A 144,179-nucleotide genomic window follows, 5' to 3' on the forward strand; every position below is an offset into this window, starting at 1 on the left:
CATTCGTATTCTTGCTGAGCATTCGTTGGTCACAACGAAATGCGATAGTTTTTCCACTCACCAATACAATGCATTTTTTAACGACGCGATGGTATAATTTAGTTAGTTAGACTCAATGCATTTGCTCACCTCCTTTACCAGAGAGCCTATAACCCAGTGCATTCTGAGCATTCACCTGAATTGGTTACCTGGCTAAACTTTACAAAATACAATCATAAAATAAATCAAAACAATCACAATATATTGTTTCCATGGTAATCAAAATTTAAAATTCATTCTAAATTCAAAATTGGAACTTAACATGCTATAAAAATTAGGTGCAACTTAAACTCACAATCCCAGCTGACTAACTTATTTTAAACTGCCTTCCATAAGTTATTCCCTGTTAAGGTATGCAGTAAAGAGAATGATAGAGCATAAATCTGTGGGCTTATTTTCCAAAATCAGTCAGGATCTTTGTTTACATCAGCGCGTAGGACTGGAGGAAGATTTTTCTACGGCGTTTCTATGGCGAACCCCTGTCATCCAGTTACTTTGGATTCAGTGGCACACCCAAGCAGAACCCAAATTCAGAGAAGATATCCGTAAGGAAATCAATGTGCTGTGTTATTTAATTCTGAACCTAACGTAACTAAATTACAGCGGTGAGAAAATTCGTCGTAGCAGAACACATCTTCAGTCCTAATTACTGCTGAGACCAACGTAACTGGAAAAAAGCTGTAAGGAAATTCGCCCTAGCAGAACAAATCTTAAGTCGAGCTTACTGCTGAACCTAGCGTAACTGGATGATAGCGGTAAGGAAATTCGCCGTAGCAGAACAAATCATAAGTCTAACTTACTGATGAACCTAGCGTAAGTGGATGATGGCGGTAAGGAAATTCGCCGTAGCAGAACAAATCTTAAGTCGAGCTTACTGCTGAACCTAGCGTAACTGGATGATGGCGGTAAGGAAATTCGCCGTAGCAGAACAAACCTTCAGTCCTACTTACTGCTGAACCCAACGTAACTGGATGATAGCGGTAAGGAAATTCGTCTTAAAAACGCTGTAGAAAAATCTTCCTCCAGTCCTTGACTCTGGTGTAACCAAAGATCCTGACATCCGCCCTCAAAAAACCATGATTCTTACTTTTTTTACATATTATGATTACCTGGGTCCTTCAAAATTGTAGACAAGGAGTCGTCTTAGTCCTGTAAGTAACACATAACTGAGGGGTGGCGTAGGGTTAATGTTCATTTGACTATGTATCATTATTTCAAAAAAAATTTGAAATAAGAACTAAATATTGTACTTTGTAGTTTATTTTTACCTTCTAAAATATAGTTTTATGAGTGAGAGTAAAATCCAGATCCACACAAGAATGTTTTGGTGGGGTAAAAACAACAGTCTTGTCTTTATCAAACTGGAAGTTAATCTAATTTTTGAAATTGAAACGTAAAATTGAATATTTCATTAACTCTTGAGTTTTTAAACCACAGCCAAGTTAATTGAACTACATTATTTTTGTATTCTGTGTTGTCAAATTCTATAAAAATCAGTAACTTATCTACTATGATAACCAGTACAAGTATAGAAAACTAATTGTAGTTATATTACTTTAAATTGTTACACAAGTTGTCTAATTACTTGAAAAATATCTCGGAACGATTTCACCCGTATACTTTAAAACTTTGCAAGAATGTTCATTTCTACATAAACAAGAATTCGCTCTATAAAGGTGCATGTAACTCCATGGGATTTTGGTGAGCGTCATTGAAACCTCTTACATAGCAGGTTGCCCTAATTTCTCTTGTATCTACGAGGCAAGATTTAAAAACTTTTCTACATCCCGGTCTGTCTGTCTGTAGGGTATCTCAAGATGAAATGGACAATAGACTACAAATTGTGCAGCAACCTTGGTGAAGCCTGTTACGCGAGACGTGGTGTTGCTAATACCTCCTATGGCACGTGTGCGATAAAAAAAAACAGTTCCGTCCTTTGCAACTGTGTTTAAAAGAGTGATAAATCTGCGATTTTGTAACTAAATCTGGACAATATAGCTACATTTCAATCACCAAATCGAAATGTATTTGTATATAACTCCAATTTATTTGCTACACTGGATACGTCCAGTGATATTTTTCCTTTCTCTGACATTCTAAAACTAACTGATTAACGTGTTCGTTGGTTTGGCTATTTCATAAGGAACGGACGCAGGACTATGGCTGAATGTGAACGCAATCTAAACAAGTATAGACAGTATGGAGCTCAAAATGCATCAAAAATTTTGTTTTATTATAAAGATTTGCCATTTTCTTTCTTGAAATTAAAACATTTCAAATTATTTGCCAGAATTAATTCAATAAGTAGACTAGAGTACAGGTGGTGCACATTATTAAATAAATTTTAGCCTTCAGAGCTTATAATAATAATTTGTATACAATTGCAATACACAACATTCTTTAGAAAATCAAAGTCTAATGGTCTAATCCTATTAATCCAAACGAATTAACTTTAAGTCAAGACATTAATCAATAAAAAGAAGACTGTTTCACTAGAAATATCGAGCCTGAGAATCTACTGACCAACAAGACGTTTGTGATCAGTACTAATCATCGTCTTGCCTTGTAAAATATTTTTGTGTAGATCTTTAAACTGTTATTAAGTCGTAGAGTTTCAAAATCATCTAAGATTAGTACCCTGCTTCCATAATCTTGTAGGGTGTTTACTAAATTTATTTTTATTGTATTTAATAGAAATATTAAATGTGTAATGAAACGTTTTCTAACGTTCAACAGAAGAATTTGGCAGAACATGACGAAAGAGGAATCTTTTGTTATTTATTGTTAACTACATACATACATTCTGCATGTAATAGTATTTTAGGTAACGAAGAGCAAAAAGATGGTAAGCACACAAGGTAATCACAGTAATTACAAGACTTTTCATAATTAACGAGGGACGGCTGAGCCCAATTAGCACTGCGGGCCGGTACCAGCCTTCTCTTCTGCAACTTGTCCAAATCTCTCTTGTTGCTGTACGTATATATGATCAACAAACATTGATATGACTTATGTATGTTTTCTTGATCATATTTTAATCTCAAAATATTTAAATGATGAAAATACCAATTAAATAATATATACTTTCATTTAAGTAATTTTAAAAACTATTTACTACTTTATTAAAGACTGTAGATTGGTCCAAAGAACGAGAAGATAAATTTTTAATAGTACTTAAAACTTAAGGAATACTCTGAAATACCCACATTTGATATCTACCTTGAAAATATAGTGAGTACATAATACTGTTTATAACTCATAAATTTGTCATTTATGGCAATATAATAAATTAATTTTGACATAAATGTATGGCTATTATTTTAGTAAAAATCATAGTAAACACTCTGCTTGCTATATCAGCACATATTAAAATGTAGATATTAACTTTTTTTAAATCATTTAATTTGATTCATATTTATTCACGTTTTTGGATCCATGGCCCCTTCTTTCACAGAAGGAAGAGAATTACAGATATTTTCTTGGATAAGGCCTTGAAATTACATGAAAACTCCAGTATGCCTTAGGGTCAAGGGTTCTAAATTAATATATATTTTTTCTTAAGAACAGATTTTCTTATATAGGATCGTTGACATCCAGTGTCAATCAACAACGTCCTTACGTTATTGTCATTCTCACCGATAAGAGTAACTTTAAGGTTTTGAAGTAGTACTTTGTTGTCGATGTTGCTATGAAGACTTACTTCTTTGTTGCAGTCGTGAACTAATTTGTGTTTTCCAAATGGTTTGTCGCTGTTACCCACTTTAGGACATAAAAAAGGTATATGATGAGCATTACAAACTATTCATTTCAGAAAGGCTATACATCGCCTGCGAAAACGTCCTATTCTTGAACAAGCAAAACAACCGCGTTTTTCACTCCAAATTCTTTTTATTTTAGACAAACTCATATTTCTGGCTTTCAAAGAGTCTCTACTGGATTGAAACCCCCTTATAAAATATACAACTAGGTTTAGACGGAATAAACTTTATAGCTACCTAAACCTGCATTAGTAGGTATAGACTTACTAAAGCTTTGCACAATCTTTTCTTTTCGACTCGGACAATTTTTCAGGTCTATTTTATCTGTATTATTAACTTACTGAAAGATTAGTATTACTATCATTCTGAGAAAATGTACTATTAGCTTCTGATTCTTCTACTTCTAACTTGAGCCTCAAAAATTCTAAAGGCTCTTGTAATTAGTATGTTTGTATCTGTGAGTTATAATTTTGACAGTATACAACTAAGCTTAGGCGAGTACATTGTTGTTGATGACATTTTCTTAAGGTGAGTTCTGGAAAAGCTGATTTTGCCATGGAAAACAGGATACACGCATACATATCACTTGTGATTACTAACGTTTCTAAAAGAATTTAACTGAGATTATAAATGGTCATATAAATATCTAAGAGTGAAAGTTATACCAGCAGATTGAGAGGAAAATAAGCTTAGCAATTCTCTTACGTACAACTCAATCAACAGTTTTTTTTTCTACTAAACCTATTTGTAAATGGCTCAAAACCCTTAGGAAAGTTAGGGCTAGACCGAGGAAATCTATTACCTAGTTCACGCGCTGGTGAGTTTTCAACTGAAAGCTGTATTAAATAATGATATTTTATTTCCTTATCAAAAAACTTGTTCTCGAGCATATTTTTAATTTGAGCCTAAAAGTCGATCTAGCTCTTTAAAATACTTCAAATTTACTCACATTTAAATTAGGAAAACTGCACAGTTGTTTAGAACAAGAAGGATTTAAATTGATAACTGATCCATTGTCTGGCCTTACATCCGTGTTAAAGGTGCCATATTTACATTTTATTTCTATCCATCTCTCTATCTGTAACTCTCTTTCTCATCGTATTCAGGTTCAACACTTTGTTCAACAGTTTCCGTAGAAAACATTAGCTCACTAACTTGAGCGTCAATAAATAATAGCCTACGTGAATTATCCGATCACTTTTCATAAAATTCCGTCGCATCTTGAGGGCCTTCTGACTTATACTGCTCATATAACGGCGTGCGAATTTTTTTCTAAATTGTATTTTTTCTTTAGTAAATCTAGATTCTGTTTTTTCCATCGTTGTTCCCTACCTAATGTTCTGTAATATAAATTTCTTTCGATAATGAACATAAGAGATTTCTACATAAAATAAAAGGTAATTCAAACAACTCAATGAACTATTAACCTTGTGTTTAATGGAAATCTAAACGTAATAAAATACTACTATTAAATCAACCATTTAAAAGACCAAAACCAAAGCAACCAAATTTATTTTCATTTTTTTATCTGAATATTTAAACATGTTTTTTTTTCTTTAAACATTGGTTTTAATACAAAATAAAATTATTAAGAACAGTCCACTGTCAACATGAATCAATAAAGTCAGACATTCAAAACATAGTATTTACAACAACTATGACAATCCTAACATTAACTACTGTATCACAGTGTGAATGTAAAGTTAAGAGCCGGAGCAAGAGATGTGACAAAGCTCTAGTCTCGCAGCACTTCTGTGTTATTGACACTGACAATAGGCACTCTAAAACGCCCGGGGAGTTGTGGCGATGTGAAGACAGATACAATCCAATATATTGTGCCAATGGTGTAGTGTAGCGGGTACAACGGTTATCGCAAGATAACCGGATCAAGCAACGTCGAGCGTGGCTGCTGCTTGGATGGGTAACCGCTGAGCGATTCTTCCTTGCAAGCAGCCCGCCTGCCCGGCCATTGGTGGTGGTTCGGAAGTCACCTTTAAGCCGTTGGTCCCCAGGTTAAGTGTTAGAGAGGGATTCTTAGCCCTAACTTCGCTCTGGTAAAATAAGAATACTTTACATTACTTTACTTTTACACAAATATACATATTAACTTATCGCCTTCAAACAGTTTTTGGCTATATAACAAACGTAACTGTCTCGAATTTGCAGTTTCCAATATGCAGACGCTTTGAAAACTGTGAACTTTTAAATTTAATTAGTGAACCACCCTGAAAACTTTGGGGCATGCAAAATAGATAGTAGCCGATTCTCATACCTTCTGAATATGCATATAAAATTTTGTAAAAATCGGTAAAGCCGTTTCGGAGGGGTAAGGTAACTAACATTTCGAGAATTTTATATGTAAGATTGTATAATTTCCTTAACGGATATAAAATCATAGATTAAAATTTTCGATTGGAAGATTAGTAATTACAGATTCTAGCATTTCTCCACGCAAGTGACAAAATTTCAGTTACGTTAGAAGTGGAGAGCTAGATGTAATAAACTTGACCAATAAATGTTCTATCCATAATAATATCGAACACCATATGAGCATAATAATCCACTATGGAGTAGGACATCAACTGATTTTATTTTAAAATTATCCTTTACTGTAAAATATTGAGTGGTTTTTGTTGCATGAGTTGTTAGGGATAATTGAAAGCTTAGAAGATTTCTTATATCATTCATGCCTGCTTTTATTGAAACAATATACCACAGTCTGTCCCATAATTTTATCTTAACCCATGCAATTAAAGCATACATAACAAATTGTGAAGTGATACTAATTGTGGAATATTATATGAAAGTAATTAAAACGACACTAGCACAAGCAAACGTATAAAGGCTGCATATAACATTAATTCATAATATATAACATAGAACAGACTGTGTTTACTCAGGTGCTACCAGACCACCTTATTATAGCTTGGTAGCAGATGATATATGTAATTAACTGTTTCGTTTATGAATTTTAAAAGTGTATTTTTGCTAACTGTATAAGGCAGAGGACTTTTAATAGGCACCCTCTTTCTGTAACATTAAAGAAACATATTTACAAAATTAAAATAGAAAAATAATCATTATCACCTAAAATATTGAAGAAATTTTAAAATACATAAAATACAAGTATAAAATTCATTACCTATACTATCAAACTTACATTTTTACTGCAATATTTATAGCCGCTAGGTGATCTAAATTTCTTCGTAAGTATAAGGATTATATTAAAATGTTCATTCATGGTTGTAAAATCAATTCCAAATTGTGCTGAAAGACTACTTTTTTGAGTAAAAGAAAGTTTTCTCAACAAAAATAATGACGAGGCATTACTTGTCTCAGAACCACACAATATGGAATATCGATACTCTGTCCTGATACACACTGTCACAATATCGCCTGGATCTGTGCAGATCCGACTCACTTTCTCCACTAATAATGACGAGGCATTACTTGTCTCAGAACCACACAATACGGAATATCGATACTCTGTCCTGATACACACTGTCACAATATCGCCTGGATCTGTGCAGATCCGACTCACTTTCTCCACTAATAATGACGAGGCATTACTTGTCTCAGAACCACACAATACGGAATATCGATACTCTGTCCTGATACACACTGTCACAATATCGCCTGGATCTGTGCAGATCCGACTCACTTTCTCCACTAATAATGACGAGGCATTACTTGTCTCAGAACCACACAATACGGAATATCGATACTCTGTCCTGATACACACTGTCACAATATCGCCTGGATCTGTGCAGATCCGATTCACTTTCTCCACTAATAATGACGAGGCATTACTTGTCTCAGAACCACACAATATGGAATATCGATACTGTGTCCTGATACACACTGTCACAATATCGCCTGGATCTGAGCAGATCCGACTCACTTTCTCCATTGTGTTCTTGGGCCTTCTTTTATGTACTGAAAACCAATATCCCTTCCATCTCTAAATTTCACAATCAATATGTATATTGGATACTATCGTAAAAGTTATGCCCGTTTAAAAAAATAAATTAATGGTTTGTATGTATTTTTACCACGAATTTTTTATAGTGTGTAACCTTGTATCAGCCAGGTTACAGCCGTCTATGTAGTTAGAGAATTCTTTGTATAGTTAAAATAAGAATTTACTAAAATAACATTTTAGTAATAAAAATAAATACGATATAAGATTTTGATCTATAATAGAATATTCTTTACCTCTTGTGAGATTGTAGCTATGTCAAGTCTTGTGTTGTGAAAGTAATTAGTCTTGAGGGTAAATTGTGACTCTGAAGCAAAGGTACGGTAGTTGAAAACTACGATTAAATTTAAATTTGCAGTAACAACGCAGAAAGGTAGATTTGCTTACCTAACTGACGGAAATTAACAGTTTTTTACGTTTCCCGCTCACAGTAAGTGAGGATATTAAACGGACGGTTTAGGTCATGTCCGTCACAGTGGGAATAATTCTTTATTTATTCTACTCCTATAACTGAGACATACAGTTTAATAATATAAAATTAAATACAAATTGGTTTATATTTAAAATCACTGTTGAAGTTTGGTGGCTTTGTAAAAATATAACTTAAAAATGGTGACTAGTGTGGAGATTATGGATAATATTCAAGAATCCATGAGCCAATGATTGCATTAGCAGATAATGGGGAGTTTGAAAATAATAGGGATATTTTAAAAAAAAATTCTATTGTCAATCACGCTAGAGTTCTTGGTGAAGGTTGAAATGAGAGGTATCAAAAAGAGGGAAACCATAATTTTAAAAAAAATCATATTTTCAATGTTTTACACACTTAAAACTTACATACACGAAAATAAATGTTAAATAAACGTCAAATAACCATATAAAGACCCGGAAAGTGACTACTTTCAGAGTATGTATATCATACATATATGTATGTGTACCTATATAAATTTTCAATATTATTTTTGTAAAATGTCCTCTGTTTATTAATTGCACATTATGTAGTAACATTGGTGGTATAAACTATTGTATAATTAACCATGTATTTAACACATAATCGTACATTTAAAACTGGTGTGCTATTGCATAGGAAATTCTTTGATTTGTTTACATTTCGCACCTAATGTTCTTTGGCTGAAAGATAAAATACAGATCATTATCAATCCTTATAAATTTTAAAGTTCATAACCATTTTCCAGAATTATAAGGTGTAGCTAGATTCTCTGTAGTCACTAAAAACATAAAAATAACACAGCACTTTTAACACACTCTATTATTATTCGATTGTAATGTTAAATATATACATTTTGCACATTTTGAGCAAAGGTTATGAAGATTCAAACCAAATAATCTAATTTTAATTTTATTTGCTTTGTATTTATAACATCAGCAAACCCCTTCAACCACAAAGACGCAATTTTTTGCTAAATAATATAGGTTTTTGGGCCCATTTAAGAAGTTAAAAAAGACGATGCATTTATATATATTAATGAATTTATACCTACCATTTTTATAAAAATTTACGTATAATAAACTAAAAAAATAAACGTTTTTTATTATTCCTTGTAGCAGTAAACTACATACTTCATTTAAATATAACCTCTTAGTTCAATTTTAGGTATTCCAAAATTCATAAAGCAAAAAAAACCAACTTAAAAAATTAAGAATTCTAAATGGAGTAACAATAGTATGTAAATGTACGATCATCCTGTTAAAAATATTGTGAAACATGATTGATTTGGTTAGAAAATTTAACACTTTTCACATCACTGAACTCTCCGAGCATTGTAGAATATAAATTGTCAGTGTCAATATCACAGAATGTCTGCGATACTAGAGCTTTGTGAGGTCCCTTGCTTCGTCTCTTTACTCTACAGTCATACTCTGATACTGTATTTAATGTAAGGATCGGCGCAACTCTTCGAGCATTTTAGAATATATATTGTCAGTGTCAACATCGCAGAAGTTCTGCGATACTAGAGCTTTGTGAGGCCCCTTGCTTCGTCTCTTTACTTTACAGTCATACTCTGATACTGTATTTAATGTAAGGATCGGCGCAACTCTTCGAGCATTTTAGAATATATATTGTCAGTGTCAACATCGCAGAAGTTCTGCGATACTAGAGCTTTGTGAGGTCCCTTGCTTCGTCTCTTTACTCTACAGTCATACTCTGATACTGTATTTAATGTAAGGATCGGCGCAACTCTTCGAGCATTTTAGAATATATATTGTCAGTGTCAACATCGCAGAAGTTCTGCGATACTAGAGCTTTGTGAGGTCCCTTGCTTCGTCTCTTTACTCTACAGTCATACTCTGATACTGTATTTAATGTAAGGATCGGCGCAACTCTTCGAGCATTTTAGAATATATATTGTCAGTGTCAACATCGCAGAAGTTCTGCGATACTAGAGCTTTGTGAGGTCCCTTGCTTCGTCTCTTTACTCTACAGTCATACTCTGATACTGTATTTAATGTAAGGATCGGCGCAACTCTTCGAGCATTTTAGAATATATATTGTCAGTGTCAACATCGCAGAAGTTCTGCGATACTAGAGCTTTGTGAGATCCCTTGCTTCGTCTCTTTACTCTACAGTCATACTCTGATACTGTATTTAATGTAAGGATCGGCGCAACTCTTCGAGCATTTTAGAATATATATTGTCAGTGTCAACATCGCAGAAGTTCTGCGATACTAGAGCTTTGTGAGGTCCCTTGCTTCGTCTCTTTACTTTACAGTCATACTCTGATACTGTATTTAATGTAAGGATCGGCGCAACTCTTCGAGCATTTTAGAATATATATTGTCAGTGTCAACATCGCAGAAGTTCTGCGATACTAGAGCTTTGTGAGATCCCTTGCTTCGTCTCTTTACTTTAGAGTCATACTCAGATACTTCATTTAATGTAAGGATCGGCGCAATTCGAGCATTTTAGAATATATATTGTCAGTGTAAATATCACAGAAGTTCTGCGATACTAGAGCTTTGTAAGATCCCTTGCTTCGTCTCTTTACTTTAAAGTCATACTCTGATACTGTATTTAATTTAAGGATCGGCGCAACTCCCCAAACTTTGTACGGTGTATATCTGCTCTAAATATTTAAAAAGTTACAAAGTAGTAGCAGATAATAACGGCTTCAGAATGTTTATTTAAGGTTGTTTTATCGAAATATAACATAATTTCTGAAAATTAAAAAGCGCAATTTTAATGCTTTTTCTATACGATTTAAATATTATACGCAGATATTTGAGAGTGTTATAGAAAGTTATAGTTTACATCAAAATAAACTGCATAGTTACCTGTTAAACCGAGTAGAATATTAACATCTGATGAACAATAAAAGCTCTTCAAAGCAAAGGTCAGAAATTTTAAGATATTAATGTGTTCTCAATTGTTTGGCTTATGATAAACCGAACATTAGATGTTATTTGAGACACCGGCTGCATATTCTAAGAACTAAGGTAACCCGATTACATTGTTATATTCTACGTAACCATTACGAGGAGCTTTAAAATATTGAGAGTAGCGAGGAAGGATAGACAAGTACAGCTTAAGACGTTCTCGTCGTCTCCTATAAATCCTTGTTCCACCGGGAAATTTTTAGTACAAGATTTGTATATGTTAATGTAAAATCATACAGTAGGTATACGAACATTTTACCTATATTTATATATTGGACGAGCTTTAGCAAAGAGAGAATAGAAAATTATATATCCGCCTGTGTATCTATCTATATAAATATTTGCCTGCATGTATCTCGAAATCAAACTGATTTACACATTTGCAAACTTTGTACTATATTCTCATACTGACCATATTGAGTTCGATTATTGCGCATGTCACTCCATATATGTGGGTGTACGTTAGTGAACAATATCAAATTGATGTTATTGGCATCCACATTGGCAAAGCGAAAATTGTAGAATTAACAAACTTGTAAACAAATTTAGTAGAATTATTCTACAATTTAACTTATAGTAACGTAACACAGTTTATTTCGTTGGTTTGGTGGTAAGACTTTCGTTACGTGCCGTTATCAAAGAAAATATCGTAGGATAAATAGATTTTAAAATAAATTGAACACAACCATATGATATTGTACATAGTAATATATATGAAACAGTAATATAAAATGTAGCTAGGCTAGAAATTCTACGTGTAGCATTATCAAAGCATGTTATGCGAAACGTGTTGTAGCATAATCCTAACTTGTATGGAATAGATTAAAGTAAAAGATTTTTAATTTCCTTACATGAGTAATATACGGCAACCTGATTTAATCTATTCAAAGTCTTTGTTAATAATTTTCCAGACAGTTAAAACGGAAGGATTTTTAAAAATAATTATCAAATTCACGTAATTCGTAATAACGAAACTTTCCTTATACAATGGATATTTGTGCGGTGTAAAAAATAAAATATCTGTGTGCAAACTTGAGAAGGAATAATGTAAAGAACACACATTACTCGAGGAATGCAATGTAGGTTTCTCTGTTTTTTTTTTTTTTTTTTTTTTTTTTTTTTTTTTTTTTTTTTTTTTTTTTTTTTTTTTTTTTATGAGGAACAACTGTGTATTTACAGTTAGAGAATGTTCTCTTAAACGCGAATTCTTTTGCGAAGATGGTTAAAGACCGTAAACAAATGTTGGATCTACACAACAGAATATCACAGAACACTTGAAACGCGGAGGTGACGGAAATGAAACTCTTTGTTTTTGCTGTTTTCCACCATCAATAAGGAAGGATATTAAACCACAGTTTAATTTTACGTCTTTTACAGTGCAACTGACCACCTTGTTTACTCACACGGAAATTTGAGCGAGATAAACTTTCATGAAATGTAAATCTCAAAATATATTTCTATTAGGAAACGATTACGACAGATACTATCTATATATGTGTTCTTGCAATTAGAAAGTGAACAAGGGGAATTGTGTTTAAGTATATAGTTATGTCCTTTTTAAATTTCGTTATTGATTATTAAATTTTTGAGAGGATTGATTGGACATTAATTGGAAATTTTCATCAATATATATTACAAACGTTTTTGTACAAAATATTTTATACTTTCATATAAGGTTGAAAAATCCGAAATCCTGTTAGGCCATAATTAAGTAGTTTTCGCCGTAACTATAACAGTAAATGCTATTTCCAAAAAAATTTATGAATTCATTGTGCATTATTTACAGCTTCACAAACATACATACATATAACTTAGATGATATTATGAATTAAATAATAAATATTATAGCAATAATATTACTATTTACAAGGTCAAGAAAATAATAACAAGTTCATATCCACCCATTTTTTCAAATGGCCTTCCTTTCTAACATGCCGTCGGCAAATACGAGATTACAAGATAAGAGGGGAGAGATCAATTCTCCGGTATCAATCATTGAACTTAAAATTACAATTAATTACAAAATATAGATTTTAACGTTTTCTTGAATTTTTTCTGTGATAAAGACTAATTAAAATAGAATGCGAATTTTTAATTATATTTCATAATGAAACATACAATAATAAGTGTAGCCATAGAAATCACTTTTTCTCTGAACAATATTTTCAATGCACAAATTAATTGTCAAAATAATAAGATGTCAAGTTAATAGTTTTTAATTTATGCTTGATTCTTCTGACCAGTATTATAGTCCATTAATGATTCTATTTTTATTTCAAGGAAAGTTCTTATACTATGTTTTCTCACAATAAAAGTCTGTTCTGTGAGAGTCTGTTGCTAAATCAACCCGGTGTCTAGTTGTGTACTGTTGTTTGTCCCCAACAGTTCATTGGTTTAGCAATTAAACTATCTGTACGTTTACTGTTTTTGTCATCTAACCTTTGAGTGTCTAGAGGAAAAAACTTAAAGGGCACTGGAGCGAAGTCCAGATGTTGCTAATAACAATTTCTAAACGAATACCTACAGGTGAGATATATATATATATATATATATATATATATATATATATATATATATATATATATTGTATAAATGGCTATTGCCTTATATATATATATATATATATATATATATATATATAATCAAGGAAAACAGCAGAAATTAAATATAAAATTTCTGTTTTTTTTTCGTATATTAGCCTTTATAAAGAGGAAAAGATGTATAATAATAACAAAAATACAATAACCAAAGCAAATATATGTTTTAAAACTAATTGCGAACATCAAAAGTAAACCATTGAAATATATTAATGCACATTTTAATTACAAAAATATAGGAACAACTTGTGTCTTTCCATTTTTACAGATTTTTAAGGTATCTATACCAATACATTTTTATGAAAGCTCTTACAACTAACGACAAAGATTTTACGCCTCAGAGATCCCAATAATATGTAAAAGATATTTAATGGTTACAACTTTTAGAGTTTTTCATAAAAATCTTAAATATGAATATTGTAACTTGATTTTTATTACTAAACACGAGCTTTAAGATTTCCAAGTTAAAACAATTTGCTATTGCACATGTAGTATTTGTATTGTTTTTACGAGTTATTATTATTAAAAATTTAAATTTTCTATTACGAATTTCAATTTTAATTTACTTCATACTAAACGTTGATATGCTTGATTTTGTTTTGCTACGGTAAAAAGTTTATTTATGATGTATATCTTAATGTTTTACTGGATTTAAATACAACAGTATTTTAACATTTAACTGTTAACAAAAATAGTATATAATAGATAGAAAAAATGTTCCCCAAGTTAAATGGAGAATATTTTATACTAGCAAAATGACCTGTTTAGACAAAAATTCTGAAGAATGCGAATATCACATCGTATGCAAATTTAAATGACTCACGGCTGTTCTGCCAGAACAAAAGCAAGGAAGTTTCCTGTTTACTTTTGACAAGAGAATGTGTGGGCGCGTGCTCACGTGTATCATTGTAAGCCACAAATTTTAGCTCGAGAGACGCCACTTCTTTACCACAACAATTATTTTACCGTTATTTTGTAAATAGGTTATTCTGTATAACTATTACTAGAATAACTATGAGAAAATAGGTATTGATACATTTAATGTGGTGATCACATATTACTACTATCTTGTGTGTCCTAAAGTAAATACATGACATATTTTTCAGTGAAGCCGTTAATTAGACCTTGGTACATAAGAAAATTATCTATTAAATACAATGATTCATGAATGAGATAGGAGTTATTACAAAATAGAATGGTTTGATATCTTCCTTCCCTTATATTTGTAGTATAAATCGGATATTTTTCCATTTTTCATAACAATTTTCTTCAGCTAGTTGTAAATCTCAAAAACGTTCTCTACTATAAAAAGGTAACTTTTGATGAATGTCGTATTTAATGTAAACCTATATATATATATATATATATATATATATATATATATATTTCTTTGTTTAAAGTTTATTTTTGGCGATGAATGATTTGAAAGAACAGAAAGGGTTTTCTTACGTTTAATAGTAATGTCCGAAAACCCTTTCTGTTCTTTCAAATCATTCATCGCCAAAAATAAACTTTATATATATATATATATATATATATATATATATATAAGTAATACAGCAGTTAAACCACCTTCCTTAATGGGAGAGTTAGCTACATGTATATTAGATAGACAGTTATCATAAATTAGTACTATACCTAGAAAGTTATACAGTAGTTTAACTACATGTATTCTAGCTAGCCGATTACTGTAGAGTAGTTTAACTACGTGCATTATAAATAGACAGTTACTGTACAGGAGTTTAATACGTGGAGTGCGGCAGACACCTTAGAGCTTCTTATTAAAATACTTATCATCACTCAGTACAGAGCCCCAGTAGAGGTGTTAACTTAAACGCTATGATATGTATTGCCTTGCATGTGTAACTCAATATTTACTTATATTCCTACGTAGATTTTGAAATGGCACACGTGTTCATTCGTTTACACTTTCATTCAAAGCAGTGATTCATAAGATTTACATGTTAGGTATTCGAGTCTGCGGGCTTATTTATAGATATGGAATGGAGTACGGAGTTAAGAGTAGGAATATCTAGAAAAATATTTATACCTGAATCCCCTACATGACACCTTTGCCAAACCTGGGTCTGCAGTACCAACTCACAACCTAGAGCAACAAAACACAGTAAATTACATTAAAATACAAAACCAATATTTAATACATTTTATTGGGAGGCCTTTCGTTTTACCTATTAAAGACACAAACACAAATTGGATAAGCACTACATGGACAAATATATCTAAAGATGTACAAAAATCATTCAAAAAACATACAAATAAATCATTCACATATAAAACAACAAGTCAATTGAAGAATAAATTAAAAAATCCAAAAGATGAAGAAGAAATTATTAATAAATCAGGTATATACCAAATTAAATGTGATGACTGCAACAAAAAATACATTGGACAAACAAGAAGAAAAATTCATACACGATATAAAGAACATTTGCTCCCACATTAAATTCAACAGAAAAGAAAAAATCTGCCGTCGCACACCACTGCATCAATACCGGACATACTATATCACAGAAAAACTTAAAACTATTAAAACATGTTAACACTCCAAAATATTTAAATGCATGGGAGTCATATTACATAAATCAAACAAACACAGAAGATCTATTAAATCAAGAAGATGGACCAATTCAAAATTCAATATTACTAAAACGAAAATTACAAAAATAACATTCAAAATTTATATAGTATAATACCAGTAATAATTTAATTATATTTACACACTACGCCACCCAAGACAAATTATTATTTAAATCACATATGTTAACTATTATTAATAATCAAATTTACTTTTTGTATTTATTTTGTGATGTGTCTGATGAAGGTATCTTGGATATCGAAAGGCCTCACAATAAAATGTATTAAATATTGGTTTTGTATTTTAATGTAATTTAACAGTGACCAATATAAGCTCCATCTACAGCATTTCAACATGACCCCTCAAGTCTGCAGAGCTTAACAAAACTTCACAAATTGAAACAAAAAAGTAAGATTAATTTGATTATGATATTCGTTTTTTTGAAAAAAAATTGTTAAACGTAACAAAGTATTTCCTAAATTTATTAAAATAAACATACCTATTAAAAACACGACAACTAATAAGGTTCTTCATGATGCAAAATTGAATTGGCTTAGTTTGGAAATAAAAAATATGTATTCAAAACAAGCTTCTTTGGAATTAGAAGCTATGGAACAGCATTTAAAAATTACCAAAAAGTTGTCACCAGTATATTATGACATATTTGAAGAACGATACCAAAAACTACTTCAGAGTATTGAGTTTAAATGTAATAGAAAAATGAAAGCACTTGAAAAGAAGTTGATAATTTAATAAAGAATCAAATTAAACCTGAAAATAATAAAAAATGTATTCCCAAATCAAAGCTTAGTTAAAAATTTATCTTCTACATCATTTTCAGACGATGAAATATCTCTTTTGAATAAAGGTTTTAAAAACTTCAACTTCCGTGATTCAAAAGACATTGATTTCATTAGTAATTGATATTGAAACAAACATTCAAAATTTAAACTCAAATCAAAAAACATTAATTAGATCTGATGTTTACTCAGCTATATCTAATAGCTTAAATAGTTTCAAAAAAACTAATATTCCACAACGAAGATAAGAAAAATAAAGACGCATTACACAAGTTACAAAATAAAAATGTGTTTTATTTAAAATCAGACAAAGGAAATTTCAATAGTAATCTTGAATCAAGATGATTATTATGAAAGAGTAAACAGTATGTTAAGTAAAGGACCATACAAACTTTCAACAACAAAAAATCCACTTACAAAATTTACCCATTCAACTTCAGAGTCTATGAGACAATGTAAAATAGTAATCAATAGTGAAATATGTAGAAAGCTTACAATATCAAACCCCATTCTACCCTCGATTATACTGTTTACCGAAAGTTCACAAACCTGGAAAAGGAAATGAGACCTATAGTGTCATCAATAAATTCTCCAACATATTTACTGTCTAAATGGTTGCAAACCAGACTTAAAGAGCTACCACAATTTCCTTCATTAGCAATAAAAAACAGATATGAATTTTTAAATTTAGTAAAAAAATATTGAAATTGAAGATGAATGAGTACTTAGTATCTTTTGATGTTACTTCTCTATATCCTAACCGTACCTATGAACACTACGATTCTCTCTTAATACAAGATTGGCTTCAGTCTATACATTTATCAAGCAAAGAAGTTGAAGAGTTCATGCTTCTAATTAATCTATGTATGAATCAAAAATTGTTTTCAATTCAAAAACTTATTTTATTTCAAACTAATGGAACAGCAATGGGAAATCCTTTGTCATGCTCATTGCAAATATTTTCCATGAGTCACTTTGAAATTTTAGTGAAAGAATCTCTACCATACTTTTCCAAGAAAATATGTTGACGATATATTTGCAGTGTCAACTTTGAAAAAATGAAAACCTAATAACTTTATAAATCACCTCATTTGGGATTCATTTTACTCCAGCATATATTTGCAGTGTTACTCAAAATGAAAATTTAATCCAACAACTCACTTCATTTTTTTAGATATTTTAGTATTTTAGTAATAAAAAACACAATTTCAAAGCGATTAGAATTCGATATATATCGTAAACCAACACACACTGATCGTTTTATAACAAATGACTCAAACCATCCACCAACACAAAAACGAGCAGTCTTCCATTCATTGATATATAGATTATTAAACACTCCTTTATCACAAGAAAAATTCAAAAAAGAACTTCAGTATATAAAAGATGTTGCCGTTTTTAATGGATATAAAACAGATTTAGTCGAACATATATTTAAAAAAGCAAAAAAGAAACATGACAAAAAAGTCAAAGACAACACTTTTACCTATTAAAGACAAAAACACAAATTGGATAAGCACTACATGGACAAATATATCTAAAGATGTACAAAAATCATTCAAAAAACATACAAATAAAAAACATCACATATAAAAACAACAAGTCAATTGAAGAATAAATTAAAAAATCCAAAAGATGAAGAAGAAATTATTAATAAATCAGGTATATACCAAATTAAATGTGATGACTGCAACAAAAAATACATTGGACAAACAAGAAGAAAAATTCATACACGATATAAAGAACATTGCTCCCACATTAAATTCAACAGAAAAGAAAAATCTGCCGTCGCACAACCACTGCATCAATACCGGACATACTATATCACAGAAAAACTTAAAACTATTAAAACATGTTAACACTCCAAAATATTTAAATGCATGGGAGTCATATTACATAAATCAAACAAACACAGAAGATCTATTAAATCAAGAAGATGGACCAATTCAAAATTCAATATTACTAAAACGAAAATTACAAAAATAACATTCAAAATTTATATAGTATAATACCAGTAATAATTTAATTATATTTACACACTACGCCACCCAAGACAAATTATTATTAAATCACATATGTTAACTATTATTAATAATCAAATTTACTTTTTGTATTTATTTTGTGATGTGTCTGATGAAGGTATCTTGGATATCGAAAGGCCTCACAATAAAATGTATTAAATATTGGTTTTGTATTTTTAATGTAATTTAACAGTGACCAATATAAGCTCCATCTACAGCATAAAACACAGTAACCTCAATATCGAACATCATACTGGAGCTATCGGTAAATCATATCAGCTATCAGCCTGAGAGTTAATCATATCAGCTATCAGCCTGAGAGTTAATCATATCAGCTATCAGCCTGAGATTAAATCATATCAGCTATCAGCCTAAGATTAAATCATATCAGCTATCAGCCTGAGAGTAAATCATATCAGATATCAGCCTAACAGTAAATCATATCAGCTATCAGTCTGAGAGTAAATCATAACGAATCTGTTAAAGGTTACAGACATAATTAAACCAGTAGAGTAATAATTATTTATACCAACAAATCATGTATTGAACGTTTTACTAACAAATACCAAAGTTTTTGACTAGTCAAAGTCTAAGATGGCAATAAAATAGGCGCAACTACAAAATCTGGAAGTAATGAATTCTTCCTACTAAGGTAACTTTAAGTCCACATATAGGTGCCTAACAACGCATACTGGAAGGTACCTTGTAATAACGGACACTATCGATCTTGGAGAAACTTCGATGTATCTCACCAATGGAGGCCAGTAGTTTGCGGGGACATGAGTAAATGAAAATCTGAAATATTACCAACAAAATTCGGTTTATCATTTGGTAGTTTCCTCAATCATAATTGATACTGTATTAAATTACCAATTGACAAATATATTATAGACAAATGGAAAGTCAAATATATTATAGATTAGTCAAATATTCTACTTGTAAGAAATTTTATCCAAAAACATCTTTTTTAAAGTAATTTGGATATCAGGAACTTATAATTGAATAATTTTATCTTTCACAATCATATATGTTGCCCACTGCAACCGTGAATAAACAGATTTATATAAAACACAGTATGCTTAAGTTCTAATATTGAAGACGTTTTAATTTTTAATCTGTATTATGGATTGTATCGCAATTCAGTATAAACCCTATAACTTCCTCTAGCACTTCAGAGTATCAATGTTTTCAGTATCAATATTGCAGAAGTTCTGTAGGGCTGGTGCTTTGTAATATCTCTGCTAAATCACCACAACTTTCCAGTGCTTTATAGTTTCTGTTTACGGTGTCAATATCGTAGAAGTGCTGCGGGGATGGTACTTTGTAATATGAATGACTAAATCACCACAACTCTTCCAGTGCTTTATAGTGTCTGTTTACAGAGTCAATATCGTAGAAGTGCTGCGGGGATGGTACTTTGTAATATGAATGACTAAATCACCACAACTCTCCAGTGCTTTATAGTGTCTGTTTACGGAGTCAATATCGTAGAAGTGCTGCGGGGATGGTACTTTGTAATATGAATGACTAAATCACGACAACTCTCCAGTGCTAGTGTCTGTTTACGGAGTCAATATCGTAGAAGTGCTGCGGGGATGGTACTTTGTAATATGAATGACTAAATTACCACAACTCTCCAGTGCTTTATAGTGTCTGTTTACAGAGTCAATATCGTAGAAGTGCTGCGGGGATGGTACTTTGTAATATGAATGACTAAATCACCACAACTCTCCAGCACTTTATAGTGTCTGTTTACGGTGTCAATATCAAAGAAATGCTAAAGAACCGATGCTTTGTGAAATCTCCGAATTTACATCGCCACAGCTCTCCAGCGATTGACATTGTTATTATCTGTGTAAATATCACGAAAATGTTGTGGAGCTTTTACTTCTGTGACATCTCTGCCTTTGTATCTTAAATTTCAAATAAATGCGTTAACAAAATAGAGCTGTGTGATGGATCAGTAATCTTAGGACCAAGGGAGATTGCCGAAGAGATAAGTAAGTACCTGATAAGAGTACAGACTGATCTAGTGAAAGAGGGCCGACCTTGTACAGTCACAGCACCAAATACAATAACGTTTAACACACCCAACTCATTTTTCCTGATACCTACTACTGTTTTCGAGGTAATTGAAATTGTAAAAAAACTTAAAAATAAAAATTCCACTGGTATTGATGGCTTTAATGTAGAATTGATTAGAAATTTCATCGATTTGATTGCTCCTGCATTGATATACATAATCAATTTGAGCTTTTAAAATGGACTTTTTCCTGAAAAACTCAAACAGAGCATTGTAGTACCAATTCTTAAAAAAACAAATTCAATAAAACTAGGCAATTTAAGACCGATAAGCCTTCTTTCAGTTTTCTCTAAAATTACTGAAAAGATTGTAATAATTCGTATAGTCTCCTTTCTAAATAACAAAAGATTTTTCAGTACAGACCAGTTTGGGTTTACAAAGGGGAAATCAACAGAGGACACTCTCATTGACGTAACTAACTTGATATACGGTAGCTTAAACAATAGTAAATTGACAACTGGTATTTTTGTTGACTTTAAAAAGGCTTTTGACTTGGTAAATCACAAAATACTCCTAAATAAACTTGAGTCAGCCGGTATCAGGGGTTCCGCCTTAAGCTGATTCAATAGCTACTTAACTGGGAGAAAGCAACAAGTGAGAATAGGTAACCAACCACCTTAGTACTCCCTCAATAATTAGGACAGGAGTGCCCCAGGGTTCCGTTATCTCTGCAACTTTATTCTTAATTTTTATAAATGATTTATTAAAAACTAATTTTAAAGGAAAAGTATTTGCATTTGTTGATGATTTGGCTTTATTTTACTCTCATTCTGATGTAAATTGCTTGGGAGATATTATGGCTCATGATATCGCAAAATTACAAAATTGGTGTAAAGCTAACAGAATGATAGTTAATGTTGACAAAACAAAGTATATTAATTTTAGCCTTTCAGATTACAACATTCCGTTCAATTTAAAATGTCATGATTATAATTGCAGTTATATTGATTGCAACTGTCAACATATAGTAAAGGTCAATAACATTAAATATTTAGGTATAGTCTGACAGTAGGTTAACATGGGAAAACCATATAAGCAAGCTTCATAAGAAATTACGCATGTCAATAAGAAAGTTCTATTTTTTAAAAACTGTTGTGATAAATAAATATTAAGAACATTACATTATGCACTAATCCATTCACGGATGCAGTATGGAATAAACTGTTGGGGTGGGACGTTTAAATATCTAATTGAAAAATTAAGAGTTACGAAAACTACTTCCTTAGAATAATTTTAGTAAACAAAACACTTACAGTTCATTTCCACTTTACGTTGATTTAAAAATATTACCGATTCAACATATGTTTATATACAAGGTGTTAAGAACCTTCTTTATTAGAAGCGGGAATAATGGGAACCAAAATTTATTTTACTTTACCCGTAATGTACAACAGGGTACAATAAGAATTCCTAAAGTGAACAAAGAAATGTTTAGGCAATCAAAGGATTCTATTCTCATATTGTCTTCTCTAAATACCCCGATAACCGTTGTATAAAGTATCGGTTACTTTCAATTCCTTGCCGTTTATAAATTAAAATCACAACATGTATTTTAAAATTAGGGACAGTTTAAATCGTCACTTTAAATACGCAAAAACAGCCGTTTATTTTCACAAATGGATTTCTAATGATGAATCTACTGCAAAACATATACAGGTACTTGATTTTGGTCCAAAATTCTCTCTACACAAGTAAGAAAGGTTTACAGGGTAAGATTTCCAAAACATGCAAGAAGTACTTGAGTTGTAAAATTAAAAATATTTATTAGTCTTAACAGTAAATCTTGCATATACAAGCTTAAAAGTAAATGTTCATTTACATTTATTTGTGGTAAATATGTGGCTTGGTAAATATGTCTACTAAATTTAAATAACAGACTATTATTATTTTGTAATACAGTTTGCAACACACAAATACACACAAGCTGTAATGTTTAAAAATATTTAAAAAGTATAACCTCTCTTTAAGGTTAAAAGTACATAGTATAAACTCTGTAAGGAATCATTTAAGCCTGGCTGGAGTGAAATTACCGCTGCAGATGAGATTTTGACCGTATTAAAACTCGCCTTCCGCATCCTTCTGCAATATCCGGTGTTGCTCCTAATGTGTTTAATTACAACTACAAACCTCCATCTGTTTAGGGAAACCTGCAGTCTAAATAAACAAATAAACACATTTCAGTAGAGAAATTATAAATTTGTTCGATGATATTATTCAATATAATCAGCTTTATTAAGATATTGTGATTTATGGTACAAATTACAATAAGACAACTTCAAAAACTCATATTTTATTAGTATTCTTTTTATTATTTTAAATTTAATGATAGAATTAGAAAGATGCCTTTTCCCCCCTTTGTTGCTTTGTTCTAATTAGTACAAGAATTATGGTGCTAGTTACAAAATAAATATACGGTCAAATAAAAAAATAATTGAATCGGAAAAAAGTAAGCGCTCTGTGGTGTAATGGTAGCACATTCACCCGGCAAGTGAGAGATCAGGGTTCGACTCCTGACGGAGCAAGTACTTTTTGTGATTCAATGTTTATTGAAATTAAATAAGGCTATTTCCATTTATACAATTTAATGTAAATAAAAGTCGTTTTACAGGTATTTGGTCTTCCGATCATATGTTAGTTTGCTTATTTAAACACATATGTGACAGATACGGCCAAATACAAAATAATTGAATCGGAAAAAGTAAGCGCTCTGTGGTGTAATGGTAGCACATTCACCCAGCAAGTGAGAGATCCGGGTTCGACTCCCGGCGGAGCAAGTACTTTTTGTGATTCAATGTTTATTGAAATTAAATAAGGCTATTGCCATTTATACAATTTAACGTAAATAAAAGTCGTTTGACAGGTGTTTGGTCTTCCGATCATATGTTAGTTTGCTTATTTAAACACATATGTGACAGATACGGCCAAATACAAAATAATTGAATCGGAAAAAGTAAGCGCTCTGTGGTGTAATGGTAGCACATTCACCCGGCAAGTGAGAGATCCGGGTTCGACTCCCGGCGGAGCAAGTACTTTTTGTGATTCAATGTTTATTGAAATTAAATAAGGCTATTGCCATTTATACAATTTAACGTAAATAAAAGTCGTTTGACAGGTGTTTGGTCTTCCGATCATATGTTAGTTTGCTTATTTAAACACATATGTGACAGATACGGCCAAATACAAAATAATTGAATCGGAAAAAGTAAGCGCTCTGTGGTGTAATGGTAGCACATTCACCCGGCAAGTGAGAGATCCGGGTTCGACTCCGGGCGGAGCAAGTACTTTTTGTGATTCAATGTTTATTGAAATTAAATAAGGCTATTGCCATTTATACAATTTAACGTAAATAAAAGTCGTTTGACAGGTGTTTGGTCTTCCGATCATATGTTAGTTTGCTTATTTAAACACATATGTGACAGATACGGCCAAATACAAAATAATTGAATCAGAAAAAGTAAGCGCTCTGTGGTGTAATGGTAGCACATTCACCCGGCAAGTGAGAGATCCGGGTTCGACTCCCGGCGGAGCAAGTACTTTTTGTGATTCAATGTTTATTGAAATTAAATAAGGCTATTGCCATTCATACAAATTTAATTAATTACCTATATATATATATATATATATATAATGAATGTTTCATTCTTGTTTTACGTTAGCAAAATAATTCCAAATTGATAATAATTAATCATAACTGAACAAAATGTTAACAGACATTATTTCATAGAAAATAGATCAATCGTCTAACATAAAGACAAATAACTGCTTTAATAACAAAATCCTTTCCAACAAGACAAAATCCAAGGGTGAGGCTCTTCATGTTAATGCTTTGCTGTAGTAGGTAAGCAAATGCTTGTTTATTCTATACGTATCTAAAAGGAAGAATAATATTGATTTATTAATTTAAAACTAGGACATGTAAAGGAATCTCTATCATTTGTAACAAACTGTCACTTCTTGTCAAGATAATAATTTGTTTAATATTTTGAATACAATAAGGCAACGTTTTAACTTCGAACTATCCTCTGATATAATACTAAGTAGTATATATCTACATTATTTAAAAAAAAAAACTTGTTGATTTTTTTTATAGCAATTTTAGTTATCTAACAGAATTGTTTTATTTGTTACATAAATTAAAAGCTCTTACGCTATAGATGTAATTATTGTGGATATGTATTACATCCGACCATAAGGATGTGTCCCACGGGCTTTATAACGAGGGCATTGTTCAATTTATTACAGCTCATTACTAAAAACCATATGTGTTGTTCAAGCAATAACATTAACGAACAGTTATTTTTAATCCACTAACCAACTTAGTAACAGATGATTGGTTACAATATAATTATACTAACAATCCTAATATCAGATTATTTCTTTATGATGGTTTATACACTACTTTGTGTGTTTTTCTTATTAATACATTATTTAAATTCAAGAAAATTTTGTATCCATTCCAATAATGAAACAAATTGTTCTTAGATACTCATCTCTACCAATTGGGATTTAATTATGAAATTCACAACATATTTTGCAGTAAGTGCTGTTTTTAAGAAATGTTATTTTGTAATTGGTAAGCAATAAAATTGTGTGTGTGTGTGTGTGTGTGTGTGTGGTGTGTGTGTGTGTGTGTGTGTGTGTGTGTGTGTGTGATTTCGATTCTAATATCGCTTAAAATAAAACTGGTAATAACTAAAGGTTTATTTTAAATCAATCCATATGTATTGAATAAATAAAATAGGTATTTATGTAATAAATATTACTACCTGAAAATCTACTATTAAAAGCCTCAATACAAATAATCATTGAATCTTTCTTACATATTTTTCTTTAAGCACTTAATTTTGAACTAAACTTAGGAAAATATATTAATATACCGTTTTATACTTTGACTATTATACATATTTACAAATACATTCACGAGTATTAAATTCTATAAATGACCTTAAATCACCGTTACCTTACCAAGTTTATTTTCAACTACTCTGAGATTTTTTACTATCAGTTTATTTTAACGTTTACAAAACTATGATATTTAAGGCTTTGTGGTCAGAAATTTTCACTCTTTATTACTTGTCCTGGTACTGGAGTCTTTGAGGTGAGAACATTAAAGTATATTATTTAACAGTAAATATAATGACGCTAATCTTTGAAATATTATCTGAAGGAAGTAACAATTTTTCACTCTAATAGGCGAGAGCAAGAAAACAGTGAGGTGAGAGTAGAGAGATGTGTGTGGAGTGTGGTCGAGTGGTACACGCCTGGACCATCAGTCGCTAAGGGACCTGAAAACCTATTGTCTCCACACTAACGTAGTGACTATGTCTTGTATACGTATAATTTGATAACGTATATCTTCTTAAACTCAAGGTTTACCTGCCCTACATACTTTGATTAAATATTCGGATGAATAATAATGAATATATAATCAGTTAGGCTACCGCATGAGATATACTTCTATATGTGTGTCGGATATAAAAAAAAGTATTTATTAGGCTGTACATTTACTTTTTACTACTGTTTTGAAGTTATTAGCTTTTCCATTGTTAATCTAAACTTGCTTAATTTTCTAAATTTCAACTAGTATTTTATTCTTAACTAGCGGTTATTACTCTCGGATATAATACATTATTAAAATTCCGCAGTCTTCGTAGTGAAAATATTTATGATGAAATATTATTGAGCCTTATGGTGATTTTCAAACGGAAGAAGACATACATCAGATATCAGGTATATCAGTGTTCAGTGTCGGGAAGATCAGAAGTCAAGCATAATGCGTCTAACTAATTTCAGATTTTACACAAGAGTGAGCACTTCTTGTTGGAATAAATTATATTTAAAACTCCTGAGTTGAGGTTGCCTTGCTATTCCAATCAAGAAATTATGTATTTATGATTTGGAAGTGTTTATACAAATATAAAATTATGTATTTATGATATGGACGTGTTTATACAAATATAAAATTATGTATTTATGATATGGACAGGTTTATACAAATATAAAATTATGTATTTATGATATGGACGTGTTTATACAAATATAAAATTATGTATTTATGATATGGACGTGTTTATACAAATATAAAATTATGTATTGTATGTCTATTTATGTAAAGAGACATACATCTTTATGTAAATATTTACGTATGTGTATGTGAACTATATATGGGTCATAAAGAAGAAAATTCCGGATCTTACAATCTACTTCCGGTCCAAGACAGCACCATCGTCGTCGAGTATAACTAACAAAATAAACAAGTACATCTTTTTTGAGAACCGTTAAAGCCAAAATAATAAAGGGATTTCTTCTAAGAAGTCAACTTTATGTTTATATGTGAGCATTTATGCAATTACTAACCTGTGTGTTAGTATAAACACATATATTTTAATATTATCTTAAATATATACATATATAGAATATTAAAACTTTTAAAATTGAAAAAATAAGTGCAGTTAAACTGATAAACAATTTATGTAAAGATATTTTGTGGATTGTTTAGATCTCTGTAGACATAAGAAATCCCAATAATATCCAGCCATTAGTGTGATCAATTAGTAAAAAATAAATGTTATACTACAAATTATTTTTATAAACACATAATACTTACACCTACATAGGTTAAATCCATATTTATTTACAAAGCTAATTCTCTTGCTATGTTTATTGCCGTTGTTTCCACAGACCTCTTACGACCCAAGAAGTACTCCCATGCATAATACTTATATGTACTATTATAAGTTCAGTTTATTAATAGACTATGTTGCGTATGTGTTACATTGTTATATAATACCAAATTATATGATAATATAAACTTATGCTCTATAATATTCATACAATAAATAATTAATTTTAGAAACATTAACTCATTATTTGAAAATTCCCTTTTTTATTAAACTTCTGGGCTTTTCATGCTTTCGACCTCAGGAAGCTCTTGGATTCCAGGCTCTAGACCCTGAAATATTTGAGATTCTGGCCTCTGTCAGTACGTAACCTCTGGGAAAGCTTTACCTCTGAAAACTTTAGAAGGCTCGTCACGTGGAAGAATTCAGTTTTTGGGAATACCAGAGCTGTAAGTTTTAAGTCTTCTTATAATACATTGAAGATAACGACCTTGACAGATTTTTCCAAATCAAAGAATATCTGAAACCTAATAAATGTCATATATGTATATGAACTCTGTTCTATTGGCTTAGAGGGCAGTCTATAACTTAATTTATTCCGTAGAATCTATAATATTCAGGGTTGTTGTGAAACGCTACATTATTATTAGTCCTTTAGCTACGCATCATACTTCCAAAAGTAGACACAATACTTTCACTGTTAACTGTAACTGATTCTTTAAGTTTTAATGCAAACTTTGGTTGAAATCAAAGCGTTTATGAATTATAAAAATGCCAATGAACGCCTAATATTTATTCCAAATTAGTTCTATTTACAAAATATGTCATTCATTGTTATCTTGAGTGACTAAGTGATGGCCTAACTATACTCCAGATTATATAAGAGAAATACATCACTTAAATAGTTACGAACTGAGTGACATCACGCGGCCAGGACGTTGCGTGACCCTCGGCTTACGTGATGTGACATGTCGTTAGAGCAGCGGTGTGCGGGTTGTTTGATCTTCTCTTTTATAATTCTGTGACGAACTTTAATAAACTAATTTCTCGCTCATCATGAACTAAATTACAAGTGTTTTGTTGTATAATATTTGAGAGTTTCTTTAGGTTTTCATATAAAACGTATATCTGCAATGAGATGTGTAGAAAGAAACCAAAATGCCAAGATTGTTACTTATATCATTGTTTCAATAAAATTAATCTCTATATCCCAAAAATAAATTTAATACAACAAATATTTAAATGGTAATATATTAAATTTATATGATTTTAGAATTATTGTTATTTAAATAGCAAATCCATTAATCTTTATTAATAACAACATAAAACAACATACTTTGTTGTTATTTGTTAGAAAACATAAAACAATACTTTCTCTTTAGAAAGTATTGTTTTATGTTTTCTTAATGACAAAACTGAGTATAAATTGCTGGTTTTAATAATAGTTAACAGCTTTGTTATTTAATTAAAACACATTAGAGACGACCTGGGATATTGCAGCAGGTTGCGGAAGGTGGGGTTTAATACGGCTAAAGTCCCGTCTGCAGCGGTAATTCTACTCAGCTCTGCTTACTTATTGAAGTTAGTACCCGCATATTTAGAATGGTAGTATACGGCTTGCATTAACAGATGGATAACAGGTGGATAAGTAAACACCACTGTTTTATTTGTTTGCAATACAGGAAGGAAAACGGATTGTAAGGAAATCCCTATCTAATCATTCTCAAGTTAACGTCTTGGTCCCTGTTCCCTAATCCTTTCCCGACTGATAACTGTTACTTGGCTTTGTCGTAATCGCTCTCTGAGCTGCAGTCAGGAGACGGATTAGGGCTGTTCTGTCGAAACCCAATTGTTTGTTCTATATCTTCCCTTCCTTTGTCTTGTTGAATCCTCGGTGACTTGTTGTTCCTGTGATATAAAGTTTGTGTTTAGTCCACCTGTTATATTCTAAGCTACACAAAATGTTAACCAACTCAGTTATATACGTATTGCTATTAGCTAACTATGACTACAAGATAAAAGGGTTTCGTCCCGCTTGGATTGGTTCCCTGCATGATTGTATCGTGTTTATGAGAGCGTTCAAATTAGACTCGTACGTTTTTCTGTACACTGATCATAGAATCTTTATAAATTCAAGAAAACTTCCAAGAAATCCTTATAAATTATGCAATGTTCACAGTATCGTAAATTTAAATTAAACATAACATTTCACTTAGTAAATTATGGTAGTGTTCAAAATTATTTGTTTATATATACCATCATTGTTTCTTAAATTTAGATGTAATGTTTCTAGAAATTTCTTTGCCGTTGGACAGCATACCGGTAATTTATTTTGCATGTATTACCAAGTAAGTGTGTTTTTGTATACTTGGTTCCATGCTTGGCACCTGATTAGTCAACTGTTTTGTTTTAAATAAAACACTTATTCTTCTTATTATTATTACCCAATAAATCTGTAAACAGTAGAGTAACTTACTTATGATTATGTTGTATTTTCCAGATTAATATAGATATATGCTGTGGTTATATAATTCTGACAATTAATTATCCACATATAATTACTGGTTGTGATTATAAGTTGTCTCGAGGAATGGCTAATGCCAGCACAAAATGTTTAGGTGAATTCTTGAATCCTTGAATTGACGACTACTTTGAATTAATCTTCCTTTTTGTAACAACAGCTGCAATGTCGATCCAAGATGCTGATGACGCGCATGTCAGTCGACTGCAGTAAAAGAAAGTAATTTTAAAGTTTTATTAAATGAATAATTCTTTAGGCAAAATTCCAAGGTACACAATGAAACCACTAGGCCCTCCTACAGGTATAATTTTATGACGTTTCAAGTCATACTTGTTTGTTAACACCTAAAAGTGGTGCTTGTATGTTTTATTTGCTATATATAAACTTATAAGTTAATTTTGCAATATCGAGTATTCATTACCAACCTTAGAGATCTCCAATACCGTGTGTTTCGTTCTTTCTGCACGTTCTTATAGAAATAAATCTTCATATTAAACAACTTTATGCCACTTTATTTACTCATGCCATTATTATCCTAAAATTGTATAGAAACAATGTACAAATAGGTGAAGTGTATCAAATTTTAATACCATATTTCACGGAATCTGTCTTTATCACCCTCAAACTTTAAAATAATAATATATATGTAAATTTATAGTAAACTCAATAGTACTAAAAGATAACTCAAGTATTTCTTATTTTATTAATCATATAGATGAGACATATTGGAGAAATCGTTACATCACCATCAATACTTGTACGTGTGAAGAGGTAAATAATTATGTATAGAAATTAAGGCTTGCATTAATTAGTTCAGTTATGTTATAGCATTGTTTGTTGGATATTTATATACTTTTATTTATGCTTTTTAATTTATTAAAAATGTTTTTTAAATCAGTAATTTACCGAGGCAAACTTCTCAAAAATAGTTATTTAATTCGTGCAAGATTTCAACACCAAAGTGTATCTCCATATTCATTTATTGGTTCACTAATAATCGCCTAGGTATAAATATTTGTTTTCTGAAAAGTTTAAGAAGATAACTATAGTTGTAAAAATTGCTAACTTGTTTAAAATAAAAATATGTAAATGTTATATCCATCAATACACAGACATAGAATACTAAATATGTTTAGACACAATTATTGATACCGTAATTATAGTGACACAATCAGTAAAGTTTTTCTTATTAATCATTGATTAGTTAATTATAAATTTACAAAATATTCGTCGTAAAAATTCTTGTTGCTAAGCAATGCCTTAACACATTTTCTCATAGTCATGCACTGTAGAATGGTCCTGATTGTAATATTGGAGATGTAATATGTAATATTATTGTAATGGGATCTATAACCAAACTCATATTTACATCGGATGGCTGCAATTAGTATATCAGTATTCAGACCAAGAGTTTATTAACGCTACGGAGAAAAGAACAATGGGCATAGACAGAAAACAAAAGCTCCCGACTGATGAAAGTGTAATATTCCGATCTGAGATTGAAAGAAGTAAATACAGTGTGAAGCTCGTGATGTAGCTGCATAATACAGCGTGTACTACTGTTGTATTGTCAGAGCTGAATACAATGTCTCTAGTGACTGCTGTTTGTTCTGATAACGGATCGGGCTGAAAATTTTAAACAGAAAACCATTCGGGTTATATTTAAATATTATATGGAACAAATTATAAGCTGTTTCATCATAAATATGTATTTAAGTGTATATAATACACAAAAATTTTTAAAAATTTGATAGAAATGCAATTTTAACAGAAAATTATAAAATAATATGTTTCTGTTCTATGCTATACGAATTCATTTTCATAAATTATTATTATTCTTATTCGTCAAGTCATTCAATTAAAACATTTCAATTGAAGTTAGAAAACTAAATAAAATCCTCTAACACTGAAAATTTTAATAAAATACTTTAGACTCGTTTATTTTGTTATTTAAAATAAAATATGTTATTCATATTATTTTGATAATTATTTCCTTCAACTATGATTAAAATTTTAAAGTCACACACGTAGAGTATAGACTTTCCCCCATTATTGTCATTGAAGGGCCTGAAGAATTAGTTCTAAATGATGATTCAAATAGCTGCAGGCTTGACCCAGATGATTATTCGTATACATGCAAAAGAGTCTGCCTTAACAGTGATTTTGGCCTAGGTCCCTGGGATCATAACTCGTGACTTTTTCCAATCGGATACCAGCAAAAGAAAAGAAAGAAAGGAAGAAACGCTTCTTTATTCAGGCGAAATTAGGATCCTTTCTTACATTTAGCCTCTTAAAACAATTAATCTTAATAACGCAAATTAAGGCTCATTAACTAAAAGTTGCAATTACGGTATTCCATTCGCTCTTCCATTCACACAGCCACAATTCAAAGAGTAGCCCCGCCGCCCGCTATGATCATCCGGTCCAGGTATCTTCGTCTCAGCTCCGCCACAAACCATTCCCGGCTCTTAACTTGTTTCACAGGTTCTGGTAAGGAGTTCCATAATCTACAGGCGGTAACGGTGAAGGATCGGTTATAGGTTTTGGTTTTGTGTATTGGAATTCTGAGACTTAGTGCACCAGACCGAGTTTCCCTTGCGCCACTCCCCGCCAAAAACTGAAAGTTTTCAGATAAATATTTTGGTGAACCCGTATTATTAATAGAGTAAAACAATAACAAAATTCGAATCGATCTTGAATCAACTAATTTTAAAATTGATTATTGAATAAAAATACATGGCCTAACATGATCCCTTGGACGTAAATCAAACAGAAAGCGAATGCAGTAATTTTGTGGTCTTTGCAGTTCAGTGCTAAGGACTACAGTCAAGTCATTGATTACAGAGTTGCAGCAGTTAAAGTAGGGAAACACGAGTGATTTGATAAACAGAAGTTTAATGTGAAAAGGCAGAAGTCCTTTGCATTCGTGTTAGTGTGTGCACAGCAGCGAACACCCTGTTACAGGTGTACACCACTGCATCGGTACATCCTAGTGTGTACCACCAGAGACATCGAATGAAACACTAACATTTTCATTAATGTATAAAAGTAATGAACAATGCTTATTATGAGCTTGAACTAATATAACTAGTTTTCAATGTTATTTGAAAGGTAGGAAACCAAAATGTTTAAAAATTGTTTCTTTGCTAGTTTTTTTAGGTGTAATCATTTAGACATTTTTCAATTTAATATGGTAATATCTGAATAAAATAACTAATACTTTTATAATATACGCATTTTCAACTTAATTGGTTAAATGCAATGCATTTATAGGTTCTAAAATGGCTGTTCCTAAGGTTAATTTTTAAATTCCATGTGCAAATGTACAGTCTTTGGGAAATCGGTAGATAATTGCAAAAAATAAAAATTAGAAAGGAGGCAAATTTCGAGGGCAAATTCAATTAGAAGTTATATCATAATGTTTTCCGAATTATGATCATAAAACATCACTTTGTATATGCCACTTCAAGTGGAAGACAATATACGTGGTATAATACTTAATCGATGATCCCTATAATATTAATTTTACTTTATTAATATATTGGTAATAAAGGATTTTATAAAATTGAAAATTTCTATTTCCTTATCAGCATGATATAGTTAAGTATACGTTACTGAAACTGCTTACAAGCTATTTTGGATATTGATATCTCGCATTTTACTCAAAGAAATATAGAGTACTTCACATTTTTATGGTTTAAAATGATTATAAAAGGTGTTTTCCAATTTTTCCAAAATCTCCTATGCCGTTTGATTACTAAGAGGTTGTATGTTCCGAATCTTCTATTTTGAAAATAATTTTTTAATATATATTTCTAAATGGTAAACTTTTTAAAGCTAACTTGTCTCTCCTACCTGACTAAATTACACTCAAAAGATAGATTTTCCAACCAAAACAGTGTTTTAATTTAATAATAAAAAGTAATTTTCAAACATTGAAACTGAATAGCGAGTCCAGATAATTCCATAATCCAATCTTCTACTCACTTGCTCTAATACTGAATAATTAGGCGAATTATATTTTCTCCCCGTCTGGAGACTTTCCTTGGGCCTTTACTCTGTGAAAACGAATTTTCTAAACTATTTTAAAATGCATTAGTATTCTAAAGCCTCAATCATTCCAAAAGATAATAAAAAATTAAACAAAATCCCAGCAAGTTTTAAATATACGTGAGCCTACAACTGAACTTTGGCAGCATATTTATACTCTTTTATTAATTTCTTAATTTACGACTAATCATTCAACAAAATCCCAGCAAGTTTTAAATATACGTGAGCCTACAACTGAACTTTTGCAGCATATTTATACTCTTTTATTAATTTCTTAATTTACGACTAATCATTCTTATTTTATTGGTAATACAAGGTTTAGTACAAGAGGAATCACAAGGACTGGCTCCACTACTTTGCAATGTAACCTTGGCACGGATAATAATGGCATTGCAGCTAATACTGTTGTTTCTAGTAAGAGCAGAGATGGATGCACTTAAACTGTTTTAAACATAGTGCGTTACAAATCCTTGCCAAGCCGTTATGTTTTATATGCACTAGTACAATAATACGTTAATCTGTATAACCACATGCGGTCAGTATCGAGCCTCTACTAGAACAACCGTTAGTTCGAGTAACAGTTTATCTGCTCCATATTCTAGGTGGGTTTTAGATTGAAAGGGATAAATATTTTACATCAAAATTCATACCACTGCGAATACTATATAATTTTCAGTTTCCTTATAAATTGACAAACCCACAATAACACCTTCACACAAACAAGTATATAGTCTATTTATAAAGTAGCAGTACGCCATACCACATTTAGCGTTTAGATTCACTAAGGGGGTAGGGAACGATAAGCGGACCCGGTTTTTTATATCGAAATTGGCAATCGATATTACTTAATCATAACCATCGATATAATCATTGGATACTGATGAATTATTTTGAACAATTAACTTAAATAATCTATATGAAAAGCTGTAAACACTTTCAAATAATACAATTAACGTAATATTTTAAATTTCACATAAGTAACAATTTGTATTAAAAAATGGCTGTCAATCTTAGGAAGCTTCACGAAATTGCTTTAAAAGACGAAAAACATGTTAGTACCTAAGAATCCATTATGTAATATTTGTGGAAAGGTATCAAATGTAACTGTCAGAGGAGCTAACATGGTCGTCTTCAGATACAAAAAAGGAGGTAATGGTGGACACCACTTTAGTAAAAACGCCCTGAAGAATAGTTTTTTTGAAGGGTCAAAGTTCGGACTGCGCAATATTGTGACTTTAATGTACTTCTTTTCCAGAAATCATACAAATTACCATTTTTTAATTCTTGAGTGTAGTTCTGATTTACACAGTCCATCTAGAAGTACGATATCTGACTGGCTGTTGTTTTGCAGGGAAGTGTGTTTTGTTTGGATAGATGATCAGTTTAATAGGGAAAAAAAAGCTTGGAGGTCCTGGAGTGGTGGTGGAAATTGATGAGTGTAAAATTGGTAAACGTAAAAATAACAAAGGGTGGTTGGCAGAAGGAACCTGGATTCTAGGTTTAATAGAAACTATACCGGAAGGACAAAAACGTGGGGGTAGATATAGGATAGAGATTTTTCCTGAAAACAAACGAGATGCAAAAACTCTCATTCCTCTCGTACTAAAACACGTGAAGCCTGGAACAACCATAGTTGCAGATATGTGGAAAGCATATTTTGGTTTAAGTGACTGTGGTTTTGTCCATTTTACTGTCAACCATAGTGAAAACTTTTTAAACCCAGCAACTGGTGCCAACACTCAGACCGTTGAAAGTATATTTACATGTATTAGTACCATCACATGTGAAATGTCATATGATTCCAGTCAGTTTGTTTATAGATTGATTTATTGTGTGGTTGCATTCAAAGTTATCTATAACAATAATAACAAATATTCCCTAACGATCGGAAAAGCCCCATCCAGTGATATTCATCATACTCAAACTAGAAGTTGCTTACAATATAGATGATGATTCATAAAAACTTTCTAATCTGCAGGTCAGTTCTCAATATCATATTAACGTTTAACTGGTTTTTGGTTCACTTAGGGCAAGAAGGTGAGAAACCTTTCATACCACTTAGTCCTAAAACTACACTGTTTTGAAATTATTTAGCCGTCGTGCCGCCTTAAATAATATGTTGTATTAATCCCATAACTATGTATACTCGTACATTCCATTTACGTGTATGAAAACACAATAAAATATTGTTTGAGAGTAATAAACGTAAATGAGCTCTAAAATAAAGAATATGGAAACATTTACAAAAGTAATGTAGGGATGCGTGAAATCGAATAATCCACAAGGTTATCCACAGGTTACTTAACAGTTTCCCACCTCTTTTTTGAGAACCGTATTACTTTTATTATATTAGTTAATTTCAAATGATTTTTTATAGTAATAACGCCACAATTATGATAGCATCATTATTAATGTATAAGTATTTTTAAAAAGGGATATATTTAGGTTATTTATATATATTATATTAGTTTCAGCATAAAATAGTGTGGAAATATAACTAAATATAATAGCTTCTATACTATGCATTCTTAAATTTCACGGCTCGATACAAAAATTAAGCAATACCAGCATTGCAATTAAATATGATATTTAAGTTGATATAATTAAAGAGACGTTTCATGGCAGACCTTAATTGTAAGAATTTATATGTTCTATAGTATCAAATTCAAATTAAGTTAACTTTTTGTAGAAAAAGTTAAAATAATCTTGCTTTAAACTTAAAGTTTTATATTTACTGACAATATAGAAAATTGACCTGAGAGCAGTTGCACAAATATTTATATTATTGGTTGATAGTTAGCAAAACCTGTCACTAGATGGCTGGACAAATTTCAGTTCTATCTGACTATCTGTCTATCTATCTGCCTGTCCACGCGATATCTCAAAAACGAACAGACCTATAGACTAATTTGCGCAAAAACCTTCATTTCTATAGGAAAAACATTGGTTTCAATTATGCTGTGTACTACTCAATAGAATTTAGAGAGCATTAGCCAATATGTTTGCATTGGTCAACTGCAGAGTAAATATTTGTGTAAACAAACTTAATACACCCATAATAGATTGAAACATGTGACATACTAACACATTTGACTAAAAAATCCCAACGCATAACAACATTTATTGGTTAACAGTTGTTATGAAACCAAATGTAATGAACAAATTTTTGAATTTGTCATATAGAAAGATATCTCGAGATAGATTTCATCACGGGACATAAAATTTTGTAAAGAACGATTTTCCTTTAAAAAATTAAATAAATAAATACAAAACAGTAATATTTTCCATAATTCTCATAATGTGTCATTTCAAACCATGGAATTTGATTGAGCGTGGTTGACGCCTATCACTCACTAGGCTAACCTAATATATATGTTGTTTTTTAGCGGATGTAACATTTTTGCTGTATGATTCTCTGTCCTTCCATATGTAAATAATTAAGTTAGTTATAAACTTTAAAAGTTTAAGTTAAACTTCAGTGAACCCTGTTACACGAAACGTGGTTGGCGTACACTTACCTTGTTTTATTACCTGAGTGTAAGTAAAGCCGTGTGGCTGGAAAGGTTTCATTGTTGTCTGTCTCTATATATTTGTCTGTCCGCACGATATCTAGATAATTAAGTGGCCTATAGATTTGAAATTTTAATTTAATTTTTAATATACGGGCAATAAGGCGATGGTGATACATGTAATTCCATGGGATTATCAAAGCCAAGCCGGCGATTATTATAGGATTAACGCCAAGCTGAGCGTTGGCAAATATTTTTACATTTGACATTGGTAACTTTGATAGAAACTTTAAAATAGCCGAAAAATAAACTTGTAAACAAGCTCAGTGCAACAATATTAGATTTTAAACGTTGTAAATATAAAAATGTGTGGATTATTTATAGTAAAATAAAACAAAATTAAATAGATATTGGCTATAACATACTAGCTTGTATTTAATGAGATTTTTGGGGTTTAAAGTAGAGTGAATATTCAAAGTTTCAATAGCCGGAGTGGTGAAAGTTTCGAGTCATTAAAGCGTATGATGTGTGTGTTTAGGATAAGTACACTAATAACGCCACCGCTTGCTGAAACTATTTCGGAGTTAGAATGACGACATTCAGTGAGCGAATAGACGACTTTTTCGTGTGAATACAGCGCATGATAAGTGAGTTAGGGGAAGTGTACTAATATTGCCACAACTAATTAAACTGTCAAACAATTTTCTCACTTAGAATACTACGTTTTTGGAACGAATATGTCAGTTTCGTGTCATTGCAGGGCATAACAAGTGAGTGAGGTACACTAATATACACTAGAATTGTCTCCACTGCCTTATCCAAGAGAAATTTTTGCTTTTGAATGCTTTTAAATACGCTTTGTCCTAGCATTGCTATTAGATATTATGTTTTCGCGAATATGCTACTTAATGGCGCTACTCAAGCGAAAGCGTCTACGCTAATGACAATATAGTAACATGGCTTCGTACGGTACTAATATCTCTTAGCTTACAGTGTTCCTGTCTATAGTATAGCGTCCTTGTATTATAATATATAACTTATATTGTTTATTGTCAAAAGTACATATGTGGAGATGATTAAACGTACTAATCCTATATCAAAACTCGCATCTTTCATCTTACCACACAAAGCCATTCATACGAGGATGTGTAAGGTATAAAATAACATACTTGCAGCACTATATTTAATTAAAATATTTATTAGTAATAATTTTCTAGTGTGGTAAGTGCTTTTCTAAGAATGATTCTACAGACTATGTAACAACATCTAAATAAGAATATTTGCATTGTTGGCCAAAATTTTAAAGTATAATTACTTCATCGTTAGTAATAAGCCGATAACTTCTCTACAAATAACCAACTGATCCTGTGACAACATCTAGTCTCTAAAGGTACACCAGAGAAAACTAATATATAGAAATAATTAGTTTTCAGCTTTCATGCCATTCATCCACTGATTTTTCATATAAGTCAGCTAAGTTTTGCAGTTGGCCCCTACTCCGGAAGTCCCTAATTCTAAGAACACATGCAGCTTCTTTGATGTACTGGGGCGGAAATACTTTACCTCACTGGTGGTCTGAGGTGCTGAGATGATTTAAGAGCCAGCCTTATCGGTGTACATCTTAATATTAGCCCCAAAACAACAATAATACGGTTCACATATTTTTACGACCTTACTTCATTAGTAGAAATATGGAAGCTGTATAAGCTATGTCAATAGTTGAAATATTAAAACTTTGTTATTACAAAGGTATGATTTCTTGTAGCATAAAGTAACGCTTTTGAAAGTTTTCTTTTAGGTTTTTAATGTTTTAATTAATGTAACGTAACCAAACTGTATTCTATTATGTGGTTTATATACTCAAAATGTATGGACTTTAAGACAATGAGAAACCCTTCTTACTTCTAGACGCAAATTGAGAGCGTAAAAGTGTTTAGGTTTAAAATTGATCTCGACATAATTACTATAATTTGAAACAGTGAAACGTAGATTAGATTTTATACTGTATGTTCTAGAATAGGTGGAAAAAACTTCCTAAAGTAGTTTTCTTGAAAATTTTGATACAGTTTAATTTTCTATGTTTCCACACATCAAAAGCTACATCAAAGGAGAAACAGTTGGAATGTTTATTGGAGTGTTTCAGGGAAGTTAAATGTTATTAGATTAATTTCATTCTCATCCTTCGTTATTAATTATTATTTTACTTAATTTAGTGCTAATTAATTCTTGAGAATAATTAGAAAATGAATTAATATAATGTTTATTCACCTGTCTGCGACAGTAATCCTCATCAACATAGCACAAAAATCCACCGTTTAGTGTTTAGCTTGCTATGTAGATCACATAGACATTGTATTTTAAGCTAAAATATTCACGTTTTCTATGAAGCAAACCAAAGCAACAAAGTAAGTTCATCACGAGCGTTACTGGAAAAGTGTCATACAATTATCCTGCACAATATATTCTCTTTGCTAAATTGTATATGCTTTGTTTCGTTGTCATGTTTATTCTTAAGTCTAATGTAATCGAAACCACAAAGCGGAGGTTAAGATTCCTAAACAGAAGTTGGATCTTGGCCATCGGCAATTGTTGGGAGAGCAAAATTCTCACACAGTAAATTATAATAAGGAAAACTATGTGAATGTACTAAAAGCAGTTGAAATGTAATACTCATCAACTGATAATATCCAATAATTATAAGGAATGGAGGGTTCAGTTGAATGCCTGGTTCGACCTTCGAAGTTATTTGAAAAACAATATATAAAATGCTACCTCATTATAGGTGAAAACTACGCATTCCTTATACGACACTGAAATTTCAACACAGAAATAACACTATAGTAAATCCAACCAGTTCCTAGACATAATATTGAAAGCCTATTAACTACCACTTATGAATTAACGATGAACTGGCTTAGGTCAGACTATGAATAGTTATACGATGTCCAAAACTGTCTAATTTAGTCATCATTGTATTAAAAAAAATAAACGTAAGCGACATCATAACTCTAAAGAGTAAGGTACCGTGGATAAGTAAAGATTAAACATTTTTAAGCTTTTTTCAACCTTGATCTAATAAACTCGTTTGGGGATGGAGGTTGACAAAATGTTTTCATAAATAGTGTTCAGCCAACTACAGGATAGTTCATATTAAAGGGTTGAAATCAGTGTATAATTCCATTATATTTATTTTCGTTTCCAAGTCCAAAATAAAATCCTAACACGGTCTGATTATTTAGATGATATTTAATTAGACATTACGGATAGCAAACCGTAAAACATACAGTTAATAAGTAACTAATTATGAGTTATGAATGTTATTAGAAACTTTTCTACAATATTATTCTTTCAGCTCTTTTTCTGAAACATTTATATCGATTAGAATTTGTTGTCAACAAACTCCCTCAGATAGGAGTCTCAATAGAGGACACCTCTTGCACCGTAGTTGTGCCCTTATGTAATAGATAATAGGTTGTAAAGTGAAAATTGCAATATCTCCATTATTACAGTACATTCATTATCACGAGTGTTTCATTTTGATGATCCAAGTGTTATTTACGGACAATTCTTTGGAATAGAAAAGAAAATATTGTAACAATAAGATGCAACCTGTTTGTTCACGAAGTAACAACTTTATTTACAAGTAGTTAAAGTAAACAGCCTCTTGTCAATAACCAAAGGCCAAAGCAAGCCCATAGTTGGAAGCCCGCCAACACGCCAAGTGGAAGCATCTGGTGTGATATGATAGGTCGTCCCCAAGTTTTTGTTGGAGTAACCAATATCCTAACAAGATTTGTTAACTAAAGTCATGAATACAAATGGAAATATCATACTTTTTTAAATTTGTCAGTTATCTATATAAAATTTGATTCCAATCATTTGAATAAATTTTATAGAATAAGTGTTAAAATGCTCATATACAATGTGATCGTAACATGTATTTAGGAAATAAAATTTAAGTTCTTGTATATTGGTATTTAAAATGTTCTGTATACTTTTTATACTGTCGCATTTTATCATTCAGCAAAATACTAAAACTTTCAATACGATCATATATTCTAGCGTAAATTCACTTCTTAAGTAATACCAGTAAAATAAAATATTATAACAAATATTATTAGGGTGTGTACAGACTAATTGTATCATTGCCTTAAAATACTATAAGATACATACGTTTATATAAATACTCTATCATAATATGTTACATAGTTACGGGCAGAATGTATGAAAATAACTTTAATATTCTTATAGCAAGACATCGTAAATAAATAATGATTAAATCTTCCTAACTACACATTATCGTTATCTTATGTACTTGTCTAAATAAACTACTTAAACAATTCAGTTTTATTCGACTGCATGTCACTATTTTAAAATGAATGATTTATCTTTGTTTAAATATCTTATTATTAGTGAAGCATAGCAATAACATAGCACGGTTGGGATTCAGTTGGATTGTCTACTGAGTATGCAATGCAGCAACGGGCGGGGTAGAACACAAAGATTACGGTGGATTTTTATACATGAAAACTTACATGTCCTATCTTAAAATACTTTCAGCTGTAATCAATTTACTTAATAAATAGCAATTTAAACCTCTAATTTAATATACCTCTATTATTGTCAGTGATATTTTATGAAATGACACTATTTTTAGTGTTTTTGTGTATGCAAGCAAAGATTGTTTCTAAGGTTGTATTTGTATTTTACAAAAAGTATACAAGTAATAGGTGTCCCTAAAACAGGTGGTCCCATGTTCGAATCTCACGTCATGATTTGCATCATGACTTTGTACAGGTGGATTTGAAAATATGCTGCCTATGGACTATTGCGATTTCGACGTGCCCTTGCACAAGCGGACAACCACTGTATTACCGTCCCTCAGCCACCACGTTTGATCATTTCAAAGAGAAGATATGTCATGAAATGCTTATATCTGTTGACTAAAACGTATAGGTTGCGCGCTACCTAGCGGCAAACGAGAGAAACCGAAGTGATAACATCAACGACCAAATACGTTATAGCGATTACAGTCCAAAAAAAAATCAAAATTTAAGTTTAAGTAATGAAAAACAGCTTATTTAGAACATTTCAAACTAATTTCAACACTACCAAAAGTTACATGTCCTATCTACAAACCATCACACAAAATTTCTACCTCACAATCCCCATATGTATACGTGGTCTGTTCTCTTTTATTCATACAACTATTTATTATAATAATATACATAATGATATACACATATTTTATTCATTTATTTTTATAATATTGTACTTATAAGTTACTGAAAGAGTACTTATACGTTCATACATATATAATGTTTTTATGGGATCAATGGGGCAAACAACTGTGGCACCGATAAGTGAATTTTAGGCGTCCAGAAGTATACATTTCAAGCGAAGTAGGCATCTCAGTACCACTTATGTATGTATTTTTTTCGACAGGATAAGAAGTTAAACTCTACTAGAACACTATAAATATCCTAGTCCACAAGTATATTACAAGGCCTAGAAGTAAGCAATTTTGTATTGAAGTAGGTTTCCGAGACCTATTTATTTGTAACAGTATGATAATAAACAGTAACACATTGCTATGTTGCAAAAATTTAAAACTATATTAATTAACGTGTAAAATTTATCAGAAATGTTTGGGATTTTACACATTCGCTATAACTCTTCTTCGTCTGATAACAAACAATATAAACTTATCTTGCTTTCCCAAAAATAATTCTCAAAACAGGAAAGTAATTTAAAGTTTTATTTACAAAGGCACTTAATACTTTAATATTAGATAGTAAATTGGTTTTCTTGTAAGTAAAGGGAAACCAGAGGGCTGGAGATTCTGGGAAAATACCATTCGCTCAGACTGCATTGTCATTGGCGTCTAAGCTTACTAATAAAGCTTTATTACTCTATCTTGCCATAGCATTTATGCATAGCTATATATCTTCACAATATTACTTAGCCTATTAATTTGTCATCATTAAAACTATTCCGTAATTCTTACACATTCTTGAGCAAAATAAACGTGAAATAATCAAATTAAATGTAAAAATATTATTTACGTACATGGCTTTAAAAATAAGTATAATAATTGTTCTACTGAGTGTCAAAATACAATATAATATCAATGAATTTAACTAGTGGTTAAAAAAACTAAATGAATAAACAAAATGAAAATTGAAGATCCAACTTTTACACATTACAATATTGTTATTGTTATTGTTAAAAATAATTAAAGATTCTCTTATCCTTCTTCTTTTCCATAATATCCCGCATTCGAATTTATTCTAGGAATGAGTAACAGTTACCTATAAAGATTTGATTGAAATGTTTTAATTACATTTTTGCATTTATTATTTATACTTTACTAAAAATGCTGAGGATTACTGATTTTATATTCGTAACATTTAAATTAATTTAGTTTTGATAAACTTTTAAGTATTACTATCACCAGCGCTTTCATTAAAAAGCGATGTATGTGAAATTTATGGTGTATACGTTTCTATTTTATGTATTCACTACGATAAAATAGCGCAGGTAATTGAGTTACTACACAAAACCACCGTAATAGGTCCCAAACTATTAAACAATGTATATAAACACATACATAATAAATATATATATATATATATAACTATTTTAAGTAAGAGAAGAATGTTAATATTGATATTGGTATACATGTACAAAGAACTCTTTGTTTTACTATAAGTATTATTTGTATGGTTAAGAAATAACTACTATTTATAAACATGGTGTATCAGAATTACATTTCAAATGCTAAGGTATTTTATGTACCTTTTTTAAGCTATCCAACTTTTCATCTCAGTAAGAAAGTAATTTTATTTCTCAAAGATACTGAAAGAGCCAATCATTAATTTTCTTCACCCACAAAATTTATTATACATAATAACTCGAAGGGTTTGAATATATATGATGTAAAGTGCTTCAACCACTTATATGGCTTAACATACTAAGATATTTAGGATAATAGAATAGAAAGTCTTGATCTACAGTTTTGTACGTTTATGCTAATTAAAAGTAAAATTTTATACTATCAGCCAATCTGTCTCACGTATTTTTTAAGTAATGAGCTTAACACCTGCCTGTAGCATTATTAAATAGGAAGTGCGACTGAAGGTCCAGGAAGTCGCCTCACACGCGCATGTACGCACCATACACTTAAGAGCGCAAACATTTGGGGCCAGCCCGGCACTTTCACTTATTCGTCCCGGGTTATTCAGTAACATCTTAGACTTATGGCTAAGCAATGACCTGTGATAGTTTCATTTTATTTATTATATGTTATTTGGTAAAAGTTGTCTCGTTATTATGTGTACAAATTATATATACTAATCACTTAAGAATAAAATCAAAAAATATCAAAGTTAGTTTTGGGAAGTTCACTACGTGATTGACTATATCCCTGGATAGTTACTTTAACTTAACAGTGTGATGGAACATTCGTCTTCCTTCCAACTTTTCTTCTCTGCATTTTCTTCGTATTTGAAAGACAACTTGTCAGTCTTACGTCGCTCTAGTGGCGAACAACAAATTGTATGTTTAATTCCAAAAAATATCTAAGTTAGTTTTGGGAAGTTCACTACGTGATTTACTATATCCCTGGATACTTACTTTTACTTAACAGTGTGATGTTCATCTTCCTTCCAACTTTTCTTTTCTGCATTTTCTTCGTATTTGAAAGACAACTGGTCAGTCTTACGTCGCTCTAGTGGCGAACAACAAATTGTATGTTTAATTATTTCATAACTTTTTTTAGTCCTGATAATGAAAACAAGGTAAATGCCTTTAAAACCATCTTTTTTAAGTTTATAGTAATGAGCCATACAACTCAATCAAGTTCCAACATTACATCAACTGTCATAAACTTATCGGTGCAAACTTTGACTGTGTTTGGTAGTTATTCATGGTTAAAATTCAATTTAAGGAATATGAGGGTAACGTAGATCTTGACAAAACAAATACAATCTATATGGAAAGTACGAAATGATAGTTAATTACTTTATTTGATAACTTTCTTTACGATAAAATGTTGATTGTTAATAATAACATTAGATGAATTTAATGAATAGTGCTCTTTTGTCTAACTCAGATCTTCAACAAATTTATTATTAATCTACCTTCTACATACAACACTATTTGTCACTTAACTATTATTAAAGTTGTTGGTTTACTTTCTTCTGAATAAAATCAATGTTGTTTAGATTTTTTCTACCCAAATCCTATGCCATTGTTTGAATGAGAAAAAGGCATTTTCACAGCCTTATATTTATCTTTAATTTAAATAGTAGGTGTAAATCACACCACACGTAACAGTAGGCTATTTGCTATAGTTGCATGCAAAATTTAAGATTATATGACCTTCTCAATCTTAAGATCTCCTGCGGACATACACTGAATTATACAAAAAATTAACTTTTAAATCTTACCGGCGTGTAAGCAAAATTTACAAAACTACTGAATGATAGCCTTCAATGACAGATCGATGGAGTGGAATTAATTATCTTCGAACTAGAAATGAAGTTTCATCCAATATTTAAAGGTTACAGAAGAAGTAGTTTCTAGAATAGTACTACTATTCATATTACATATTGTAGATAGTTAGGTTACATGTGTTTCCTAAAAATTAACTTACGATTTACCTCAGTTTTGTTTTTCATATATACGTATTCTGTTATTTTCTAGTTGCGTGAAAGACCTATGTAAAAGATTTTACTCGCGCTTAACCATACATTACATGGATCATCATCGAAAACAGTGACTATATATAGAAATCAAACTTGATGCAAAGTTTGAAGTTTATAGGTATGTTCGTTTTCGATATATTGTGAGGACAACAGATATATAAACAGTCAGAAATAAAATTTGTCAGAACTCTCAGGTGATAGGCTTTGCTAACGATCAGGCAACAAATCTGTTTCAGATTATTGTACCATATTTAAAAAAAAAACACTGTTTTTATGTATTATATTTAAACATAACCAAATGTTATTGCAACAGGACATTTACAAACAAGTTACTAAATCACAGAGTAGGCTTTATTGGTTTGGTTCTTTAACTTTAAGTTATTTATTTTGTTAAAGTAATTGCAATAGCTCTGTGTTCTATTTTATATAACAAGACGGAAGTATTGGTTATTTTTGTGAATAGATTTTAACTTAAAAGGTCAAGTCTCCAAATAATCGTTGCCAGCTTTGAATAATTGAGAAGCCATATCACTATGACGTGTACTTCTAAATACTATCCCACCAAGTAATTGACGAAACGTGTTTTGTGCTTTTGCCTCTTATAAGAAAGGATGTAATCGTTTAAGCTGTATTATTCTTTTAATTTCGTAGATTTTCTTTCCTTTATATCCATTTACAAGTAAGGCTATAATTCTTGTACTTTAAAACATTTAAAACTTTCTCTTATTAAAAATATTGGTAAAAAAAGTATCTTTGAAATTAAAATAGCCCTTATTATTTTCTATTGCAATATATAATCATTTTAATCAAATATAAATAGTAACTGAAACTGTTTTAGTTATTTTGATAGAATAAATTTGTCTTACAAAGAATTTGCAGCCATTGTAATAAATTAAGAACGAAATATGAAATGTCAAATTACATTTAAATATAAATCTTTAGGAGAAAATTTTAGTAGTGATGTGGATGAGGCTTAAATCAAAGCAGTAATGAACATTACAAAGATTTTCAAAAACTCAACATTTTCAGAACCCCATATAAAATGTTGTTTAACATGTAAATTAAGCCTTTGCGTGATAATTCTTGGAAACATAAATGTGGTGTATATAGGATTTTTGCCAATATTAAACTTATAAGTAAACTTTGCAATATCGAGAATTTGTTGCTACGACCTCAAAGATCTCCAACTCTGTGTTTTTCGTCCGTTCGGTACAAAGTGAAAACCAGTCATAGAAAATTTAATATTGGGAGTTCCATAACTTTATACCAAAATAACTAAAAGAACTCCATTGAAGACATCAGAGAGTAACATATAAAAATTCCTAAAATAACATAATAACACCTTATGAGTTATTTTGGAACACGTAATAAAAAGATTTAGACTGGTTTTATGGGGGAATATACCACACCTCCAGTGTAGTAAGAAATCGTCTGAGATATGAAAGTGCGACTGCCAGTGTTTCGAACGAGGTATAAAATGGTTAGGTAATGTAAACAGAGAACAAACTCTCCAAACTATGGCGAGATAATGGTCTGTATAAAGATGAACCATAACATTGTCGTCATCTGCAACTATCACCTCTATGTGAAATCCATGTGCAACCAAGTTCAACCTTTCTCTTAAGATATCAACGGTTCCTTTCACGAGGAAGTAGTTTATGCCTTTTAGAACTCAAATAACATGCTTCAGCAACTCTTATATTAAAACATCAATATTGTTATAAGGTAGGCGAATACCAAATTACATATATAGTATTAGTCTACGATACGGAATCGTGTAAAATGCCAAGTCTATAGTTACTTTCATCCTCGAGATGTCATACATTATACAGATATTAAAGTTTTATATTTCCAGTTAGAAAAAAAAACAAATCATGTTATCCACTAAGTGCTTCATTCATGCTGTGCAAATTCCATGGTTGGACATATATCATCATAAAACTCATTCTTGCCTATGCATGTAAAAAAAATGCAAAGCCTGGAGATGATCCTTAGGTTTTATAACATAGTTGAGTTGAGATAGAGAGGGTACTGCAACGTAAGAGTGCACTGAACCAATATACATATAATAATTTTCATATGTTAATATATCACATACTAAAACACTAATAGTTATACACAGCCTGTTTACCGATTTATTTATTCTAATAGTTTTTTTTTTGGCACCATAGTTACTGATAAGACAAATTTAAAAATATGTTCTAAAGATCAGCGAAATCCACCATCATGTAACTCAATGTTCCTCAAATAAATCTTCGTGCGCAATTTTCAGTCTATAGATAATTTTATTTTTGAGGTATTGTACGGATAGGTAAACAGAGAGAAAAACAGATATTAAATTTTTCTAGCCACACGAGAGAAAGGTTTTGCTCGTCGCTCAGCCAAATAGTACGTCTAATTATATCATAATAACAAGTTCAATTGTCACAAACGAGATATAGTATGGTTTGGTAATGTAAACAGGAACCAAGCTGCTCCGGTCTGTGGTGAGATCGTACTCCGCATACAGAGCAACCATAACATGGCGGCCAGGTACAACTATCACCTGTTTGTAAGCCACGTGCAACCAATTTAACCTTTTTCGTAACCTATTAACAGTTCCTCGGATAAGTGTGTATTAACTTAGTGTAATTTTGTAACTTTATCATAAAACCTTAATATTATTGTGGTTACATATTAATTAGTTCTAACACTTACAGATGCCAGCTTCATTCTATAAATATAACTGTCTATCACCACAGGATGATGTACTTATGCTGTACGAAGGAATAATAGCCGTGTAGGGAACACATTAGGTGATTACGACTTTGTAGTAGACTTACGAATTGCCGAATTACCATATAAATTGCCGTAAACCTTGCCGCGAAAGGAAACCATTACAATAGAAGCTTGAATTGATAGCTGTAACAGAGTTCTCACCTTCTGCAAATAGTAGAAGCATGAACAATGTTACTATGTTGCTAATATTTTGAATTTTCTGGGTAAACTTATTCATTCTCCCAATATAGTGTGTGAGTCTCTTGTCTAGGAAAAATCTTAAAATCTTTCCAAAATGACTTATAGGGGTATGGAAACCGCAGATGTAATTTCAATCATTTTCAAGCAAATATTACCAACTAGAATATTTAATCCGTATCCTAAAATCGTAAACCTTAAAATACCAAGTGCCCTTTGGTATTCAGCACAGTAATGGAATGTTAAAGGAGAATGTGAATGAAATAAGAGAGAAACCCTAAGTCAGCTCAGCTCTTTTAAAAATATTTAACAATATTTGAGGTTTTATAATACTTAACTATGAACCGAACAAGTCTAAACACTAGAATAACGTACGAGTTTATTTAAAATAGAATTTACGTATACAGTTCAATGACATTCTATTGAACATTCCTCACGTTTTATAATGTTAAAGACGCTGATGTATGTTATTTTTAATGTGAATAACAGAATTTATTACAACTCGTTCCGTCATCATTGTTATACATTGAAATAATGGGATTAATGTAAATAACATTGGAATTTGTTTAATTTTAAAGGGATTTCAAATTTGTTATTAAATAAAACATTAATTAAAATATGTTTCATTATTTGCGTAATCAGCATATCTGTTACAAAATTTATTATTGAACTTTTTTTACAGATAAGACTCTTCATGAGTGACAACGACTTCTTCAGTTTTTTTTAAAAAGAATAAGTATGGTTTCATGGAAGATAGATCAACTGAAGATGCCCTAATATGATGCTTTAGATATACCTTATTCTAGCTTAAATTACACAAAAAATGTACGGGTATATTCATAGACTTTAAGAAGGCATTTGATTTGGTACATCACAGAATTACATTACTAAAACTGGAAGCGGGAACGGTTTAATTTTCCAAATGATTAAACCTTTGATTACAAGTTTATTATCTATTTAACTCAGAAAAAATCAGGTAAGGCCTGCACACATCGTGGTTATTAATTAGGCAAACAACGTTGTGTACGCGGTTGACTGTGTAAGCTCTGTAAATCGAGCAGTCAATTGCCGAACTTCACACAAAGGAGTTTGATGGAATTGAACTACATACATAGCAGTTTATTATACATTGAACTCGGCACAAAGATCGGGCGAGGCCTGCAAACATCGTGGTTACTAATTAGGTAAACAACTTTGTGTACGCGGTTAACTGTGTGTGCTCTGTAAATCGAGCAGTCAATTGCCGAACTTCACACAAAGGAATTTGATGGGATCTGAACTACATACATAGCAGTTTATTATACATTGAACTCGGCACAAAGATCGGGCGAGGACTGCAAACATCGTGGTTACTAATTAGGTAAACAACTTTGTGTACGCGGTTGACTGTGTGTGCTCTGTAAATCGAGCAGTCAATTGCCGAACTTCACACAAAGGAGTTTGATGGAATCTGAATTGCATACATAGCAGTTTATTATACATTGAACTCAACACAAATATCGGGCGAGGCCTGCACACATCGTGGTTACTAATTAGGTAAACAACTTTGTGTACGCGGTTGACTGTGTGTGCTCTGTAAATCGAGCAGTCAATTGCCGAACTTCACACAAAGGAGTTTGATGGAATCTGAATTGCATACATAGCAGTTTATTATCCATTAAACTCAGCACAAAGATCGAGTGAGGCCTGCACACATCGTGGTTACTAATTAGGTAAACAACTTTGTGTACGCCGTTGACTGTGTGTGCTCTGTAAATCGAGCAGTCAATCGCCGACTTTCACACAAAGGAGTTTGATGTAATCTGAATTATATACATAGCAGTTTATTATACATTGAACTCAACACAAATATCGGGCGAGGCCTGCACACATCGTGGTTACTAATTAGGTAAACAACTTTGTGTACGCGGTTGACTGTGTGTGCTCTGTAAATCGAGCAGTCAATCGCCGAACTTCACACAAAGGAGTTTGATGGAATCTGAATTACATACATAGCAGTTTATTATACATTGAACTCAGCACAAAGATCGGGCGAGGCCTGCACACATCGTCGTGATTATTAATTAGGCAAACAACTTTGTGTACGCGGTTGACTGTGTAAGCTCTGTAAATCGAGCAGTCAATTGCCAAACTTCACACAAAGGAGTTTGATGGAATCTGAATTGCATACATTGCAGTTTATTATCCATTAAACTCAGCACAAAGATCGAGTGAGGCCTGCACACATCGTGGTTACTAATTAGGTAAACAACTTTGTGTACGCGGTTGACTGTGTGTGCTCTGTAAATCGAGCAGTCAATCGCCGAACTTCACACAAAGGAGTTTGATGGAATCTGAATTACATACATAGCAGTTTATTATACATTGAACTCAGCACAAAGATCGGGCGAGGCCTGCACACATCGTCGTGATTATTAATTAGGCAAACAACTTTGTGTACGCGGTTGACTGTGTGTGCTCTGTAAATCGAGCAGTCAATCGCCGACCTTCACACAAAGGAGTTTGATGGAATCTGAATTACATACATAGCAGTTTATTATACATTGAACTCGGCACAAAGATCGGCGAGGCCTGCAAACATCGTGGTTACTAATTAGGTAAACAACTTTGTGTACGCGGTTAACTGTGTGTGCTCTGTAAATCGAGCAGTCAATTGCCGAACTTCACACAAAGGAATTTGATGGAATCTGAACTACATACATAGCAGTTTATTATACATTGAACTCGGCACAAAGATCGGGCGAGGACTGCAAACATCGTGGTTACTAATTAGGTAAACAACTTTGTGTACGCGGTTGACTGTGTGTGCTCTGTAAATCGAGCAGTCAATTGCCGAACTTCACACAAAGGAGTTTGATGGAATCTGAATTGCATACATAGCAGTTTTATTATACATTGAACTCAACACAAATATCGGGCGAGGCCTGCACACATCGTGGTTACTAATTAGGTAAACAACTTTGTGTACGTGGTTGACTGTGTGTGCTCTGTAAATCGAGCAGTCAATTGCCGAACTTCACACAAAGGAGTTTGATGGAATCTGAATTGCATACATAGCAGTTTATTATCCATTAAACTCAGCACAAAGATCGAGTGAAGGCCTGCACACATCGTGGTTACTAATTAGGTAAACAACTTTGTGTACGCCGTTGACTGTGTGTGCTCTGTAAATCGAGCAGTCAATCGCCGACCTTCACACAAAGGAGTTTTGATGTAATCTGAATTATATACATAGCAGTTTATTATACATTGAACTCAACACAAATATCGGGCGAGGCCTGCACACATCGTGGTTACTAATTAGGTAAACAACCTTTGTGTACGCGGTTGACTGTGTGTGCTCTGTAAATCGAGCAGGTCAATCGCCGAACTTCACACAAAGGAGTTTGATGGAATCTGAATTACATACATAGCAGTTTTATTATACATTGAACTCAGCACAAAGATCGGGCGAGGCCTGCACACATCGTCGTGATTACTAATTAGGTAAACAACTTTGTGTACGCGGTTGACCTGTGTGTAAGCTCTGTAAATCGAGCAGTCAATCGCCGAACTTCACACAAAGGAGTTTGATTGTAAATCTGAATTATATACATACAGTTTATCTTATACATTGAAAAACTCAACACAAATATCGGGCGAGGCCTGCACACCTTCGTGGAATTACTAATAGGTAAACAACTTTGTGTACGGACGGTTAGAACTGTGTGTTGCTCTGTAAATCGAGCAGTCAATCGCCGAACTTCACACAAAGGAGTTTGAAGTAATCTGAATTATATACATAGCCAGTTTATTATACATTGAACTCAACACAAATATCGGCGAGGCCTGCACAAATCGTGGTTACTAATTAGGTAAACAACTTTGTGTACGCGGTTGACTGTGTGTGCTCTGTAAATCGAGCAGTCAATCGCCGAACTTCACACAAAGGAGTTTGGATGGAATCTGAATTACATACATAGCAGTTTATTATACATTGAACTCAGCACAAAGATCGGGCGAGGCCTGCACACATCGTCGTGATTATTAATTAGGCAAACAACTTTGTGTACGCGGTTGACTGTGTAAGCTCTGTAAATCGAGCAGTCAATTGCCGAACTTCACACATAGCGCTTTAATGGAAGCTGATATTATATGAACAGTCCATGTTCGTTACAGTTAATACTAATACATGGTACGCAGATGACACGACTCTCTGTTTCAGCTCAAAATCAATCCCAAAACTGGAAATTATTTACAGAGCCTCAACAATACAATCCAGCACTTCAACGAGCTCAATCTCAAAACAAACCCATCAAAGTCAACTTTCATCAAATTTTTTTTGCGAAATACAGACTCAAATTGGAATCCAACAGTCATTTTGGATGAAACTGAAGTCGAACACGTCCTCTCGACTAAATTCCCTTGGGATGTACCTAGATAGAGGGCTGACATGGAATTCTTACGTCGACAGTGGCTGTTCAAAGCTGTCTTCAGACATTTATGTTCTGAGGCAGCTCTCCAAATACTGCCCAATTCAGGTACTGATGACTGCATATTATGGAATAATTTACCCACATCTCTCGTACGGAGTTATTTTGTGGGGAGGTTTGTGCAAACACACATTTTCAAAGAATTTTCACCCTGCAGAAAAAAGCAGTTAGAAATAATTGCAAAACTTCAACAGAGAGAGACGTGCAGACCAGTATTCAAAAATCTCAAACTGTTGACGCTTCCCTGCCTCTATATTCTGGAAACATCTCTTTTTTTCAAATCGAAAATGCGAGGTCATAAGAAGGTAGTGACGTACACTCTTATGGCACTAGAGGCAGGAATAACTACCGTACTGGAAGACACAGGACGGTGGCTTATGAACGATTGCCTTCGCAGGCAGGAGTTCAGTTCGTCAACAAATTACAAAATTCGAATCAAAAATGCCACAATGCCTAAGGCATTTAAAACTCGTCTGAAAACCGCGCTGTTCTCTAAAGCTTTTTATAGTATAGAACGAGTTTATGGCAAACGATTGGGGAACCACCTAATTGGCTAGCCATGTGATTAGAGTGGGAAAATTATGAAATGAATGAGAATTTGGGTGAATGAAAAACTGTAAAGTCTGAATGAGAGCCACTGTAGTGATGAATGCAAAATGTTAGCTTTAAAATGTTATGACGATTGCGATGCAATTTGTATTGTTTTTATGCAATAAAACATTGAATTGAATTGTTGACTGTGTGTGCTCTGTAAATCGAGCAGTCAATCGCCGACCTTCACACAAAGGAGTTTGATGGAATCTGAATTACATACATAGCAGTTTTATTATACATTGAACTCAGCACAAAGATCGGGCGAGGCCTGCACACATCGAGGTTACTAATTAGGCAAACAACTTTGTATGCGCGGTTGACTGCGTGTGTGCTCTGTAAATCGAGCAGTCCAATCGCCGAACTTCACACAAAGGAGTTTGATGGAATCTGAATTACATACATAGCAGTTTTATTATACATTGAACTCAGCACAAAGATCGGGCGAGGCCTGCACACATCGTCGTGATTATTAATTAGGCAAACAACTTTGTGTACGCGGTTGACTGTGTAAGCTCTGTAAATCGAGCAGTCAATTGCCAAACTTCACACAAAGGAGTTTGATGGAATCTGAATTGCATACATTGCAGTTTATTATCCATTAAACTCAGCACAAAGATCGAGTGAGGCCTGCACACATCGTGGTTACTAAATTAGGTAAACAACTTTGTGTACGCGGTTGACTGTGTGGTGCTCTGTAAATCGAGCAGTCAATCGCCGAACTTCACACAAAGGAGTTTGATGGAATCTGAATTACATACATAGCAGTTTATTATACATTGAACTCAGCACAAAGATCGGGCGAGGCCTGCACACATCGTCGTGATTATTAATTAGGCAAACAACTTTGTGTACGCGGTTGACTGTGTAAGCTCTGTAAATCGAGCAGTCAATTGCCGAACTTCACACAAAGGAGTTTGATGTAATCTGAATTATATACATAGCATTTATTATACATTGAACTCAACACAAATATCGGGCGAGGCCTGCACACATCGTGGTTACACTAATTTAGGTAAACAACTTTGTGTACGCGGTTGACTGTGTGTGCTCTGTAAATCGAGCAGTCAATCGCCGAACTTCACACAAAGGAGTTTGATGTAATCTGAATTATATATACATAGCAGTTTATTATACATTGAACTCAAACACAAATATCGGGCGAGGCCTGCACAAATCGTGGTTACTAATTAGGTAAACAACTTTGTGTACGCGGTTGACTGTGTGTGCTCTGTAAATCGAGCAGTCAATCGCCGAACTTCACACAAAGGAGTTTGATGGAATCTGAATTACATACATAGCAGTTTATTATACATTGAACTCAGCACAAAGATCGGGCGAGGCCTGCACACATCGTCGTGATTTATTAATTAGGCAAACAACTTTGTGTACGCGGTTGACTGTGTAAGCTCTGTAAATCGAGCAGTCAATTGCCGAACTTCACACATAGCGCTTTAATGGAAGCTGTATTATATGAAACAGTCATGTACGTTACAGTTAATACTAATACATGGTACGCAGATGACACGACTCTCTGTTTCAGCTCAAAATCAATCCCAAAACTGGAAATTATTTACAGAGCTCAACAATACAATCCAGCCACTTCAACGAGCTCAATCTCAAAACAAACCCATCAAAGTCAACTTTCATCAAATTTTTTTTGCGAAATACAGACTCAAATTGGAATCCAACAGTCATTTTGGATGAAACTGAAGTCGAACACGTCCTCTCGACTAAATTCCTTGGGATGTACCTAGATAGAGGGCTGACATGGAATTCTTACGTCGACAGTGGCTGTTCAAAGCTGTCTTCAGACATTTATGTTCTGAGGCAGCTCTCCAAATACTGCCCAATTCAGGTACTGATGACTGCATATTATGGAATAATTTACCCACATCTCTCGTACGGAGTTATTTTGTGGGGAGGTTGTGCAAACACACATTTTCAAAGAATTTTCACCCTGCAGAAAAAAGCAGTTTAGAAATAATTGCAAAACTTCAACAGAGAGAGACGTGCAGACCAGTATTCAAAAATCTCAAACTGTTGACGCTTCCCTGCCTCTATATTCTGGAAACATCTCTTTTTTTCAAATCGAAATGCGAGGTCATAAGAGGTAGTGACGTACACTCTTATGGCACTAGAGGCAGGAATAACTACCGTACTGGAAGACACAGGACGGTGGCTTATGAAACGATTGCCTTCGCAGGCAGGAGTTCAGTTCGTCAACAAAATTACAAAATTTCGATCAAAAATGCCACAATGCCTAAGGCATTTAAAACTCGTCCTGAAAACCGCGCTGTTCTCTAAAGCTTTTTATAGTATAGACGAGTTTATGGCAAACGATTGGGGAACCACCTAATTGGCTAGCCATGTGATTAGAGTGGGAAAATTATGAAATGAATGAGAATTTGGGTGAAATGAAAAAACTGTAAGTCTGAATGAGAGCCACTGTAGTGATGAATGCAAAATGTTAGCTTTAAAATGTTATGACGATTGCGATGCAATTTGTATTGTTTTTATGCAATAAAACATTGAATTGAATTGTTGACTGTGTGTGCTCCCTGTAAATCGAGCAGTCAATCGCCGACCTTCACACAAAGGAGTTTGATGGAATCTGAATTACATACATAGCAGTTTATTATACATTGAAACTCAGCACAAAGATCGGGCGAGGCCCTGCACACATCGAGGTTACTAATTAGGCAAACAACTTTGTATGCGCGGTTGACTGCGTGTGCTCTGTAAATCGAGCAGTCAATCGCCGAACTTCACACAAAGGAGTTTGATGGAATCTGAAATTACATACATAGCAGTTTTATTATACATTGAACTCAGCACAAAGATCGGGCGAGGCCTGCACACATCGTCGTGATTATTAATTAGGCAAACAACTTTGTGTACGCGGTTGACTGTGTAAGCTCTGTAAATCGAGCAGTCAATTGCCAAACTTCACACAAAGGAGTTTGATGGAATCTGAATTGCATACATTGCAGTTTATTATCCATTAAACTCAGCACAAAGATCGAGTGAGGCCTGCACACATCGTGGTTACTAATTAGGGTAAACAACTTTGTGTACGCGGTTGACTGTGTGTGCTCTGTAAATCGAGCAGTCAATCGCCGAACTTCACACAAAGGAGTTTTGAATGGAATCTGAATTACATACATAGCAGTTTATTATACATTGAACTCAGCACAAAGATCGGGCGAGGCCTGCACACATCGTCCGTGATTATTAATTAGGCAAACAACTTTGTGTACGCGGTTGACTGTGTAAGCTCTGTTAATCGAGCAGGTCAATTGCCGAACTTCACACAAAGGAGTTTGATGTAATCTGAATTATATACATAGCAGTTTATTATACATTGAACTCAACACAAATATCGGGCGAGGCCTGCACACATCGTGGTTACTAATTAGGTAAACAACTTTGTGTACGCGGTTGACTGTGTGTGCTCTGTAAATCGAGCAGTCAATCGCCGAACTTCACACAAAAGGAGTTTGATGTAATCTGAATTATATACATAGCAGTTTATTATACATTGAACTCAACACAAATATCGGGCGAGGCCTGCACAAATCGTGGTTACTAATTAGGTAAACAACTTTGTGGTACGCGGTTGACTGTGTTGTGTGCTCTGTAAATCGAGCAGTCCAATCGCCGAACTTCACACAAAGGAGTTTGATGGAATCTGAATTACATACATAGCAGTTTATTATACATTGAACTCAGCACAAAGAATCGGGCAGGCCTGCACACATCGTCGTGATTATTAATTAGGCAAACAACTTTGTGTACGCGGTTGACTGTGTAAGCTCTGTAAATCGAGCAGTCAATTGCCGAACTTCACACATAGCGCTTTAATGGAAGCTGTATTATATGAACAGTCCATGTACGTTACAGTTAATACTAATACATGGTACGCAGATGACACGACTCTCTGTTTTCAGCTCAAAATCAATCCCAAAACTGGAAATTATTTACAGAGCTTCAACAATACAATCCAGCACTTCAACGAGCTCAATCTCAAAAACAAACCCATCAAAGTCAACTTTCATCAAATTTTTTTTTGCGAAATACAGACTCAAATTGGAATCCAACAGTCATTTTGGATGAAACTGAAGTCGAACACGTCCTCTCGACTAAATTCCTTGGGATGTACCTAGATAGAGGGCTGACATGGAAATTCTTACGTCGACAGTGGCTGTTCAAAGCTGTCTTCAGACATTTATGTTCTGAGGCAGCTCTCCAAATACTGCCCAATTCAGGTACTGATGACTGCATATTATGGAATAATTTACCCACATCTCTCGTACGGAGTTATTTTTGTGGGGAGGTTGTGCAAACACACATTTTCAAAGAATTTTTCACCCTGCAGAAAAAAGCAGTTAGAAATAATTGCAAAACTTCAACAGAGAGAGACGTGCAGACCAGTATTCAAAAATCTCAAACTGTTTGACGCTTCCCTGCCTCTATAATTCTGGAAACATCTCTTTTTTTCAAATCGAAATGCGAGGTCATAAGAGGTAGTGACGTTACACTCTTATGGCACTAGAGGCAGGAATAACTACCGTACTGGAAGACACAGGACGGTGGGCTTATGAACGATTGCCTTCGCAGCAGGAGGAGTTCAGTTCGTCAACAAATTACAAAATTCGATCAAAAATGCCACAATGCCTAAGGCATTTAAAACTCGTCTGAAAACCGCGCTGTTCTCTAAAGCTTTTTATAGTATAGACGAGTTTATGGCAAACGATTGGGGAACCACCTAATTGGCTAGCCATGTGATTAGAGTGGGAAAATTATGAAATGAATGAGAATTTGGGTGAATGAAAAACTGTAAGTCTGAATGAGAGCCACTGTAGTGATGAAATGCAAAATGTTAGCTTTAAAATGTTATGACGATTGCGAATGCAATTTGTATTGTTTTTATGCAATAAAACATTGAATTGAATTGTTGACTGTGTGTGCTCTGTAAATCGAGCAGTCAACTCGCCGACCTTCACACAAAGGAGTTTGATGGAATCTGAATTACATACATAGCAGTTTATTATACATTGAACTCAGCACAAAGATCGGGCGAGGCCTGCACACATCGAGGTTACTAATTAGGCAAACAACTTTGTATGCGCGGTTGACTGCGTGTGCTCTGTAAATCGAGCAGTCAATTTCCGAACTTCACACATAGCGCTTTCATGGAAGCTGTATTATATGAACAGTCATGTACGTTACAGTTAATTATACTAATACATGGCACTCACATCTATTAATGTTTCGGTCCCTAATGTTCCCGTTTATTACATCATTATTGCAGCATCAGTAATCATTTTAAATTCAGTCAATATTTTTACGGGCTATACATTTCAGATCTGTAGACATTTTAGATTTGTTCGTGATACCTGTTTTTTTTAATATGTATTTTACATTCCAATATAGAATTCATTATTTGTGGATCACAAACATCATTTCGCATGAACTGTCAGTTTGCATAGTTTCAAAAGTGATTACTGAAACATAAAAGCTTAATATTTATTTTCTTGGTTGTACGGTTACCTCTTTTTAAAATTGACAACGCCCCCAACAACAGTTAATGTATAATTCCAAAGTAAATGAATTTAATATCTTAACGTTACTACCTACGTACTGGTATTGACATGATTATTTTGGCTTTGAAATACGGTTTTTAGTTTTTAAGTTGGTTTTGTACAGTTAATACTTCTTCAAAATCCTCTTTATGAATTTTATAATACTCAGAAAGCATCAGTCCATATTTTTAGGCATTGAACCATTGATTATTTTTTGGTGCTTTGAAATACAGGTTTTTTAGATTTTTAAAGTTGGTTTTGTACAGTTTGATTCTTTCTTCAAAATCCTCTTTATGAATTTTTATAATACTTAGAAAAGCATCAGTCATATATTTTTGGGCCAATGTTATATTTTTGGTGAATTTATTAATAACTATATCTAAAATCTCTGTGTTATAAGAGCATCAATGAGACGTTTGTTAATTAAGCTGCTTGAAAGTGTAACCTATCCAGTTTTTGAGGACTAATATCCTTTTTTGGCCCGCACACAGACCCCCGATTGCCGAGTTACATCTTACAATCTTACAAAATTAGCTGGTTCCCTTTTTCCTCAATATGGTCTCCGTGATGTGAACTCCATATTAATATTTAGAATTTTTGATGACCTAAATGAGTCAAATTAGTGATAACAAATGGAATAATCGATTTATGAAAAGAAATCCACGTTTTTTTTTCATATCAGTATTGTAAGGTGAATTTAAGATAAGTAAAAAAGGCCACAATTATCATGAAAATCAAAAGGGCAAAATAAAAATCAAACTTGGGCAGTATTATTCCTTTTGACTCCCCGAGAAATTTAGCATGATTGGTATACAAAAAACCCTGAAATATTGGAGCAATTTGATCTGAACGTGCGCGTACTAGAGGAATCTTGGACTTAAGAAATATAAGCAAAAAAGTGATCTGCATGCATTTTAAGCATTTATGAGACCATTGGTTGACTAGTTCTCACTGCTATTATATCAAAAACAAAAAAAAGCTTTAAAAGTTTCTGATAATTAAAGCAAAAGATCAATGAGAAATCTTGATTCTTGAGAATTCATTTGCCTTGTTATTATCTTCTTGGTAATACTAGTTGGGTTTTCATAATCCACAGTTGGTTTTCCTGAATCAAATATTATCATTTTATGTAGTGTTGTATTTCATGTTTCCATTGAAAGTTTTGATCTACATTTTCCATGGATTTCATCACCGATTTGCTTCGGTTGTCACTACCTCCATAAAACCAATCTAACGTGTGATTAATATTTTGAAAGATGGACCTAAATTTTATCTTGAAAAAGGTATCAAAATTTTCTTATTGTGCTTAATGATTGTTTCCATTATTCAACTTAATTTTCATAGATAAATTAAAATATTCTTTCCTTTTACATGAAGAGCTCTCTGATTAAAGAAGTTATTTTCTGAATTGTAGTACACAATCAAGGTTACTTATGTCGAATTTCTTCGACAGCGGCAAACGTGAGATGTGTAATAATAATATTGCCTTCAATAATTTATGGAAACTTAAAAACTACAATCCGTACTATGGACAAGTATTGTAAAATATATGAAAATTGCATAATTTATAATTACAAAACAATTTCATGTAGAGTTTTACGTCTTATAAATCACCAACGTATGATTTTATGATCCAATGGTTTTCAACAAAGTACCGTCAGAGAGGAAGTTATCGATTGATCGACGATGTGGAAAAATACACACGGACACACAGTCGAGTCGTCTGTTCAAAGATACAGTGGAGAGGATTTTCATGTCCACTTCCCAGTCCCATTTACACACCACTTGTTCTCTTTCCCTTCACTCTTACTGGACAAATAGCTTGAATCACTCTCTTCCAAAATCACAATCCTAATATTTTCAAACTAGACTTCGTATACCGTTTCAGAAAACGAATATACAAGGAAACATTGCATGGGTAAGAAATCTGCCAATATAAAAACAATTCACCAATTTCATATTCTACCTGTACCAGTTTGTCAACGTTCTTTGTAGGATGTAGGCCTATACGTATGCCTTTAAACTATTTGAGTTGTAAAAATATATCACTTTTGGATTTTATGTTAAAACTGTCCGTAATTATTATTTTGATTTAAATAAATCAAAAAGGTTCAAGCATTTTTTAATCTTGAACAACAACAAAGTTTTCACTGTTTCATCCATAATGGTCAGCCCCAGGATACAAAATGATTAAAACTTAATTCGAACTCGATTTTAAATAGATTTAAATCGCACGTTTTTTAACAAAAAGATTTTAAGAAAGGGTTTTGGGCCGTTAATCTAAGTCTAAAAAAATAGAATTGAAGATTATTTAACAGAAAATATTAATGTTGTAATGTAATGAAAAAATTAATTGTGTAATATTTTCATGTTTTTACAATGATGAATAGCATGATTAGAGTGGTCTACATCCAAATATTTTGTGTTGAAGTGGATTTTTGAAATAATGTTTATGACGATATGTTTACATTCTCTTTGTTTGATGTTTTACTCTTAAAAGGGTTGTTATCCCAATAAATAATGTTGCCATTTGGCGTTAAATAGATTTGTATGCGTTCTTGTTTTCTTAATGATAGGACGATCCTTTAAAATGCGGAGTTAAAATTTCATTAAGTCGGTTTTTATTTGTAATAGACTCGATCGAGGAAATGTAAAAACACACACACAAAACAAAACATATATTTTCTTAACATGTGTTGGGAAAAGACTTCCGAGCTTACGCTGAACAAAAACGTGGGATATTCTCAAACAACGCGTTGACGAAGCATAATGGTAGGTTAGCGTTCTAGCTACAACGAAATAGAGGGGTGGGTGGGGATGGACGATATATTAAGAACAGGACTAATTCAAACACTAAAATTTCCCATGTGGTTTTGTTTTTTTTAATTTACGCAGCGGAATGAAACTCTGCTCCAGCGTAATCGCACACGGATCATTGCAATGGGGTATTTTTTATTAAAAAAATAAATTTATGGCTGTCGTCAATAAAAGTTATACGTTTCAAATCTTTCTTGTAATCATATATAATTAATAACTTGTAAGACCTTATTTGATAATTGGGTTAATCAATGGGGAAGCAATGTTTTGCCTGTAAGAATACTAAAATATACATGATGCAACAAGAATTAGATAAATATAAGGCATAAATGGTCCGGGAAATGGTAAAGATGAAATGAATGATAATAGCTTTCACATTATATCTAACTGTTAGTTTCAACAGATTAAACGTCTCCAAAATTTTTGTCTAAGCCTTTGGTTAGCAAGATTTTGCTCAAATTAAACGTTTTTCCTCATCGTTTTCTAAAGGAGGTTATATTTATAACTGGTGTGGATACGGAAACTAATAATTTATTACTTCTCCATTTAACTTAGATCCAGAAAGTTGTTGAAATTTACTGTCAATTGCCTTTGACTGATTGTAATCGCCGGAGAGCCTGTTGTTATAAATTACAATGACAAATGGTCTTAATAAGACGTTAGCTATTTCTCCTAGAGAATATCAAGCTGCAACATGTAAAAGTTTATTTTTTAATATAATAGTATGCCTTATCCTATTAACACGATGTAGAAGAACTTTTAAAAACTATCACCATCTAGGGGAATGGCATTACCATGTTTGGAAAATTAGCCTTTTTTTTTCATTTTATTAGAACTACAAAGCTATTTTTTAGTTAAAATGTATTGATCTTGAATATATCAGTTAACATTCAATTCTGTAATAATTTGTAAAGATTTATTGCTTACAAATGATTTTCTTTAATACCTTGGCATATAACGTACTATTTTAGATATACATGTAATTTTTGTAACTTATATACGGTTATATAAACTTGCAGTGCCACTCAAAATCTTTTATAGAAAACTTGATCTCAACACTAGTTAAAAAGGGTGACCTTTAAAATTGTTTAATTAGTTTTATTTAAATGTATCAAGATCATTATTTGAAATTATTTAACTGACTTATATATGTATAGTTTAAACTACCCGGATATCTGCAAATTAAAACCAGCAATTAGTATACAAAATATTTAAAATGAATAGATTTAGCTTAAGATTTACATTTTAAAATTTTAATGTTTTTAAACTTTCCTAACTATTTAAACTGAGAGATATAACTTTATTTTTCATAAATTATAACCGCAAGAAATAAGGATTTAAATTTGTGAACTGAAAATAGTGCTTCCCCATATCAAGTTCAGAAAATTCTAGGTTAGATTTTTCCGGGACGATTGAAAATGGTTATTAACTTCATCTCTATGGCATTTTCACGTAATGTAAATATATCAAAAACTGTATGAAACACAAAACAAATTTCTAGAAAAAAGTTTGGGAAGGGTGTTACAAACTATTAATTATTCCAGAACATATTTTTCTTTAAGATTATTAAATAAACAGAGTTTCTGGACCTTTTTAGCCCCCCCCCCACCCCCCCCCCCCCCCACCCCCCCCCCCCCCCACCCCCCCCCCCCCCCACCCCCCCCCCCCCCCACCCCCCCCCCCCCCCACCCCCCCCCATACTTTATCAATCCACATAACGGATTCAAATTCATATATTTTTATTTACTATTAAAATTTGTAGAATAAATCATGAAATATCTTCTATATCGCTTCTGAGTCTATTGAGATAGTTATTAAAAACAATGGAAAAATAGTTGTTTCCAAGATGTTTTGCCTTGTTGGATACTTACTTTGAAATACTGATCTTAATAGACGTTTTAAAAAGTTTTCTTACGAAAAATTCCAAGTAGTTTTACAAAAATAAACGCTTTTCTCTTGTGTGCAAGTTGCATTCAAAAAATGTAGGTTTTTCGTTGTAATTAAGCATAAGAAAAGCACCGCTGGATATTGCAGGAGGATGCGGAAGGCGAGTTTTAATACGGTCAAAGTCTCGTCTGCAGCAGTAATTTCACTCCAGCCAAGCTAAACTGTTTCCTAACGGATTCCATAGTGTTATTTTATTTTTAAAACAGATGCTTTGAGAGATTCTGAATTCATATAACTGAATTTCGGTTTATAATGATAAATAATTACCATTGCCCATGATATAAAACAATGTGTTTTTGTTGCTTATGTGTTAGTCCGAAGAGCATCGTCTGAATTGAGATAGAGCTAACATAATAATACAGGAACTAATTTAATAAAATGGAACTATACGAATCTTCTAAACTTAAATTACCTCACCAACCGCAGTCAGATTTTAGTGGATATTAGTCTGTTGAGGTTTCCAATTTTGAAAAGCGAAATAAAAAGGAAATCTTAAAAATAAATCCTAATAGACATTCATAATTTCGGTGATTATTTTGAATATTACTATAGACTTTGCTGCAAGGTAATACTTGTATTGAATACTTACAAGAGATTAAAGAATGTAACCTTTAGCTACAGTACTGTATTCTGACTGTAACACAACACTGGATGCAAATTTTATATATGAATCTAGAAATATCACTAAGCACCATCCCCGCAGTACTTTAGTGATATTGATAATGAAAATAGACCCTCTAGAGCGTTGGAGGAGTTGTGGTGATGTAAATCCATAAATTTAGCAGTTTACCAACTCCACAGTACGTATGTTATATTAACATTGAAAATAGACTATATAGAGCATTGGATGGATTGCGGCAATTTAAATTCATAAATACCACAGTTCATCATCTTCACAGTACGTCTGTTATATTAACATTGAATATAGTCTCTATAGAGCGTTGGAGGAGTTGTGGTGATGTAAATAAATACATTTAGCAGTTTACCATCTCTACAGTACGTCTGTTATATTGGCATTGAAAATAGACAGTCTAAAGCGTTGGAGGAATTGGCGTGTTTAAATTCAAAAATGTCACAGAATACCATATCCGCAATACTTCAGTGGCATTGAAAATAGACTCTCCAGATCATTTGGGAAGTAGTGGCGATTTAAATTCTGATATTTCTCAAACCATCATAACCATAGTTATTCTATGATATTAATATTACTTGGAAGTCTAAAATCTAGACCATTAATACTAACAATAGATTGACTGTTATAGTTTCAACTATAATTGGTTAGTTTAAAAAGACTTAATACTCTTACTAAATACAGTAAATATTAAATATACTAGTATATATGATTTAGTTCACTTAAATAAAAAAATTACAGATTGAAACCGTAACCAAATCGATACATGAATCATATTTAGTTTATTTAACAGTAAAGAACTCTCCTTATTATTTAAGCTCAAACGTAAAGATAGAGAGGGTCCATCCGATGGAGCAAAATTTAAGAGATAGAGATTTATTAGATTTACAAGACTTTTAATAGAAAGATAGTGTATATATTTTTTTTCATTTTGTCATGACAATCCATTTCAACATTTTACGACTTTCTCCATTTCCTTATGATCGTGTAAAGTTTCAAATTACGGTGATATAATATATGAAGCGGCTAAAAGTGTGTTCTCGAGCTTAAAGCAGCGGCTCATTACCATTACAACGACACTCTCGTCAAAAGCAAAGAGCGAACTTCCTGTCTTTTGTTCCGGTAAAACAGCCGCGAGTCATTGAGTTTCGGGTGTCACCGTACATACGCTGTGGTATTCACACTCTTCAACGTGTTTCTGTAGCAACATATCATTTGTTTACTAGGTTTTGATAGAGGTTCTGACCACACATCTCTCTTGCCGTGATCATAGGAGGAGGTTTCATATTAAATAATATTTTCTTTAGTTAAAACACAATATCAAGGTATATGTAAATCTTCTAAAGTTAATAGTACGTATAAATATAAATCACTTGCTTATTACTTTTATGTTAACACTTCACAAAGAAAACTGTGTATAATATGGGGAAGGCTAGGTGGACTGCGCTTGCCGTCTGTCCAATCCGTAAAAGTTGAACTCGTCGATTCAGAATGTACAGATCAAATACGCTAAGAGCTCGACTTTTTAATTTAAATCTTCCACAAAAGAGGATTTTGTAATCAAATCATTCGTTATTTACAATTTTTGCATATTTCTGATGTCAACGTAACAAAAACTTATTTAAAATTAATGCTACACATTACTGTGCGAGACAGCTGGGAAACGAAAATCACCTTCCTTTTATGATTGCATGCCCTTTTGTAGAATCCAAAGTGGGCAACTAGATAACTACATACTAGTTTTTTAAACGATCATAATTGTAAGATCATTGTAAGATCTAGAGTCACGCATGCTTATCAAATTTTGAACATGTCCTGCTTTGAACTTATAAATCTACGTTCTATTTAAGTGTACTTTGGGTAACTATGCAAATTTTATATCTCAAAAAGTATTTAGACTTCAAAAAAGAGCTGTCCAAATTACAAGTATTTAAATCAAGAGAGTCGTGTAGAAACACAATTAGGGAAACAATTCTTGCTGATCCTGCACTGCATCTACATGATTAAGTAGTCCTAAGGAGGGGATAGAGACAGAGAGAGAGAGAGAGAGAGAAGAGAGAGAGAGAGAGAGAGAGAGAGAGAGAGAGAGAGAGTGAGAGAGAGAGAGAGAGAGAGAGAGAGACAATTTGACAATTTCTTTATTTACCCTGCCCTGATTCGGTCCATTCTTCCGCTCTTCCATCAGGACCGGCACAACATTTACAACTCATTTACAAATTGAGCAGTGGCTAAGGCTAACAGAGTTCAAACAAAACACTGCACAAAAAAACTAATACTAATAAAAATACCACACAACTAAAATTTTTACAAAATAGTAATAAAAGAATTATATTCAATATATTAATTATATAAATATGTTAAATACAAAATATTACACTGCACAAAAAAATACTAATATAAATATAAATACCACACAACTAAAATTTTACAATATATTAATAAAAGATTTACATTTGATACACTAAATATAAATGTGTTAAATACAAAATATAACAATGCACACAAAACTGCACAAAAAAAACTAAAACTAATAAAAACACCACACAACTAAAATTTTTCAATATAGTTTTTAAGAAGAAGAGAATTTTATTTAATATATTGATATAAAATTTATGATTCACTTATAAATGATATATTATCAACTATAATAATATTATAAGATCTTGGTTCAGGCTGTTTTTAGTTATACCTTAATAAAAATTTTTGTTTTAAGTCTTTTAATGAAAGACACACCACCACATGCTTGTTTAATATCATTATCTAGGGTATTCCCCGAGAGAGAGAGAGAGAGACGGAGAGAGAGAGAGAGAGAGAGAGACTTCATTATCCTCTTTCTTTCAACTTTCTCAAACGAGTGATATCTAATCTCCCTCTTTGGGAAGAGGGGAGATGCAGCTAACCTTATAATTCACTTTAAATTAATAATTTACATTATAGCTACGTTATGTATAAAATACTCGGTTACTCCACCGTGCTTAGACATCGTGTCTACCACACCGTACTGCACTCAATAAATTGTGCACCTGATGAGACAATGAGACTACATCTTCTTCCGGATTACACTGCATGCATTTCGTTTTGAACGTCTTCGTCTCCGATTTTTTTATCTCTGTAAACGGACGCGGACTCCAGATTACGGAATCAGTCTGTGACAGTGTCAGACTTCACACGCTGCAGTAAGCGGAAGATTGCTTCGTGATAACCTCAACACTTGCATTTGTTATATAATCTGTTAAACAAATCAACTTAATCGTGCATTACATAGTGGAAAATTCGGAAACTCGTTGTAAAAACTTTTGTACATTCTAAAATATTAAGAAATTATGTTCAACGTGAGACAAATAATTGTATAGGAGAAGTCTCCATGAAATTTTTGTCTGTATAACAAGCCTGTGTAAGATAACCACAATGTGGAGAAAACGGCCGGGAGTAAGACTTTGAAAAAACATTTTTACTGTATCATGCTTTACAGCAATACCCAAACCGTCATCGTTATCGATATCCAGTGGAATTGACTCGTGATCAGAGCTGCTGGAACTGAAACTCAATAATAAAGTGAACTATTTTTATGTACCAGAATTACAACAGCACAGCTCAAGTCAGAGTATCTGGGTCATTTGGCTGATTTTATGTCGGTCATTCTGCTGAGATAGAGAGGTGAGAGAGAGAGAGAGAGAGAGAGAGTGAGGGGGGGTTGATACTTCAAGAGACGAGTTTTTCCTGCAATAAATCTTTATTATTTTTATACTAAAGTTTACAAAGAATAATTGCAAGACATGATGGAAGCATAAGTTTTATTTATTTCCTTCAGTGACCGTTCCAACTGCAATGGTCCAGGCGACATTCACTTAACTACTTCCATAAGTAGGTAAACTTCTTATATCTTTCTCACTATTCCTCACTTTTTAATTGGCAGCATTCTACTCCTTATCGTTTCCTCATATGATGAGTCATTAATATGTACTTTACATGAAGATTAAAAGTTTCACTGTAACAGAAGTAATATTAAACGGTTTAATATCCTTTCTTATTGAGGGTGGAAAACAAATACAAAGAGCTTCATTTCCTTCACCTCCGCGACACAAGTGCTCCATTCTGCTCTTTTGCTTCAGTACTAACATTTACTTACGTTGTTTAACCACCGTAAATAGTCTTTTCACTTAAAAGTTGACGCTTAAGACCTATACAATTCCTAATTGTACATGCTCCGTTGTTCTGCAGAGAACCAACCACTATTATATTTGCTTATAGATGAATGTTTTTTTTTTTCGTAGAATTACAATAAAATCCGTGGCTGTTATTATTATTATTAAATTTTATAAAATATAATTTTCAACAATTTTGTGCAACCTCTCTTCCATCTGAAAACGTGTAATACATGTTTAATTAAGCTGATTATTTAAATAATTTTCTTATTCTTAATATTGGGTACAGATCGATAAGCATTGTCATGGATAGGACTGGACGATTACAGAATAAAAGTATTTGATTTTATATTAAGTATTGACTTCCGAATGTTTAAGTAATCACTATCCTGCCACTAGGAATGGCTGCTATGTTAAAAAAATCGTGAACGATAACCGGATTGATCCGGGATTTTTAAATTATGTAATTATAACATGTAATGAATAGGACAATTTATACTTGTAATGTACGTTGTGTAAAAAAATTATCACATCCACTTTAAAATGTTTGTGAGCCTCACACTTTTATCTGTCTTTTTGAAAAGACTATGTGTGTTTGAGCAATCTGATACATAGTTTTTTATAAAATAAAAAATAATTTTATAAATGTAAAAATAAAAAAGCAAAATAAAATAATATTAAAATCTGGAAAAAAGGTCTATAGTCATAAGTTAGAATTATATAGAGAAGTATGAAACATAGTATTTAATTCCTTCAGAAGGGATCTAAGTTCAGGTCGGGTGTTATGTTTAAACAAAGGCTGTTGACTTAGACTTGTACTATGCTTTTGGCTCACCAACAATTGTCATGAGTGAGAAAACTGTGCCTGGGAGTTTGGGTGCTGAAAAAAATCAGAGGGCTCGAAAATATTTTGGAAGGTAAATAGAAGAGGGGAATTCTCGTTCCATTAATAATATTTTGTCTCAGTCATTTGAAAAATTAATGGTTATAAGATTGCATAGATATTTAAACAAAATAAATTTTCATAGTAGTAATCAATTTGGATTTGTAAAAAGTAAATCAACCCAAGATACCTTATTAAATGTTGCATAAAATATTTAAAACAGCCTTAACTCCAATTGTAAAACATCAGGACTCTTTATAGATTTAAAAACACGATCGATTTAGTTGATAATGAAATTCTCTTAGGTAAGCTGGAGACGGTAGGTATTAGGGGAACTGCAATGTGTTGATTTAGATGTTTCTTGGTAGGCAGTCAACAAAAAGTAAAAGTTTTAAGTAATTACAGCTCTACAGTAAAATTCCACTTCGATCTCAAGATAAACCAGATTGTGTGTTTAAAAGTGAAATTGACACATCTAGAGTATACGGTTTTAAGTAATTACAGCTCTCCAGTAAAATTCCACTTCGATCTCAAGATAAACCAGATTGTGTGTTTAAAAGTGAAATTGACACATCTAGAGAATACGGTTTTAAGATTGACACAAAATATGTATGCCAAAATAATAGTTTCACGTACCAATAAATAATCACCGCACAAATATAAAGAAATTCTTATATAGATACCAATAACTGTTATTACTTTCCATACTACTGTATTACTACTGGCGATAAACAAGGTAGAAGTACGTCATACTAAGAGTCTTAAAAGTCTTCGCTGAGGTTTCGAGTAAAACTTCAAACTTCTGAGTTAATTCCCAAGATGTCCTGCAGACAGTCAAACAGGCAGACAGATTAACGATCACAAAAAAATAGAATTTGACAGTAAAATGACGCATAAAAATGAAGTTTCAAGCAAAATTAACAGTCGACATATAAAAACTTTCTTTACCTATCTTGGCCTATGATACATTCAGATTTTTCTTCATGAAATCGGGTGTCATATCAGCGTTTAAATAATAAAAGTAATAAAGTTCTACACACAAATTTTATGATTATACAAAATATGTACGTGTTGGAATAGTTAGGCTACTTGTATTAATGTGTGTGTGTGTGTGTGTGTGTGTGTGTGTGTGTGTGTGTGTGTGTGTGTGTGTGTGTGAATCTCTTACAGGCGTATTGAGTTCGTTTAAAAATGTATTTATTCTGCTATTTTCTCGCTCTCATCATGGCATGTATTCAGCCATTACAGCGATGAAATAATATTCAGTAACGCTCAGCCAAATCTCACTAAGTGACATGCACCATCATCGAACTCAGTATTCCTCTTATAGAAATGAAGCTTCATGCTCAATTTAGAGTCTATAGGTAAGTTCGGTTTTGAGATGTCGTGTCGGCAGAGAGATATGTAGACAGAAAAAGATTTTTTCCAACAGAGGACTAAGTTTCGTTAAAGCTCAGGTAATAATATGACATATTGAAAAAATAATGTCGTATAATGTTGTCTGTTTAGTAAAAGTTTATATTATCAATACAAATCTTAGTATATTATTGAATGCAATTAATATTTTTTTTAAAAACAAACAAGATTTTTAACTAGTTGTGGTTTTATAATGTTAGTGAATTATATACCTAAATTTCATACAATAATGTAACTTAACAAAAAATGTAATAAATACGATTTTATAAGACACAATTCTGCCACAACAAGTTACATAGAACGCTGCAGAACAGACATAACCAATTAGAAGAAAGCTTGTTGCAGACAGCGGAACTAACATTCCCTGGCGTTATTTACAGTAACATTGTTGCAGTTCGGTAATAGTTTTGTGAAGTTAATCCAATGATTGAAGTTTTGATTTTTAATAGTGTTATATCCATATTAAAAATCATACCGTAAATTTTGTGATACTGATTATTAATGTGTAACTAATAATCTAATATTAATCCATTAATCGTTACTAAAGTCCAATACTTCCAATCCTATCCAATACTTATTTGTATTAAAGAATAAAAGCAATGTTGATGACAAAAACATATTTAAATACTAGTTAAACGGAATACCTGTCTTAAAGTTGGACAATTCAGTAAGAACTGCTGCATATTAAGTTTAGCTGTACCCTTATTATAATAACGTTTCACATATTTATTTTGCGTTTTATACTTTTGTTTAAAGGTTATTTTTGACGATGGAAGGATTGTGAAGGAAACAGGATTTTTCCGGACATTTGCCATCGTTCAGTGAAACAAGAAAACAGTAACACTACGTTTCGAGATCTGCAATCTGATCTCTTCTTCAGGTAAAGAACTAACCTAATACATAATTACAAACTAGGTTAAAATAAACAATCTTACTAAAGCGTTGTGGCACGCCTAAGTCAGGAATCACAACCTACATGTTGTTGTCAACTTCACTAATACTAAAGACATGCACTTAATACAAAACTATACAAAACACTAATCATTAAAAACTAAACTACGGAATACAGGTCACAATACGTCTTCACTCGTCTACTGACCACCTACGACTGACCAGAGGGACTAGCCAATGGCAATCGTGACGGCAGGCTAAAACAAGATGACGGAAATACAAGGGAAGGGAACAGGAATGGGCCCTTTCGTTATTATTGGTTCATGCGAGATGAACTTCTTAAAGTCATATTGTGACTTCCGCATTGGTTTATTACAAATATCCGATCCGTTTGATACTTTTGGTTTTCTCTTTTAGTTCATTTTTTAGAATTGGCAACCAAAGCGGCCTAATCTCGACTGATGGTTGACTGATTGGTTGGTCTGCCAATTTAATGTATGTTGCCTCAATTAATTTCCTTTTGAAGAAATGTGGTTCCCGATGTATTATGTGGGCTTCATCCCAATTCATATGATGGTCTTCGGACCAAACAATGGTGTGCAATTTTTGACTTTTCTGTGAAACCCTTTCTCGTGTTTTCTTTGTGTTCTTTTTATCCTTACGTTTAGTGGTCTTTTTGTCTCGCCTATGTATTCCCTATTGCAGCTACATTTTATACTGTAAACACAGTATTTGGAATCCTGTGTGCCATTTTTTTGGTTTTGTTTTTTACGAGACTTTGTCTAAGAGTGTTGTGTGTTTTAAAACGCGGTTCTAATGTTGTACTTTTCTACCTACTCTTCTAATTTTCCTCCGATAATCCCGGCACATAAGGGATTGACATAAACGCAAATTTATCACAATTCTGTTTTTTTTCTGACTCAGGAATGATTCTTCTGGTTCGTTTGCACTTATTAATTACGAATTGAGGGTATCCATTGCTTCTGAGATCCGATTTCAATTTCTTAAATTCTTCTTTTAGAGGTCCATCTTTATCTGAGCACAAGCTCTTTGCTCTATCAAACAACGAGTAGGCTACTCCTTCTTTGACAGATTTTTGATGGTTGGATTGATAATTTAAATATTTTCCTGTGTGTGTTATCTTTCGAAAAACAGTTGTCTTAAGGACATCCCTATCTCTTAATACACACACATCCAAAAAGGGAAGCTTGTTTTGGACTTCCACTTCCATTGTGAGGCGGATGGAAAGGAGAAATACTATTAATGTGATTCAAAAAATTATTTAATTCAATGTCTTCCATGAGAAAAAAATAACAAAGGTATCATCCACATACCTCCACCAAAATCTTCGGTTTGAACTGAGCTGAAGCCAAAGCTTTTCGCTCGAATTCCTCCATAAAGATATTGGCGAAAATAGGAGACAGTGAAGAACCCATTGCCATCCCCCTCATCTTGACGGTAAATTTTACCCTCTAACTCAAAATAATTGCATTGAGTGCATAGTTCTAACAGTTCCATAATTACTGGCACGGGAAGTTTAGTTCTATCCTTTAATGTTTGGTCTTCCTTGAGACGTGATTTAATAATTCCGAGAGTTTCTGGAACTGGTACATTTGTAAATAGACTTTCGACATCAAAACTTACCAGTTTGTCAGTTTCAGTCAACTTTAGGGATTTTGACTTCTCAACGAAATCCCTAGAATTTTTGATGAAAGAGTCAGTTTTTCCTACCAATGGCGTTAAGATGTCCAAGAGGACTTTAGACAATTCCCTGCAAGGTGAATCACGAGAACTAATGATGGGCCGAAGAGGGATGGTAGGTTTTGTGGATTTTGGGAAGGCCATACATATGGGGGATTTTTGAGTGGTGAGGAGTTAATTTAGATCTAATTTTATCTGAAAAAAATTCTTTATGTTTTCTTAAGGTGTTTGCTACTTTGCGTTCAAATGAATCAGTCGGGTCTTTATTTAAAACTGTATATTTGCCAGTATTTAAAGTTTCCGCAATCTTTTCTTTATACGCTACTGAGTCAAGTACCACAGTAGCGTTGCCTTTGTCGGCAGGTAAGATTTTGACCGTGTCGTCTTTCCCAAGGATCGACCTGGCCTTTTTCTCCTCTATTGTCAAATTGGGTTTTTGTGGGAGGAATTTTTCTGAGTAAAAGACTGGCCTCACAACGAAACCGGTCACCCTGTTCCTCAGGTAACTGTGAAACAGCCGACTCGATTCCAGTTACGAAATCCCAGTGCCTTTACCGATTTTTGTGCCACAGAAAAGTTTAAAAAACCCTTGGATAAGACTGATATTTCCGCTTCATTCAGGATTTTTGAAGAGAGGTTGATTAAATTTGTATTATTTGCATCCGTATTCAAGTTGCCATCCTTAGGCAAATCACATTTTTTAGGCCTAATTTTTTCCAGTTTAGAGATTTTCTTTTTCTTATCTGTTTCAGAAACTTTTATACATCAATTTTGGATGCTTTCGAGAATGTTGTTGAATTCTGTACCGATCAGTGTTTTTAATTCAGTTTTTTTACACTCAATACTATTTTGGAGGAGGTATCTTTCACGATGATGATATGCAATTCTTTCTTTAAGTAAAGATTTAGAAGCAGAAGACAAAATTTTACTGGCTTTCCTACTATGAAAAGGAGTTTTTAGAGTTAACCCTATAGCATAAGGTCTTCAACCTTACATTTATGCAAGAAAGTTAAATGATTAATGTGTTTAGTTAATTTAAGATGCAAGCTCTCAAGGTCTTTGATTTGTTTACTGGTTCCGGGTCCGTACCGAGAATCAATTCTTTGTTTAAAAGGTTATTTTTGACGATGGAAGGATTGTGAAGGAAACAGGATTTTTCCGGACATTTGCCATCGTTCAGTGAAACAAGAAAACAGTAACACTACGTTATTCTGTTGATTATTGTTTATTTTAAACCTAGTTTGTAATTATGTATTAGGTTAGTTTCTTTACCTGAAGAAGAGATCAGGTTGCAGATCTCGAAACGTAGTGTTACTGTTTTTCTTGTTTCACTGAACGATGGCAAATGTCCGGAAAAATCCTGTTTCCTTGCGTTTATAATTGCCATAGTGACGAAAATCACAAAACTTCCCAACAGAATGTTTACTTATGTTCATAATAATTATAACCGACATTTAATATTTTCGTTTTAATTATTGCATAAACAGTGCAATCACGACATTAGCCTTAGTTACTTTTATATAAGAGAGTGAACTGTGACATCTACATGTTTTCTTTTTATCAGGTACAAAAGTTGGTCTGTGAAAACTTTTTGTTATTCTTGGTCAGAGAAGTAACGTCTAATGGAAATTTATGCTAAAGGTCGCATATTGTAATATATCAAATTTTATATGTGGAAGATGTTATTGTCTATTACATGTTATCTGTGTACTGTGTGGATTCTGTAACATATGATCACGAATTATATCAAGATACCGCTAGTCTAGTGACGTTTTGAAGCTCTCAGTTCACTTACTCAGAATAACAAGTTTCTGTTTTTGATTGAAACTATAAAATTATCTTATTATAATTAATATAAAAACGTGCTCATTAATAAACCATTTAAAAGTATAATTTAAACATTTTATAAATTTTTTAAGTAAGGCGAAAACAAATTTCAGAACGCTGGAAAAAATAGCAACCGTTGTTTATATGCAATTCATTACATGTACCATGTAAAGTGAAACATTGTACTGTGGCGATGTACTGTGTGTGTATTAACTACAGTATTACAGTGTGAATGTAAAGTTATGACCCAGAGCAAGATATGTGACAAAGCTCTAGTCTCGCAGCACCTCTGTGTTTTTGATACTGACAGTAGGCATTGTAAAACGCTCGGAGAGTTGCGACGTTCCTAATATTAACTACTGTATCGCAGTGTGAATGTAAAGTTATGAGCCGGAGCAAGAGATGTGACAAAGCTCTAGTCTCGCAGCACTTCTGTGTTATTGATACTGAAAATAGACATTGTAAAACGTTCGGGGAATTTTGGCGATTAAAGGCAGAGATACAATCGATGAGGCGATTTAAAACCAGATCCTTTTTGATGCGAAACATTAAAATATTCCCGATTCTAACCGCTTCCCTTCAAAAGTATTTTATATCAAGGATTATTTTTTGTACGAGCACTTGATACGAATATGCCATCATCAGTTAATAATTTATTAAGAATTCATAATATTATTAATAATAAATTGCCTGAGCGTTAGCACAGTAATTGACCCCATCTCTTGGGTGCTGAAAACATTTGATTTCGTTCTGGTCTCTCTGCCGCACTATATATCTATACCAAACTGATCTATAGACTTGACATGTTGCATGAAACATCAATTCTATATAGGAAACACTGAGTTCAATGATGAGTTCATGTCATTCCATGGGATTTTGAAGACAGTTAACAGCTTTTTTTACATTGGTCTAATGAGCAACCATAGTGCAACGATAAAAAAGCAGAGTAAATAAATATTTGTGCAAACTGAGTACAATTAATATGAGATTTTACATGTTCCATAATGGGTGTCTTAATTATAAATAAACCATCAAATGTTGACGCAGGTTACGGAATATATCTGTAGTACCGACAAATTCCGCCTGCAGGGCTAATTGTGCTCAGCTCCTCGTTAATTATGAAAATTCTCATAACGACTGTGATTAACTTGTGAGATTTAGAATCTTTTACACTTTTCTTACCCAGAATAATGCAGCCTAACTAATAAAACACACACATCATTACCACTCACCACTCAGAGACTTGGTGTGTAAACTCTTATTGTTTAAACACTGCCTTACAACTCAGCTTAACTAACAAAAATGCGAATGCATCATGTGGTAAGGTATGTTGAGTATGAGTTTATATTTAGGCATTAAACTTCATGTCTACATATACAACAATGGCTTCTATGATAGACCATGTCCAACTATTGAATTTTACGGAGCGTCTTTGAAGCTAATCGCTCAATATGCTGTCAAAATTTCTTTTAGGTATGCTGGGAGATTGTAAACGTTTACTTTCTGTACGCTAGTCTGGCTGTATGTCTATTATTCCGCACGACCGCTCAAGAATTAACTCAAGCTATACACTAGAAACTTTGCATGCAAATTCAACGAATCCTTGTCCGTAAGAAATTGTATAGCGATGTCCTATCTTGTAATAATATTAATTAATAATAAAATTTAAGTAGTTATGAGTTTTATTTTACGTACGAATTCTCCGATTCAACTTATAACTTAGTGATCTTAAGAAATTTAATCCAAAACATTTGCTAAATTTAGGAATGGCTGTCAAATTTTGTAAAATTTTGAATTTTGTATAATTTTTATTTTAGACTAGTTTTAGATAAACATTAGTCTTCAGGTATGAAGGACGAGAAATAAGAATAAACTCGTTATCACGTACTTTTATTATCTTTCTTTTCGCAGTGAAAGTGAAACTGTCAATATTTGTGTCATACTGTCAAGTGTGTAATATTTTGCAATCTGTAAATAACAATAAACAGCCTATTATTCATGACAAAAGGGATTTTCCTCAGCATAAACCCCTATATGTAGCACTAAAACGATTATCCAAAAAATAATTTTTTCTGTAATTAATTGTCCATCATTGAACTAAAAGCTTTAGTTTATACTCGTTAATAACATTATTGAACTTTCCAAAATATATTATTGAACTTTAATATTATTGAAGTTAATAAGTTAAGTTAATATTAAGTTAAGTGAAGTTAAGTTAATATTATTGAACTTTCCAGCTTTTGTTCTGGTGAAACAGCTGTAAAAATTGAAGTTAGCTTGTTCTTTTCCATACGGTGAACTATTCATATTGCTTTTAACGGGTTTCTAACATCTATTTCTTTTGCTCATAATGCGCAATAATTTGTTTCCATAACTTCGATAGAATTCCTTTTTAAGTCTAGTCAAATTTTTTTTATCCTAATTTGATTACATTTTTATTCAAAAGTATGTTTAATAGTTAATATTTAACCACTTTAAAAACATTAATTCATGTATTAAATTCGAAATTATGTATAAAATAGCAGCTAAATTTCCGACGCGAATGTTGAATTTGCTTTGATTCCATGATCAAGAAAATAGGTAAAAAACTTGTATATGATGGCCACTGTAATTTTCGCAGGTGTTAGATAATAACTGTCTTTGGTCGTTACAGTACTTACCAAACATTGCTTACTTAATATTTGTTAAAATGTACAGTTAAACGTCTATTTTTACTAAAATTAATTTTATTATCTGGAAATTTTGTTACTGTGTGCTCTACAGTGGTTATAGAAATGGTTTAAATACGAAGCGTTATTACTATCAAGTTCCTCTATGCTATCAAGACTATAAATGTAAACAAATTGAAATTAGAGATTACATTAAATAAAAATATGATTATTGTGTCGTAAAATATTTTTACATACTCAGAACAGTTGATTATACCTTAACACTACAATATTTGTATGCTATACTTCAAGTTAAAGACAAATGTGAGATTTTTGAAATAAGAATAGGCCTATATATTAACCAGGGGCTCTATGAATGGCCTTGCAAAACTTGCAAAATACAATACGGTCTAGTAGTTTTTACGCGATTGAGTAAAAAAAACACACACACACTCAAGTTTGTATAGGTGACAATAGCTTTAACACATTGGCTGCTGTATAGTTTTAGGAAAGTTTTGCCAGAAGCTGAAAAATCTTTAAGTTTGGTCCTCAGAAACTAAATGTATAACAATAAAAAATGGTTCATAACAAAATTTATACATTTTATGACGCCATTATTATAAGCGGGGTTTCCCACGCGCTTAGCATTAGTGCAAGATATGAATATTTAAAATAGTTTATTTATGCGTGAATGTGTACCTTTGGCTGTTTATAGTTGAAATATGATGTCCAGTTGTGTTTATGAAGTCTCTGGAAAGCAATTGATGACGTCGTAAAGTTGAGCGGGAATTCCCGCGCCAAGCACTGAGCGAGCACATACCATGTCATTATGTCATTTACCACAAAAAGAATGTTAGAAAATCAGTGGCCATTAGTGTTTATATTTATACCTATAACTATTTAGGGAAAAAACAAAGTATTTGTTTTATATACATATTTACAAAATCACCCAACATCCTCTTTTTGACACTTATTTCTTGAAGCTGCGCATGGTACTTGTCGTAGCAACCCAACGCACACAGTGGGGGTTCGCCAGGGCATTGCGCACACATGTACACAGTTTTCTTTGCGCCTTCCTTCCTTTAGACACTGACGGCATCTTTTTCCTAGAAGTCGTCCTTTCTTGTCAAGCGCAGTGGTCCTTGAAAGAACGTGCAGCGGGTTGCGTGGAGGCCGCACTGGAGGAGCTTGTTGTTTGGGAGGTAACAGAGCATCAATAACCTGTAAGCGAAAATCATACAGTTGCATAGTATTGGTGTCATTTGCAACATTGTACAACTTGTTGGCATTTACCATTATCATTTGTAGAAGATGTATGTAAATCTTCTTGTACCAACGTACAGAGTTATGGTCACTGGGGTAGTAGGCGAGCATTTTGGTCACTCCTGTCTACCCCCTTCATGTTGGCATTGTACTGGACAATAGCCATGGGCTTTCCTCGTTGCACATTACGTCGATTAGATGTTAGCACAATGTTGTTTCATGTTCAGTAGATAGATATGACACTATCCGCTTGTCCCTCCATTTGGCCACCATGACTCCTTCAGCGTATCTTTGTATTGTCCTCCCCCACCTGCAGCTTAGCTGTCTTGACGTCAGCTGGAACATGCTTCCTGTTGAGTCTGAGGGTGCCAGTACAGTATGTTTTATTTGCTAACAACTTGGAGGCAAGAGCAACACTATTATTATAGTAGTTATCCATATATAACGAATGGCTTACATCAAGTTTCCCTATCATTAGGTGCATAACCACCTTAGAGGCGTGGCCTTTGCCCCCTAACTCACCTTCACCACCAGAATACACTGCAAACCTAATCACAAGGCCCTGAGGCTCACAAAAGCGAGTACAACTTTACGCCATATTTGTGGCGCTTCCCCTTGATATACTGTCGAAAGAGCAAACGCCCTCTCCTCAGCACCTTTGGAGAGCCCCAAAGGTATTGTTAAGGTTTATATTGTTTGACGGCGGAGTCTATATCCACTGATGTTGAAACATCTGGTGCCTGTAAAACTTGTTTAAATTTTGCCCCCAATCTGCCTTATCAAGCACCCATTTAGGTTTTTGGGGCACACTACCTAGAATATCGAGAACTTTAGTTACAGACCGGTGCATGGTCGCTACCGTAAAGGTCAGAGGAAACTGACCAATCGAAGCGGTAAGCAATTTGTGGTGTGCAACCACGGTTAGGTTCTAATACTGACCAGACCATTCAAGGTTGATGGGGGGGGCATAGTTTCCCTCATCAAGGGAAAGTTCCCTGCATGGATAATATAAATCGTCCCATTTTTTTATTGAAAATAGCTAACCAACATGCTAATTTTTTTCAATCTGTCATCTTTTGCCCTCTCCTTCTACATTTCTTGAGAAATGCAGACATCTAAGAATGAGCAAAAAATCTATCTCTGCTCATTTTATCTCTGAAACATTTAATATCAAATAATCTGGATGTCTTCCAGTAGTCCTGGTAACGGTTCAGTCTGATGGTTCCCATATGCAGTAGTAAACCTATAAATACCTTTAATTCTGGAACAGTCAAATCTTGCCATTTGTTTATTCTTGAGTGTTCTCCAAGATTTGGCTTACCATACACTTCAAATGCATATATGTTCGATTCTCGATGAACAATATTCTCTATGGAAAATATCAATCAAGTACCAGAGTAAACCAATCTATTGGCTTGTTGTTACCAGGTACTGGTACTTTGAACCTATTTTCTGCTGTAAATGGTATACGGCGAAGTCCTTGTTGTAAAGGGAGACCACGAAGGGTTGATATGGTCATTATCTTCATCCAAATTGTCACTTTCATCTCCACTCAGGTCATAGTCGCTGTCCTCACTTATGTCTGCTTCACTGTCACTAGAGTTAGCAGTGTCATTATTTTGTCTAGAGGTCGAAGCAGCCATTTATTAAAATTTAAAACCCTAACACAATAAATAAAATGTGTTATTAACTAAGAACAACACCCCAAACTAAGTAAATTACGAAGCACACGATCAAAACTAAACGAAAGGCGCTACTCGGAAACTGAAACTGCACAAAAGTGAGGTTATAGCCGATACACAGTGCTGCGGCCCGCGAAACAAACTCCAAGCAATGCTAACCACAGACTGAGTTGTAAACAATCAAGGGTGCAAAAGCGCGGGAACTCCGGCGCGCAGCACGGCGGCGCCTGGCTGTAGCGCGGGAACTCCCGCTCGCCGCACTCAATGTGTTAATTGAATTTTCAACAAAGATTAAATAAAAGAAGTACTTGCTTCGACAGGATACGAAGCCGGGTTTCTCACTGGCCATTTGGGTATGTTATCACTACACTATATATTTCAGAGAAACTGTAACACACTAAAAATAAGGACAACAGAAACGTTTAAATAATATGCACAAAATGATAGTAAACACAGTTAATATACATATAAATAGTCATAAAATTCTAAACTCATAAGGTAATAAAGTGCAGGGATTATACAATAAGACTAAAGAGAAAACGGGCATCAAGAGCTTGCACGTAACTTCACTCTTAATCCCTAACTCTTACGTTGTTCTGTAGAACAGTTATTTCCAGAAAAACACATACAATTCAATTATGGCTCGATTTTGAGCCATTTACGGGATTGTGATGATCCCAGCGGACAATATAAGATGACCGATGTGAAGGGTTCTCAGCGATCTAGCAGATATCATGAATGTACCGCCCCTGGTCCCATTTAGATGCACGGTAGCCAATGTCCCGTAACATTTAGAGTCTCATAAAATATTGTAGTTAAGTGGTGAATAATCGTTTATTAATACTTCTTGATTTGTTATAGGAGGTAGTGAAACACTTTTCGACAATTGAATTTCATTAAGTTCAGTTCTGAAATCACACTTATGGTAAACAAAAAAGCAAATTGTTGACGTATTTATGTTAAATGTATGGTTTGTGCTACTTTTTTAAAGTTATCAAAGGAACAGATATTAGTTTGTCTAGATAAATGTTGTAATATTTAGGCTCTTTATAATTGTTTAAATCTTTAATCTTTAATAGTCTTTAATTCAAGAATTTACCGTAATAAAATTTTCATGGGTGGTCAAAAAGTGGACAGCATCTTAAAAAATAATTGAATCTGCTTTGTATGAATACCAACAGAATAACTGTTATTTCTTAACCTCTTTGAGTGCCACAACGTCGCTAATTTTAACGGAACAAAAAGTACATAAATTGACGGCTTCGCTAATTTTTACATTTCGTATTTCGATAATATTTTATATAGTACAAGATTGTTTGTACTAAATAACCAGACAGATGTTTTCAATAGATTCCAACCTATAGAAAAATACGAGTTTTATGTTGTTCCCTTACTCTTTGATCTGTGAAACATGTTTTGTTTGGTAGGTATTACTTTGGTATTATCTGGAGGCCACTATTTTGGACGAGTTTTCCTTGTCAGGGACCAAAATAAATTACAGAATTAAAAAGAATAGACCTTAGTTAACCTATTTTGAAATTTAAAATTCATTACGACAATCAATGAATCTATTATTAAATGCTTATCTTTGATGAGCCTTCTTTTACTGTTAGACCAATCTATTTGTACCATTCAATCTCCAACATCATTCGTACTCTTCCTGGCCTCTAAACAACGAAATGCGATAGTTTTTTCACTCACCAATACAATGCATTATTTAACGACACAAGGGTACAATTGCTGTTAGTGAGACTCAATGCATTCGCTCATCTCCTTTCCCAGAGAGTCTATAACCCAGTTCATTCTGAGCACTCACCTGAATTGGTTACCTGGCTAAACTTTACAAAATAAAATCATAACAGAAATCAAAACAATCACAAAATATTATTTCCATGGTAATCAAAATTTCAAAATTCATTCTAAGAATAAATTTAAAACTGGAGCATGAACCTTTGAAAATTAGGTGTGACTTTACTCACAATCCTAGCTTTTTCAACAGCGTTTCTACGGCGAATATTCTTACCCCTGTCATCCAGTTACTTTGGGTCCAGTGGCACCCAAATTGAGAGAAGATATCCGTAAGAAAATCGATTTAATGTGTTATTTAATTCTAAACCTAACGTAAATAGATGGCAGCGGTAAGAAAATTCGTCGTAACAGAACACAACTTCAGTCCTACTTACTGCCGAGACAACGTAACTGGAGGAAGATGTTTCTAAGGAAATTCGCCGTAGCAGAACAGAACTTTGGGTTCGAGCTTACTACTGAAGCTAGCACCGTAACTGGATGATAGCGGTAAGGAAATTCGCCGTAGCAGAACAAATCTTAAGTCGAGTTTACTGCTGAACCTAGCGTAACTGGATCATAGCGGTAAGGAAATTCGCCGTAGCAGAAAAAATGTTCAGTGCTACTTACTGCTGAACCCAACGTAACCGTATGATAGCAGTAAGGAAATCCGCCATAGAAACGCTGTAAAAAAATCTTCCTCCAGTCCTACACACTAATGTAACCAAAATTCCTGACATCCGCCCTCAAAAAACCATGATGCTTACCTTTTTTACATATTATGATCATCTGGGTCCTTCAAAATTGTCGTCAAGGAGTCGTCTTAATCATGTAAGTAACACTTAACTGAGAGGTGCCGGAGGGTTAATGTTCATTTGACTATGTATCATTACTATTTTAATATAAAATTTAAAATAAAAACTAAATATTGTACTTTGTAGTTTATTTTTACCTTCTGAAATATATTTTTGTGAGAGAGTAGAATCCAGATCCACACAAGAATGTTTTGGTGGGTAAAAACAACAGTCTTGCCTTTGTCAAACTGGAAGTTAATCTAATTTTTGAAATTTAAACATAAAATTGAATATTTCATTAACTCTGGTGAATTTTTAAACCACAGCCAAGTTAATTGAACTACATTATTTTGGTATTCTGTGTTGTCAAATTCTATAAAAATCAGTAACTTATCTACTATAATGGCCAGTACAAGTATAGAAAACTAATTGAAGTTAGATTACCTTAAAATGTTACAGAAGTTGTTTAATTACCTGAAATATATCTTGGAAAAGACTTAATCTGTATACTTTACACATTGCAAGAATTTTAATTTCTACATAAACAAGAATGAGTTCTATAACGGTGAATGTAACGCCATGGGATTTTGCTGAGTGTGATTGAAACCTCTTACATAGCAGGATGCGCCAATTCTTAATTCCCCTTGTATCTACCAGGCAAGATTTTAAAACTTCTACATACCTGCCTGTCTGTAGGGTATCTCAAGATGAAATGGACTATAGACTATAAATTGTGCATGCAACCTTGGTGAAGCCCGTTACGTGAGACGTGGTGTTGCTAATACCTCTCATGGCACGTGTGGGATCAAATAAAACAGTTCCATCCTCTGCAACTGTGTGTAAAAGAGTGAGAAATCTGCGATTGTGTAACTAAATCTGGATAGTATATCTACATTTCAATCACCAAATCGAAATGTATTTGTATATAACTCCAATTTATTTGCTACACTGGATACGTCCAGTGATATTTTTCCTTTCTCTGACATTCTAAAACTAACTGATTAACGTGTTCGTTGGTTTGGCTATTTCAGAAGGAACGGACGCAGGACTATGGCTGAATGTGAACGCAATCTAAACAAGTATAGACAGTATGGAGTTTAAAATGCATCAACAATTTTGTTTTATTATAAAGTAATGCCATTTTGTTTCTTGAAATTAAAACATTTCAAATTATTTGCCAGAATTAATTCAATAAGCAGACTAGAGTACAGGTGGTGCACATTATTAAATAAATTTTAGCCTTCAGAGCTTATAATAATAATTTGTATACAAATGCAATACACAGCATTCTTTAGAAAATCAAAGTCTAATGGTCTAATCCTATTAATCCAAACGAATTTACTTTAAGTCAAGACATTAATCAATAAAAAGAAGACTGTTTCACTAGAAATATCGAGCCTGAGAATCTACTGACCAACAAGACTAATTTGTAAACTTATTTTTGTAAAATATTTTTGTGTAGATTTTTGTAAACGATATAGAAATAATGTTCTACTTTTTAAACTGTTATTAAGTCGTAGAGTTTCAAAACCATCTAAGATTAGTACCCTGCTTCCATAATCTTGAAGGGGGGTTACTACATTTATTTTTATTGTATTTAATGGAAATTATTAAATGTGTAATGAAACGTTTTCTAACTTTCAACAGAAGAATTTGGCAGAACATGACGAAAGAGGAATCTTTTGTTATTTATTGTTAACTACATGCATACATTCTGCATGTAATAGTATTTTAGGTAACGAAGAGCAAAAAGATGGTAAGCACACAAGGTAATCACAGTAATTACAAGACTTTTCATAATTAACAAGGGACGGCTGAGCCCAATTAGCACTGCGGGCCGGTACCAGACTTCTCTTCTGCAACTTGTCCAAATCTCTCGTGTTGCTGTACGTATATATGATCAACAAACATATAACATGATATGACTTATACATGTTTTCTTGATCCTATTTTAATCTCAAAATATTTAAATGATGAAAATACCAATCAAATAATATATACTTTCATTTAAGTAATTTTAAAAACTATTTACTACTTTATTAAAGACTGTAGATTGGTCCAAAGAACGAGAAGATAAATTTTTAATAGTACTTAAAACTGGAGGAATACTCTGAAATACCCACATTTGATTACTACCTTGAAAATATGTTGAGTATATATTACTGTTCATAACTCATAAATTTGTCATTTATGGCAATATAATAAATTAATTTTGACATAAATTTATGGCTATTATTTTAGTAAAAATCATAGTAAACACTCTGCTTGCTATATCAGCACATATTAAAATGTGTATATTAACTTTATTTAAATCATTTACTTTGATTTATATTATTCAAGTTTTTGGATCCATGGCCCCTTTTTCCACAGAAGGAAGAGAATTACAGATATTTTCTTGGATAAGGCCTTGAAATTACATGAAAACTCGAGTAAGCCTTAGGCTCAAGGGTTCTAAATGAATATATCTTTTTTCTTAAGAACAGATTTCCTTATATAGGATCGGTGATATCCAGTGCCAATCAACAACGTCTTTACGTTATTTTCTTCCTCACCGAGAAGAGTAACTTTACCGGTTTGAAGAAGCACTTTGTTGTCGATGTTGTTATGAAGACTTACTTCTTTGTTGCAGCCGTCAACTAATTTGTGTTTAACCTTGGTAGGTTCCAATGGTTTGTCGCTGTTAACCAACTTAGGACATAAAAGAGGTATATGATGACCATTACAAACTATTCATTTCAGAAAGGCTTACATTACCTGCGAAAACGTCTAATTCTTTAACAAGCAAAACAACCGCGTTTTTCACTCCAAATTCTTTTAATTTTAGACAAACTCATATTTCTGGCTTTCAAACACTCTCTACTGGATTGAAACCCCTTATAAAATATACAACTAGGTTTAGAATTGGAATAAACTTTATAGCTACTTAAACCTGCATTAGTTGGTATAGACTTACTAAAGCTTTGCACAATCTTTTCTTTTCGACTCGGACAATTTTTCAGGCCTATTTTATCTGAATTATTAACTGAAAGATTAGTATTACTATCATTCTGAGAAAATTTACTATTAGCTTCTGATTCTTCTACTTCTAACTTGAGCCTCAAAAATTCTAAAAGCTCTTCTAATTAGTATGTTTGTATCTGTGAGTTATAATTGACAGTATACAACTAAGCTTAGGCGAGTACATTGTTGTTGATGACATTTTCTTAAGGTGAGTTCTGGAAAAGCTGATTCTGCAATGGAAAACAGGATACACGCATACATATCACTTGTGATTCCTAACGTTTCTAAAAGAATTTAACTGAGATTGGTCATACAAATATCTAAGAGTGCAAATGTAACCAGCAGATTGAGATGAAAATAAGCTTAGCAATTCTCTTACGTACAACTCAATCAACAGTTTTTTTCTACTAAACCTATTTGTAAATGACTCAAACCCCTTAAGAAAGTTAGGGCCAGACCGAGGAAAGCTATTAACTAGTTCACGCGCTGGGGAGTTTTCAACTGAAAGCTGTATTAAATAATGACATTTTATTTTATTATCAACAGACTTGTTCTCGAGCATATTTTTAATTTGAGCCTAAAAGCTGATCTAGCTCTTAAAATACTTGAAATTTACTCAGATTTAAATTAGGAAAACTGCACAGTTGTTTAGAACAAGAAGGATTTAAATTGATAACTGATCCTATTGTCTGGCCTTACATCCGTGTTAAAGGTGCCATATTTACATTTTATTTCTATCCGTCTCTCTATCTGTAACTCTCTTCCTCATCGTACTCAGGTTCAACACTTTGTTCAAAAGTTTCCGTAGAAAATATTAGCTCACTAACTTGAGAGTCAATAAACATTGCCTACTTTGAATTATCCGATCACTTTTTATAAAATTCCGAAACATCTTGTAACTGCTCATATAACAGCGTGCGACTTCTTTTCCCAATTTTATTATTTCTTTAGTAGATCTAAGTTCTGTTTTTCCATCGTTTTTCCCTACCAAATGTTCTGTAATATAAATTTTACTTAACAATGAACATAAGAGATTTCTAAATAAAATAAAAGGTCATTCAAAAACACTAAATTCACAATAACTTAACTTGTGTTTAGTGGGAATCTAAACGTAATAAAATACTTCTATTAAATCAACCATTTAAAAAGACCAAAACCAAAGCAACCAAATATATTTAAATTTATTATTTGAATTATTTAAAAAGTTTTTTTTCTTTAAACATTAGTTTTAATACAAAATAAAATTATTAAGAACAGACCACTAATAACATGAATCAATAAAGTCAGACATTCAAAATATAGTATTTACAACTATGACGACCCTAAAATTAACTACTGTATCGCAGTGTGAATGTAAAGTTAAGAGCCGGAGCAAGAGATGTGACAAAGCTCTAGTCTCGCAAGCACTTCTGTGTTATTGACACTGTCAATAGGCACTCTAAAACGCCCGGGGAGTTGTGGCGATGTGAAGACAGATACAATCCAATATATTGTGCCAATGGGGTAGTGTAGCGGGTAGAACGGTTATCGCAAGATAACCGGATCAAGCAACGTCAAGCGTGGCTGCTGCTTGGATGGGTAACCGCTGAGCGATCCTTCCTTGCAAGCAGCCCGCCTGCTCAGCCATTGATGTTGGTTCGGAAGTCACCTTTAAGCCGTTGGTCAAGTTAAGTACAAGAGAGGGATTCTTAGCCCTAACTTCGCTCTGGTAAAATAAGACTACTTTACATTACTTTACTTTTACACAAATATACATATTAACTTAGCGCTTGCAAATAACTTTTGGCTATATAGCAAACGTAACTGTCTCGTATTTGCAGTTTCCAATATGCAGAGGCGTTGAAAACTGTGAACTTTTAAATTTTAATTAGTGGACCACCCTGAACACTTCGGGGCATGCAAAATAGATAGTAGCCGATTCTCATACCAACTGAATATGCATATAAAATTTGGTAAAAATCGGTAAAGCCGTTTCGGAGGGGTAAGGTAACTAACACTGTGACACGAGAATTGTATATGTAAGATTGTCGGATATAAAATCAAAGATTAACATTTTCGATTGGAAGATTAGTAATTACAGATTCTAGCATTTCTCCACGCAAGTGACAAAATTTCAGTTACGTTAGAAGTGGAGAGCTAGATGTAATAACCTTGACCAATAAATGTTCTATCCATAATAATATCGAACACCGCATGAGCATAATAATCCACTATGGAGTAGGACATCAACATATTTTATTTTAAAATTATCCTTTACTGTAAAATATTAAGTGGTTTTTGTTGCATGAGTTGTGAGGGATAATTGAAATCTTAGATGATTTCTCATATCATTCATGCCTGCTTTTATTGAAACAATATACCAGTCTGTCCCATAATTTTATCTTAACCCATGCAATTAAAGCATACATAACAAATTGTGAAGTGATACTAATTGTGGAATATTATATGAAAGTAATTAAAACGACACTAGCACAAGCAAACGTATAAAGGCTGCATATAACATCAATTCATTATATATAACATAGAAAAAACTGTGTTTACTCAGGTACTACCAGACCACCTTATTATAGCTTGGTAGCAGATGATATTATGTAATTAACTGTTTCACTTATGAATTTGAAAAGTGTATTTTTGCTAACCGTTAAGGCAGAGGACTTTTAATAGGCACCTTCTTTCTGTAACATTAAAGAAACATATTTACAAAATTAAAATAGAAAAATAATTAATCATTATCACCTAAAATTTTGGAAGAAATTTTAAAATACATAAAATATAAGTATACAATTCCATTACCTATAGTATCAAACTACATTTTTACTGCAAGATTTATAGCCGCTAGGTGATTTAAATTTCTTAGTAAGTATAATGATTACATTAAAATGTTCATTCTTGGTTGTAAAATCAATTCCAAATTGTGCTGAAAGACTACTTTTTAGAGTAAAAGAAAGTTTTCTCAACCAAAAATAATGACGAGGCATTACTTGTCTCAGAACCACACAATATGGAATATCGATACTGTGTCCTGATACACACTGTCACAATATCGCCTGGATCTGAGCAGATCCGACTCACTTTCTCCACTAATAATGACGAGGTATTACTTGTCTCAGAACCACACAATACGGAATATCGATACTGTGTCCTGATACACACTGTCACAATATCGCCTGGATCTGAGCAGATCCGACTCACTTTCTCCACTAATAATGACGAGGTATTACTTGTCTCAGAACCACACAATACGGAATATCGATACTGTGTCCTGATACACACTGTCACAATATCGCCTGGATCTGAGCAGATCCGACTCACTTTCTCCACTAATAATGACGAGGTATTACTTGTCTCAGAACCACACAATACGGAATATCGATACTGTGTCCTGATACACACTGTCACAATATCGCCTGGATCTGAGCAGATCCGACTCACTTTCTCCATTGTGTTCTTGGGCCTTCTCTTATGTACTGAAAACCAATATTCCATCCATCTATTAAATTTCAAAATCAATATGTATTAGTATCGTAAAAGTTATGCCCGTTTAAAAAAATAAATTAGTGGTTTGTGTGTATTTTTACCACGAATTTTTTATAGTGTGTAACCTTGTATCAGCCAGGTTACAGCCATCTATGTAGTTAGAGAATTCTTTGTATAGTTAAAATAAGAATTTACTAAAATAAAATTTTAGTAATAAAAATAAATACAATAAAATATTTTTTTCTATAATAGAATATTCTTTACCACTTGTGAGATTGTAGCTATGTCAAGTCTTGTGTTGTGAAAGTAATTAGTCTTGAGGGTAAATTGTGACTCTGAATCAAAGGTAGTTGAAAACTACGATTAAAGTTAAATTTGGAATAACAACGCAGAGAGGTATATTTGCTTAACTAACTGACGGAAATTAACAGTTTTTTACGTTTCCCGCCCACAGTAAGTGAGGATATTAAACGGACGGTTTAGGTCATGTCCGTCACAGTGGGATTCTCTTTATTTATCTTTATTTATTCTACTCCTATAACTGAGACATACAGTTTAAGAATTTAAAATTAAATACAAATTGGTTTATATTTATAACCACTGTTGAAGTTTGGTGGCTTTGTAAAAATATAACTTAAAAAATGGTGAATAGAGTGGAGATTATGGGTAATATTCAAGAATCCATGAGCCTATGATTGCATTAGCAAATAATGGGGAGTTTGAAAATAATAGGGAAATTTTCAAGAAAAAATTATATTGTCAATCACACTAGAGTTCTTGGTGAAGGTTGAAATGAGAGGTATCAAAAAGAGGGAAACCATAATTTTTTTAAATCATATTTTCAATGTTTTACACACTTAAAACTTACAGACACGAAAATAAATGTTAAATAAACGTCAAATAACCATATAAAGACCCTGAAAGTGACTACTTTCAGAGTATGTATATCATACATATATGTATGTGTACCTATATAAATTTTCAATATTTTTTTGTAAAATCTCCTCTGTTTATTAATTGCACATTATGTAGTAACACTGGTGGTATAAACTATTGTAAAATTAGCCATGTATCTAACACATACTCGTACATTTAAAACTGGTGTTCTATTTGCATGGGAAATTCTTTGATTTATTTACATTTCGCACCTAATGTTCTTTGGCTGAAATATAAAATACAGATCATTATCAATCCTTAGAAATTTTAAAGTTCATAACCATTTTCCAGAATTATAAGGTGTAGCTAGAATCTCTGTAGTCACTAAAAACATAAAAATAACACAGCACTTTTAACACACTCTATTAGTATTCGATTGTAATGTTGATATATACATTTTGCACATTTTGAGCAAAGGTTATAAAGATTCAAACCAAATAATCTAATTTTAATTTTATTTGCTTTGTATTTATAAAATCAACAAACCCCTTCAACCACAAAGACTGCAAATTTTTTGCTAAATAATATAGGTTTTTGGGCCCATTTAAGAAGTGAAAAAACACAATGCATTTATATAATATAAATATATATATATATATATATTTATTTATTTATATATATATATATATATATATATATATATATATATATATATATATATATATTAATGGAAAATTTATACATACCATTTTTTTAAAAATTTAACGTATATCAATCTAAAAAAAGAAACGTTTTTATTATCCTATTCATTCCTTGTAGCAGTAAACTACATACATCATTTAAATATAACCTCTTAGTTCAAGTTTAAGTATTCCAAAAGTTCATAAAGTAATAATAAAAGCTACGTAAAAAATCAAGAATTCTAAATGGAGTAACAATAGTATGTAAATGTACGATCATCCTGTTAAAAATATTGTGAAACATCATTGATTTGGTTAGAAATTTTAACACTTTTCACATCACTGAACTCTCCGAGCATTGTAGAATATATATTGTCAGTGTCAATATCACAGAAGTTCTGCGATACTAGAGCTTTATGAGATCCCTTGCTTCGTCTCTTTACTCTACAGTCATACTCTGATACTGAATTTAATTTAAGGATCGGCGCAACTCTCCGAGCATTGTAGAATATATATTGTCAGTGTCAATATCACAGAATGTCTGCGATACTAGAGCTTTGTGAGATCCCTTGCTTCGTCTCTTTACTTTACAGTCATACTATGATACTGTATTTAATGTAAGGATCGGCGCAAACTCTCCGAGCATTTTTGAATATATATTGTCAGTGTCAATATCACACAAGTTCTGCGATACTAGAGCTTTGTGAGATCCCTTGCTTCGTCTCTTTACTTTACAGTCATACTCTGATACTGTATTTAATGTAAGGATCGGCGCAACTCTCCGAGCATTTTAGAATATATATTGTCAGTGTCAATATCACAGAAGTTCTGCGATACTAGAGCTTTGTGAGATCCCTTGCTTCGTCTCTTTACTTTACAGTCATACTCTGATACTGTATTTAATGTAAGGATCGGCGCAACTCTCCGAGCATTTTAGAATATATATTGTCAGTGTCAACATCGCAGAAGTCCTGCGAAACTAGAGCTTTGTAAGATCCGTTGCTTCGTCTCTTTACTTTACATTCATACTCTGATACTGTATTTAATGCAAGAATCGGCGCAACTCTCCGAGCGTTTTAGAATATATATTGTCAGTGTCAACATCGCAGAAGTCCTGCGATACTAGAGCTTTGTAAGATCCCTTGCTTCGTCTCTTTACTTTACAGTCATACTCAGATAGTGTATTTAATGTAAGGATCGGCGCAATTCCCCGAGCATTGTAGAATATATATTGTCAGTGTCAATATCACAGAAGTTCTGCGATACTAGAGCTTTGTGAGATCCCTTGCTTCGTCTCTTTACTCTACAGTCATACTCTGATACTGTATTTAATGTAAGGATCGGCGCAACTCTCCGAGCATTTTAGAATATATATTGGCAGTGTCAATATCACACAAGTTCTGCGATACTAGAGCTTTGTGAGATCCCTTGCTTCGTCTCTTTACTCTACAGTCATACTCTGATACTGTATTTAATGTAAGGATCGGCGCAACTCTCCGAGCATTTTAGAATATATATTGTCAGTGTCAATATCACACAAGTTCTGCGATACTAGAGCTTTGTGAGATCCCTTGCTTCGTCTCTTTACTCTACAGTCATACTCTGATACTGTATTTAATGTAAGGATCGGCGCAACTCTCCGAGCGTTTTAGAATATATATTGTCAGTGTCAATATCACAGAAGTTCTGCGATACTAGAGCTTTGTAAGATCCCTTGCTTCGTCTCTTTACTTTACAGTCATACTCTGATACTGTATTTAATGTAAGGATCGGCGCAACTATCCAAGCATTTTAGAATATATATTGTCAGTGTAAATATCACAGAAGTTCTGCGATACTAGAGCTTTGTAAGATCCCTTGCTTCGTCTCTTTACTTTAAAGTCATACTCTGATACTGTATTTAATGTAAGGATCGGCGCAACTCTCCAAACGTTTTACAGTGTATATCCGCTCTAAATAATTAAAAAGTTACAAGTTAGTAGCAGATAATAACGGCTTCAGAATGTTTATTTAAGGTTGTTTTATCCAAATATAACATAATTTCTGAAAATTTAAAAAGCGCAATTTTAATGCTTTTTCTATACGATTTAAATATTATACGCAGATATTTGTGAGTGTTATAAAAAGTTATAGTTTACATCAAAATAAACTGCATAGTTACCTGTTAAACCGAGCAGAACATTAACATCTGATGAACAAGAATAGCTCTCCAAAACAAAGGTGAGATATTTTAAGATATTAATGTGTTCTCAATTGTTTGGCTTGTGATAAACCGAACATTAGATGTTATTTGAGACACCGGCTGCATATTCTAAGAACTAAGGTAACCCGATTACATTGTTATATTCTACGTAACCATTACGAGGAGCTTTAAAATATTGAGAGTAGCGAAGAAGGATATACAAGTACAGCTTAAAACGTTCTCGTCGTTTCCTATAAAACCTTGTTCCACCGGGAAATTTTTAGTACAAGATTTGTATATGTTAATGTAAAATCATACAGTACGTATCTGAACATTTTACCTGTATTTATATATTGGACAAGCTTTAGCAAAGAGAGAATAGAAAATTAGATATCCGCCTGTGTAACTATCTATAGTAATATTTGCCTGCATGTATCTCGAAATCGAACTGATTTACACACTTGCAAACTTTGTACTATATTCTCATACTGACCATATTGAGTTCGATTATGGCGCATGTCACTCCATATATGTGGATGTGCCTTAGTGAACAATATCACATTGATGTTATTGGCATTCATATTGGCAAAACGAAAATTGTAGAATTAACAAACTTGTTAACAAATTTAGTACAACCATTCTACAGATTAACTTATAGTAACGTAACACAGTTTATTTTGTTAGTTTGGTGGTAAAACTTTCGTTATGTGCCGCTATCAACGAGAATATCGTAGAATAAATAGATTTTAAAATAAACAGAGTACAATCGTATGATATTTGACATAGTAATATATATGAAACAGTAATATAAAATGTAGTTAGGCTAGAAATTCTAAGTGTAGCATTATCAAAACATGTTATGCGACACGTGTTGTAGCATAAACCTACCTTGTATGAAATAGATTAAAGTAAAAAAAGTGTTAATTTCCTTACATCCGGAAAACATCACATCCTTACATCCTTTTTTCGGTTTTGTGGTCCACACAGAATATACGGCAACCTGATTTATTCTATTCAAAGTTTTTGTTAATAATTTTCCAGACATTTAAAACGGAAATATTTTTAAAACTAATTATCAAATTCACGTAATTCGTAATACCGACACATTTCTTCTATTATGGACATTTTTGTGGTGTGAAAAATAAAATATCTGTGTGCAAACTTGAGAAGGAATATCGTCTATGATTAAGAACAACTGTGTATGTACAGTTAGAGAATGTTCTCTTAAACGCGAATTCTTTTGCGAAAATGGTTAAAGACCGTAAACAAATGTTGGATCTACACAACAGAATATCACAGAACACTTGAATCGCGGAGGTGGCGGAAATGAAACTCTTTGTTTTTGCTGTTTTCCACCATCAATAAGGAAGGATATTAAACCACAGTTTAATTTTACGTCTTTTACAGTGCAACTGACCACCTTGCTCACTCACAGGGACATTTGAGCTAGATGAACTTTCGTGAAATGTAAATTTCACAACACATTTTTTAGGAAACAATACGACAGATATTGTTTATATATATGTGTATATTTTCTTGCAATTAGAAATTAGAAAAAGGGAATTGTATTTTGAGTGTATAATTAAACCCTTTTTAAATTTCGCTATTGATGATTGAAATTTTGAGAGGATTGATTAGACACTAATTGGAAATTTTCCGTCTATATAATATTACAAACGTTTTTGTACAAAATATTTGTATACGTCATATAAGGTTTCATTGAAAAATCCGAAATCCTGTTAGGCCACAATTAAGTGGTTTTCGCCGTAACTATAACAGTAAATTCTATTTACAAAGAAATTTTTATTAATTCATTGTGCATTATTTACAGCTTCACAAACATATCCATACATAATAAGTTAGATGACATTATGAAATAAATAATAAATACGAGTATTTATAGCAATAATATTACTATTTACAAGTTCAAGAAAATAACAACATGTTCATATCCACCCAGTTTTTCAAATGGCCCCCCTTTCTAACATGCAGTTGGCACATACGAGATTACGAGATGAGAGGTGAGAGATAGCAATTCTCCGGTATCTGTCATTGAGCTTAAAATTACAATTGATTACAAAATATAGATTTTAAAGTTTTCTTGATTTTTTTTCTTTGATAGAGACTAATTAAAATAGAATGCGAATTTCAAATTATCTCTCATAATGAAGCATACAATAATAAGTGTAGCCATAGAAATCACTTTTTCTCCGAAAAATATTTTCAATGCACAAATTAATTGTCAAGATAATAAGGTGTCAAGTTAATAGTTTATAACTTATGCTTGATTCTTCTGCCCATTATTGTCCATTAATGATTCTACCTTTATTTCAAGTAAAGTTCTTATACTATGTTTTTCTCACAATAAAAGTATGCTCTGTGAGAATCTGTTGCTAAATCAACCCGGTGGCTAGTTGTGTACTATTGATTGTCCCCAAAAGTTCATTGGTTTAGCAATTAAATTATTGGTATGTTAACTATTTTTGTCATCTAACCTTTGAGTGTCTAGAGGAAAAAACTTTAACGACAGTGGAGCGAAGTCCTAATGTCGTTAATAACAATTTCTAAGCGATTACCAATAGGTGATATATATATATATATATATATATATATATATTATATTTAATTTCTGCTGTTTTCCTTGAAAACACACACACATATACATATATATATATATATATATATATATATATATATATATATATGTATGAGTAGATAATAATATGGGGTTCCTGGCGCACTTTCCGAGCCGACCGAAAAGCAATGTAAAATACTGTTCAATGTACCATAAAGGAAGCTGAGAAATAACACAGCAAATCTCAATGAAAAATTAACCGAATCTACAGTCGTTCGTCTCCAAAAGCGATCGGTACATTACTATCTACTCTGTGGAATGAAAAATTAACCAAATCTACAGCTGTTTGCTTCTACTTTCTTAAGCTGTGCTTTGTAAAATGTTGTCAAATCTGCTACGAATAAAGGATTTATCTTAATAAAATTTAATCAATTTAAAACATTTTTACTAAAAACATACTGTACTTTAATAAAAAAACTTTTCTACTAAATAAACAACATGAACTCACCAAGCTCTCTTCAGTTTCTAGCATTTCAAAAACTTACAAAGAAAGACAATTTTAACGAGTTCAACAAATTACCAAAACATTTTAAAGAACAGTTGATACTTTCCTTAAATGATACAGAATTCAAAGAACTTGTAAAGTCTTTTGCAGAAAAAACGTCTAATGGAGTGTTTTACTATCGGCAAAAAACTAAAAAAGTAAGGGATTACATATTTAATATAATTACGAAAGATATTGAAAAGAAAGTAAAAAATAAACAAACAGAGAGTTTTCATCGTTTTTTTATGACATTTTTCCCATATTATACGTTCTTTCAAGATAATCAAGACTTAATTGATGAATTTCTTAGGAATTTTTGTGAGTATCAAGATTTATCAACACAATTCATTAAAGAGCATTATAGAATTTTTCTTATAGAATATAGACACATTTTGTGTGAAACAAAAGGTATTACTGTAGATAATATTCCATGTGATTCCTATGAAGAAAGACACCAACTATGGTTATCAAAACAGTACTATGACGTGGGGAGGGACTGCAAGTTTTAGAGCACAACTGAAAAGACTTTATTCTACAAAGTTAATTGTTATAATTTCTTTATCTTTTATAGTCTTCTTTCCAGTAACAGTCAAGTGTAATTTTTCATTTTTGTTTAATTCTTTAATCTTTTTTTCATCCAAAACAGTCAAAAATCTGTTCGGCAAGTGTACTTTACAATCTTCCAACTCGGCAATTATTGTAAACCCGAATTTATCTTTCATTTTCTCCAAATTCAAGATTCTATGTTTTCTTCCTTTCTTCCAATTCATTTAACTTCTTATACTCTTTAAACTTACATTCTCCAATATCATTTAACTCTTTCAAGAACTCCATTTAAATAGAAAAAATTTAAAGACGGAAAAAATGAAATTTGCTAACAATCACTCGAGAAGTCGAGGGAATTGCCAACATCTTCATTGTTTGACGAGGTTCTTCATTTACTTTCTCCAAATGTACTATAAAATCATCGAGGATTTCTGGCTTAAAATCGTAGCCAAATTCAACATCCAGATAATGAAAAAATACAGGTAATATCTTTTCATAATAAACGTGTGTATCGATACCTACAAACCTAATGTATTCTTTGAAAAGGAAAATAATTTTGTCAATGGTTCCAAGAGATAAGTAAAAATTTTTATTCTGTTTTCTAAATTCTGTAACAAATTTTGTTTGTTTTTCACCTCCGTATTGTAATTTTGTAAGCAGATTATTCAAATGTGTTAGTTTATTTCGAAATTTCCTAGGTTTAGGTCTTTCGTACAAAATTAAATTACAATCTCTACAAACTAAATATTTTTTATCAATAATTTCTCCTCTATTATAACACTTGTAACAGTTAGCATTATACTCTTCCATTTAAACAAAAAGATTTTTTTATAAATGGAGATTATGGAACTAACTCTGCCGAGATATAAATTTTTCAGCGCAAATGTTTGTGTTTACATTTCTACAACAGAGATAAATATAAATAATTTCATTCTATTGTACAACTATTTAGGATATTTTGTCTATGATTACAAAGATTATTCCGGAAGAAATCGAGATTTTTCATCAGCGAAAGAGTATATTTTTGAAGTTTTAGAAGGAATGAAAGAGAATAATATGAAACATAATCAATTATTGTAAAAGACAAAATGAATGATTGTGTCTCTGGTGTAGTGTTGTTAGTGTGCGTGTTTGCGCTATGGGAATCACATCACATTCAACTTCTACGGTGTCTATTGTTTAGAGACTTGGCCCTGCAACTGCTACTGTCCAACCAAGTTAATGGCTAGGAGCTGTAATTCGGGTCTTAGACTCTGGAATTTTTTTGTTCCCAAGTCTCAATTTTTCTTTGGTAACTACTGTGTAGAAGTTGATGGAGAGATACAATTAGGGAATTTGTGTTGGGAGTTTTGTAAGTGTAATGTTGTATTAATGAACGATGTGAATGATGAATGTAATGAACGAATTAAGGAAGAGAAGGAATTAAGGAATGAAGTGGAAAGGTGAGGAAGCAAATGGCGCGCCAACCACAGTTGTCATTACTCGGCTTGTTCTATAGTCATTACACTATGGCCACTCGTGTAAAAGACTTGTCCCCAACCACTGAACGACAAGTCTTCCTCAATAAAAAGCGCGCCTGAAGCTCTGGGATTTGAACCCAGAACCTCAGGCTTTGAAGGCAAGCGTCTTACCAACTGAGCTATGGAGAGTCTCGAAAGTTTATAAGCTATATCTCTGCTATATAAGTTGTTCAATTAGGAGTGCTAGTTTACAAATTTATTAATAATTTTATATTTCAAAAACCACTCAACCGATTTTAATGAAATTTGGTACACATATAGTAAATACTTAACTCTTTCGACTTAACTTATCCATAAGGGTGAAATCATCCCCTATTTCTTAATATTCATAAAAAAATAAAAAAAAATAATCAGAAAAATCTGAAACTTCAAAAACAAGCGAGTTCAACTTAAAATTTCATGAAAATAACAAAATTTTCAAAATCTACCCCAATCATCCCTTATCTTAATACTCTTATATCTCGAGAACTATTGGAGCTTTTTTGCTGAAATTTGGTATATAGGATCAGTAAATATCAAAGTATTTTTTAAAATCATAACTTCCGGTCCAACCCTTAAGATGACCTTGGAATAGTTTTTTGTTAATATCATCCCCATTTTTTAAGATATTCTTTTGAAATTAAAAATGAATACTTATATCAATGTCTTTAACAATTCTGTAAAGTTGTAGAATTATCCAATGAATAATATAGACAATAAGACGATTTTTTCAAAAATTTTACTGAATTTCTCTAATATCGTTCTTAATCACATCATAGGCTAAAAATTTCTCAGAGACAACAACAACATAACAAATTCGCGTTTGTAACAGCTTTTTGAAAATCCATATTGATAATTATATCGTTCTTTGAACCAGAAATATTTGTCAAACTCTTTGTTGTATCAATGACATAAATAGGTCTATTCGCTAAAAATTCTTTAGGATTGTAATACATTTCCTTATTATTACAGTAAACTTTCTTAAAATCTTGATACATCTGATACATGATTCTGAAAAGACCTCCGGAAATGTTTAAATTTTGTAATTCATCTGGATAATAAGAACCGTTCAATTTTACTCTGATATTTTTTACATCGAAAACTATCAAACTTTGAAGGATTTTTTTCTTGATTATTCTGTCTATCTGTTTGAAAACTTATGATAACGAACTTGGGATTGAAGATATTTCTATAAATATTTGTGATATCGAACGAATAAGTTGTTCCGGAAATAACCTTTTTGTTCAATACATTGCCAATCTAGAAAATTAAACATAATGTTTTGACTTTTTGTAATTTCATCAATCAACCTTATTTTAACTCGTGATTTTATAATCAATCATTGGAACTCTAATAAAAAAAATCTGTAATTGTTATTTTTCCATCAACAGGCATAACATTTCCAGTTGCAGTCTTCAGAATCACATCATCGTCTTCTGCTCTTATAAAACTTAGATAAAATCCTCCTTTATAGATCGGAATAGTAACATTTTCAAAAAATCCTAATCCAAAATGAGATAAATTTCCAGCTGCTTCAAAAACACCAAATTTAAAATCTGATTCAAAGCCATTAGAAGTTTGAGAAATAACATCAACTTTTTGAATACGAAATAGTTCCTTTAATTGTGCTTAATTGGCCACAGTTTTCGACTTCTTCTATCAATTTATTGTGTTTTCTTACTTCAATCTTAGAAAATAAGAACGGTATAAAATTATCGATTAATCTAAACATTATCAGTTCCAAGATATGCTTGACCATCTTGTTTTGTTAAAGTTCCAGAAATATAAAACTGGAAGTTAGACGAGCAAAAGTTATCTCCAAAATCAATATTAAACTCAGTTCTTTTATTCGGTTCATTCAAATGTTGTTTACTAATTGGATAGAAATTTTTAAACTCCGCCCTTTTCAATATCACTAGCATATTTTCTGTAGTCCGCCATTTAATAAGAGAAAATTTAGAAATTTTAAACATCATGTATCATTTTTTTCATCGATCTAATGTACGTTTTTATAAGAAAAGATATAAATTTTAGTAAAATAATTAAAAAGATTAGAGTCATTTTTAATGATCTACTTCGTCATATTCAGGATTCTCTTCCTTAAATTTTGCGATCTCGGTCACATATTTCAATAAAAATTTGCACAGGATAGTAACCGCTATCTATAATATTGTTCCAATCAACTGTATCTTTATTTTCATCCAAAAACTTTTATACTCAAGTGTTGATAGAGACAAAGAACAGACATATGATCTTTTAATTGATAATGTATATTTTCTTGAATGAACTCTGATGATAAAGTTTGATATTTAAGCAATGTTTATACCAATTCAATTTGTTTACGTATAATCTCATCATATCTTCGGATAATTCATATTTTTTGAGAAATGTCATCCCAATGTTCTTTTTTCAAATCTCTTTCGTGTTGCATGATAAAAAGATCGAAAGCACTGTAATGTCCCGCCATCTCTATTTATTAGGAAAAAATTTCAAAATCAAGTTTTTATAAATTCGCTCTTTTTTGCGTTACATTCAGCACATTTTCCAGAAATTCTCTTAACTCCATTGATGTTTGCATAGTATTTTATATCATTTGTTGCAGTTTTTTCTTTACATCTCACACAATATATGAGCGCCATTTATATAAGGAAAATTAGTCATCATAGCCGCCTAATCCATTAAATCTGTTATCAATGTTTTCAAAAGATTTATTAACATCTTCTTTAAATTTATTAAAGTTTTCTTCTAGTTTATTTACTTTATCGAGATATAAAGAGTATTGATCATCTATTCTTTTAAGTAATTCATTATTATGTGTTACATTCTCATTGAAACGTGTACCTAAATTTTCAAAAAAGTTTATTTTCTCATTGAAACGTGTATCAAAATTTTCCAGAATTTTGTTAATTACTTCACCAACTAATTCATTAACATCATTTTTATATGTATTAAAGTTTTTCTTCTAGTTTATTTTACTTTATCAAGTAATTCACCAACATCGTCTACTGATCTTCTATTTTCTGGCTTCGAACTTGTCATAGACTTCTGTTGTAAAAATCTTTAACATGCTGTTTATGATTCTCATAATTTTGTTTTAGTTCATTACAAACATTTTAATAGGATCTTCTAATTGAATCATTACAACAACATCAAATGGATTAATTCCTTTACTAACACCGCTAATTCTTTTTTCCTTTAAAATCTAAGGCATTTTTAACATTCGGATCATGTAAATCAACAATATCGATGTTTTCTGATAATTTTAGAGGTTTTAAAATTTGTTCTTTAACAACAACATCCATGTTTGTCAATACCAGGTCGAACACCGACAATTCTTTTCTTAATAGCCAAACTAACATAATTCTTTTCAACTTTGATCGCTTCAGTAATTTTATCAGCTTTTTCGATATGAGACATTAAATTGGTAAAATAATTTTTTTACACCATCATCAACTTCTTTTTTCCAATGTTTTTATTTTATCAGCAACTTCATTTGAACTCATGAAATTTGCAAGTTTGTTATCATATTCTGCTTTAAAATCTTCAATCTCGACAGCAAACATATCTGAATCTGGAAGGTTTTGTAATACATTTTTCTAACTTGTTATCAAACTCATTTCTCAAACTATCAAAATTCAAACTATTATCTACATTTTGAATAATTTGTGTTCCAAATACGTCCAAAAATATTTTGTGAATCCATATTTATTTAAGTAATAATTTGTTAACAACTTCTTTAAAATCTTTACCAGTACTCAGTTCATTCAAAACAAAAAACACATAAATGACCACAAAATTGGGGATCTTTTATAGTCTTGAATCTGAGAATCATTGTAGTAGACGCTTGATTTTTTCAAATATTTAATCAATTCTATAGGTGGTTTGTCCTCAATTCTTCCATACGAATCAAAATAACATGCATTCTTATCATTTTTATAATAATAACAAATCCAATGCGTTCCACTTCCCATAATCGAGTCTAAATTCACAATTCCACATTCATATTTTCTTAACTTTTTCAGGTAATGTATCTCTCATGAAGATTCCTCTAAAATGTTTAATATTTTTGCAGATTTCTTCCAATTCCCCGAATGTTAAAGGTTTTAAATTTTTTTTTTTTCAATGTTTGATTTCACGTAATTCAAAGTTTTTTCATCTAATCCAGATCCTGTAACATCTTCCAACTCTTTATCTAACCAATTTTAAAATGTTTCGAACAATAGGAATCACATCTTTTTTAACGATTGGAGCAGCTTTACGAACATAAGGAACAACATTTTTAACAACTGGAATATTTTCTCCATAATCTAATAAATCTTTTCAAAAGTCCACCATTTTTGAGTTCTTTCAACTGATTATAAGAAAATTCTATTCTGGTTCCTTTATTGTTTTTCTTATGTTTTTCGAGTTTATTGTATTGTCTATTTGTTAAAAATATCTTATCTTCGTTATTTTTTAGTTGATCTATTTTAAATTGAATACTAACGGGTATTTTCTTCTTAAAAAGCGGATTTTATTTTTTTCTTTCTGATTTTTGCTGAAGTTTACGTTCACCTCCATTTATATAGTTAAAATTTCCAAGTTCTCTTCGATTCCCATTTCCTAGTTTTCTCTTCAAAAACATTGCTCCAGCTGTTGGAAGCGCAACAAATCTTTCACCTAAACTAGCATCTTTTGATAAAAATCTATCCATTGCTTTATCTTGCAAAACTTTATCTGCTATATGTCCTGGAATTTGTGTCTCTATGTTTTGCATAAAAAATATCGTGTTCCATAGCAGCTTGATCTAATTTTATTTATACCAGGATCTCCTCTTTTTAGTCTTTTTTTCGAGTTTTGTGCCAGGCCCCAGATACTGATAAGTTGGTACGTGTAATTCAAAAGGTAAATTGTTGATAAAATCATTCAAAAGTCCGCTACCTTCAATCATAGATGAACTTATTGCCGGCAAAACTCGTTTTAAATTATTTAATTCCATCAGGTTTTTCAATCATTTCATCAAGTTTTGTTCGAAATAAAATCTTTAATCGCTTTCTTTTCGTTCAAAAAATTGTTGTTTCCAGCCTTTTCTTGAGCATAAATATAATTAATAATTTCCATCGAGTTTTGTCAAATCGTCGATATATCTGTATTCAATCTTATTATCACTGTATTTTCTCACACCTGGATCCGTCGATTCTTTTTTCCCAAATTGGTTTTAATCAAATTGAGATATTTTTTAACCTTTACTTGACTTTGGTTTCTTAGTTGATGGATCATTATTTATGTAAATTGAATCAGATTTCCATAAAATTTCAGTATACTTTTTCAAGTCTTCTTCAGAATATAAACCGTCTTTTGGAACATCAGTGCCTGTTAATCATCTCCATAAACCTTGAGTTCCTTCATATGTTTTTTTCATTAATAATGATATCATTATGCTCAAAAAAATTCACGGGTAAATTTCCAATCATAAAACTTTCTTTTTTTTCTGTCCCAATACAAACCAAATTTATCATCCTTTGCTCTAGGAAGAAATTTTTTTTTACCAATTTCACCAATTATTATATCCGTTGTTCCAGGACTTATTGGTTCAACTATGGTAGAGTCTTCAATGATTCGAGGTCTAAAATGGTGTTGAAGATGGTAATTTTTGGCAATTCCAAACTCAGATTCTGGTATCGAAATATCAGCAAATTGTCGTACAACTGGAACCAAATTCATCAAATTTTGATTATCGCTTAAAAACATTTTCCAATTTTTGCCCTCAACATTTTTTATTGCAGATGTTACAGGTTGATTAATTTTTTGAATAAATTCTTGTTCTTTTTTCATCAATTCGAATCTGTTCTTTAAATTCTGTTGATTAATTTCTTTTCTATTTGATCAAGTTTTTTTTGCTTCTTCTGAAAGTTACGTTCGCCATTTATTTAGGAAAATTTTGAAACGTAAACGTGGAACGTGGAAACGTGAACACGAAACGTGAACACGGAAACGTAAAACGTGAACGTGGAACGTGAAACAACACGAACGTGAAACACGAACGTGAAAACACGAACGTGAAACGTAAACACGAACGTGAAACATGAACGTGAAACATGAACGTGAAACGTGGAACGTGAAACGTGGAACGTGAACAGATTTACCGTTTTTCTGTTATTTTCATAATGTAAATAAAAATTAAAGATAATATAAAAATAATTGTAACAAATATTTTATCAAGTAGATTTGTCAGACCACTGAGTAGCATTTATATTAGAAAATTTATTCAGCATATTTACCATTTTTTTTTTAGGCTTTCAAAGTTATATTAATAGTTAAAAATCCGTAGTCCCCTTCCTTCCAAATTTTATCACATAAACTCAATAAAGTGGGTTAAAACTCATATCAGATCCCACATAATTGTTATAAATCTTTCTCGAATAGTGATCGTCTTGCTTAAAAACACACAACATATTCAAATTATTTCTAATAACTTGTTTATCAACCTTTGAAAAGCATTGGGAAAGATAGATACAAGATATGTTTTTGTGACTGGACATTACGAAATATTCCTTAATAACGTCTTGATTTTCTAAAATACAATCATCGAAAACGATTAAAGAATTTGGTTTACATTCGCTTAATGGAACTATGTCCTCAGAAGCATTATAAAAATGTGATATTTTTTTGTTTAAGTTTTTCTCAATATTTTTCAAATCTTTCTTGTAATTTTTTTATAGGCGTCCTTGTTCTAATAAGATTTACTAAAAACATACAAATTGGAATAAGGAAATCAACCTATTGTAGATAAAATTCAATAGTAAAGTTGTTTTTTTTCCACATCCACTTGAACCAACAATTAACAATCTGATTGGTTGAATCTTTCTTATTTTCTTCAAACGTTTGAAGTTTTATCTGATCTTTTTGCTTTAAAAATTTCTCCATTTTAAATAGAAGATTTTCATCTTGAAGCAACGCTTGCGAAAATGAAGCTGTTCAAGTTGACTTCAGAAAGCTCTAAATTAGTTTTAAAACTTGGAACATCCTATACACTTAGAGGAAGAATCAAATTATTTTATCGGTTTAAGCGGTTTTTATTCTGACAATTTTGTAATAAATTATTAGTGAAAGTTCTCCTTATTGTATAGGATTTAGTGAGAAGAACATAAACAAAATATTATGGTTTAAACAAAGGATATTATACTTTCGATCAAATTTAAAAATTCCCTTAAAAATTATCTGAAAAACATTCAAACAATCAGATAAATCTTTAAACTTTGACGAAAACAAGTTTGAAATGCATCAAAAAAAATTATCTCTCTAATAAAATTCAAATAAAATCACCAGTAAGAATAATGTTTTTCAGCAGCAATTATTGTAGATTTGTTAGGGTTTGTTTCAAGAAACTATTGAGCCAAATCAGGTATATTTAGGAAATAAAACGCCAAAATTTAGACCGTTCGATGTAATTGAAGTGACACTGCAATCTCGTTGAACCTAGTTTTGAAAATCATACCGAAACATTTACACAAAAGAATCTGAAATTTTGTACACTTTTTTCCCAAATGTTGCTTATGGATCAAAAATCAGTGAAAAACCGAATGAAATCGATTATATTCCAATTAGAAAAAATATTAAAAGAATTCAAAAAATCGTTCTGACTATTCAAGACTCTGAGGGAAATTTATTAAATAATGAGAGTAAAACAACAATTTATTTAAGATTGTCGAAAGAATGATGAAATCAAGGGGAGCTATTGAATAGCTTACCTTCAAATTTTCAAGAAAACAACTTTTGAAATGTATAAATTACAGGAGTCTATCCCATAGACCCCTTAACAATCTTCATCCTGACCCTGTTTTTATCAATGAAATCTGGACTTTATACTGAAATAAAAAATTACTAGTTAAATTTCTTTTCAATCTAAATGGAGTCAGTTTGTAGACCTACTCAACAATCAACTTACATTCAATAATAAAGAACATTTGCACGATTGTTGACGAAAATAATGAATTTTGGTTTAAGGCTAAAGATGTTGCAGAAATTTTACAATATGAAAAATACTAGACAAGCTATCAATAAATACATATTGATAAATGAACGAGAAAATAGCCTTTAAATATATAAATTACAAGAGTCTATGCCATAGAACCCTTTCAAAATCTTCATCCTGACACTATTTTCATTAATGAATCTGGATTTTATTCTTTAATACTAAGATCTAATAAATTAGAAGCAAAAAACCTTTCAAAAGTGGGTTACAAAAGAAGTTTTGCCAAGTATTCGTAAATTTGCGTGAGTACAAACTTGAAAACAAGATTAAATATTTAGAGGACGAAGTTAAACACTTGCAAATTAAAGATGAAATAAAAACGGAAATAATAGCAAAACAAAGTGTAAAAATTGACTTAATGAAACCAGACCTTGTTTGTTAAAGATTTTGCTAAGAAAAAACACCATGTTTTTTGTATTAATTAAGAAAGAATCACATGTGGGAATATCCTTATTACGTTATCAGAGCTCAAAAGAGAGAAATACCGAAAAGATTGAAAGAACTTGAAATTGATTACCCAGAAATGGAAATTTTATTAAGAACAAGGAGATCCAAATAGTATAAATCTCTACAACCAAATGAAAGAATCTTTGAATATTTTATAACAACGGAAATCATTTTACTACCAAATATGGGCAGAATCTCGACTGATTTATAGAATATCCTAAATTACACGATGAAAATGTGTTTCTAAATTTTACTAAAAACTCTCGATTTATTATATTTTGTTTGTAAATGTTTAGCATAACTAGGTAACCATCGTAGAATTTTTTTTTCATATTTCACAAGGCATTTCGTTTTTATAACTTTCGCTGAAAAATTTTTTTAGCACAATCTTTGCAAAAAGCATCTTTTCTATCTTTACTATACTGCCCAGTTATTAAATTCAGAAATATTTTTAATTTCTTTTACAAAAGTAACACTTTTTCTCTCTTCTAAAGTTATATTTTGTTCATTTTATCATATAATTCCTTACAATAACAGTCTTTTCTATTCTCTTCTTGACAACTTTGTACATTTCTTTTGAGACTCCATTTAAATAGAAAAAAATTATTACACAATGAAAATGTTAAACTCTTAACTTATGATATTTGTGTTTGTAAATGTTTTTGATAATTATTTAACCATTTTTTATAGTTCTTTCCACATTCACATTGAGTATCTTCATAATATAATCTATGAAGATTCTTTCTTTACACAATCTTTACCAATATGAGTCTTTCTTATCTCTACTATAAGTGATCACTAATTAAACTCTGAAATTTTTTTAGTTTTCTTTACATTTAAGACATTCTTTATCTTCCAAAGTTAATTTTTCTATTTTTATCATATAATTCTTTTTATGATATTCCCTTTCACAATCTTTGCAATTATAATGCATTCCATCTTTCCTATTTTTATCTTTTATAAAATTCATTTAAATCTTTAAATTCTTTGCACAACTTTTGTACATTTCTTTTGATGCGCCATTTATATATAGAAAATTTATATTACAGTTTTGACTTCTTCAATTCATATTCATAAAACTTTCCGGTTATTCTTCATTATTTAAATCTTTTATTACTATAAGTTACAGGATCTGTGTTATTAATTTGATAAATCACAAAGATTTCTCTTGACCAATTGTTCTTATATTTGTTCGAAAATGTTTGTTTTTTACCTACTAACAATTCTTACATGATCATTTGACTTTAAATTTAGTTTCGTTTCGTGTGAAATTTCAGGTGGAACATACTTGAAAACGGTCTCTAATTAACTCATTTTCTGCATCCTTATCTACGTCTTTCGGTTTCATTTTGATTGTGCTGTGAACTGTATCGTTATAAATTGTTTTTACGATTTTTTGAAGAATATCGATCCATTTAAAGTTTTTTATTAATCTCAAAAATTACTTTCATTCTCTCATTTTTGAGTTCTGTTATATCTCTCTAACAATACTTGATTTCTCTTCGTTTTCAGTATGATTAAAATCTTAATGTTGTATTTCCTCAAAACATCGTTAAATTCTTTATTTTTTAAACTCTAAACCCTTATCTGTATGAAGTAGGTTAGGAGGTTTGTGATTGATCCTTATGGCATCTTTTACTATATCTTCGAAAGCTTTTGAAATATCCTTGCCGTTTTTTCTTTTGATAGCTCTTGACCAAGCATATTTTGAGAAAGTATCAATAACATTTAAACATATACTTAAAATCCATCATTTTGATCTGAAATAGTTAGACATTATAACTAAATCTGCTGCCCATAAATCGTCAATTCCTAATGTTATAATTTTTCTCTTTTTAAACTTTTTTTCGTACTGGTGCATGAATTTCTCGAGCTTCAATCTCTATCTTATCTTTAGTCTTCAATTCTTGCTTAACAGGTTTTGGATTTGGATTCTTTATAAACTTACTCTTGTTTGTCTTACATTTTGAACATTTTGCAGCAATTCTATACAATCCATTTTGAGTTTGAACGATTTTTGAATCTATATTTTTCGTTTTCTTTTTACACTTGTGACAGTGAATTAAATCATCATCTTCCATTTACATATCAAAGTTTCCAAGTTTATTTAATTCGTCCTAATATATCAGATTTTGCTTCATTTTTATAGCCATACGGTACTGTATCGATCTTATTTTCTAGGACAATTCTCATTATCATCTTTAGCGTTCAGTGCCAGCTTGTTTTATGGTAACAGTGTACAACTCATGTTTATAACTTTTGATGACTGTCATCTCCCTAAATTCTTCTTTATCTTCGAACAAACATCTCTTCAAGTTTTTCGATATTTATTGTTTTATTTACAACGCTTCTCTTAATTCCTTTACACCTAACTGGGTTTTTTATCTAGATATTTGTACGAGTACATCTTAGACCTTAAACCACAAAATTCTTTCTAAAACTTCGCTATTTAACTCATCTTTGAATTTCCCTATTACCTTCTTATTTTTAGTAGTGAAACATTCATGATCTTTTGGATAATCACTTGTATCAAAGTCATCTATATTTTCTTTAATAATTTTAAAAGGATCTCGTTTCAATTCTAGAAAATAAACTGTCTGTATCCATGTAACACAGATTCAAATCTGGATCAAACTTCTTTAATTTGTTGTAATAAAACTCGTACATTAGCAATTTTGATAGGTCGAGAACTGAAAATCCTATGTAAATCGGTTTGTTAAATTTAACCTTTTGTTTGTACATGTGACTCGCTATACAGTTGTTGTCAAAGATGTTAAAGCATTTGAAATTTTGTTTTCTTAGCTTGTTTCATTGAAAATTCTTCATTTCCAAGCTTAATATCACATCTGTTTCTCACATTTTCCATAAATTTCCAAACACTGAGTTGTTCATCAGCTTATAAAAGTCCTTTTCAAAGTCGCTTGTAGCTTTGGTTCTCATGTTTGTGTTAAAAATCAATGTATTCTTTCATAAAAGGCTTCCTGATCGAATGCAATAACTCTATTCACATGTTTCAAAATCATTACCTTGTTCCAAATAGAACTTCAAATTTCTCGACATGAACAACGTATTCAGTTTTATATCCAGTAGAGTTGTGCAAAGTTTGTTTTTAAAATGTTCTGGAGCAAGAGGTAAAATCCTTGTGATGTTCGTGTAAATTTGTTGGATATCCAAGATCGACTTCGAGAATATAGCCATAATCTTCGTCGCCAGTGAGTTCTAAAATTGTTTCTTGCCACTCTTCTTTTGTATACGTTTTAGGATCCATCCACTTGATATCACTAAACGGCAGTTTTTGCATAAGACCATACCCATAAAGGTTGTTTGCATCGAGATAGAGTAAATAGTTTTCGGGCTTTGTCTTATCAAAATCTTTTAAATATTTGTTATTTGCTTTCAACATATCGTTTAATACACTGAGAAAATGCCCCCACGAATGCCTTTTTCAATCATCAAATACATATTATAATCGTTAATTAGCTGAAGCTCAATTTTCGTTAATTTTTAACATTGCGTCCCATGCGAGACTGGGAGCTGTTAGATAGTGTGCCGGATCGAGTTTATAACAATTAAGGCAAATGTTTCTGAAATTTTCGAATATATCAGCAAGCAATTAAACATCTTGGATATTGTACAAATCAGAGTAATTTCCAAGATTTTTCATCTTTTAATTTGTTCCAAACATTTAAGTAGTGTTGAAAATCTTTCTCAGATATGCTCTCATCTGTCAAAAGTGAATAGAAATCTTGAATTCTCAATTCTTCTGTGTAATCAAGTTTTTCAATACTGTCGATAAATTCATAGGGAAATATTCCTTTTCCAGATAGAATTTTAAAAATCTCGTCGTCGTCATTTGGCTGTCTTTCTATTATCTCATTCAATATTCTTCCATCTTGTATAAAATGATTTGTATGTTTGAAGTCTTCTCTCTTTAGATTTTTAGCTAACTTTTCTATAGACGAGGCCATGAATCTGAACGTGTCTACAAACGAAAACTTGATGAATTTTCTTGGCTTATCACCTTCGAATTCATAGCCATATCCAGAATTTACAGAATAATTTATTATATATTTTTCATCGGTGTTTTTGCAATCAAATCAACATTTCCATATTGTTTAGCCAATTCTTTTATGTACAAATGAGTATCGTAATTTGACATATTGTGGCAGAAAACGGGAATATTCTGAGGAAATTTCAAATTTAGATTGCAACATGCATGAGCTGCGCCTCGAAACTTGCCGGTTAAATGACAATGATCTCTCACTTTATTATAACTCTTATCTTTCCAACTATCAGGAGTAAAAACCATACTGAATTGACCCAACATCATAAGCAGACCATTCACAGATATGACAAACGTTTGAATTTTGATACGAAAATTTCTTCTTCTTCTGTCAATTTCATAGGTTTCATGTTCTTAGAATTATATTTTTTCGCTATGTATTTCGATAATTTATTGAGTTCTTCAAACAAATTTTGTCGGGACGTTTTTCAAAATCATCTTCATTTTTGGCCACGATAACATATCGGTTTGTACATGCGATTGGTCACATTCGACACTAAATATAGAGTAAAAACCATAAGGAATGTGCCTCTGAATCTTGGTTGTAGTCGATCTTTGTGGATTGTTCTTGCATGTCGGAATTTTTTCTAATATGCTCTCAAGAGTCCATAATAAATTACGTACGGATGGTTAAATTTCTTTTGATAATTAGTAAATTTAGTTGTTTGACCTGGAAATGGCATAATTGGCTTACAAACTTCATGATTTTTACAAATTTCTAAGTGATCTGTTAAATCTCCAGATTTGTAAAAATGGCTTAAAACATCTTCTACAACAAAAATTTTCTTTCTTTATGTTTAGACAACTGCGAAGAAACAAGCTTATTTAAATCGGTTATCAAAACATAATGAGATTTATCATCTTGTTTAACATACAATAAATCAATGTTTGTTTCAGCGTCATATTTTTCAGAAATTTGTAACGGAACAAATGTTAATATTTTCATCAAAACTGTAGACATTGATAGACATTGTTGGATACTTATACTTGGAATTGTAGCTTCGTTTTTCAAATATTTGTATATTCTTTCAGAGACATTGGATACTCAAAACCTGAAAATATTTCGTCATTCACAAATTTTTCGTATTGCTTTACACGTTCACAGTCTCTTTCTGGTTTTTCAATAGCACATCTTATTGAGTAAATAAAGCAAAAATCATCTCTATTTTTTATATTTATACAAGCTTTTTTATCTTTGATATTCTTTGGTAAATCGATGTATGATCCTGCATTCATCATTTCGTGTTTGTTAAGGCTCAAAACTAGTTGTTTACAACTTTTAAATGTCCATCCGGAACCTTTATTTGGATTATTCGTTTGTTCTCGATGTGTTAATTTATTAAATTGCTTAGTAATAAAGACGTTTTACGTCCCACCCCCCCCCCCCCCCACCCCCCCCCCCCCCCACCCCCCCCCCCCCCCACCCCCCCCCCCCCCCACCCCCCCCCCCCCCCACCCCCCCCCCCCCCCACATTAATTAATTATGAACATTCTCATAACGACTATGATTAACTTGTGAGATTTAACATCTTCTAAACTTATATTACTAGAAAGCGTATGTTACCATCATCAACCTCGAAGGGAGGTATGCTCCTTTTTTCTCCAGCAAGCTTTAATAACCCAAACTTAAAATACAAATAAAAAATCTAATTAGCACAAAAACAATTTTTCAGTTTGTTTTCATTAGTCGATAGATACATAAGGATCAGAAAGTAAATCTTTTTTTAATCGAGAGAAGAATTTATTTAATTCATGAAGGAAGCGATTATTAGCTCAGCAGCTTTGATTGTTGAAATAGCTAATGGTATACATGATCTTAGATAAACTTTTTACATGTTAAATTTTTTTTATTTTAAAAGCCAGACAAGAGCATAATAGTTAACAATAATGACAGCCAATGGGTTTAAAGAGTTTGAAAACAGCTACTTTTTATGTTGACTAAATATGATAAAAACATAACTTTGTATTAGTTTTTAATTTATGAATAATTTATGAACTATAAAAAAATAACATGTACATATATTTAACAGAAGTACAAAATATCGACACTAGGCAGACGCCACGATTTAAAGCTAATACACTTGTATTTGTTTAAACTGCAATATAACTTTTTATGTACAGAAAACCAAAAATATAGTGAAAAACTACTTTAAATGTTGTTAAAATTGTAATAAAAGAATAAAAACTACCGTGAGCAGAAACAAAAAACTTTGTTTAAAAATAGACTAGTGTACCGATTATAACAGTAGAGTCACTAGTCGGGGCATATTTTGTTATTTTTTTACTGCAATTACCCGTGGAAAACAGGCTCCGTGAGACAATGTACAATTTGTTAATTTTGTATTCGCTCACCGTCGGTGCTCTCGGATCACGTGACCGCGGCGCGTGGCTTGAGGGAGACCAGGGGTGACGTCTTGGTTTTGTCAGTTAAATCAAACATTACTACATACGTAACCTGTTTGTCGGGTTTCTGCTACCTCGGTAAGGAAGTAAACTGTGACTAGCGACCAGTTCAGAGTTAACCTACGAACCGAAGACTTGTGCCCTACACGACTACTCTCACGTATCTTGACTGTACTGAAGCTTACCGAGTACTTTCAAGAAACCATTTGTTTTAGGAGTATAAAGTTAAAATATACTCAATAAATTAAAGTGAGAACGAATTGATATATGGTAATATATAAATATATCGAAGCACCAAACAAGTAAGTGAGGAGGGCAGACATTTATTAGAAGTATCTAAATTTGAGTGAAAGGATATATATTTTAGTTTATTTGAATTTAATAAATCTTTTTTGAAAAGATCTTTTAATTTCATTTTTATTTTGATCATTAAAACTTGGCATTGTAAATAGTTTTTCTTTAAATTTGTATTACAATAGAAACCTTTTATTTCCAGAAGAAGTTTCGTTTTTTTTAGTAAGTAAAAGTCCACCACGTAATTCATTTTATACCGAACTTTCGGTATACTAGAATAATTGAACTTTTACATCCAAATTAAAAGTATACTCCCTATTTATGAAACAAATTGTCAAATACATTGTTAATTATATGTATATACATATCAGTGTATGTGTGTGTGTATTTACCATTTATTATTCCATAAAAAAACTAGTTAATGTGATTATTAAATACTTTATTTTTTTAATTTCTGAACTTGTTCCCGCTCATCACACACAAACAAATAAGTGAACAGTAGACTGAAGTGGGGCCTGCTCAATAATTACATGAACACTGTACATGAACAAAGCAGCAGCAGTATATTGAAGCAGAGAACACTCTCACACAATTTATTACATAAGGGCACCGGACATTGTTAGTTATGTTGCCTACTCCACTACTGTTACTCCACTAAATATTAACTGGGTATTTGTAGTTACAGCACACCTCACAATACAACAACTCTTATGTATACACATACACACACACGCGCGCGCGCAAAACAAATTGTCAAATACATTGTTAATCATATGTATATACATATCAATATGTGTGTGTGTGTGTGTGTGTGTGTGGTGTGTGTGTGTGTGTGTGTGTGTGTGTGTGTGTGTGTGTGTGTGTGTGTGTGTGTGTGTGTGTGTGTGTGTGTGTGTGTGTGTGTGTGTGTGTGTGTGTGTGTGTGTGTGTGTGTGTGTAATTTTAATAAACATTGAATCACAAAAAGCGCTTGCTAATGGTAGCACATTCACACGACAAGTAAGAGATACGGGTACGGGTTCGAGTCCCAACGGAGCAAGTACTTTTTGTGACTCAATGTTTATTCAACTTAAATTCAGCTATTGCATTAATACAAATTTAATTAACTTATGTATATATATATATATATAAATATATATATATATATATATATATATATATATATATATATATATATATATATATATATATATACAGGGTGTACATAAAGTCCTGCACGGGTATAATATTTTCTGAACGATAACAGATAAAGAAACAAGATTTGGTACATCAATACTACACCTAAAAATCTACTTTTTGAAGGAACTATCAGTTTTCTGTAATATCATGGGGATTTCCCGCAAGGAGTCAGAAGGAAATCTTAAATAGGAGCATAGGTCAATATGGACATCATTTTAAAGGGCTTATCTAGCAGAGTTTAATGCCGCAAACCGCACTCAAAAAGATTGATCCAGTACAAAATGGCGGCTGTTCAAAGATTTTACTTGGTTACATTTTATTAGTAGCCATAACCCCAGTAAAGCAAAACTGCAACCAAACGAATACTGCAGCTAACTACTACATTATGCTTGTCAGTTGTACAGAAGTGAATTATGACATTAGTTATCCTCAAGGGTTACAGATTTGGTCCTAATATATTGATAACGGGGAAAACCTGATAACAGTAACAATTAGAAATTTCTTATCTTTGGGTCGCAGTTAGGACTTTCCTATTAGCCAGTCTATTCATAGTAGGCTATTCTAGTTTTCTTGTTTTAGTAGTGCTGTCCATCCATTTTATCAGTGCGCTTTAGTACAAAAGAGTTTGTCGTATTGCTTGTAGTTTCTCAACTACACTATGTCGCTTGACGAACGTGAACGTATAACACTTCTTATGATGGTTGGGGAAATAACAGACGATCATACGAGGAAGCATGCCATTTATTTAATGACTACTTTCACGAGAGGCAGCCAATTTCTAGAACAACTGTAGGGAGAACTGTTCAACACTTTATGAAAACAGGAAGTGTTTCCGATCGTCATAGTTCGCTGAGATTTCTAATTGTTACTGTTATCAGGTTTTCCCCGTTATCAATATATTAGGACCAAATTTGTAACCCTTGAGGATAACTAATGTCATAATTCACTTCTGTACAACTGACAAGCATAATGTAGTAGTTAGCTGCAGTATTCGTTTGGTTGCAGTTTTGCTTTACTGGGGTTATGGCTACTAATAAAATGTAACCAAGTAAAATCTTTGAACAGCCGCCATTTTGTACTGGATCAATCTTTTTGAGTGCGGTTTGCGGCATTAAACTCTGATAGATAAGCCCTTTAAAATGATGTCCATATTGACCTATGCTCCTATTTAAGATTTCCTTCTGACTCCTTGCGGGACGTCCCCATGATATTACAGAAAACTGATAGTTCCTTCAAAAAGTAGATTTTTAGGTGTAGTATTGATGTACCAAATCTTGTTTCTTTATCTGTTATCGTTCAGAAAATATTATACCCGTGCAGGACTTTATGTACACCCTGTATATACAGGGTGATTCATGAAGTTCTCCCCCCACTTCTACAGCACATTGTACTAGTAAAAATAATGAAAAAAATGTTATATAAACATAGGTCCGAAAACGCTTCGTTAGCGAGTTACAGCTAGCGAAAGATTTCGCCTGAATTCCTGGGTAAAGAGTAAAATAAAGCCATACTGAACTTTTGGAAAGGTTAATTAAGTAAGGAATATCGTGGATTCTTATGTATTTTTACCTGATAAAGCTAATAAAATAGGTTTTCAGAACTGTACCTGTAGTAGTTTTTGAGGGATTAAGGGTTAAATGCAAAAAATTGCGGCACGAAACAATGTTTTTTTAAGTTTGATGTACAATAACTTTGTTAAATTGGTTATAAATACACAAAATCAACAGACATTAATTGTAGAGAATTTAATTCTGAGAAAATTGATATAATCAAAGTCTAAAATAAAACAGAAATAAGTACCAAAAAATCGATTTTATTCAGTATAATACATTACTAGTTTTAAGCAAAATTAATCAGGTTGGGCCAACCGTACGCACCTTTTTATAATAGATGTTCGAAAATGAGGCCATCATTATCAATACATTTTGCAGCACGTTTGTGTATGGCTTTTGTTGCGTTTCTTAATTTTTCAGGACTTCCCTGTATCTGCACAGCCGAATCCATAATACGGGCAATTAATTCATCACGAGAATTCACTTTTGTCTTGTATACAATGTCTTTTCATCCATCCCCAGACGCAATAATCCAATGGAGATAGATCTGGTGATCTTGGTGGCCAAGGGTGAGGCCCTCCACGACCAATCCAGTGTCCAGGAAATTGATGATTTAAGTAAGCAGAAACGACACGTGAAAAGTGGGGAGGTGCTCCGTCATGCTGGAAGTACAAATTTTGTCTGAGATGTAAAGGAACATTCTCTAACAGCTGCGGCAACTCTTCTTGAAGGAAATGCAAATAGAACTCAACATTTAGGCGTCCAGGTAATATGAAAGGTCCAATCAGCCGATTGTGCAAAAGGCCACACCAGACATTGACGCTAAATCGGTGTTGAAAGTTCTGTTCCACTACCTCATGTGGATTTTCTTCTGCCCATGAGTGTTCATTGTGCAAGTTATTGACACCATCCCGAGTGAATTGTGCCTCATCCGTAAACAAAATACGCTTGTAGAGTTGATTATTAATATTCAAAAAGTTGCAAAACTCCAAGCGAAGCGGACCATCCCTTAGCTGTAGATGTTGAACCTTTTGTTTATGAAACGGATCAAATTTGTTTCGATTAAGTGACCTCCACACCGTTGACTGCGAAACTCCTATCCGCCTAGAAAGACGTCGTGTACTTACACCTGGACTGCGATGAACAGCATTAATAACAATATCATCATCAAGTTGGACCGCTCGTTCATAATTGGTTCTAGTACTTGGTAGTGATCCTCTTTCCCGAAGAGTACGAAAAGTTCCTGAAATTGTTTTGGCATCTGGAATCCTCCTATTAGGGTAACGTAGTTCATATTCTTCTACAGCAGCTCTAGCATTACCATTACAGTAACACAAAATAAAAACCATATCAGCGTATTCCTCTGATGTAAATAAGTAAGGCAGTTTTTCGCTGAATAAACAATCGAATTATAGCTCACAGAAAAATTGCATTTAATAACACGATTCACAGAACCCGATCTCCTGCTGTAGCTTGCAAAACACCACTAATACACAGTTCTAACGTAACAGTACAGAATACCATTGTTGATCAGCTGTTATTCGTGCGTTACCAACTTATAAATTAATAAAACAAAAAAACTGCATTTCGATGATTAGTAAACAATAATGGGAAAATGTTTCCTTCATTTATTTTCGAACATTTGATGTAAATTTTTATTTAAAAAAAAATACAACGTAATAAAACATTTTTATTTTTTTTTACAAACAAATTTATTTAACAGTTAATCTTGTTTTCTCAATTTATCTCATCATTAAGGAACAAAAATTTTGTTTTTGTTTTATTTTAACTAAATACCGTACGGTATTTCTTTACAGCTAGTAATGTATTATACTGAATAAAATCGATTTTTTGGTACTTATTTCTGTTTTATTTTAGACTTTGATTATATCAATTTTCTCAGAATTAAATTCTCTACAATTAATGTCTGTTGATTTTGTGTATTTATAACCAATTTAACAAAGTTATTGTACATCAAACTTAAAAAAAACATTGTTTCGTGCCGCAATTTTTTGCATTTAACCCTTAATCCCTCAAAAACTACTACAGGTACAGTTCTGAAACCTATTTTATTAGCTTTATCAGGTAAAAATACATAAGAATCCACGATATTCCTTACTTAATTAACCTTTCCAAAAGTTCAGTATGACTTTATTTTACTCTTTACCCAGGAATTCAGGCGAAAACTTTCGCTAGCTGTAACTCGCTAACGAAGCGTTTTCGGACCTATGTTTTATATAACATTTTTTCATTATTTTTACTAGTACAATGTGCTGTAGAAGTGGGGGGAGAACTTCATGAATCACCCTGTATATATATATATATATATATATATATATATATATATATATATATATATATATATATATATATATATATATATATATATATATAATGAATGTTTCATTCTTCTTTTACGTTAGCTAAATCATGCCAAATTGATAACAATTAATCGTAACTGAACAAAATGTTTACACACATTATTTCATAGATAATAGATCAATCGTCTAACATAAAGACAAATAACTGCTTTAATAACAAAATCCTTTCCAACAAGACAAAATATAAGGGGGAGGCTCTTCAACGTTAATGCTTTGCTGTAGTAGGTAAGCAAATGCTTAGTTATTCTATAAGTATCTAAAAGGAAGAATACAATGTAATATGTACACGTAAAGGAATCTCTTTATAATTTGTGACAAATTGTCACTTGTTGTCAAGATAATAAGTTGTTTATTATTCTGAATACAATTAAGGCAACGTTTTAACTTCGAAATATTCCCTGATATAATAGTAAGGAATTATTTACATTATTAAAGGAACTTGTTGATATTTGTATAGCAATTTTAGTTATCTAACAGTATTGTTTTATTTGTGACACAAATTAAAAGCTCTTACGCTATAGATGTAAGTATTGTGGATATGTATTACATCCGACCATAAGGATGTGTCCCACGGGCTTCCAAAGTTCCAGTGCTTTACAACGAGGTATTATTCAGTTTATAACAGCTGATTACTAAAAACACATGTTTTGTTCGAGCAATAACATTAACATACAGTTATTCTTAATCCACCAACCACCTCAGTAATAGATGATTGGTTACAATATAATTATATTAACAATCTTAATATCAGATTATTTCTTTATGGTGGTTTATACACTACTTTATGTGTTTTTTATTTTATTAATACATTATTTAAATTAAAGCGAATGTTGTTTCCATTCCAATAATAAAACAAATTGTTCTTAGATCCTAATCTCTACCAATCGGGATTTAATTATGAAATTCACAATATATTGCAGTAAGTGCTGTTTTTAAGAAATGTTATTTTGTAATTGGTAAGTAATGGTTAATAACAAATAACTTTTTTTTACTTTTTATAAATTTATGTGTTTACAGTTCACACAGTTCAAATATGTTTATTTATTAACAGTTTTTTTATTTGATACATGATCCCATGTGCCTGACACAGCACGTGCGGGATTCTGAAAAAACAAGCATCTTTAATAAAAAAATTTTATACGGCTACTATACAGTGCAATACTCCCAGGAAAAGTCTACTCTAGAATGAAATTACTCTTTATAACTAATAATGATAACAATAAAAATCCATAACAATTTAAAACTATCAAATACAACATTTTAAATCAAAACTACAACCCAACAAAACACAATAAATACTATTACAATTACACCAACAAAACACACATTTTCTGACTAAAAGGTATTCCAAGTGACTCCCAGTACATGTAAGCTCTCTCATGTATAAGTTATTGATTAATAAATAAATAACAACAAGATGAACAAACAATAACTATCAATAAACATCTAAATTCATAACAACAATAAAAATCAACAATAATGATGACAACAACAACAACTAACAATAAACATCTAAATTCATAACAGCAATAAATATCAACAATAATAAAAAATAATAAACTTCTAAATTCAATAACAGGATAATAACACTTTAAACCAAAAAAAATTCAGTAACAGAACTCAATAAATATAATTAAATGTATAAAACTGTTCAACTGGAAAGCCATAATCAGGAATCACATCATGGAGCATTTCATTATATTATAATTTGGCGAATATATTGTTTAGCTTTCATCTTAAATTTTGGTTTGCCTTCAAACAACAACTCGTCGCTGCCTTGTATGATGAAATTATTAAATATTTTAATTCCTGCATAAGTAAACTGTTTTCTAACCATTTCCTTGTTCAGGTTTTCAGTTTTAATTGTAAATTTAGAAGACAGGCGTGTATTTCGAGAATACTCATTAAATTCATATCTGTACAGATTTTTATGAATATACAATAAGCAGCACAGTGCATATAGTTGATTGAAAGTAAATAAACATTCCTCAAAAATATGTGTTACCCTGTCAAATTTTCTTAGATGATAAATATTTCTAATTGCAAATCGTTGAATCATAATAATATTTTTCATGATAGTACTGTATGTACCTCCATAGTGGATAATACCATATCGCATTGTTCCCTCAAACCATGAAAAATAAAGTTGCTTAAGATGCTCCGGTCTGAGAAATTCCCTCATATGGTACAAGGCATAGTTTATTTTACTTAACCTTGTAGTTAAATTCAATGCATAACAATCCCATTTTAAATTTCTATCGATAATTAACCCAAGATACTTTATTTTCTCGACTATTTCTATTCTTATGCATTTACAGTCATATATACATTGATGATTATGACAAAAAAGTTCATATTCATTCTGAAGATTGCTACAAGTTTTAGTTCTATCGAAAAAAGAATACATTTTGATTTGTTGGTATTTACTAACAGTTTATGTTCTATTAACCAGTTTGATATAGACTTTAAGTCACTACTTACTAGTTAAAAAAATGTTTTTATTATAGGAGGAGCAAACTAGACCAGTATCATCCGCATAAGCAAAAATTTTAGAATTTAATTTTAGTTTCAATAATTCATTTATGTAAATGATGAACATAAGAGGTCCCAGTACTCCACCCTGAGCCACCCCAAATCTCAGTTGTAAAACATTACTAACATGATTACCTATCTTTACAACTTGACTTCTATTTTTACAAAATGAGGTTAACCATTCCCCGGCCCTATCTCCTATCCCATATAACTTTAACTGTCTTAACAATAAGTCATTATCCACCAGGTCGAAGGCCTTCTGAAAATCGAGATAAATTGCAATTGTATATTTACTTTTATCAACAGATTCAGTGATATATTGTATATGTTTCTCAATCGCCATATCCGTACCTGTTTGATAGGAAGCCAAATTGATTTTGTGAAATTAATGAACTATTGATGAAATAATTTAACAATTTAGTTTTTATTAAGCTTTCAAATATCTTTGCTAAGGTATTAATCAAAGAGATAGGCCTATATGTAGACATTTCCTTGCTGTCACACCCCTTAAAAATGATCTATAGATTTAGAAAATATGTTATATAAAATTGGTACAAATACCTGCAAATTATTTTTAATAGTGACTATGCTGATGCCATTAATACCACAACTATTTTTGCTTTTCATCTTAATTATGACATTGCATATGTCATCAATTTAAATGTTAAAATATTCTAATATTGTCTCTTTCACTGCTTGATCTTCATTAAATAAATCATAACCGAAAAATTGTTCTTTTAATTTACCCGAAATATTCACAAAATATTTATTAAATTGATTTGCTACAAATTTCTCATTTTTACCTACATCAACAATTGTGCCGTCACAATAGACCTGATCAATGTTTTTCCTATTCTTACCTAAAATTGATTTAATAACTTTCCAATAGTGTTTGGTGTTACCCTTATTTTGATTAATAAGTTGAGAGTAATAATTTAATTTTGTCATTTTAATTTGTTTCTTAACTATTTTAGACATCTGTCTATACTGTATTCTTAATTCATAATTTGTTTTATTTTTACAACATAATTTATACAAACAATTTTTTTCTTTATTAGGGAAACCAAATTGTCAGTTACCCATGGACGCCTCCTCCTATTGCTACTAGTGATCCTCTTTAAGTCACATGAAGCATTGTAACAATTATTATAAATATTATAAAACTTAGGCAAACTCATATTAACTTCATGACATTGATAAACAGGTGTCCAATCAGCTCTTTTCAATTGTAAATTAAGCTTGTTGCTGTTTAATATCTTACGAAATTTTTCCTTGATCAAAGAGGACTCTTTTGAGTATTCCATTAGAACATCCAGTCCGAAGTGATCTGTTATATCAGTATTTAATACCTGACACTCAAACTTAAAAGGCTTAGAATTACGGATTAACACATGGTCTAGACATGACTGGGAGTACCCACACACCCTAGTTGGCACATTAATGTAATTTTTAAACCCATAGGAAGATATTAAATTAATATATTCTGGACCCGATCCAATTTCTTTCATTGTACAGATATTCATATCGCCTATTATTAAAGTAGGATTTATTGATGTTTTTAAAATATTTTCAAAGTCATATTTAAACTGAGCAAATGTAAATTTACAATAGCGGTAAAAACAAAATAAGGATACTTTATAACTAGCATTGTTGAGAGTTGGAACAGACAGTATGACATTGATTACATCAGCTGTGGCTAGAGAGTTAAGACTGTGAGAATAGCTGAGCTCAGAGTCCAAGTAGACAAGAACACCTCCCGCTCTATATTCCTGTCTATGCTGCAATAACATGTTGTAACCTGGCACACAGTATCTGTTCTCTTCACCCAGCCCAATCCACACTTCACTCAGAATTATAACATCATACGTTTTATTGAGTTATTGCAAGTAAATCAACAGCTCATCAAAATGTTTACGTATACTGCGAATATTTAAATGAAAAATTTTCAGTCTACTAATATGTCTGTCTGCACACATGAAATAAGGAACAAAAAGTCATGCTTGAGAGACTTATTGTTTATCTGCAGTAAAAGATCCAAATAGCTTGTTTATATCAGACTCACAAACGATTTGAAATGCCCTTTCACCATCACTCTTCCTGACGAACACTTTTCCTTCCTTAACCCATATAAATGTATAACCATGCTCCCGGAGTTTTTTCGCCTTGAACAACAATTCTCGAGTGTTAGCAGTAAGATGCTCATTTACATAAACATTTGATACAGGAACACCACCAGAAAAAAGTTGTAGACTTCAAGTTTTCCCTGTTTCTTTTACTATTAGCGAGAACATCATTTCTTTTTTGCCTATTTGAGAATTGTATAATAATGGGTTTAACACCAGATTTTCGCTTTGTAGGAACACGGTGACAGGCCTGAATATCCTCATTATAGTTAATGGGTACATTGATCACCTCAGAAAGTTTATTAACAATATCAACCATTTTTTCATTAATTTTCTCAGGGACACCATCCAGTTGAATATTTCGATTTCGATTATACTGATCTAGGTTTTCCAAGCGCAACTTTAGACTTTCAACTTCATTGGTCAATTTTTTATTTTCGTACAAGAGATAAGTGTTAGTTTTTTCAACAGCTAAAATTTTGTAGTAAATTCAGCGGTCTATGCCTCAAATGCATCAATCTTGTTCGAAAAAAATTCAAGTGATTTCTTAAATTCATCCATCTCTTTTAAGTTCTACTGATTGCAAAGCAAATTGTTCTTTAATGGTAGCCTCAATAGTTTGAAGACAATCTGCATGTAACTTACTCACAACGTCCAAGGTACCACCTGAAGGTGGAGTTGTCTTACTGGAACAAAGTTTGCACTTCCACTCATTCCTTTTCTTGGCACCAATTTTCTCCCAATTGTCCTCCGTAATTCCAGCACAAGTAAAGTGCAATTTACATTCACTTACTGAACACAATGCAAAATCTACTTCATCAGGAATTGGATCCTTACAAATAGAACATATATCACTCATTTTGAGTTTAAGTTGGGAGTACATGCAAACACAACTGAACTCAATTACTGCCAGCACCACAAATTGTGTGTGTTGTGTGTGTGTCTGTATATGATATCGATTTTAGTATCACTTAAAATAAAACTTGTAATAAATAATGGTTTATTGTACTTCAATCCATATGTATTGAATAAATAAAATAGGTGTTTATGTAATAAATATTATTACCTGAAAGTCTACTGTTAAAAGCCTCAATACAAGTGATCATTGAATCTTTCTTACATATTTTTCTTTAAGCACTTAATTTTGAACTAAACTTAGGAAAATATATTAATATAACGTTTTAAATTTTGGCTATTATACATATTTACAATACATTCACGAGTATTAAATTCTATAAATGACCTTCAATCACCGTTATCTTACCAAGTTTCTTTTCAACTACTCTGAGATTTTTTACTATCAGTTTATTTTAACGTTTGCAAAACTATGATATTTAAGGCTTTGTGGTAAGAAATGTTCACTGATTCTTACTTGTCCTGGTGCTGGAGTCTTTGAGGTGAGAACATTAAAGTATATTATTTAACAGTAAATATAATGACGCTAATATTTGAAATATTATCTGAAGGAAGTAACAATTTTTCACTTTAATAGGCGAGAGCAAGAAAACAGTGAGGTGAGAGTAGAGAGATGTGTGTGGAGTGTGGTCGAGTGGTACACGCCTGGACCATCAGTCGCTAAGGGACCTAAAAACTTATTGTCTCCACACTAACGTAGTGACTGTGTTTTGTATACGTATAATTTGATAACATATCTTCTTAAACTCAAGGTTTACCTGCCCTACATACTTTTATTAAATATTCGGATGAATAATAATGAATATATAATCAGTTAGGCTACCGCATGAGATATACTTCTATATGTGTGTCGGATATAAAAAAAGTATTTATTAGGCTGTACATTTCCTTTTTACTACTGTTTTGAAGTTATTAGCTTTTCCATTCTTAATCTAAACTTGCTTCATTTTCTAAATTTCAACTAGTATTTTATTCCTAACTAGCGGTTATTACTCTCGGATATAATGCATTGTTAAAATTCCGCAGTCTTCTTAGTGAAAATATTTATGATGAAATATTATTGAGCCCTATGGTGATTTTCAAACGGAAGAAGACATACATAAGATATCAGGTATATCAGTGTTCAGTGTCGGGAAGATCAGAAGTCAAGCATAATGCGTCTAACTAATTTCAGGTTTTACACAGGTTTTAAAATTGAAAAAATAAGTGCAGTTAAACAATTAAAAAAGTTGTGTAAAGATATTTTGTGGACTGTTTAGATCTCTCTAGACATAAGAAATCCCAATGATATTCAGCCTTTAGTGTGATCAATTAGTAAAAAAATAAATGTTATACTATAATTGTTTTTTTTTTAACACATAACTTAATCCTTACACCTACATAAGTTAAATCCATATTTATTTACAAAGCTAATTCTCTTGCTATGTTTATTGCCGTTGTTTCCACAGACCTATTATGACCCAAGAAGTACTCCCATGCATAATACTTATATGTACTATTATAAGTTCAGTTTATTAATAGACTATGTTGCGTATGTGCTACAATATTATATAATACCAAATTGTATGATAATATAAACTTATGCTCCATAATATTGATACATTAAATAATTAATTTTAGAAACATTAACTCATTATTTAAAATTTCCCTTTTTTTAACTTCTGGACTTTTCATGCTTTCGACTTCAGGAAGCTCCCGGATTCGAGGCTCTAGAGCCTGAAATATGGGATATTCTGGCCTCTGTCAGTACGTAACCTCTGGGAAAGATTTACCTCTGAAAACTTTAGAAGCCTTCAGTGGAAGAATTCAGTTTTTGGGAATACCAGACCTTTAAGTTTTAAGTCTTCTTATAATGTACTAAATATAACGACCATGACATATTTTTTCCAAATCAAAGAATATCTCAAACCTAAGAAATGTCATATATGTATATGAACTCTGCTCTATTGGCTTAGAGGGCAGTCTATAACTTAATTTATTCCATAGAATCTTCTTTTTTTATTCACACATTAATATAATATCCAGGGTTGTTGTAAAACGCTCCATATTTTTAGTCCTTTAGCTACGCATCTTACCTCCAAAAAAGTCATGATACGTTTGCTATTATCTGTAACTGTTTCTTTAAGTTTTCATGCAAACTTTGGTTGAAATTAAAGCGTTCTCGAATTATAAAAAATGACAATGAACGTCTAATATTTATTCCAAATTAGTTTTAATCATTAAGGCAGTCATTTATTGTTATATTGAGTAACTAAGTGATGGCCTAACTATACTCCAGATTATATAAGAGAGATACATCACTTAAATAGTTACGAACTGAGTGACATCACGTGGCCAGGAAGTTGCGTGACCCTCGGCTTACGTGATGTGACATGTCGTTAGAGCAGCGGTGTGCGTGTTGTTTGATCTTCTCTTTCATAATTCTGTGACGAACTTTAATAAACTATTTTTTCGCTCATCAAGAACTAAATTACAAGCGTTTTGTTGTATAATATTTGAGAGTTTTTTAGGTTTTCGTATAAAACATATATCTGCAATGAGATGTGTAGAAAGAACCCAAAATGCAAATATTGTTATTTATATCATTATTTCAATAAAATTAATCTCTATATCCCAAAAATAAATTTAATACAACAAATATTTAACTGGTAATATATTAAATGTATATTATTTTATAATTATTGTTATTTTATTAGCAAATCTATTAATAAAGAGAAAGTATTGTTTTATGTTTTCTTAATGACAAAACTGAGTATAAATTGCTGGGTTTAATAATAGGTAACAGCTTTGTTATTTAATTTAAACACATTAGAGACGACCTGGGATATTGCAGCAGGTTGCGGAAAGTGGGGTTTAATACGGCTAAAGTCCCGTCTGCAGCGGTAATTCTACTCAGCTCTGCTTACTTATTGAAGTTAGTACCCTCACATTTACAACGGTTGCATACGGCTTGCATTAACAGATGTTTATTAGTTTTAAAACTATACCATTGTTAAATAGTGTATTTATGTGTTCATAAATTGTAAACATTCATGACAAAAATAAGAATAGAAATGTATAATTAAGGAAATTTACAAATGCAACGACCCAGCAAAACTTTAATTAGTGCAAGTATTAATTGCCTCTGGTTAAGCTGAATCACAACCATCAAAATTAGTTTTGAAAGTTTTAAAACATGAAATAATTTAAAATCAATAACAAGTAATAAGTGATTTTTTTTATTATTGTTAATGTAAAAGACTCTATCTACTTCATTGGGTCGTATACATAAAAAACCTGTTACGGCCAAACGGTATTCGTCAGAGCCATGATATTTTCGATGAATGAAAGTGTCACCTAAGATTTCAGCTTTGACAAACACACTCCATTATATGTAATAAATTTTGTACATTTTAATTATATTGTTTTGTTATACCTATAATCAATCCAAATGAGTCACCAAGCTTTTTCTAATAACTCTTTACGTGTCATAACAATCATAAATATATACTTTTAGAAAATATTATATGCAACACTCAAAAGCACTGACAAACTATTTAAAGTAATGTTTATATAAATTTAAAGATAATTTATTTAATAATGCGGTCTCTACATTCAGTGCAAACTCATATCACACAATAGCGCACGCACGTACACATGCACACACACTAGAGTCAATTATTAAAGGAACCCTTTAAGGGTGGGTTAAAACTTTCATAATATTGATTTTAATCATTTAATTCTTTACAGTTTCTGGAAGATGGGACCCTTACATACAAGCTATTTTCAAAGCAACTTATTTGGTGTCTTGTAATTTATTTCATTAAATACCTTACACCGTGTTATTTTACTTTTTAATTAATAGGGCACATTTATTTGCAAAGATATCAGGCTCGACTACTTCAGAAGAGACTGCAATATGAATTTAAAGTAGTTAAGTTGCCAGTTAAAGTTGAATGAGTATTAGTTTTCAATATATTTTTAAATCTATCGAAATCTAATAACGTTTTCAACGTTTGTTAAATAAATTTACGAAAATAAGTATTGGATATAAAATAAATAATAACAATTACACGTTAATAATTTGCGTTATTATTCTTCCGTTATTATTATCCTTATAATTCTCCAGTCATATTGAAAAAAAATAAGGAAAACAAAACACGTTATTAGAAAAATGTATGTAACTTTAAGTCTTTAAAACGTTATCAAAATTCTGGGTTTATGAATTTTTACTATTTGAATTGCAATGATAACCACGACGACAAATAGTTGGTAAAGTCAAAACTCTAATACTCTTTGACTTTAAAGCAGTATTTCACACAATGTTCGGGAGAAATAAACTTTCAGCAAATGGGCCATGAAACCAGCTAATAAATTATAATGTGAGTGCTTTCCGGAGTCTTTTGACACATAAAGATTGTGATATTTTTCCCTTGAAAGTTACCGACACTAAATTAGTCCACGATAAATATCAACTATAAATTACAGTGTAATTAGGAGTTTCTTGCAGTACGTCATTACACTCTTCCGAACCTTTTATAGCCTCTACACCACTTGGTAAATATACTGTTATATGTGAGCGGAAACTGATGTTGAGGCAAATTTAATTAAATTTACAGTTAACTATATCACTTTATTTTAGTACACGTTTAAAATATACTTATTCTAAGTAAACCTTAACAATTAATGGATTTCAATAATTATAACTGGTATGGAGCTATATGACAGAAACAACAACACAGATACAAACTCATCTAATAATTTGATGATTTATTTTCAATCATACTTCCGGACATAATTACAATGTTGCAGCTAATCAGAAGACTAATGTAAATATGACCTCCTTTTTGATTAACTGCTATTGCACTCTGTTGATGAAATATCAAATTAGGATAGGTACATGATAGAATATAAATGAAAACGTTTCAAAGTTATTACATATTATTTTTATGCCAATTATAACAGGACTTATATCTTTAGTAATAAATTATTGAATAAAATGTGAAAGATGAAAAACTGCAACTGTCACAAATACATAAAACGTATCCTAGTTCTATAAGAATGTTAATTTCAGCTCCACTACACCTTCCGCTTAGTGAAGAATTTTACATTTATATTTACAAGAATTAAAATGTAAGAAAATTTGTTTCATTTAAAAAACGCTTTTAAATGAAGACTATCAAAAATATTAAGCTTACACAGTCTGGTCAGGATAATACTGATCCAAAGGCAATGTCAAAATTTTGAAAATATACTACGCAAGTGAACCCATATCCCATTTGTGATCGCCTTAAAATCCCATTTATATTACAAGTCTAGAAATGAGTGCAAATAAACTCCTCAAAATGGGCACCTGGTTTGTAGTATGAAATATTATTAGCCGAAGGGAAAAATAGTAGTATAAAATAAACAATACACAAATATATTTGTTCCGTTCTACTTTTCATTCTTGGTTGTATATATTACAATTTACTAATATCAATAAACCGATACAATGAGTGTTAAGAAACTGAAAACAACGTTACGACATTGCAGATCAACACGTCAAAAGAAACCTTCCGGCCGTTAGAGCCTTTGGACACTTACTTTCTTAAATACTATTAATCATTGAAAATGTTATTTGGAAACGTAATAAACTTTAAACATCAGTAAATGAAGTTAAAGCAGGTACATATTAATTAATAAGAAGTTTTTATTTGCCCCTAATATGTTCCTTCTAAGAAAATACTTTTCTAAAAATTTATACGTCACTGTACAACTCTCCGCCTCAAAAGTAGACCACAATAGCTTAATGAACAATAACGTGCTGAAAACTTGGCAACACTTTCAATGGTGAGAGCTGTGGCTCATTAACAGACAATGGCCCTTTCTACAGCCGCAAAGACAACTTCCTGACTTGGAAAACAGCCTTAAGCCATCGGCCCTTTGTGAACGACACATTTACCACGTATTTTAGAAAAATGTCTCGGATGTAGATCGATACAGTCCCTTAGGTAGATTTAAAGCAGATACATTCCTCTCTCGGGGATGCGAAGAAATTCACCTTAAATGCTATTTTATAAATGTCACTTAAGTTGCAATACGTAGTACATAATGCTTACATTCAAAGTAAATTTACTTTGTATTATTTTAATATGTTCACTACATAACCTTTTTATAAAACAGTAAATAACTATTTATTATACTACTGTTACCATGTCTCTTCAAAAGAATATTATAATTATTTCTGTTACTGCGGTTATAATCTGCTTTACAAAATGATATTTTTCACCAGTTTGACACCAGTAGTGTTATTTCTTATAAGTTTCAGTAGTGGCCATCTCGAGATCCTATAATTCAGGATTTTCAGTGATGTTACTATAAGGGTATCCTACTCACTGTAACACTCATCCTCCATCATAAACTGACCAAGAGCTTAATCCTTTATTCAATTATCTCAACATTTGAAGGCGGTGTTGAGCCAGTCCTGGACATCCATAGGAATTTATAGACGCAATTACACACCGGTTTATACTGTACCCAGTGTAGATAATCAACTGGAAGATATAAACCAGCAAGAAATTGTCTATCCTGGGAATTGGTTTCTTTTGGTGCAAGGAAAATTTTTATAAAAAATTAAATTTATTAATAAAATTGTAACATTATTACATACGCAATAAAATTGTGATGGCAAAGGATGAATAACAAAATACAAATTTGTTAACAGACAATCATGTGACGTTGTAACATTTTACGTAGTAATAATACATGTGATGAATTATTTTGTGATTGGACGGTAAGTTGAAATTGTCTTTATGTTCTGTCGTTCATTATATAACATGTTAAAAGGTTAACAATATTATGAATATTTACCATCGCAAAGGGTAAAATAACAGGAATAGTTAGTTAATTTTATTTTAAACCTTAAAATGGCAACATTTTGTGCTGATTTAAAATACCTTTACCACAATTCCACTTAAACGTATACTCGAAGTAAACAAGACCTTAGTTATATTACAATAAAGTATCCAGAATATTACTGGAAACATAGTAAACTTCCTCTATCAGTAAATGATGTTAAAGCAGGTACAAATTAAGCATTGAGAATAACATGTTTGATTTATTCATGTCGAGCTCCCTCTGAGAAAATACTTACGAAAACTTTTATTCGCAGTTTAATGAATGGGTTCCAATGAAGCCATTAATCAGCGAAAGCGTCGCTGTACTCGTCTCCGCCTCAAAACTCACCTACGACACACAATAGCTCACTAAACAATAACGTGTTGAAAACTTGGCAATACTTTCAATGGTGAGAGCTGTGGCTCATTAACAGACAATGGCTCTTTCTCCAGTAGCAAAGACAACTTCCTTACTTGAAAAACAGCCCTGAGTCATAGACCCTTTTGTCCGACACTTTTACCACGTAATTACGAAAAATGTCACGGATGCTACAATCTTTACATTGCTTCTTGAAGTAACAGTTTAATTTTGGTAATCATTTTAATTTTTGATAGTAACTTAATGAAATGATGTCTATCGTATGAGTAAATTCAAATACACAATTTGGAGAGTAAATTAGTCTTTAGAACGTAAAGTCGTTGATAATCTATCTTCCATCCAGCCAATTTTCTTGAAGTAACCGTTTCATTTAAGGAATCATTGTAATATTTAACAGTATCCTAATTACATTTAAAATTATTTAATTAATTCAAACACATATTTGTATGATTTCTATCGTATTTAAGTACTTTCAAATGCACAATTTGGAGAGAAAATTAGTATTCAAACGCAAAGACGGTGATAAGCCATGTTCGTAAACATTAATTTCACACCAAATTTCTGTAACATATTATGAGACACTTACGTGGTATAATTAAGAAAACTGGAATCCAGAGTTAGTTTTTCACTACTATTACACTTTGACTCAGGATGAGTTGTGCTATTTTAAAGTTTATTGTGTAAGATTGAAGGGTTGGCCTTCACCATGACCACATATGTTGAGTCTGGATATTACAGAAGTATTGTAGCTTAAAAATAACTTGAAAATTTACGCATTCTTAAGATTGAAAAAGAAATGGAAATTCCTTTTTGAAAACGCTTAGCAAAGAAACTACTACTAAATTGCAACAGCTATTTGCATAAGTAGGCTAGCATCGAAACTATATGTTTTGGGAAGGTAGTTCTGTCTCAAGGATTAGATATGCCTAGGTTTGTATCGTAATACTTTTTAACCAGATGTCAGCGTATTATTTGAGCATTAGATATTTTACTTATAACAATTATAGTTTGTTATTTTGTATATACCTAGTGGTTATTTGCACAGGCCAATGAGTTTGGCAAGAGTAAATAAATTCAAAACTATAAAATTGCAAGTTAAAATTTGAAGATGAACTGCATAACTTATCATAATAAAACAGCCAATCCAGATCAATTTAATACAATTTTTTTCCAAAATAGGCATAAAAACATTCCTATTTACCACACTTCTCTAAATATAAAGCTACGCTCATATTTACTAAAGCAGATTTTTCTCATAGCAGCAATAAGCATGGCAGCAAGCATAACACGATTATGAGATATGTTTGTGCCACTTCTCTATAGATAATAATAAAACAGATTTGAAAAGAAACTAAAATGTCTATATTACAAAATATTGTTTAAGAAACACTAATGTATTTATTACATTATCATTATAATTTAGTATTTTCAGGATTCTATACAACCATAAAACGAAATATCATAACATGGAATGACCCGATAGAACATAACTAAACTTTTCAGAGCAACAGGGGTGGTTTCAGGGAAGGGGCCATGGTGGCCATGCCCCCCCCCCCCCCGAAATACTAGGAAAGCTTAGTGTAATATTTTCTATAATCTATAAGTTCTAACAAAATTGAATCCCAATACTCGTACATATCAATTAACAATAATTATTTTAGTATAAAAACGAGTCAAACAGAAAGTATTTATTTTTAAATAGTATTAAGTTAACAATCAGTTTCAGTGGTCAAAAGGCACTCGCATCTAGTTGGCGCCTTGAGAACACAAAGAAATCTGGCAACAGTGCAGCCGCGCCCCTCCAAACCGTCATCTTGTTATTGTAGTGACTCACGGCCCACGCTCGTCGCGTATCACGTAGTCTGTACTCATCCGCCGACTTGTACACTTATAGTGTTGTGTTTTCTGTATTCGTTGCCTCCACTGGTTTGTTTAATGTTTAGTTTAATCTGCAGTTCTAAAAAAATGGTAAGTACGAACACAGACAAATGTTATAGGCTATACTGTTTATGTGTAATTGTGTAGACTATAGGCCTAAATAGTGTATTTACAAAGTAGTATTGCATTTACATTAAACGAGGAAAACAAACTCAAAAGTAATTAATATTTATGCATTTATTTTATGCTCATGTATGAGTGCACGATATTCATATACTTCTTCTTTGTAAAAGAAATAGGTGCACATAATCACATATTTATTTCTTTTAAATTGAATTTAATGACTAAAAAACGGAAAGACGCCAGAAACGCGCGCCACTATGTGTTTATTTTCAAGTATTTAATACCCCTTGGAAACAACCTGACTATAAGATAAAAAAGATTCAGAATTTGTTCTTGTATTTGACAAAAACAGCATTCAACAAATAACGCCAAAATGAAAACAAAGTTTCATCTACATTCGACTTTTTTCTAAAGCTATATTCTTTTGGCCCTTTACATATTTAAAGTAAATGTAAACTGTGACCTATGTAAATTAATATGGATATATTATTCAATTTTGTGGAATGAGCATCTTCAGACCTATATTTTTGACAATTCATTATCGTGGAATTTATTTTTGCACAATGTTTCAATATATGTATTCCGTGGCGTTGCTAAATAAGCAGTAGCTTTTTGGAATACCTATCATGAAGTGGCCCAGTTCGAATCCCGTCGGGAGTCGGGACCATCTCTCATCTCAAGTATAAGTACAATTTTATTAAGACTTTTCTATGTTTAAAGGTAAAATATAATAACTAATTAGTGAATACGTACCGGTAACTATTTGGAAGCATAATACGGTCTTGTCTAGGTTAGGAAAGGAACTATAAACAAACAACAAAATCACGAGACAGGCGCTTGGCTTTAAAATAAATACTCAACCTTAATTTTTTAAATGATAATTAATAACTTCCTAATTGTTTCAGGCATCTCAAAATAATCGAAAACGACCGAATCCAAAATCAATTATTAGTTCATATTTTCAAAAAGTTGAGAAAATAACAGACGACAATGAACCACGTGTAAAAAAGACTAATACATCTTCATCACAACCTGATCCTGACTCATGCATAAATACTTTATCAATTTCTCTTACCGATGCTGCATCTAACAACACCACTATTGTGAACACTGAAGAGCACAATGAAAACCAAAATACATCCCTAGAATTAGGTAGAGATGGTAGTTGTGCCAATGACATAGGGCTTTTTGTGAATAGAAAGACAGATGAATTTACAAAGTGTCAATTGTTAGAACGACATTGGACACCGCCCAAATCATATGAATTCCCACATTAAATTCACACTAAAAATGGCAAGGAAGTAAAACGTTACTTAGGTCATCAACACCTGGAACAAAGAAATTGGCTAGTTTTTTCCGACGTTAAAAAGGGGTTATTTTGTAAGTTCTGCGTTTTGTTTTCCGATAAAAAGTGTGGGCACAATAAAGGGATGTTAGCTCAGAACCTTGTAACCCAACCCTTGACTTCATATGCCAAGCTATTGGGTAAAGACGGCTTCATACAAACACATGAAAACACGGCTTATCATAAAATATGCGTGCAGGCTGGTCTAGACTTCCTTCAAAGTTATCACAATCCGGACAAATCCATTGACAACCAAGAAAACTCTCAACGACTACAGCAGGTACAAGAAAATAGAGAGAGGTTACGACCAATAATAGAATCAATCGTATTCTTAGGCAGACAAAATATACCTTTAAGAGGTCATCGAGATGATGGACGACTGGATGAAGAGGCTGGTCCGAGTAACGAGGGGAATTTTAGAGAACTGTTAAGATTCAAAATCTCTTCAGGAGATGAGACACTAAAACGGCACTTAGCCGCAGCGTCTTCAAGAGCAACCTATATTGGTAATACCACTCAAAACCAATTGATCACATGCTGCGGTGAAGAGATAACGGAAACAATATTAAATCAAGTCCGAAACGCAAAGTATTATTTGGTGATTTTTGACGAGACGACAGATATTTCACATGTCTGACAACTGTCTTTGAACTTAAGATATGTACACAACAATAAAATTCGGGAAGATTTTGTTAAATTTATTGATGCTTATGAAAACATAAAATCCATCAGTCCAGATCAAGATGTGCATAGTGAGCATCGTTTAAGTGGAAAGGCTCTAGGAAAGATTGTTGTTAAATTGATTTATCCTTAGATATGAACAACTGTGTAGGAATTGGCACAGACAGTTGTAGTGTAATATCGTCTGAAGCAGCGGGTGCAGTATCTGAAATACAAAAGGTTGCAAAACATGCATGTAGATGTCCGTGTTTAAATCACGCCTTGAACAACTCTCTTTCAACTTCTGTAAATATTGCTTGTATCCGAAATACAGTAGGGATAATGAAATCAGTAGTGTCGTTTTTCAATGTGTCGGCCAAGAGAAATCAAGTTTTAAAATTAACACTAGGACGTCAGTTAAGTAGTTTGTGTGAAACTAGATGGGTAGAGCGACATAAAGGAGTAATTCAGTTCAGATCTGGGATTCGTCAGATAGTTGAAGCACTCACATCTATCTCGTCATGGCAAGATCGCACAACTTCGTCAGTTGCAGCGACTTTGCTCAACTCTTTATGCACGGCTGAGTTTTTAATATCAATGATGTCATTGATTGACGTTCTAAAAGTCTCATTGCCGCTCAGTCGACTTCTACAAACACCATCACTTGACACTAACCGGGCATCTACCGCAGTCACCAACACCATGGCAACATTAAAAGAAAGAAGGATTAAATATGATGATATATTCAAACAAATATTTTTTGAAACCAAAGCGCTAGCAGAGGAGCTGGATGTTGAATTGAAGTTACCAAGACGTACGGGCAGTCAAACTAAGAGATCAAATCACCCAGGAGACGTAGAAGAGTACTACAGACGATCTATTTATATACCTCTTCTTGATAATGTTTGTGCTGACTTAACATCCAGGTTAAGTTATAGCTCACTGGAATGTTTTGGCCTACGAGGAATAATTCCCACCAATATAGTTGAGGATGCCAGAGAAAAAAATGATCTCATTGTCAATTTAAAAAAAGGTTTCGAACAGTTTGCACCTATTATCGGTGATGGAGATACCCTAAGTAATGAAATTCAGTTTGAAGGTGAAGTGGACGTGTGGAAAAATCACTGGAAGATGAAGAAGGAGAAAGAGCAAAATTTAAAACTCTCTGAAGATATATTGAAAGTGTTAGACTCCTGTGACCCAAATATATTTCCAATTATCCATGATGTTCTCAAAATCTTGGCCACACTTCCAGGTACGTAAATTAATAAATAAAATTAGTCATATAGGTATGGGCTGGCTGGGTGACTTTACATACTTTAGATATGTGGGTTTAAATGGAAAAGCACACAGAATGGGTACTGTATTACCTGAAGAGTATACTATAAGAACTAACCTAAGAATAAAATTGTTTTCCAAGTTTAACTTAAATAAATATAAATGTAACACACAAGCAAGTAATAGTAATTTTTTTCATTCATGAACACAAAATAAGTAAATTCATTAAAATTAATATGTAGTCTATATTTTATAATAACTATTTCAGTTCCATGAGTGATTTTATTATTTTATTTCCAGTCAGTGTGGCTTCGGCAGAAAGGACTTTCTCCACTTTAAGAAGAGTAAAGACTTGGCTGAGATCAAGAATGGAAGAAACACGTCTCACGGGCATTTGCATGCTTCACGTTCACAGGCATCTTCAAGTGGACACAGATAAAATAATAGAACGATTTGCAAAGAAAGGTGCAAGAAGGCTTGAGTTTGTGTTATAAGTTTTGTATTTTGAACCAGTATTTGTTTTAAAAGCCATCTTGTACACAATAAACTTGTTTTCAGTAAACAGTAGCAGTTTCTCTGTAACCATCCAATTTACGTTAGAATATTAAACCTCTTTGACTTTAAATTGCTTAAAATTACAATTTTAAAATGTTAGAATTAAACATTTTTCAAGTTTTTCGTGATTTACAAGGACTTTGACGTAGCGAAAATTTCTCTGTGAATTAAAATTGTGGTTACAGCAATACAGCATAAAAGAGGACTTTTCAATGACCAATGAGCTACATAAAAACAAGATAGCCCCCCCTGAAAATCAGCCCTGGAACCGCCCCTGCAGAGCAACCGGTAACATTGCTGCCCCTTGAACTTTTGACCCCAAAATGAATCTTCCTAAATAAGAACTAATGCTACCTATGTACCAAGTAACTAGTATCTAGTACCTTTCTGCCAAGAGTTATTGCACACACCTAAAGGACAGATAACGATACGATTTTGTTACGAACTTGTTGTGTTCTAAGAAAATAAGGAAAATAACAAGTTACGTTATACAATTTTCTGTCTTTATTTAAACCTGCCAAACAATTTCTTAATTGGTTGTCCAATGAAGTGTTCTAAAAAATTAGTATCTAATCTATAAATACATTGAAAGTATTTTAGCATATTAAAATAATATAAAGTAAATTAAGCATTCTATACTAAACAGATGTGACATAAGTGAATATGTATTATATATAAGTGACCATTCAATGTGAATATCATCGCAACCCCAAGTGAAGGATATATATCTGCTTTTAAATCTACCTCAGGGACTGTATCGATCTCTACATCTCCACAACTCTCCGAGTGTTTGCGATGTCTATTGTCAGTGTCAATATCCGAATAGTGCTACGAGACTAGAGCTTTGTTACAAATCCTGTTGCCAGTCTTCGCTTTACATTCATGCTCTGTCTCAGCACTCAAGATCCATTACAGTATTAGACGAAACTGGTATCATTCAATCGTAACATTTATAAATTGAAATTTTTTTCGCCTAATAGCTATCATTTTTAGACCCTCCCATATTCATCCAGTAAATCGTATTGTAGCGTAGACCAGTCTTTGTTTAAATATTCCACTACAATAAAGAATATTTAAAGTAAACCTAAGACTAACAGCCGTAGTACGATATCAAGAGATTATAATGTATTTTCCTTTCTTATAAAGATAATTTCTATGTCATGTAGCAGCGTTTTATTCTTTTTCTATTTACAGCAGTTGTATGAACAGTTTTCTTCACATAGTGCTTAACAAAATCTTACTAGTTTAAAAAATTGTATGCAATTTTAATATTATCAAGTGTAAATTATTATAGCAAGTATTTTACTTTGTTATAATACCGCAATGCAATGTAAATTATTATACTATCGGGATTTAGTAATTTTATGCACCATAGGAATGTAACAATCTATCCATAAACGTCTTATTGCACTATATTATTTTTGTTATTTATGTAAACATAAAAGATTCTAGTGTAGCCGAAAGGAACATGCGCGGTTAAATGGTTTTTTAACTGCAGTATACGACGAAATTCGTATGTTTAGTTAAAACTAGAATAGATTTGCGAAATTAAAAATATTTTATAAGTAAACTATATGTCGTTCACGTAAAAAACACTGCTTCATTTAAAATTACGTTAAATGTGAAAAATAATCTTCTTCACAAAAATACTCATTAACAATTTCATTGTCGGTGTTGGTTTAAAAACAGTTTAAGGATTTTACTTTACAATACGTGCCTATACCATGAGTGAGATTTTATACTACTCGAAGAAATCTTGCAATTACATATCTTTTTTTGTTACTATGAAAGTATTGCATAAGTATTTAAAACCTATAAATTAAACTTGAATTAATATTGGACCAATAGTATTCTATAATAGTATGTTTTAAAGTTAATGGTAGTCAGTCCAGAGCTTTCTATCTAAATTATCACCGATTTCATCATCCAAGTCACCTAATCTACGATATCTGGTAGCACAAATCCTAAATTTAATTTACTTTTTAATCTCCACATAAACCTTGATAATAATGATATTCCAATGAAACTAATCTGACGTATTGTGAATTTGAATAGTATCCGGGGAAGTATACAAAACATTAAATTAATTTACGAACAATGGTGCATTCAATACTGCATTTTTTATTAGATAGTGGCGACTCATTAACATCGCAATGGATCTTTTCAATAGCGAACGGAGAACTTCCTGGCTTTTGTTGAGTGGAATCAACCATGAGTTAAATCTGTGACTCTTTGCAGCAAAGTGTTTTCACGTTTTTTTTGTGATTTTTAATTTTATCAGAGTGATTTTTATATCGCTTGCCATATTTTAAATAGGAGTACGCTTGCTTTAAACGTTTAAAAATCAGTTACTGCCTATAGACATGTATTAAAAATAACAAGCTTGAGTTGATTAAAACATGAATTTATGGAAGTATAACTTAAAATTTATTTAGTAACATTAAGGGATGCCTCGTGTTGGGAACATTTAATCTCTTCAAATTTAAATTTGTTTTTCTAATAATTAGTTTCATAATAACTGAAAATGGGTGTGACAAGACATCGATCACAAGTCATTCGTTACAGTTGATGAACTTTAACATCATTTCCAAAAGGGAGCTTTTCCGCTTTTTTAAACTGTAAATGAGGCATAATAATCGTGTAACAAATAAATAAAACTATTTCAAAGGACGGTTTTACGAATACAATTCTTTTTCAATAAACCCTTTTTTAAATTATGTGTAACAACCTTCTATTTTGAACAATTGTTAACTACAAAAATTCCCTTAGGAAAACATTGATTAGCCACGCTATGTTTGGTAGGTGTAAAATGGAAAGCTGTCAAACAGGTTAAAGTTACCAAATAATACATTATTTATAAATTATATTTCTTTAATCTCTACATTACTTTCACTGTAACACGTATAGTTATATATATCATCAAACGTAATATTGAAAATTCATTGTCTAAAAATTGCATATTTTAGCTCTACATATAATTGAGTCTATTATTTACTTTTTACTTTCTCTACGGATTTCAAAAATAATAGTTTTTCCTTAAGTTAGTTTAATAAGTTTTTTTCCATTATAACAAATCTTTTTTACTTTTTATAATAATCTTGGATTTTCGTCAGTTTAACAACTCGAGGTACAGAGTTGGCAATATTGAAACTACTGTACGTAATTTGATTGTCAAGTTTGAATGGTAAACTTGGCACTTCAATGTTTTATTAGACTGACACATCTTCTAACGATCAACAAGATGTTTACCGGTTAAAGGTGGAATTTTTTGCTTTTCTAAGGTGGTCAGTAAAGCCATTTGATCATTAAAAAACTTTGATGAGTCAACTGTCTAAAATTTCCCGGCACTAGAACCGTGCTTGAAACAGAGTATGAAAATAACTATCATAAGTTGTATGTAGCATTCAAAAGTATGGCATAACTACTTGTAAAAAGTAGTAATATTTCCCCAGTTAAAAGAGTGTGTTACGCCTGTTATATCTAATAATGAGCGAGATACTTCGACGTATGAACAAAGAAAGGAGTATAGCTCATAGATCATAGGCATTTATTTTCTGCCGATGCTGCAAAAGTATGTAGAACTTTGAAGAAGAAATCAAAAATATAAGTTACATGTAAAGCGACTTAACCTATTCAAACTCCTTTCGCACAAGTATAGACACAAAGATAATAAAACCTTTTTTTTACATGTAAACTTAAGTGTTCAATTGTATTCCCTTTTAAAGTTTCCCTCCTCTGATTTTTATCGGTCTGGTGTAAATATTATATAATCGAATTTGAACAAACTTCGTCAAGATCTGTTTAAACTTTCAGAAATCCATGAAAGGAATTTCATCGCATTGCCACAGTTAAAACGGTTATGTGACCCTGATCGTTTAACCACATAACGCTAAGGTGGAATGCAAGATAATTCCAAGTAAGGATCTATAACATATCAGATAAGTATCTTTATCGTTCAAAAATTGAGCTATCCAAAAATAAGATCAAATATTTTCTAACCTCACCAACTAGAGATCAGCTTGGAAACTATCAGAATACCACACGTTTATTACACATTTACTCGAGCTCCTACTGTCACTAATTAAGTCACAGAAAAAGATGATTAATTAAGATAAATTTTGTAGTTTTATGTGAAAATATATCTCTATATAGTAAATCTCTTATAGTAAATTAAATATTTCTCTACGAGTGGGCCACAAGTCGTTTGATACTAACAGTTATTCAGTATTAATCTATGTGGCTAGTCAGGTGTCTGCTACAAGAAGACTGATTTGAGGTTATGTTAGTGTTATTAAATTATACCTTGTTAGAAGGGATTTTATATGACAACTATACACATGAATATGGAAATTTTAAATTATTAATATAATTGATAATTACTGTTCCAATGAATTTTTGTTAAGTGCCTCGCCCTGTAGGCTACGTACATAACGTTTAAACGTGCAATACTTAAATATCCGCACTTTTACAACTACATGAAAACCCTAAATATGAAAAATTATATTGCCTATTACAAAGATATGATATCAATAAAAACACTTTGAAGTAACTAAGTATTAATTTAGACGCAGATTTTAATTATTAATTTTTATTCATTAAATAATAGGTAATCAACGACTTTACGATTTGAATACGGATTTGCTCTCCAAATTGCGTATTTGAATTTACTCATACAATAGACATCATTTCATTAAGATACTATCAAAAATTAAAATGATTACCAAAATTAAACTGTTACTTCAAGAAGCAATATAAAGATTATAGCATCCGAGACATGAAAATGTATCGTAGGTGATTTTTGAGTGATCAGTTGGCTTACAAGGTCGCCAACTTGGCTATCGGTAGAGCGACTTTAGTATCAAGAGCATAACGTTGAACACCACAGTAGTTCCCCGCTGAACAACTGTAGGATTTGTGCTCTTCTGTTTTAATACAAGGTAGGTGTATGCCCCAACACGTGTCGTGCAGCAGGCTTCACCATCGCTGCTTTCATTATTGTAAATTTATAGCTCAGTTCATTCTCGAGATAGTCTGCGGACAGATAGACGATCGTACAGAAAATAAATAACAAATTCCCCTCATCAAAAAGAGAGAAATTATGTCAGCCTGTT

The sequence above is a fragment of the Homalodisca vitripennis genome, chromosome 3, assembly GCF_021130785.1.
Source record: "Homalodisca vitripennis isolate AUS2020 chromosome 3, UT_GWSS_2.1, whole genome shotgun sequence".
NCBI classification, from domain to species: Eukaryota; Metazoa; Arthropoda; class Insecta; order Hemiptera; family Cicadellidae; genus Homalodisca; species Homalodisca vitripennis.